Raw genomic sequence first — 144,179 nt, 5'->3', positions numbered from 1 at the left:
ACGCCGCAGTGGAGAACGGGGCCGTTAGGGCCTAAGACGTTATGCAATGCATGTGGGGTGCGGTTCAAGTCTGGTCGGTTGGTGCCGGAATACCGGCCGGTGGCGAGTCCAAGCTTCAATATGGAGGTGCATTCTAATAGTCATAAGAAGATAATGAAGATGAGGGAGATGAAAGACGGGTAAAGTAGGGTAGGGTAGGGGACTTTATTTGACTGTATCAGTAGGGTTAGAGGGGTAGTCTGTGAATTTTACTATTTATAGAACTTCTTTTTGTTTTTTGGTAGAACTATTTATAGAACTTCATAGGGTTAGAAATTTGTCTTTTATTTTTAAAATTCATTTCCGGGTTTTCATCATTTCGTTGTGAATTTTATTGTTTATAGAACTTTGTCTTTTATTTGTAAAATTCATTTTCGCTCCCTCTCTCTCTCTCTCGTGTCATTGTGTGTATTTCTACGGTGGGGCAGCCGAGCGGCCATTGTACGGCCTCACACAGGCAGAGGTGAAATGATCGCCTACCCACTGCTTCTCTCTCTTGTGCCTAATCCTTTATAGCGGGGCAGCTGAGTGGCCATTGTGCGGCCTCACACAGGCAGGGGCAAAATGGCCGCCTACCCACTACTCGAGCACCCTGTCCAGGTGAGGTCCACGGTCTGCTTGTGTGAGGCCGCACAATGGCCTCTCAGTTTCCGAGCCTTAGAGGATCCAAAGGATCCAAATTGCTTTGTCTGATGATGATCATAAAACACGATTTTTTAATAGACAGGCAAAGTTTGATTTGCGAAGTAACTTCCGGATTCTTGGATGTTTTATCGATATGAAATTGCATTGGTTTTTTGAATCGACATCCTCTACTTCCGCCTGCCCCTACTTCCGTGTACGCCCTACACACAACAAGGCGCGCAATGATTGCCTTACCCCCGCTCGGGCAAGACTCTCGGGCAGGGGTAAGGCGGTCTTTGCATACCCCATTGTGTGTAGGGCCCACATGGAAGTAGGGGCAGGCGGAAGTAGAGGATCTAGACTCTTGGATTTCTCTGATCATTTACAAAGTATTTTTTTCTACTTCCAATCCTATTGATATTCATGTTTATGGTTTATTTCTTTGCTTCGGCCCTCACCTCTTGATGAAATTAAAGACATGGTCTTCGCTTTGAGTCCTTTCAAAGCACCTGGATTTGATGGCTTATCTACATGTTTTTATCAACGTTTTTGGTCACATGTGCAAAATGATATTTTTGTTTTGGTTTCGGATTTCTTCAAAACAGGCCTTCTCTCTTTAGATTTAAATGACACTCTTATTGCATTAATTCCTAAACAGCTACATTGTAATTCAGTTGATCATTTTTGGCCAATTAGTTTATATAATGTCACATATAAGATCATTTTCAAACTATTGGTTTACCGATTGAAACCCCTTAATGGATCACTTCATTTCTCCTTTTCAAGATGTTTTTCTTCATGGACATAAAATCTCTGATAATATTATTATGTTCCACGAGATCTTTGATTTTTTCAATCATGAAAAAGGGAAATTGATTATTCTTATTGATATGTCTAAAGCTTATGATCGAGCTGAATGGGGTTTTATTAGAGCACTTATGGAATCTTTGGGTTTTAGCGATCCTTGGTGTGATTTACTTTCTATATGCATATCTTCTTGCAATTCTCTATTAAGTTGAATGGTTTGGTTTTTAATAATTTCTCACCATCTAGAGATCTTCACCAAGAAGACCCTTTGTCTCCTTTCCTGTTTCTTTTTCTAATGGAAGGTTTATTTCGAAACCTTTCTACTGCTGAGGATGAAGGATTATTTCAAGGGGTTAAGATTTGTCACTTTGCTCCCAAAAAATTTCACAGTTTCTTTGCGGATGATTGTTTTGTTTTCTGTTGTGCGACTGAAAACGACATTTTGGCCACAAATCGATTTATCAACTGTTTGAAGATGTGTCTGGTCAACAAATTAATTGACAAAAGTTCGATGCATTTTAGTAAGAACTGTTCACTGTCGATTTCTCAACATATCTTGCACCTTATGGGTTTTCGTAGGATGACGTCTCATTCACTTTAGGGAGAAAGTTCTTTGTTTGGGAGTGTAGCCTATGCTAGCACTCCCATGAGTCTATCTCTCTTCTCTCCATATGAAAAGACATCTCTACCCCTTTGTTTTGAGAAGAAGAGAGATAGACACATGGGAGTGCTGTCATAGTACAGAAAACTACTTCCCTTCACCTATGCCCTTTTATTTTGAAGAGGAGAGAGATAAACACATGGGAGTGCTGGCGTAGGACAGAAAACTACTTCCCTTCACTTTATTTGGGTTCTAAGATTTTGATGGGTCGCTCTAACTTTTTATGATCCCTCTAACGAATTTTTATCTGCTGTTGTAACTGGAGCGCTGTTGTGCACATTGTGTTGCTCAACAGCGATCGTGCACAACTGCTGTGCGCATCGTGCGATGTAGCAATGCTCTAATTATAGCAGCAGATAAAGGTGGGTCTATTATGTACACATGACTGCTGCTGCATCGCACGATGCGCCCAGCAATGCTCCAATTACAACAGCAGATAAAGATAGGTCTACTATACACACATGGCTACTGTTGCACCACATGATGCACACAGCAATGCTCCAATTACAGTAACGGATAAAGGTCCCTCCTTCTAACATGATTCGCCGTATGAAGTTCAAAGATAGTGAATTTCTTATCTTTATACAACCCTAGTCAAGTCAGTTTTAAATTCGACTCTGACATTTCAGATGTCGGTTTTCTTCCAAAACGCCTTTAGCGTGATTGGACTCTAATTCAATTTCATTTTTGGTTGGGTCATAATAAGAACCAACAGAGAATCATTCCCATTGTTTGGCGGGATATTTGTAAACCGCGATCTCTACAAAGGGGCTTGGGATTAGAACTACAATAATCCATAATAAAGCTTTGCTCTTAAAATTGTTGGAAAATTCTAAATAACCCTTTTTGTGTGAGTAAAGTTTTCAATGAACAAATTTCTTTTTGCCACTAAAAAATTCAGCCCGACCTTAAAAGCTTTTCGATAGTTTAATGGAGGGTTTTGCTACTTTGTGTACTCTTTATGCTAATATTATGTGTTTTCTTTCAATTAAAAAAATAAAAAACTCTTGCAAGTAGCCGTGCAATTTGTCGGCAAAACGAAATCTTAACTCTCACAAGAAAGAAAAAGTCAGGTCGGATTGATTATGGAAAGAAGGTAGACAATCCTGTTATTTATAGAGGAGAAATACTCTTTGAGACACACTTGTTCTATAACATATCTATATCTAAATAGATACAAGGCTAAGCATAAAAAAACACTCCCATCTGACGTCTGAGTATGCAACAGAAAACTCCCATCTGGCGTCTGAATTAGTCAAACCATTGCAGATGTCGGACAAAGGTCATTACACATCGAAAGATTTCTGTCAAAGAATCTGAGTAAGCCCGAGACCCAAACCTATCTGGTCAGTGTCTAACATACCAATGTATAAGCCCCACCAAAAAGAGAAAGCACACACTCGAACCATTACCAGAGCTTGACATGAGCCACCTCGTGCATGTGAAAATAAACCTTTGAACATTTCTTTTTCTACTTAAAATGTTGTATTTTTAACAATAGATACCTAGTGTAGTTGGTGAGCTATGTTGCACTTCATGCCCATGTTCACCAAGAGGTCTCGAGTTCAATTCTCCTGGCTGTTACCTTCCCCCTTCAAAGTTACACTAGACAATAATAATTTAGCGGCAGTTCTTCCCCCCCCCCCCTCCCCCTTTTTCATGCTCCCAACTCTGTCCTCCCCTCTACCAAAAAAAAAAAAAAAACTCTGTCCTCCCCCTCCAACTCCATGCCATCGGTAAACCAAATGACGATCTCTAGCCTTCCATTTTCTGAAACCATTCTTCAACCAATTCAGCTTGGGAATGGGTTCTATAGTGTTCCAAGAAGGAAGGAGGCAGAAGCACCCACATACATGTGGGATTCATGAATGTCAAATTTCTTACTTTAAAGCCCATTTAAGTATACAGGGAAGAATGGTAGCACTACGAAGGGTAGAATTCATACATGGCCCTTCTCATAAAGAAACCCTGAATGTGGTGGTGGTAGGGGGGGTTGCAGAGGTTGAAACATTTTGATACATGTGCAACTTGTGAGACTCATACCAGCCATGAGCCATGAATTTAGGGTTTCATGTCGCTGTGGAAAAATCTCATCTGACAGAGAGCACAAAAACTTTGCTGCTGAAGCTCTAAGGTTTTGGTTGCATAATACTTCTAAAGCACCAGTTGTTATGAGTGTGTTAACATAAAAACAACATCTGACTAACTTCTGGACAAACAGATTAATCATTCAATAACTACAGATGCACCCTATAAAAATCAGAGATTAGATATAGTTTTTATCAATGGAGGCAAAATCTTGGTTCTGATGTGATAACAATTTAAGGAATTAATTCATTGGTGATGGCTCTGATGATGTATGCAATTGAAGAGGCATTCTCCCACAGGAACTCCCTCACTATGGGAACCCAAAATTTCATAACTACAATTGGGTTGGAATTGGTGCCTCCCTAACTGACCATTGCTAAATTCATTGCTTTAAACCTATGAGAGAACCAAAGGATCTATTTCCATGAGTGGCCAGTTGCCCTTTATTTGAAGAATTGATAATTCCAGGTATGTATACATGAAGCCAAACCATGGGAATTTATATTTTGCAATGTGTCTAATCATTAAAAGCAGTTACAGTCAGCTCATTCCTACCATCCAGAAAGAAAAAAAAAAAAAAAACTACTTTGATACTTGAACTGAAGGCCATTAGAAATCCACTTAATTCTTCTTGCAATCAACTTCGTTGATGCGTAAGGCAAAGACAATCAAATTTTGGTGAATTTCATGCAATCAGCTTTAATTCAGTGCAGAACAAACATTGGTTCCTTGACATCGAGAGTTTTTTTTCAGGCAAAATTTACATCAGTATTTGAAGAACACGAACCTGAAAATGCAATGCTGTTACTTACCATGCAATAAACTTCCTTCCTTGCTTCTTCAAAGCGCATTAAAGTGATGTCCAAGCAACTAACCCTTAGGAACTTGTACTTTCAACAATCCTATAACCCATTCAAGTAGGTGTTTCCATACTTGGCCTCTCAAAAAGTCCAATGCCTCTAGTATTCTTTTGTCCCATCAAACCTTATGGATTGTAAGGATTCATTTTCATCCATCGTTTATGTACAGCTCCTCTCTTCTTAACCTGGGTTCTCCCTGATCAGGCCTATACAACATTCTTCTTTTGTGTCCTTAAATGTCAGGAATACAACACTAAAAGAGTATTCGATGGTCTTACATGGGTGGGATGCCTATAGAAGTCCAAAAGACTGCTTCAGAAGCTTTCCTTTCTTTCATACAACTTTCATGATTTCTCATCCTTGTTTTCAATGATGTAACGACTAGAATTTGAACTCAACCCAGACAAATGAAGCTGCTTTCGCCTCTTCACAAGGTTTAAGGCTGTCTTTCTGTCATCTTTTGCCTCCTCAGAATCAGGCTGCATGCAGCAGAATCATGTAAATCTTATAAACAGAAGTTACAAAAAGGTAAAGGTCCTCCACATTGAGCACTTGAATTCCTAGAAGCTGTACCTTAATTGCTAGAGCCCTGTCGAAGCTTTCGATAGCAGTGTCAGGTTCTCCAAAATTTAACTGTGCTCTACCCAGTGTTATCCAGGCCTGAAAATGGAAAAGAATGAGCAGAACATATGGTCAGAATAATAAAAAAAAGGGTCAAACGTGCAACAAAAGTCTAACGTGGCAGCTGCACACACTCATCAATTCAGATTCCCACTCAGATTCAAGTGTGTTGATCACTGAGAAGCTCCTTTTATTCAATTACATTGACATCATTTAATAATATTGAGCATCGCTCAATGATTGTAAGGAGATAACTAATCAGATGATAAAAAATGTTCCAGCTGCTATGATTGCATCCATCATCCATGCTCTCACTCTCAGATTAAAAAGAATAGATCATTGAGAACCACCTAACAATTGATCCATAGCAATGGTTTAAATGACCAGGGAATAGGACCAAGAAAGACCCCAGTTCTGTTAAACCCGGTTTGACTGTTGGTTCAGTCCAGGTAATAGTTGGCATGGTGACAAGGAGAGGCAATACACCATGGCAGATGTGCTTAGATAACACCTAGGTGAGGCCAAGGGGTCCAAGGGAAGAAACATATTGGAGGCTTATTTGCTACATTCCAGGTGACTGGTCAACTTGGGCATCAAGGACTGCCTTGCCACCTAGGCGACAAATTGACAACTACTGTCCAGGTCAACCCTCACAACATCAGGACATTGGTTAAGTACGCACATGCCCTGTCATTTATTTATGAAATATTAGTTCACAGTTGCATTATCCTTTCGGTAAGTCAATTAATAGGTGTTAATTCTAGTAATCACTAACCAATTTATATCACATTAAATGTAGATTTAATTTCCAAGAAAGGAGATGGGAGCTTTAAAATGTTTGAAACTACTAAAAACATAATCTATTTAGGAAATATTTTAACCCTTTTGGAATAAATAAGGACCTAATTAATACCCACCAATTATGGAACTAACTAATAGCTTGCTAGAGCAGAAAAAGATTTTATTTCCTCCATTTCTAGAAAGATTCTATAGCAAGTAATGAAACCTTACTTGAAACCTGGTTCCGAAAACCCAATTTAGGTCACTGCTGGCTCACTAAAGTGACTAATACTCAAAATAATGTGAGCAGTGGCAATGTCATAAATATTCAGAATAATTCAGGACCCCTTTTTGATGAGAAATCAGAATTTGGAACATAAAAATAATTAGATTAAATGAATAAGAAGACATAAATTATGGGGCATAAACTAATGAGTCATACTATGAAATTATGGGAGAGGGTTATTGAAAGCCACTTGAGACAACAAACCACCATTGCGGAGAACCAATTTGGTTTTATGCCGGGAAGATCCATGACAGAAGCTATTTATTTAGGAGACTCATGAAAAGATTTAGAGAATTACAAAAAAAATCTCCATATGGTCTTTATTGACCCAGAAAAAAGCTTATGACAAAGTCCCTAGAGAGTTAATCTGGTAAGTATTGGAGAAGAGAAGTGTTACAAGGAAATATGTGGACATAATTAAAGATATGTATGATGGTGCGGTGACAAGTGTAAGAACTCTGGTTTAAACCCTTTGAATTAAAGATATAGATGATGGGGGTCAAGGTAGCTAATTCCCAATTACAATTGGGTTACATCAAGGATCAGCTTTAAGCCCTTATTTGTTTGTGCTTACCATGGATGATTTAACTAGAAGCATTCAAGATGATGTTCCTTGGTGTATGCTTTTTATGTTTTGGTGGATGAACTAAAGCAGGGATTAACGCCAAGTTGGAGTTATGGAGATCAACCTTGGAATCAAAAGGCTTTAAGATAAGTAGAATGGAGACGGAGTATATGGTGTGTAACTTTGGTTACACTGGGACGGATAATGAGGTGGTGAAAATTGATGAGAGGGAGATTTTGCAAAATGATTATTTTAGGTATTTGGACTCATAAATAAAGAAAGTGATATAGAGAATGATGTTTCAAAGAGAATTAAAATAGGATGGATGAAGTGGAGAAGTGTGTCTGGGGTGTTGTGTGATCAGCTTATTCCTTTAAAACTTAGATGAAAATTTTATAGGACAGTCATACAACCGGCTATGGTGTATGGTGCGGGATGTTGGGCAGTTAAGAAGCATCATATAGATAAATTTAGTATAGCGGAGATGAGGATGTTGAGATGGATAAGTTGCATTAGGAAGGAAACAAGTAAGGAGTTATCATATTAAAACTGATTTGGGATTAGCTCCAATACATGATAAGCTACGAGAAAGACGTTTGAGGTGGCATGGCCATGTTCAACGGAGGCCTTTGGATGCCCCAATACGGAAGAGTGATTTGATTCAGATTGAAGGAACTAAAAGAGCCAGGGACAGACCAAAAATGACCTTAGGAGAAGTGGTGAGGAAAGACATGCATAGCTTAGGCATTGTATCAAGTATGACCTCAAATAGAGCTGATTGGAGGACAAGGATCCATGTAGCTGACCCCATTTAGTTGGGATAAGGCTGAGTTGTTATTGAATGAAACTGGAATTTTAAAGAATGGGAAAACAGAAACAAGTTATAGGAATATAGGATTTTCTGTAATTTTAGCTAGACGGAGAATAAAACAGAAGGGGCTATAACTTGTTGAAAGCAAGGCAAACAGAGCCAAAATTCTCTGAAAGAAGCATTTGCTCCGCCTTGGTGGACAAATTCATCCCAGAAGATACAACTCTAGTGGAGTCTGAGATGATGCGATGAATAGTTGCAGGCCAAACCAGAAAAACAGAGCAGGTTATATAAACAGCCTATAAACTGATGAAAAAGAATAATAGGTAAGGACAGAAACTAAGACAGAATGATGCCAGCAGTATAAATACCAAATTTCAGGGCTAAATAGTGATATATAGAGAAGATAGGAATCAAGACAGCAATCTGAAATAGGTTCAGAAAACAGGGCCACCGCCTGGACTAGAAAGAAGAAACGAGGGGAAGAAAAGGGAAAGAATGGAGGGAAATAGAAGAGTTAAGAAAGGAATTTCCACACCTGCGTTTGGAGCGTGAAACAGTACCGAGACAAGGAAGGACATGAGATCAGTCACCCAATCTATGGTCTCCAAAGCAAGGAACCAGCAGCCATAAAAAGAAGTTCTTTCATTCAACTCTATTATGTAAATCGATAATATACATCCATATATAAGAAAAATAAGGACTCCAAACTGGATTCTAAAACAGAAACAAACTCTACCTCCTACAACTCCATCATTAGAATTCATATAATATAAAATCCCAATTACAAAATTAACCCCAAGTATGCTAAATATCCCTATGAGACCAAAACCCAGGTTTAGACCTGGTTCTTCTCGGTCTCTAGATTGGGTAAAACCGGTCCAGCCATGGAAGTGCAACTGCATTAGCTCACCCGTTCTTAAAAGAATGCAACTCTGTCAAGTTAGGTCACAAACCCAGGATGCCCTTGCAGTGACCTTGATGCTGAGGTGGCACATAACTCGAGGAAGATGGTCAAACTGCTACTCCAACCATAGGAAGAATAGACTAATCCATAACTGGAGCTGAGAACGGTCGTCGAGGCATATCCATCAATACATGAGGCAGCATCAGAAACGTTCACTCTTCTTGTTTCACCTTAGTAGTGTTCCGTCCATCATCGTATAGTATACCAGCCTTACGCTACCATGTTCTCCCTAAAAAAATGTCATAATGTGCAAGGGGGCTGACTAGGCAAGACACCTGGTAGTCAAGTGGCCTAAACTATATATTAACTCTAACTGCATCAGTCTATTCTCTAGCATTAGGCCCAAAACCCCGCACATAAATTTCCTTGAAAAGATATTTCCAGGGAAGTTTCCGCTCTTGTGTCAACAATTGTGTATGCACTGACGTAGAATTTTTCATCATGCAATAAAGTACCCTTCTGTTGGAGAAGGGGAGCTGTCTCTACTAGTTCATTGGAGAAGGGAGTACGGCTAAATAATTATGACTACTTTTGTCAAATTCCATGTCTATGATCCTAAACTACGTGGCACAATATTAAGAGTAAGAAAAGGATATCCCTTAGGAAAACCCATGAAAAAGATTATTTTATTCAATGTAGCTTCTACTGTTCTACAGATTCAGTTTAGCCAAAGGGTAGGAAATAAAGGTGGGAGAGTAAAAGTCTTTAGGATTTTCAAATATGTTGCTAATACCAAAGTTCCATTTAAATCATTCCTTTCTGTACTGCTCCATCAAACCTATGTTGGTCAGTTTCTATGAGGAGATCAGATGTTAAAGAGACTTCTAGTTGCATAATTCCTTCATACGTCAATTCATTGCTCAGAAAATTAGCAGAGATAATTTCCCTGCAGGTAGATGAAGGAAAGAATTCATTTAGCAACAACATTTGCAGCTAAGATTGCTAAGATCTTATCGGACATCTAACGGTCAAAAAACATGAGAGAGAAAAGAGTGGTCAATGGAAATAGGGAAACCAATCATTCTGGTCTTTAAGAACTTCAGACAAGAAATTAAAGAGGGTATGTGGGAGAGAAATAATATAATATTGATTCTAAGATTTTTTTTTTTTTTTGGGTATTTTGATTCTAAGATGTTGGTTGATGCAACGACAGGAAGAGATAAAATCTTGTTCTGCTGTCCGAATAATGAAGAGATAAATAAGAGAGGAAGAAGAGAAGATAGCAGCTGCAAGAGAGAGAGAGAGAGAGATTTTTATCTACACAAGGCAATTACAAAAAACTAATCCATTAAATTCAATCTCATCACAGGGTGGTGGTTACATATTTAAAAAAAAAATTCCAAAGTAAATCCAATTACTTATCTAACAAGGACTCTAGACAAACTAGCTAGACTACCTTAACTAACATAAAGACTCTTGACTCCTAATAACAAATAACTTAGACAACTCTGAACCACAATTAGCTCAGGAATAAAGTTTAAAAAAGGGCCCAGTAGCTCCCGCCATTGCGGGGTTTGGGGAGGGTCATAATGTAGCAAACTCAACCCCCCCTCCCCCGGCAGCTTTGGGGAGAGACTGTTTCCTGACTCGAACCTGCGACCACTAGGTCGCAATGGAGCAACCTTACATTTGATGTGCCTTTATAAGATATGGACACATTTATAAGAGTTTTCTCGTAAATTAGAAGTGCCGGTGCATCCAACCATCCAAGCAAATCCATATGCATACAATATACATCACTAAAAATTGTCTAACATCATTGAATCCTGGTTAAGGTTTGCCACCAAATGCCTTTGGACAGACTACTCTACCCTTGTAATGGTATGGCTAAGTATGCATGCAGCACTACATTAGCAAAATGTCTTCTTGGACTACGTATTGGCATATTGCCCACTTTCCATGAAATTATCTTTGACAGTAGTTAAGAAATATTCGCTCATCATATGAAGGTACTTCTGGGCCATTATTATCCACAGGGAATGATAAATAGCACCATCAGTAAATTCTTCTACTTGAGCATACAGCCTATGATCCACCATCAAACAGAAAGGCATTGAATGATAAATAGAACCGTCAGTAAATTGTTCTACTTGAACATACAGCCTATGATCCACCATCAAACAGAAAGTCTCTGCCTATGATCCCTCTCCATGTCAAGATAGCTATGGCCCCTATATCAACAGAGTAAGAAATGCATGATATGAGGGGCATCTTACAAGAGAAAAGGAGGAACTTGAGCATAACCCATAGATGGAAAGAAAATTATCCATGTTGAAATGGAAGTATGAAAATTCATCCCACTACTGACCCAAGTTAGGAGTAACCCCCCAACTGAATGGGGTTTTGGATTTTGGGAGCCCGTTATGGTGAGTTTCCACAAAATTAACTTCAGAAGAAGTGCCAACTATTTCATAGTAATAACTGATGCCCATGCTTTGCCCATGCCTTCAGGAGTGAAGAAGCATCTCTGAGAGTAGCTAATAGGAACAAACTCCCCCTTCAATAAGAATCCTATCCCAGCAGATGCTTTTCACGCCTTTCAAAAGCATGAGCTAAGCACATGCAGGAATTGGAATGAGCAAGAGAATCTTCCCCCTTATTATGACAATGAAATCAAAGTCTAACCACCCTTCATTTATCTCTATAAATCTCACTTCCTACAGTCTCTGCTCCCATCCAATAACAATAGTAAAAATTTATTTCTTAATATGTAAATAAGTTTTGCGGTAGGAAAAACTTAAAATTTAAAATATCTAACTAATTTCTTATTTAACTAGTTCTATACAGGAATAATTGCCCTGTGCACAACCATTTCAAATGCCTATTACTTCTGGCATCAAAGTCAAACTTCCAAAGCCATCAATTTGTCCTATGATCCATTGATCTTTTTTAATCAAATCGGTCTTCACCGACGTATTTTTTCGACTAGAAGACCGAGAGCTAACTATCGAGAATTTGGGTTATTCATTATGTTGGTAAGAGCATTGAGTTTCTCTTTCCAAGGAAATAAGAATCTATTTCTAGATAGGAATGATATAGGATAAAAAGCTCCCTAGATGCAAAATCATTCAAGAACCTATGGAGTTCAAAAGAAGTGTACAACTTTAAATAGAACAAAGCTTTGACTTTATCTGGTTATTTGACATCCAGATGACCTTTCAGTGTTGAATTAGAGTATCAAATAATGTGGCAGTTCACAGTTCATTTATATCATTTTTTGGTTGAAATCATGTACTAATTCATGCAAAAAATCTCAGCAAGTTTCAAGCCCAAATGCTCCCATGCATCCATAAAAGAACAAAACACACTGCATAAGTTCAGAAAAGAAAACAACAGGAAGATATGAAATAAGTAAGCCGATGACATATGATGATGGGAATATCTAGCTTGGCAGGCATGGGTGGGTCCATAAAAAGAGGACCTTACATCCATCTCACTGGTCAATTTCCAGACCAAAACAAGAAAGGTAAGTGGTTAAAAAGCGAAAGTATTGGAGCTTGGACTCAATTTTTAGAAAATTCAGTTTCTTATTTGGGGGCTGAAATTTACTAATGAAATGGGTGTGGTGTACCCTATCACATGGGCCTCACAATATTTTCCACTAGGAAATTTTTAGGCAGAGATAAATGAAACCAACCATGGTGTCATCTAAAGAAACCCAATGATGAGTTAAAACATGTGAAATATGAGTTATAGTGCAATATTAACAAACCTCGGCCCATGAGGGTTCCAATTCAGTGGCCCCTGCAAAATAGGATTGGTGAATAAAATCATCATGACTGAAATATAATACTGGAGATAATAGAATGTACACAAACAGATATTACGTGAGATTCCAACTTAGAGAATCTAAAACATTGTTATTGTTTTTAGCTCAGGAATTGTAGGCTGTGCAATGGTTATCAAAATGAACTGAATAACAAATGAAATTTATAATGACATTATATTTTCATTCTCTACGGTTAAAACAGAAGTAATGAAGGATGGCTTGGTATTAAAGAACACGGTGCATGAATTCCCCTATAAACAATCTAACAGGAAATAATAAAACAGAAAAATAAAACTATCTTGCCATTTGTGAACTCTTAACAGGCCATAAAGGAAATAGTTTCTTTCTTTAAGAACAAAAGGGAACAATGGGAATGAAGACTGGACCGCACGTGTTGCTGCCTTTAAAGAACTCCAAGCATCTCCAATCTCAAGCAAAACTTGGGCTTTTTGTTCATGTAAAACTGCTCTTTTAGGCATCAGAGTAAGGGCAGCCTCCCACTTCCCAAGTGCTTCCTGGAATCTTCCCTCCTTCAAATATAAAATGTAACATAAGAATGAGAAATTATACCTAGCAGAAAATAAAATGGATCAATGAATTGCAGAATCTTCTACCATGTAATGCCCCTATGCTAAATGTAGCAGACATGATTGTTACTCATTCAAGAACTAATTTTGAATTTCTTGAGCATAACAAGATAGGGCTAATAGTTATCTGGGCATAGAAGTGCATAGGAAAAAAGATTAGCTTTTATCATGGGCGGTTATAATGGGGTCAAAGCATAACCTTAAGATTCAGGAAATATCCAGCTTACATAAGCAATTCATATCATCAGAACAGCAGGGCATTGATCAAATTAAGAAAGCAATTATTGAAGAAACAGAGAAAAATTGAAGAGCCCTTTTTGGCGATTATTGCAACAATTAAGAATTTTATGTATACCCAGTACAAGATTGATTCAAAAGACACGTCTTCAACAACATAAAGTAACACAGTTATGGAACTAAAGAAGGCATAAACAAGAGAAAAGAGAAGGGAAGAAAGATTGGGTACCTCTGCCAGTTTATTTCCTTCGGACTGGAAGGACTCTGCGAGTTTTAATTCTGAGTTGAGGGACTCAGAAGGTTGGTTTTCTTGGTCAGGGTGATGATTCTGAGGACCATTATCGGCTTCTTTCCGTTCGTTCGTGCGATCTTCGTCTTGATCGAAAGGGAGATTTGGATAGAGAGATATGGTTGGGTGAGGACGCTTGTTGCCGCTTTTCTTATTCCATGTTATTTTCATCTTAATTTGCTTCTCCGTTACTCTCTCTTCCGCTTCTTCTCTGCCACTAACAAATAAGTATGTCTGGCTTTCTATCTGGTTGCCGCTGCGAGAATCGGCGTCTCTGTTATGAAGCCTGACGGATTCGGACCTTCCGGTAGAACTTGCCTTCTGGTAGGTAAGCTCAGATTACGAACTGGAATGCTCTAAAACCAGATTGGTCCAACCGGTAAATCTATAGCTTTCCGAGTTTGGGCTAGGGGTGCAACTTATTGGGTCCAATTTTGAGCTACTACTACCCGAGCTATGTGTTGAGAAGTCATCGACTAGCCAACCTTGAGCAGGGATTTAAGAATCGGGAATCGACCGTGATTGATCCCAAATTTCACCGATTCGATACGACCAATTCACACCCCAAAACCTAAGAAATTCTCTATTTTTGGATCTGGGATTGATTCTAGGGTTCTTAAGCATCAATTCCGATCTGATTTGGATCGGAATCCCCAATGACCAATTCTATATCCGATTTTGTGTTTTAAAATTCTGACCTTGAGGGCCCAACACAACTCTAGTTTGAACAAATGAGTTTGTACCTAGGTCAATATTAAGAGAGTCTAAACAAGCTCAACTATTTTTTTTGGGTGCAAGTATCGGCATGGTTGATCAAACCATTGGGAGTATGGGAGGGGGTAACACTGTCAAATAATTGAAAACCAAAATCAAAATTAGATCTGTATTGAATAACTAAAATTGAGTCGAATAGAATTTGGTTGCAATACAAAAATTGGTGGATAGAATCGATGTAGGACTTGGTTACTTTCCGGTACCAGCATAGGAACCAACAATTAGAACCGAACCGAATTTATGTACCGTCATTATATTAGGGTGTATTACTATTATATAATACTATATATTATAATATATATTTAGTACGAGTATCAATTTTCAGGACTTGGTCCTTTTATAATTTCTCTTCGATATTCTCTATTAAATATTATTTTATGGTGATGCAAGGAATCAATACCTCATAACTCACTGCAGTCCAAATCCTTTCAGAATCCTTGCTCATATCTTGGCTAATCATGCTAGAATATCTAAAAATAGGTCTAATGTAGATAATTTTCTTCTTAGCTTCTAATATAGTTATTTCTTTTCCTATAAAAAAATCTTTAATTTTTAATTGACAAACCCCATACCCCCTCAACAGATTTGGACCTCTTTTTCTTTCTTTTTATTTTGTGAGCTGGATTAGTTTGCACCGGGCTGGCCTGGACTGGGCCCATTTTGTCTTGACTGGCCCCTTTTAATAATAGTGTACTACTGGGCCTGGGCACATTTAAACAAACAATCCAATTGATTTTTTCAAAAAACCAAGCCCAAATCCATTTAAAACCAACTTTAGGTTGATAGACCCGTATAAGCATCTTTCACCTTCAACCTCCCAACTAGTTTTCATTCTCCATATCAAGTACACTGAATCATATTCTACTTCACAACATCATTTTTCTCTTACTCATCATGTAGAAATGTCGGGCTTGTACATCACTTCATCATTTTCACGTCGATGTCCATGGACTCAGTTGATCACTACTTGCTTTTTATTTATTTTATGGGAAGGGTACGAGTATGAGGGTAATCTGCTTTGGATCGGATAGGAATCGGTTTAAATCAGTGCTCAATAACCCTAGAATCAGATCTCAATTCCCAAAACAGGAAATTTTAAGTTTTTGGATATGAGTAAGTCGTGTCAGATCGATGGAAATTGAGATCAATCACAACCGATTCACCGATCCATTTCCCGATTCTTAAAACCCCAGATGAGTGTTGTTTGTTAATGAGGGGTTGAACTCATCCACTTTAAGGTCTATCCAATCATGAAATATTCAGTTTACTTACCATATGAAACCTTGACCTTCAAACCCATTCGTGGGTTATCTGTAATTATATTATAGGAGAAAAGTTGTCTCTGGGAGACAAATGACCCGAACTCATGACTGGTGGAAATCCTGTCCCCGAGATATCAATGCGCACTCTCATTGGCTGTCGCATGTGTGGCCCCTCCACTCTCCCCCAGTTATATACTGTACTGTCTTCTACAGTTCGCATCCTTTACTGTTCTATCATGCAAATCGCAACCAAAAGAGTAATTTTGAAGAAAGTTTTCTATACTTTTTCAATTCTTATCCAACAGACATGAACAAAAGAACTTAAAGTCGTACTGTGCTGCTCACGTTCGGTGCTGGCTGCTCTCACTCTTCATTTTCCACACGCATTTGCAAAAGAGAGTAGAGATATTTCTACGCGCTTTCGAACGCCGCCGCAGGCCCACCACCATTCATGCTAGGTTGGTGGGCTTCGGGGGAGTCAAGCAAAGAAAAGAAAAGTCTTTCAAGCCCATTTGCCGCTCATTCCATTCCTTTGGACCAACACTTGGAAGAAAAAGAAAAGTACATAACTTAAAATGACGAAACAACCCTCCATTCAACTCCATTTAAAGAATTAAAGGTCACTCCACTCCACTCCACCTGGTAAAGAGTGAAATTAATTGGTGTAGAAGAGACAGTACTAGTAGTACTAGTAGTAACCTGGAGAAGCCGAGGATGGATCGATGGAGCATGAGAGAAGACGAAAGGAGAGGCATGAAAGGTGAAACGGCGCCCAAGATTGGGGAAGGATTATTTGGAAGTGATGATCATCAGTCGACCCAAGAAGAGGGAGAGTCGAAGATGAAGGAGAGGAAGACAGCTGCGGTGGTGTTTACTACCATGGCACCTCCTAGGAGAGGGAATGCGGTGAAGAAACTGATCTTTGCCAAATGCTTTCCCAGAATCTCTTCTTCCACTACGGCAAAGCCTCCCAACCCTTCCACCTCTTCTTCTTAATGGGCTGCTGCTGCTGCTGCTTCTCTTTTTCCCTTTCTCCCTTTCTCCCTGTCTCTCTAGCTAGGTACTGGGGCTGTCCATTTGTTCTGCTATATATAAACAATAAATAAGCTACCTTCCTCGGATCTTTGTTGTGGTGTACATATGTAGGCTGTAATTGTTGACAAAATTTGGCTGCTGCCCGGGTTGCAGTCATGTTCCTGCTGCTCCAATCATATGTGCTAATTTGGAATCCTTTAGAATATTTTTGAAAAATACTAAAACCTAAGGGGGTATTTGTGAATGGTCCAAAAGGGAAGGGAATTATTGATTGGGGGCAGCAAGAACACCCAAGTTGCAACCAAATTATTTCTGATGTAATTAGTACTCAGTAGATGGTTTTGGTTTGGTTAGTAAAGATGTTTTTTTTTTTGCTTTGATTAGGCCAGATATGGTATAATTTCTATTTCAATATCGGTTTGATTACATGAAATAGTCAACAGATAAATTTTTGGTCAAAAATTGAAATTATTTGGATTGCATCAATCTAAAATATTTCAAGAATAAGAAATTCATTTGATAGTTCAATTTCAGAGATTAGATTCTTTATATTTCTTTGGGAGAGGGTGGTGAGACCATCAAAAGAAGAAGGATGGTGCTTTATTTTTAACACGACCCTTGTTCTCTTTTCAATAGCAGTCAAGATTTTTATTATTATTGATGTGATTACTAATTATTAAAAGAGGGATGGTATCCTCCAATGCCTGTGTGTAGTTTCAGGCATTGGAGGGGTTATTAACAAAAATCTGTAAATAGGGGGTATTTAGGACATTTCATGAAAAGGATTGCTACAATAATCTTGTTGGGGGAGAGGGGTGCTCGTGTGCAGTTTCTGATTTAAGTTAAGGTAGAGGCCATGTAACCTCATGCAAGTGTTTTTGGAGAGTACAAAAACATTTTCAAAATACTTCTCCATTTGGAATATGAAAGTGAATCAACAAATCTAAACACATTTCTAGTGTTTTTCTGCACTATAAACAAGGAAAAAGGAAAAAAGAACATTGCCCAGAAGTAACCTCCACATTTTCTCACATGGAACAGTTAAATGACCATTCTGTCCTTCCCTTTTGATACTGGTGCACATGATCCCATTGGGCCCATACTAGGGAAGGGGCACGCGGCAAAGTACCCCCAATGCAGCCTAAGTTTTTTAATAATAATCCAACAAAAAGAATGCCACTAGGTCCCGCAGAGGACACCACCCATGCACCCTAACACAAGTACGCATGAAATGACCATTGGACCTCCTTAGAACCCCAAAAATGATAAAAAATGCATAGATCATTTTATGCACCCTTCAATCAGGGCATCGGAGCGATGTGTCTGACACGACCAGATGACGTTCTTTCTCATAGTAACCCCACTCAAAACTCCATAATGACTGATCATAGGAAAGAGATAAGCTCAGTTCAATCAATTTGGATCCTCTACTGCCAAGCTGCCCGGTAGGACCATGCTGCCCTGACACGGGGCTACATGCAATGTCTGCCTTACCCCTGCCCAAACGCCTTGCCCGAGTGGAGGTTAGGCGATAATTATGCACAGCCCCGTGTCTGGGCAGTACAATCCTACAGGGCAAAAACATAAACAACAAAAAACGGAATCAGACGGTATGGATATTAAATGGTAAAAAATTACAGCTGGCGGACGGTCAAACAAAAGGATCAAAAAAAATAGAGCATAATAAAAAATAAAAAATAGACGCTACAGGGGAAACTGCCTCCATAACATATAACCTAAGAAAGCTATCTACGAAGTACATACAAAGTCCTGTTCCATATTGACCGCCCTTAGCCAATCTCATCTTACTAACTTATGTGGTAATATATTTGACTGTTGAGGAATAAAGGTCGTACCAAGTGTACAAGGTTCCCATGTTTAGCAAGGTCTGGGGAAGGTCAAATGTACGCAGCCTTACCCCTGTTTCTAGAGAGACTGTTCCCAGGGCTTGAACCCGTAACGAAACGTTCAGCAAGTGAGCACTTGACCAATGCACCAAACACGACCTTTCTTAGTTTGGTAGACGTAATTATTTGACTGTAGAGAAATGAAAAAATAATACTCTATTTCTTAGTTTTCCAATAGATGGGAGACGAGACAAGCATGGTAGAATATCAAGTGGCAGCATGACTAGTAATCTGAACCACAATTTGTATATTAAGACTTTTTCACCAGAGTCCCTATCACTCAAAGCTCCGCATTGTCCTTTTGTAGGAAATTTAGGAAACTAGACTTTGAATAAAAAGAAACCTATCTAGACTCATGAAACGATGTAACAGAGGGAGATTGTTGCCATGTTGCATGACCCTGCACCAATGCGGAACCTAATGAAAGTATGCACAAAGCATCTCATAAGGATACAATTTTTCATTTCACAAGGAACTGAGGTTAGGCAATCATTTTGTTCTTTCTTGTGTCTAGCCGTAAGTGCAACACAACTTGACAACCTTCTTTTTTTCAAAAATAAAATTACAAGATAAATATGGTGCAACTTTTGTACAGACGAGGAGAGTCCTTGACTTGTAGTGTGGTAATTTACAAAAAAAAAAATGTGAAAACTTGCTTTTATCACCAATAAAGACTTCCATGGGCCAAGCATGTCATGTGTTATGTTATTACTTTGTTTTGTTTTGGAACTTTGAAAGAATGAAGATTTATGGAGTCAGCAAGACATTGACAAGAGGGCGCGAGAGAGACGTATACAGCTCGTTTTTAGAATGTGTTAAATGCACATTTCCCTAGTTTCAGCTTCATTCCTTATGCTTTTTAATAACTCAATTTTGACCGCAAAACCCAAAAGAAAGGACAAAAAAAACCCGAAAAAACTCAAATTTGACGTGACGTTTGTCATTCTATTAATCTCGAGTAACCAACTAATTATATAATCCAAAAGAAAAAGAAAACGATACAAAAGTTGGTGCCGTGACATGTATACGAGTGACTGAGGTCGGATAGCTACAAAACAACTTGGAGGTCAGATTTACTATCCACATGGGGATGGGTGGGGACAGATTTGAACTTTTCATGAGGGTGTGAGACTCACCTCTACGGTATGAGATCCATGTCCCATGAACGGGTAAGATCTATCCCTATTCATCTCCATGTGGGTAGCTGATCTGTACTCAACAATTTGAGACCCTAAACATGGGGAAGGTTGCGTCATTTTCTAGTCGTTCCTCCTTTTTTCAATCTTTTTATTTGTTAACATCAATGGCTTCAATTGTATTTTACTGCAGGGAATGGAGAATAATAACATGTGGAGAAAGATTTCCTCTATTCATGGAATAGGATTTATCGATCCATGTAACAACAAAAACAATAACATCACAGCCTTATCCCAATTATATGGGATTCCAATAAATTATATTTCAGGTCATACTTGTTACAAGTCTAAACTATTCATGTCTTTTCTTATCAATTTTTCTAGGGTTATTTTAGGCATGCCTTTAGTTGTTTTAGTTTCTTCAATTTGAATCAAAGCACTCCTTCGCAATGGAGCATCCCAAGGTCTTGCATCCCAATTCTTAAGGCCTCCATTGCACATGGTCTTGCCACCTCAGATGATATCCTTATAATTAATCATGTATCGGAGCTACTCCTAAATCAACTTTAATATTATCATTCTTTACTTTATTCTTCCTAATTTTACTACACATCAATCTAGGGTCATTATAACCTAATTCCATATAGTACAAAGTCGATAATGTCCTCCAAATTGTTTCCCATACTCAGCTCAATACACAGAAATCTATATACAAAGGATTCCCCCCACTGACCATGGATGTGGGAAAACCATAGTTAACTAAAACGGGAACAACAAAAAATGGAATCGTACAATATGGATTTTAAACTGTAAAAAATTACAAATGGACAATCAAACAAAATGATCAAAAAACAGACGCTACAAGGGAAACTTCCTCCATAACATATAAACTAAAGAAAGCTATCTACGAAGTTCACACAAAGTCTTGTTCCATATTGACCGCCCTTAGCCAATCTCATCTTCCTAACCTATGTGGTAGTTATATTTGACTGTAAGAGGAATGAAAAACTAATACTCGATCTATTTCTTAGTTCTCCAAGAGATGGGAGACGAGCCAAGCATGGTAGAATATGGATCAATAAAGTGAGAGAATGCATGACACTAGTAATCTGAATCACAATTTGTATGTAAAGACAAATCACCACCAGGAGACAAAAATGTGAATCTTCCAATCTAGGGGTAGTAGACGTAATTTTTCCTTTGGATTAAAAGACTTAGAAATGTAGTTAGTTGTCCATGAAATTTTAACCACCTCAAACAAACACATGTGAACTAGCTAGAGTGGTAACTAAGAAAAACTCTCATAAGTCTCATAGATTAATATGGAAGTCCAAAAAAGCCCCCACTCCCAACAAAATAAAAGGAAATTAAGTCGCAAATTTTAGTGTTGTACTTTTGGAAGTAGATGTGAACACAGATTTTATCACAATTATGTAATACTTCAATTCCACTGTTTGGTGCTTTTGACTATCACGGCTCTCACTCCATCATTTCTTGATTTATTACTTCCTTGAAACTTAAAAGAGTAACCACTAACCAGACATGGACAAGAGCAAGAGCGACGTATGTTTGCTCGTTTTTATTATGTTCAATGTATCTTTCCCCTGAAAGGAATAGCCCCGAGAGAGAGAGAAGAAAAGGAAAGCATGATTAATTGGTACCACAAGGCTTGATTTAAGACTTTCATCATGGGAAAGGCCAAGGGGCAAGACTTTTTCTGGTCTTCACTTATTAAAATCAATGGATATAATTAGCAGTGCTCTATCCGCTGCAGAGACTCCATCTCAATTAACCAGAGGTTGAAGTCTACGCTTAATTAGGTCAACATGCCGCGATTGTCTAATTCAGAAACCACCGAAATCTTGTGGGTTTCTTTCTACGAAATTGGAGCACCTTTTTCCGGCAGTACGGGGAGATGGGTTGGTTTTGTTTCTTAGAGAAAAGTTATGTGGAGGGAACTAATCGTCTAAGCCAAGACCGCGGGGAGGGGAGGGTGAAATGACTGCTCCGCCTATCATGAATGGCCGCTGGAAATTCTACCCCTTATAATGTCAATGCCGTGTGTTTTCATTGGTTCTCACATGCATGCAAGGCCATGTCCCCCTTTAGGGATCCGATTCCTCTACTTCCAAAGCCTGTACTTCCATCTTACTTTCATGATCTCTCACTGTGCCACGTGGTCTGATAGCCATCCAATGGCTGAGATTAGAAAAAATCAAATTTTTTTAAAAACCTTATGACATCCTGTTTGAATCACCTTAATTAGACCCAAAAACAAACCCATCCACCGGTCCAAATCCACCCAAACCAAACCATCAACACTCAAACCAAGAACGTTGCTCCGCTCACTTTTGTTCTTCTTCCACACAGGAAATCGGCCATTTTCCGAAACCAGTTTTTGGTGATGTCTCGTTGCTGAGTCTCCTCTCCTTCTATTTCTCCTTCTCTGTTTGTTTCTGCAGTTCATCGTCCTCCGCCGTTCACGGATTCTTTCACAATCCATGACTATAATGACCTCGCCACCACAAGACGTGTAATATCTCTCTGCTTCTCCTTTCTCTTTCTACCTGTATTTCAAAGAGAAAAAAACCTAATTATCGATATTTTAATTTCGTATTTGCTTTTGTGTTCAACTAGTCTCTCGTTAATTCTCTCCCGGTAGTATAGTTTAGTTTCATCGATTTTGTGTCCTAGGGTTTTGTTTCTGATTCGGAGGTTCTGAATCGACTTCAGTCCTCAATTTCACCAATTCCATTGCAGCTCCATTCAATTGACAGGGTTTGTATTTTACTGCAAGAAGACGACGAAATGCAAGTCCCTCATTCGTTCGCTGACGGTCCCAGCCAATGGAAGATGATACTTGAGTTTTTAATGAACATTTACTGTGAATCTTGTGGCATAGTCTCTCAGATTTGGTTAGCTTGATCCATCGAACCATGGCTCAGATTATTTTTTAATAATTTGGTAGTAACACTGGGGCTCTGTAGTCTGTTTATGGTGATTGTTCTTAGGGTTTTAGTTTTTTCTCTTTTTCTGATTAGTTTGTTAGACTTGAGAATTATTTTTAATAATCTGGGAGTTACATTGGTTTGAGTGTTGATGGTTTGGTTTGGGTGGGTTTGGACCGGTGGATGGGTTTGTTTTGGGGTCTAAAGTGGTTCAAACAGGTTTTTAAAAAAAATTGAATTTTTTTAATCTCAACCGTTGGATAGCTGTCAGGCCACGTGGTACAGTGAGAAGTCATGGAAGTAAGATGGAAATACAGGCTTTGGAATTAGTGGAGTCGGATCCATGCTCTCCCCTGCCCGCCCGCCCGCCCGCCCAAAAAAAACCAGAGAATGCCGGCCCTTGTTTTTGTTTTTACTCTTGTGTGGCATATTCTTCATTTACCTAATACATATAGATTAGGCTCGGAAACCCTATTGACTCCCTTTTGATAAATGCATCAGCACCACGTTTAAGCAATGGGTTAAACAAAGGTTAACCTGCCCTTGGGAGGGGAACAGCAGCTGGAAATGGCTGTAGTACATCGTAGGCTGAGGAGCAAAAGGGAGAATTCGCCCAAAGAGGAGGGGCTCACGTCTGATTAACTAGTTGGTTTACCAAGGCGATGATCAATAGGTGCTCCGAGAGGATGATCAACCACATTGGGACTGTCACACTCTCAGACTCCTATGGGAGACAACAGTGGAGAATTTGTAATGTTTTTTTTTTTATCATGTAAGAGTTTGAAATTTCTGACCTCTATTGGGCTTGGGCAGTTTTGGTAAATCTGCTCAAGTGCCCAGTCCAACCATATACTCTTTTTGTATGCAAAGGGGGAAAAAGCATGCTTCCAATAAAAATCCACATTTTAAAGGAATGCTAAATAATTCTCTAATCTCCCTCAATATAATTTATAGGAAAAAGAACCATGAAAGTAGCGTGGATCTATGCCCAGGTATAGATGGGCATAAAATAACTACCCCACCTCCCTCTAGCTTTGGGGCTCGCTGACTTTCAATGAACCCTATCCGATTATTTATTTTTTAAGTTTAATGTTTCAAATGTAACTTGGATTCCCATGGGAAAGGGATAAATAGACTGCCCGAATACAGTAAACTAGGAGGTGGCACCAATGAGGGCATGTGACAAAGCATCACACAAGAGGGGGGCAAGGGGTCATTTCAAAGAGGGGAAGAGAGAGATGGACATGGAGGACACTAGCTTACAATACAATGGTGGTGTGCCAGCCTTTCCCCCCTTTTCTTTTGGTTCAGTTTTTCAATTTGTCAGCTTAGATCCAAAACCAACTCTAACATGTCATCGGTGCATGTAGATTAATATACACTTTAAGTTTATTTATTATGTAACAAACATCTTGGTGTCTGAACCCCCCCTGCCCACCCATATGGCATATATATATTTTTAGATATACATCTAGTACTTTTTTCTCTGGCCATGTCATATGATCCGAGTCAAAAAATTATCCTCTTCAATTTCTTTAAGTGTGGCAGTGCAGCGTTAAGTGGAGATGTCGACACCTGACAACTGCTGCATCCAACCATCCATGTCGATGAGCTCAGACCGATGGATGTGGCAACTGTCAGATGTCAACATTTCCACCTAACACTGCCGCATTACCACACTTTAGGAATTGGAGACTTAATTATGCACAAACCGTGAGGTACTACCACTCATGCACGCATTGGATTAACGTATAAATCACTTCGCATAGAAGGCAGTGAGGCACTTCCAATTTGATATCTTTTTCTACTTTTAATCGGTCCTAAATTCTACAAGATCCTCTTTCTAGGAAATACCCTTTTTTCATATTAAAAAAAATGAAAGGCCGGTGCTCTGTGGGCCCGTAATTTTATATGCTTCTGACTATTCTTAGATTCCAAATCGACTGTCCAAAGATTGATAATCATGAAAAGGAAGTTTATTACGGAAGTTGAATCGTTCTTCTCTTTGTGCCTTATATATACTAGTATCCTTCTCCCCAACTTCCTTCATAATCATTTGCTCAGTAGCTTCATAAGTAATTAAAAAGAGAAAGATAGAGAGAGAGAGAATGGAGGGGAACAGCAAGGAGATAGTTAAAAGGGTTAAAGCCGGCAGTGAAGACATGGTGGCGGCTGAGGCTGAGAAATTGGATAGCGACGGCAAGGAGATGCCTGATAGCGTTAAGGGCATCAGCACGGCTGAGGTGGTGGTGGTGGTGACGGGTGTTGCAGTAAAGGTAGTAGTAGTGGATGAGGTGCCGAGGAGGAGGGTTTCACCAACCTTGCCTCCCAAGAGAGGGAGTGTCAAGAAGAAAATATTTTATGGCATCGCCAAACTTGTTTTTCCTTCTGCAATTCGCTCTCACGCTTAGCGATTGGATGGATTGTGAGCTGCTCTAGGGAAAGATATATAATTGGTTGAAGGAATTAACTGCTACTACTATTACTAAAATTTCTGCTCCAAACAGTCACTTCCAATCCATTAGACTCCGTAGCTAATAAGAGAAGGAAGAGAAATTATTAATTAAAAAAAGTTGAAATTTTTGTAATCATGATTATGTAATTACTTAAACTCTTACTAAATATAGTAATTTTACTTCTCAAATTATGTTAAGTAATGATTTGATTCCACTTCCCATCCCTTTATTTAGCTTTGTCACTGCTTTCAACACTAATAATATGAATATTAATTTGTTGCTTAATTTAGCAGTATTTATAATATCATCTTTCTATTCAATTAGTATTAAGAATGGAATTTTGGTCATGAGTTTTGTGATTGCTCGCGGCTTGACAATCTGATGAGTGAATTCGCTTAATTAATCTTTAGTCCCACTAATTTAGAGCCTCATTTACTTAAGTATAAAAGCGTAAGATAGAAGAATAAGGGGGAGGGGAAGATTATTAGATGAGGACCCACATAATCAATTTATTTGGTACTTTTAATATGTGAGTAGTTCCTGTTCTCCACGCGAAGGATCCAAATAATGATTCATTACTAATTTTATTTTTATTTTAAATTCAATAAGGCCAAACTATATTTAAGGGAGGCTGGATAGTGTCTAAGTACAAGTACCGTCCAATGTCCACCAGAGCCACATGGACTGGACAATGGGATCCTGGATCCACAACAGGAGTGGGTTCCATATGATTGGCCCTACAGGACATTGGACGGTACTTGTATAATAACACGATCCACGTTTTATTTAAGGTGTAATTGAAAAAATTAATTTATAATTAAAATGTTTTAAAGCATATCCTTTTTTTTTTTTCTGATGAAATCCTATTTTGTTTGCATGTACTAACACTCTTAATAGACCTTAATTTTTTATTTTATTTTTTTGGTAGAGACGATACCTTAATGGTATTAACCTATATGTAAAGCGTATCACATGTAATTTTTAAAATATGACGCCTTAAAACGTGTAATTCCTTATCATTTACAACTGTTTAATAAAAAACAAGTTTCTGTGCTTTCAATGTGTCAGTGTCAGTGTCGTTGGGTCATGACTTAGACGCGTGGACTCTGTCTCTCGCAAGACAACAAATTTTTTTCTTTCCAGAAAGAATCTATTAACAGAATCTGTCAATTTTTCCATCTGGGGATGGAAATATGGTAAAGTTGAGCTCCTCTCCATGGAGCCTAGCACGCCCAGGGGAGCATCTAGATATTGGATTGTGCTGCACATACTTTTAGGTATGCGCCAAAATGTGTGCAGTACAGCCCTAGCCTTGAATGCCCTTGGGCACTTCCTCGGCATTGGGCTCTTTGGAGAACAGTCAGATCCATCACAATCATGGTTCATGATCTCGGTATCAACTGGATTGGATTGGAACAATCGATACAAATTGGGATTGCCCAAACTTGGGCAAATATGACACTTGTGTCCCTATTTTCTTATGAATTTTTTATTTTTTTTTTCATTTTTACCCCTATCCGTACAACTGGACCGATCACAGAATTCCAGTACTTAATAAATGGAAAACAGAAAAAGTTGATGCAGTTGGTGTAAGTTGATGCTCCCTACACCAACGGCATTTGGAACTCATTTGACTTGAATAGCATTTGCCTAATCTAGTTTTGTGGATAAGTGTAAGGACTCAACTACTCAAGTCGCTAACCCTCTCCATTTACTGATTTAGCCCCATTAGAAAGAGAATGGTTCGTAATCCAGGGAACGTTCACCGACTCGATATCGATTTGGATTGGTCAATATCGGCTTGGATCGGCCAACAATGACTAAAATTCAGGTTTTGCTGGATCGGTTTTGGTATCGTTCAAAAATATGTAAAAATTCAAAAAATTGGCTAAAACCCTTTAAAAAGCGATTAAAAAACCCCCAAAAAATTTTTTTGTTCGTATCGGGAGATCGAACCGAGTACACCTATCCAAGGAGCAATCCACTAATACCTTGATAGATCGGTCTAGACTGATACCTTTCTGGTTGGGCAATTTTTGATCAATCCGATCCGATACCTCAAACCATGAGATAGGGACCGTAAATTTCACTCAAGAGAAGGTTTTGTCTGAGCAAGCAGCATAGGACCGTAGTCAATTAATGAAATGCGAAAAAATAGTGTCGTACATGGTGGACAACAAGATCATTTCATACAAATAGGAGCGAGATAAACATGCATAAACGCTTGTGCATATTACTTTAGCGGTGTAGCGAAACTTTTCATTTCACAAATAAAACATATGGGAAAAGGTTGGGCACACTGCTAAGGTATCCACCATGTGTCTTCCTCTCTCCTCCCTAATTGAAAAAGACCCTCTTATCTTCCTTGTGTCTAGACTTGTGATTTGTTTATACCGTTAGCAACACCAAAATCTGGCTGCATGCCCAACCCTCTCCCAAAAACAAGAACGATAAGGCTTGCTACTCAGTCAAAAAACATGATAGGAACAATGCAACCATGAAGATGCAGATTATATTTGTATTAGTTGGCAAAGGAAAACAAATCTATTCCTCTCTTTTTTTACGAAATAGAAAGGAACAATTACGTTGAGACTAGAATGCAATAGCAAAGAAGTGAAAAAACCAGTTAACATATTGCGCGCTTTGGCAATGAAAGGAAAGAAGGACCAAAAGAGAAAGAAACATTCCACTAATTCTCAATTAGAAGAAGACCATACACAAAGGAGAGTGCCAAAGAAGTTTGATAATCAAGTCCAAGTTTTAAAACCTTGGTTTAGTAATACATGCTTCAAATTAAAGTGCATAGACACATGGGCCTGCTACTCAGGGGGGCAGGGTGGTCATTGTGCCCACCCCCATGTGTTTGGGCGCAGCCTGCATCCCCGGCACAAATAATATTCTCCCTTATAACAATATTAAAAGAAGATTTTTCGATAATTAACACATGATTATGTGACGATGTGGACTAAAAATCCATGGTTTTGTTGGGGGGTAAGGGTAGGAAATCTAAATCCCAACAACCTTACAATCTAAACCCTCTCTCACATGAATTTCTTCTTTCTCTTAAAAAAAAAAAAATTTATTAATTCACATGAGAAGATGTAAGAAATCCGGGCCTCACATTTATTATATGTAGTGATGTTCACTGTCTGGGAACGTTCACGGGCGCTACACCCAGACATATTGGGGCAGGATGGTCATTTTTGCCTAACTCCCATGTGTCTTGGCGCATCCTACGTGGCTAAGCCCCCAGTGCAGAGAACATTTTCCCCCATATAACATGTGGACAGTGGGGTGGAGGGGATAGATATAGGTGACAACATTTAATTGGTTGCCGTAGGATTTTGTTGATATGTACGTAATTTCATGGCATGATATATAGTGGACTAAGGGTGTCAATCGGGTGGTTCGGTTTGGTTTGTACTATCAATGTCAATTCGGTTGTTTTGGTTTCAAATTCGGGTATGGACTGATTTTGACTTTTAAATAAGAATTAGCTAGGGTTTTTAGGGTTTGGGGGTCGGTTTCAATGTTTGGTTTGGATCGTTTAATCGATTTAACCTGAACCGATGTGAAACTGAATGATACTCTAACTCGCAAACAGAATCCGAACAGCTAGGTCGGATTGATCAATTTGGTTTAAGTTTTGACACCGCTAAGTGGACCCAACCACCCCGAATCTAGCAAGCAAATCTTATTGTCTTTTTTTATTTTTTTATTTTGATAAATTGATAGGTTGGTAAAACAGAAAGACAACTAGCAATTCTTCCTGATGCCCAAACATTGAAATAGACAGCTAGCCTAGGGAACCCCCGATTTAATCGTCAAAAATCCTCCGGTACGAAATTCTTATAAATAAATGGATTATTATTGAAACCCTCTCTTCATTCGCTGTATATGTAAAGTCTCTCTCCGTTTTAACTTATAATCCATCTATCTCTCTTTCGCTCTCTCTCTCCCTCCCTCAATCTCTCAATCTCTGAATCCATGGATTCCTTGTGGATCTCCACCAGCAAATGGCTGGCAATTCCTGATGGATGATGCTTCGCAGTTGCAAAACTTGTTGCTGTTGCTGTTGCTTATTGGAATTAATTGGTAATTACCACTTATTAATTTGTTTGTTATGGCAGCAGTCAGTCAATAAGCATCATCAACAACAGCACAAGTCAAGCAACTGTAGCAGACAAGACTTCTCATTGATTCAATCAATGCTTACGGGCCTCCTCCTCCTATTTACTACTAATGCAGTACAGCCGCACAGGTATAATAGGTTAATAACGAAGAAAACTATTTATTCTTGATTATTTTTGTTTTTTCAATTTTTATTGTTATTTAAAGAAGCATGCATGTTTTTGTTTGATATCCATCATAAAATGAAGGGCATTGATTCTTTAATTGAAAACCCAATTCCACCCAACACGTAAAAAGAAATCAAGATTGATATTATAGGAGGTAGTCATTTCCATTATGATAAATTTGCTTTAATTTTTTGTCATGGAAATATTAATTGCTTCAGGAACACGACACCTTTTTTCCTTACAGGGGAGGGTAGAGTCAGTAGTTATTCCCCAAAAGAGGAGAGACATAGGTTGATCGATCAGTTCGTTGGTCTTTACAAATCCATGCCATTAAAGAAGGAAGAGTAGAGAGTAAATCAAAGAACACAATAATTAGGGAGTGGGAGTGAGCCCGCCCAATTTCTTGATTCTTGTCAATTGTCATGGAAATTGAAATTGAAATTGAAGGAATGGGTGTATTTGTCTACACAACTCCATGCATGCATTCCCACAGTCAACAACACAATAAGGGAGTACTGCTACTGAACCCGGCCAGTTTCTTGATTTCTTAATATTTAAGAGTAGAAAAGAAGTGAAGAGAGAGGGTTATTATATTTGGGGTGGGTACGTAGCATGAGCGATGGCAAGGGAAACGGTGAAACTCTTTTTCTGGTTTTTACTTATTAAAATCAATGGCGTCATAGACTAAGTTATGGAAGGGGGCGGCGGTCTTCTTTCTCTTTATTGGCTATGGATATAATTAACAGTGCTATGAAAAGCCTATGGAAATCCCACCCCTTATGATGCCAACGCGTGTGCTCTCATTTGCCCCCACATGCACGTAGGGCCATGCTTTCCCATAGAGAATGTCGGCCCTTATTTTTACTCTTGTGTGGCATGCATATTCTTCATTTACCTAATACATATAGATTAGGCTCGATAACCCTATTGACTCCCTTTTGAAAAATGCATCAGCACCACGTTTAAGCAATGGGTTAAACAAAGGCTAACCTGCCCTTGAGAGGGGAACACCAGCTGGAATGGCTGTGATACATCGTAGGCTGAGGAGCCAAAGGGCGAATTTGCCCAAAGAGAGGGGCTTACGCCTGATTAACTAGTTGGCTTACCAAGGCGATGATCAATAGGTGGTCCGAGAGGATGATCAACCACATTGGGACTGTCACACTCTCAGACTCCTATAGGAGGCAACAGTGGGGAATTTTTAATGTTTTTCATCATGTACGTAAGAGTTAGCATCCAGTTAGTATATGAGTATAGATTATTGGATGGGTTTTGACTGATGGGTTTGATTTGATAAAGCCCAATACAAGAGGTGGACTTCTTAGTGGGTAGCGGCTTCAATTAACCCGCTCTATTGTGTAAAACATTGTTTTTATTATGAGTGATGAGTCTATTAACAACTTAGCCCATTATGGAATGGACATCAGTTGGGTTATGGAGAACTCTTCGTCAAACGCTATGGATCCGGATATGGTTCCTATGTAAGGAAAGCGGTTATTATTATTGTGTTCATTAATCCATCATATTTAACCTACATAAAATTTTATCAGAATTTTCCCAATGGGCAAAAGCCTCACAGAGCAATTCTGCATGGAGGAAGATGAACCATGGGTTGTAATCTTCCTTTTCCTAGAGAAAGGCTGGAGTTGGAGGCCTTGAACATCCATCTGAGGTCCTTCAGTAATATGGGCTTTCAATCATGGTTGAGTTTTCATGTTGTTGAGGCTCTAAAGATATCCAGTTTGTCTTCCTTTGGGTTTCCATCACAAAACTATATTGATCTGAGGGATCAGAAGAAAATAAATAGCATTGTAATCTAGGAAGTTGCCATTAGGGTTTATAAACCCAGTTAGTGTATCTTCTGGGACATGCGAAAATGTACTAAGTCCGTGAGAAAGGCTTTGGCACCCATGTTGGGCCCATGTTGGGCCCAAGTTTTGTTTTTTGTGTAAAAAGTCTATGGGCCTGTCTCTATCGATTTTTCTAAGCCCATATTGTTTGAAATTTCTGACCTCTATTGGGCTTTGGCAGTTTTGGTAAATCTGCCCAAGTGCTCAGTCCAACCATATACTCTTTTTGAATGCAAAAAGGGGGCGGGGGGGGGGGGGGAGCATGCTTCGAATAAAAATCCACATTTTAAGGAATTATAAATAATTCTCTAATCTCCCTCAATATAATTTATGGGAAAAGAACCCTGAAAGGTATCGTAGACCTACTACACCTAGACATAGAGGGGCATGAAATGACAGCCCCACCCCCCCTCTACCACAAGGGCACGCTGACTTCCGAGGAATTCACTCCCTTTATTTATTTTTTAAGTTTAATGTTTCAAGTGTAACTTGGATTCCCAAGATAGGGGGATAGACACACCGTTCGAATGCAGTAAACTAGCAGGTGGTACCAATGAGGGCATGGGATAGAGCATAACACAAAAGGGGGCAGAGGGTCATTTTAAAGGGGGGAAGAGAGAGATAGACATAGAGGACATTAGCTTACAGTACACCGGCGGTATGCCAGACTTTTCCCCTTTTTCATTTGGTTCACTTTTTCAGTTCAGTTTGTGTGGAAGAATAAAATGAACGAATACATTAAATAGTTGAAGTGGAAATTATTTTAGAAAGCCTAAAATGGTCAAACACTTAGATGGATCTTTATCCCCTGCAATTCCCTACCCAGTCGAATTGCCCTAGTGCCCCTAATAAGGGGGCACAACGACCATTTCACCCCTGCCCTGGAGGAGTCCACCCCCCTCTTATTACAGGCACTAGGGAATTGGACTGGACAGAAAATTGCAGGAGATACTTTTCCTAGATAGATCCAAAATCAACTCTAACATGTCATCGATACATGCAGATTGATATACACTTTAAATTTATTTATTATGTAACAAACATCTTGGTGTTTGAACACCCCCCCCCCCAAAAAAAAATCGTAATGTAATATTTTTGGTAAAACATCTTAATGTAATTCACTTACTGCTTTTCTCCAACACCATATTCTCAATGTTTGTTTTTCATTTTTTAAATGAGAACATTGTATCCTCATTTTATTATCATTATCATACTTGAATCCAAAAATCAGATTCTATAAAGATTTTCTTCTTTTGCCAGTGTGAGCCAGCCCCTTCCTATATGTAAATTTCTTAGAGGTCCATTTAAACCATATGGCCGGCCTATATATATACATCTGGTACTCTTTTCTTTTTACCATATGTCATATGATCCGAGTCGGCAAATTATCTTCTCCAATTCCTGAAAGTGTGGCAGTGTGGCAGTGCGATAGTGCGTCAGTGTTAGATGGAGATGTCGATATTTGACAGTTGTCATATCCGATCGTCCATATAAATAAACTCGGGCCGTTGGATGCGACAGTTACTAGATATCAATATTTCCACCTAACACTGCCGCACTGCAACACTTTAGGAATTGGAGACTTGTGTACAAACCGTGAGGTACTACCACTCATGCACGCATTGGATTAACGTATAAGTCACTTTGCATATATACAAGAGGCAGTGAGGCACTTCCAATTTGATACCTTTTTCTACTTTTAATCGGTCCTAAAATCTACAAGATCTTTTTCTAGGAAACACCCTTTTTTCATATTAAAAAATGAAACGCCGGTGCTCTGTGGGCCCGTGATTTTATAAGCTTCTGACTATTCTTAGATTCCAAATCGACTGTCCACAGATTGATAATCATGAAAAGGAAGTTTATTACGGTAGTTGAATCGTTCTTCTCTTTGTGCCTTATATATACTAGTATCCTTCTCCCCAACTTCCTTCATAATCATTTGCTCAGTAGCTTCATAAGTAATTAAAAAGAGAAAGATAGAGAGAGAGAGAGAATGGAGGGGAACAGCAAGGAGATAGTTAAAAGGGTTAAAGCCGGCAGTGAAGACATGGTGGCGGCTGAGGCTGAGAAATTGGATAGGGACGGCAAGGAGATGCCTGATAGCGTTAAGGGCATCAGCACGGCTGAGGTGGTGGTGACGGGTGTTGCAGTAAAGGTAGTGATAGTGGATGAGGTGCCGAGGAGAAGGGGTTCGCCAACCTTGCCTCCCAAGAGAGGAAGTGTCAAGAAGAAAATATTTTATGGCATCGCCAAACTTGTTTTCCCTTCTGCAATTCGCTCTGACGCTTAGCGATTGGAAGGATTGTGGCCTGCCCTGCCCTGCCCTGCCCTGCCCTGCCCTTTTGAGGTTGTTGTGTATTTGCTCGGTGGGATAGACATACATAGTGACGAGGGGTGGGTGCAATTTATCTTGAAAAGCTTAATTATATAAACGGGGTTGTGGTTGTGAGTGTGTGGTGGTATTCTCTAGGATGGAATTTTTTTTTTTTATGCGATTCGCAATAGTGATTCTGGAAGCAAATCCAATTGCAAACCCCCGAAAATTTACAGCAAAACAGAAAAGGGAGAGATATATAATTGGTTGAAGGAATTAACTAGTATCATAGTTCAAGATCTTGTCTCGTCTTATCATTTTGGGCTGGTCGAGAATTTCAAAATTTATCGAAATATGGTATGTTTTATTTCGATAGTCCATCTTGATGGGTTTTTAGTCATATTAAAGCATGATACTTCATTTACACCCTTATTTAAACTATATAAACACATTTAAATCTTCATATTTATAAAAAAATGAACTCAAAGTGGTGTTTTGGGTTTGCACCCTTGATTGACAGTATACGATCGGACCCTGATGTATAAATAATTAAATACATATTGTTTAAGTAATATACCAAAATCTCATGAAATATCTCGAGATTTGAACTTTTTTTCATTTTGTATGATCATCTCGTCTCAACCGTGTTGAGATATCTGAAATATCAACGATATTGCAAAATTTTGAACCATTACTACTACCACTACTTTTAAAATTTCTGCTTCAACCAGTCACCTCCAATCCATTAGGCTTGGAAGCTAGTAAAGAAAGAGAAGTGAAGTGAAATTATTAATCAAAAAAGTTGAAATTTTTTTAATCACGATCGATTATATAATTACTTGACGGAATTTTGGTCTTGAGTTTTTGATTGCTCGAGGCTTGACAATCTGAGTTCGTTTTATTAATCTTTCGTCCCATTAAACTAATTAAAGCTCATTTAAGTGTAAAAGCGTAAGATAGAAAAAGAACGGGGAAGAAGATTATTTGAGCAGGACCCACATAATCAATTTATTTGGTATTTTAAATATGTGTGGAGTTCCGGTTCTCCACGCGTAGGATCAAAATTATGATTCAATCTTCTTCTGTTTTTTTTTTTTTTTTAAATTCAATAAGACCAAACTATATTTTAGCTTAGACGAGTCCCGAGTTGAGTTAAAAAAGAGGATAAAACCTAGTAAAGAGTCATGTTTGGGAACATAAATAGACGGTTGAAATTTTGTATTCGATTTGTTTTTGTACCATTTAGGGGAGTTCGTATTCGAAAAATTGGTTTTTGGATATTATTCGAATCAGTTCCAAGCTAATTGGATGCAAATATAGATATTTCAATTTCAGACCAGATATTATCGGATTCATTTAGGTCTGATTATAAAACTGTGATTAAATAATATTTTTATAAATAGTAATTTATTAATTCATAATACATTACAAGTAATTAAACAATACAATAAATGTGTATTCATGAGGATAGCAGAAAATTATCACCTCAGTTCTTTGCCCGACACTATTCCCCCAGTGCCTCTAATTGGGGGGGGGGGACCCCACTCGGGCAGGGGTAGGGTCATTGTTCCCCCCCCCCCCCCTTCCCTTATTAGAGACACTGAGGGAATTGGCCGAGCAGGGAGTTGAAGGGGATAAGGTTCTTGAGGACACCCTTTGTATAACTTCATACATGACACTTCAACATCTACCCTGGTGTGGTAATTAATGGATTCAGATGGTAAGAGTACAGTAGTACAATTGTAAATGGATAGTTTAAAAGTCATATTTGATTCATGTTTGTATCAGTTTAGTGGGATCCGTATTTGAAAATCAATTTCTAGAAACTCTGAAATTGTTTGAATGTTAATCAGACACTGATACGAATAGTTTTATATTTGATTCAAATTTGATCTGTTTATGGTACATACTGCTTACCATTCAAATATATTAATTTGGTATACTCCGAGATCAAACGGTTAGTGTCTATTAACAAATGATGATGATGATGATATGACCAAAATGCCCCAAATTTATTTCTCTTATAAGAATTTTATTTAAAATATATATTTTAACATCACAATTTTTTTATTTTTTTTATGTTTTAACCTTTTGATTTGTATTATGATGCTTTATATAGCATTTTAAATTATAGCAAACAACCTAATATAAGACTGAACCATCAAAAATATTAAAATATTACTATTGAAACATATAAGTTTAATTGAAATATTTTAAAACATATCCTATTTTAATAATTTCATCATTGATTTATTAACATATCCTAACACTCTTAACGCTTGAATATCCCAAACATAAAATGGTTTAAACGATATCTTAATGGTAAAAAAACAAGTTTTTGTGCTTTTAATGTGTCATTGTCATTGGGTGATGAATTAGGCGCGTGGACTCTCTCTCTCTCTCTCAGAAAAATTCTAGTAACAGAATTTGTCAATTTTTCCTTGTGGGATGGAAATTATGGTCGGGTTGAGTATGACAACAGAATTCCAGTCCTTAGTCCTTAGAAAGCAGAAAAAGTAGATGCAATGCACCTTGTCGAATGTATCGAATCGTATTGGGCCATTCAACCGAGTAGACCGATCCAAGTAGCGATTGGGTGATTTTTGACCAATCTCATCCAATGCCTCAAACCAGGAGACCGAAACAATAAATTTCACTCGAGAGAAGGTTATCTAAGCAAGCAGACACATATGGGAGAGTCAATTAATGAGATACGAAAATTAAAACAATGTCGTGCATGGAGGACATCAACAAGATCATTCCATACAAAGAGGAGCGAGATAAACACATAAACACTTGTGTATCCTACTGTAACGGTTCAAAGAATCTTTTCCATTTCACAAATACAACATATGAGAAAAGGCGGGCTGCACCACCAAGGTACCCACCATGTGTTTTTCTCTCTCCTCCCTAATTGAAAAAGACCCCCTTACCTTCCTGTGTCTAGACTTATGATTTGTTTATGCCGTTAGCAACACCGAAACCCTCTCCCATAACATATACTTATACATCAAAATATATATATTTTTTCCTAGGTAGGTCCCAAAAGAGTTGAACTCATGACATCTTAACTTTTGTTAGATTAATATATATTATTACATTAACATGTATTATTAACCCAAGATCCAGCGAAATATATCTACAACCCATTACCCATCCCATATATATAAGATACTCTAAAAGGCTCTTAAGCACATAAACCTACTCAACATGACAAATCCAAATCCAAATTAAGGTTAAAAACAAGAACGATAAGTCTTGCTACTCAGTCAAAAACATGATAGGAACAATGCAATTCAACCATGAAGAGGCAGATTATGTAATCCCAATGGTCTAGATGCCCAAGCCATGCATCTTGCTTAGTTAAGTACTTTTCCATATATTTCTACCAAAAGCATAAAAGTAATTTTCCATGTATTTTTGTGAATGCCAACAACATGATTTGGCATCCCAACTGTTTGATAGACAAGGAATTCCTAAGTGGATCGGACCACATGTTAATGCAATCTAGAGGTAGATATATATAGCAAAGCTTGGGTTTGATAAATGATGAGATTTTACGGTTTTTACCCAAATTGAATTCTCGCTTGAATTGCACCCTGATTTAAATAATCACAAAAAAAAAAAAAAAAAAAAAAAAAATTAAAGAAACAATCTTCAAATATTATAACAATATTAAAAAAAGATTTTTCGATAATTAGCACATGATTAGGTGACGATGTGGACTAAAAATCCATGGGTTTGTGGGAGTAAGGATAGGAAATCTAAATCCCAACAGCCTTACAATCTAAATCCTCATTCACATGAATTTTTTTCTTTCTCTTCAAAAAAAAAAAAAAATTTTAATTCACATGAGAAGATGTAGGAAATCCGGGCCTCACATTTATTTTTTGTAGTGATGTTCACTGTCTGGGAACGCACAGGCGCTACGCCCAGACACATTTGGGGCAGGACAGGCTTGTCATTTTGATCGTTTAGGGGGCAGGGTGGTCATTTTTGCCTAACCCCCATGTGTCTTGGCGCATCCTACGCGGCTAAGCCCCCAGTGCAAAGAACATTTTCCCGTAATTTATATAACATGTGGACGGTGGCATGGAGGGGATAGATACAAGTGACAGCATTTAATTGGTTGTCGTAGGTTTTTGCCGATGTGTACGTAATTTCATGGCATGATATATAGTGGGGATTGAGGGTGTCAATTGGGCGATTCGGTTCAGTTTGTATTATCGGTGTCAATTCGGTTCATTTTGGTTTGGAAATTGGATATGGATTGGTTTTGACTTTTAACTTTTTAAGTAAGAATTAGGTAGGGTTTTTAGGGTTCAAGGGTTGGTTTCAGTGTTTGGTTCAGGTTGATCAATCGGTGGCCTATCGTTTTAGCTTGAACCGAGGTGAAACCGAATGATGCTGTAACCCACAAACCGAATGCAAACCAATAAGGCCTCGGTTTGGTTTGGATCGGATTCAATCGGGCCAAGCTGGGCAGGATTGGCCAGTTTGATTTAGATTTTGACAGCCTTATAGTGGAACCAATCACCCCGAATCTAGCAAGCAAATGTTCTTGTCTTTTTAATTGGTTAATTTTTGGTAAATTGATAGGTTGGTAAAAGAGAAAGACAGCTAGGTAGTAAGTTAGCAATTGTTCTTGATGCCCAAATTAAGATTGAAATAGACAGCTAGACTATCCCCCCGATTTACTCATCCAAATTCCTCGTGTACGAAATTCTTATAAATAAATGGATTATTATTGAAACCCTCTCTGGTCTCTCTCTCTCTCTCTCTCTCTCAATCTCTGAATCGATGGATTCCTTGTGGATCTCCAGCAATAGGCTGGCAATTCCTGATGGATGATGCTTAGCAGTTGGAAAACTTGTTGCTGTTGATGATGCTTATTGGAATTAATTGGTAATTACTAGTTATTAATTTGTTTGTTATGGCAGCAGTCAATAAGCATCACCAACAGCACAAGTCCTGCAACTGTAGCAGACAAGGCTTTATTATAATTATGATTCAATCAATGCTTACCACCCCCTATTTAGTATTACGTACTGCAGTACAAGTACAGGTACATGTTAATTAGGAAGAAGAAAAGTATTTATTCTTGATTGTTTTTGTTTTTCAAGTTTTTATTGTTGTTTAAAGAAGCATATATATTTGATATCCATCATAAATTAAAACATCGATTCTTTAATTAAAAATCCAATTCCATTCAACACATACAAAGAAATCAAAGATAGGGGTAATCATTAATTTCCATGATAAATTAATGGAAATTACTATACATACTATACATAAGTTGAGTACGTTGGTCTTTACAATTACTTCATGCCCTTCAAATGAAGGAAGAGTACATCTCTATTTTAAGGGGAGATAGATGAAGGGTAATAATTAATATGTGGGGGGGTCAGAACAGAAATTAATCAGTTGCTGTCTATCCCTAAATTAAACACACCAATTTTTTTATTTTTTATTTTTTTAGTGGCATAATTAATATATAGTAGCTAGCAATGAAAGATCGATGGTAAATCAATCATGGGGTTGGTTTGTGGTTTTTTTTTATTATTTTTTTTGTGTGTTTTTCTGAGTCACATCTGTTTTGAGGATTCAGAATTCCATTAACCCAATAATAACTAAGTAAAAGAATGATTCAGAGTTAAAGTTCACAACGGACACTCCTGGAGGCTTGAGCATGCATGTTTCAGTCCCTCAGCGACTCTGATGAACTCATCCCTTAATTTGCTTTTGTCAATTGTCATGGAAATTGAAATTGAAATTGAAATTGAAGGAATGTTTCAACTCCCTCTCTCTCACTTCCCATCCCTTTATTTAGCTTTGTCACTGCTTTCAACACTAATTTTTTTATTATAATATAATTTAATACTAATTTTTTTTTTAAATTCAATAAAGCCAAACTATATTTAAGGGAGGCTGGATCGTGTCTAAGTACAAGTACCACCCAATGCCCTCCATGGCCAGTCACATAGAATCGATAGTGGGATCCTGGATCCACAAGAGGATTGGATTCCATATGATTGGCTCTAGAGGACATTGGATGGTACTTGTACAAGGAGGAGACGATCCATGCTTTATTTAATTAAGGTGTAGTTGGAAAAACTAAATTTTAATTAAAATATTTTAAAGCATATCCTATTTTGTTAACATGTACTAACACTCTTAATGGTTGAATATTCCAAACATAAAATTGTTTAAAGAATACCTTAATGGTATTAACCTATACGTAAAGCGTATCAAATGTAAATTTTAAAATATTATACCTTAAATTCTTAAAACGTGTAATACCTTATCATTTACAACTGTTTAATAAAAAACAAGTTTCTGTGCTTTCAATGTGTCAGTGTGGTTGGGTCATGAATTAGACGCGTGGACTCTGGAAAGAATCTATTAACAGAATCTGTCAATTTTTCCATATGGACGATGGAAATATGGTTTCGTTTTTTTTGATAAAATGATGGAAATATGGTCGGGTTGAGGTTGAGTATCACAACAGAAAACAGAAAAAAGTTGATGCCGGTGGTGTAAGTTGATGCTCCCTACACCAACGGCATTTAGAACTCATTCGACTTTGAATAACATTTGCCAAATCTAGTTTTGTGGATAAGCCGATTAGGGGTGCAAGTTTGACCCTGATGGTCCGAGTCTGCTGTGAGCTTGAATAGAGTCTGGATTGAGATACCTTGGCCCTGAGGGTGGGTCAGAGTTGAAAATTTCTGGTCTTGAGTCAGGGCTGGGTCGGGTAAGGCCTTGGGCTGAGTTCGATCCGTCCCAAACCGATCCTGTCTTCTTCTTCATGTTCTTTCTTCTTTAATTTTTCTTCTTCTTCTTCCTAGATTGGCCAGCCCATGCATCTCCCTTTCCCAAGTCCATTCATCTCTTTTTCCCAGATTGGATAGCAATTAGGGCCAATCAGGGTCAGTCCGGTCCGACCCTGAGGGCGGGTTAGAGTTGGATTTTTCTAACAATGAGTCAAGGCTGGGTTGGGGTTGGGCCCAGTTAAGGTGACTCAAGATTGGGTTGGAGTTTTAAAAGGCCCTGCCCAACCCGATCATGTTGCAGCCCTAGATGAGTGTAAGGACTCAACTATACGATACGAACAAAGGATAAATCGATCAAAAAAACATATTTTTAAAAGAGGATCATGGGCAAATTTGTTTGATACGACAGTTCCTTGCCAATACTATATCGGTTTTCGAGTTGACCGATACCATGCACTAAAATTATGTGTAGGAAATTGACTTGGATCCTATCAATCCAGGTAGCGTGCAGCACTTGTGTAGCGCCTGGGATTGATAGGGCGCTTTTACCACCTTATCCCTGCTCAAAGCACCTTGTCAATCCCAGGCACTCCACACTGCTGCACACTGCTCGGATTGACAGGATATTTTTCTGTAGGAAACCCGGGCCTCACGTTTTTTTATTTTGGTGATGTGTAATTTTCATGGCATGATATATAGTGAGTGGACCTAATCACCCCGAATCTAGCAAGCAAATCTTGTTGTCTTTTGTATTAGTTAATTTTGGTAAATTGATAGATTGGTAAAAAGGGAAGACAGCTAGCAATTCTTCTTGATGCCCAAACATTGAAATAGACAGCTAGCCTAGGGAACCCCCGATTTACTCGTCAAAAATCCTTCTTTACGAAATTCTTATAAATAAATGGATTATTATTGAAACCCTCTCTTCATTCGCTGTATATGTAACGTCTCTCTCCGTTTTAACTTTTAATCCATCTATCTCTCTTTCGCTCTCTCTCCCTCAATCTCTCAATCTCTGAATCGATGGATTCCTTGTGGATCTCCAGCAAATGGCAATTCCTGATGGATGATGCTTCGGAGTTGCAAAACTTGTTGCTGTGGCTGTTGCTTATTGGAATTAATTGGTAATTACCACTTATTAATTTGTTTGTTATGGCAGCAGTCAGTCAATAAGCATCATCAACCGTACAAGTCATGCTACTGTAGCAGAAAAGAGTTATTATTGATTCAATCAATGCTTATCTCCTCCTATTTACTACTAATGCATTACAGGTATAGGTACAGGTCTTAGTTAATAAATATGCATATTATATATGTAATCGAATTTTTTAACGTATAATATTTTTATCTCTGTATTTTTTCATATTTTTATAAAAAAATATATTTTTTAATCGATCGAGTATTATACCAAAATCTAAAAACCTTAGACTGATTCAAAGGCTGTAGGGAAGACAAGTGCTCGTTGTAACATCCGGAACTTCACAAGAAAAAGCAATTTAAATTTAAATTTTTTAAGAGACAATAAAATCTATCACCGAACCGAGAGAATATCTAAGACTTTACAAGCTAATTAAAAGCCTAAAATAGGATCTACCAAGGGGCAAAAAACAACAAGAATGTAAAATAGGGAATAATTTGAGAAACAATCCCTTCCCACTTCAATTTTTCTATGGGAGAAGGATCGCAACTACCCCTACTTAGGAACCACATCCATCATTTTTTTCTTCTTTATTGATTTTAAAAGTAAGGTAATATCCTGAATCCAAAATTCAGGGTTTTAGTAATCGGTATCGATCTCTGGTCTTTGTCAATATCGATTTAGATCGCTTCGCATCAGTCTGGATTTATCAAGTTTACTCATGTTTTTTTTCAAAAAAAAAAAAAGAAGATATTTTTTGTATTACTCTTGCACATGCCGATCCATCGACATGAAATCGACCAAGAATCGATACCGATTTGAAGGGGCTGATCCAATATCGATCCCTCAAACCATGATCCATAATCCCCAACTACATGAAATTTCATTAATTCCCAATGCAGTAACTCCTTTTGAAACCAACCCTTTTTAGGATTAGTGAATCTGGATCATGATTTCTAAAATCCAAAAAAAAAAAAACTGGTTCGTCATGGATAATGAACCCATTGAATTGTTAAAATAAGTGGTGGGTCACGTATATATGTGACACGTGGTAAATAATTGGCTTTCCAAAATTGGTACGGATCCGGTATATTGTGATTTCGGATACATTCCTAGATTTCAGCCACTTTTCTAGCAAACATTTTTTTTTTTGTAAATAAAAATCTAGGAATCATTATATTGTCCCGTCCATTTATGATTTATCACTCAAGTAAAAGGCACAAGGGTGGATGGTTCGCTTATCCCATTTATCCCTTAATATTAATATTTTATTAAAAGAACAATTGTCGGTGGCTTAGTTTTAGGGACAAACAAAAAAAGCAAATCCCAAATCCCAAATCCCAAATCGACGGTGTAAAAGAGGTGAACACAACAACATCATGATTGTCTCAGAACGTTGAACCAGTCTCCTCCTCGATCTGCACGCTATATATTCATTGTTCACCCTTCTCTTCTCTTACCTTCCTCGGAGTAAGAGAGGGCAAGAAGGACAAAAAAGGATATGGAAGTGGGAGACCGAGGAGAGACAACCCAAAGTGAGAGGGCCACGGAGGAGGCGGCGGTGGTGGAGACGAAGGTTGCAGCGACGGAAGTAGAGGAGTGGCTTGTGATCCGACTGGGGTCACACATGGAGCCACCGGGAGGTTATTCAAAATTGCCACCGAAGAGAGGGAATGTGAAAGAAGAAAATCTTTAATGACATAGCCAAAGTTGTCTTCCCTTCTGCAATTCGCACAGATGCTTAGAACTTTTATTGATTACATTACATCCTCCACGTCTCGGTGTGTCTTTAGAGTTCCAGGGATTGCGAATAAAAAGGGCTTTTGGTTCTTATTAATTATTGTAGTAGGCTTTCTACTTTGGAAAAATTGCTTTTCTGTTTTCCCTTCTGGAATTAGCACAGATGCTTAGAACTTAGATGGTGTGTTTAGAGTTCCAGGGCTTGCGAATAAAAAGGGCTTTTCGTCCTTATTAGTAGTAAGGTTTGTACTTTGGAAAGATTGCTTTTTTGTATGTCGTTGTGAAGCTATGCTTTTGAATAAGAAGGGATTCCCTACTATGATTATAGATTTTCTGTCTTCTCTCTCTCTCTCTCTCTCTCTCTCTCTCTCTCTCTCTGTGTGTGTTAAATTAAACGAGGAATTTGGAAAAAGAGAAACCGCAGGACTTTTGAAGAGAAGCAGAAGAGGAAGATTTGTCAAATTGAACAAGAACGGTCGAACGTTTGCTCGTCTTAGGGTATTTTAATTTGCAGATGGATTTCTTTGACTCTTTAAAGACTCATGATATTGATTGATTTTGCTATTGTTGCGTCAAGAAATCGTCGAGCGGTCCTACGAGTGCCGTCACCTGCAAGTGGACCAAAGGGGTCAACAGAGAGAACCGGTGTGGTTCCGGCCTAGGCCTCTCCGAGGCGATCGTTGATTGGCCCTGTGAATATTGGATGTATCAGCTATGGTAATCGAACTTCTTCTAACCACTTCAGTCTATAACACGAACCAGAAAAATTTTTGGACTTTCCACTCTTCCTCTTCAATTTCTTCTTCTTCTTCTTCCTTCTTGTCTTTCTAGTACTGCGCCACCAGGTCAAAATAGACTTAAAAAAAATTAAAAGAAGTCAACTCAGAGTCTCAGAAAAGTCGAGTTGCAGACGAAAAACAAACCCTCCAACAACCAATTGATTGATCGATAGAAGAGCCATTACTGACAAATAAAATGCTGGGAGGCCTACATTCGTTAATCTGTTTGCACTTCTCGTAATAAAGGGTTTTGCTTTTTAATTCTCACATGTCGCGGCTGTTCCTCTCGATCGTTTCTATCACACCCTCGTTACTGTGTTGAGTCCACACCCTGTGCGGCTGTGCCCAAATACAGGGTGTGAGAAATTAAGCGGGGGAGAGGGGGTTCCTTTTTCCTTAGCACAAATATGGAAACCAGGAGTATCCTTCCCAAGGTTCAAAATCCAGGTATCGGATTCGGGATCGGTCAAGGCGGAAATCTTTTTGGATCGGGATTGGATCGGTCCAAATCGGTCAGAAGCAGTCAAAAAACCCCCCAAAATCATTTTTTTATGGATCGGATCATGTATCGGGCAGAGTTGATCGATGTTGTGATCTCAAGATCAGATCTGTCAAAATCGATTGATATTGGTCAAGATAATATAAAAAACTAAAAAAATAATTTCAGTTGGATCGGTCAAGGATCGGATCGGATCGGCCGATCCATGTGAGTTGGGCGATCCAATCAAATCTTGTTGTATCGGTCAAATCTCAGGATCGGCCTCGACCGATACCAATCTGATCCTTCCCTTGACCTCTTGGAACCATAGTCCAAAAGGTGTTAAACGATCCGGTGTAAACCTGTTAAATAAACGATATCAATTTTGAAACCATAATCAACCATTAATTCTTAAACAGATTCACGGTTTCGATTTAAATGGTCAGTTCAATTTTGATAAATATTTTTTTGTTTGATTCTGACATGTTTATGTACATCTAAGAATGTTAAATGATCCGATTAAGTTTAAAACATTTAATAAAACTATCTCACTTTTGAAATCATAATCGAACCATCTATTAAATGGTTTCATGATTTCAATTTAAACAGTTTGATTCGATTTTTATACCCTTAGGTCATATACTCCAATTTGCAAACCATCAACCAACAAACCAAGCGGTTATCTCACACATCCATGGGGTGTGTGAGACGATGGTCAAACGTCATTGGAGAGGACCCGGGCTGTGAGATCGACCACTGCATCCCCACCGTGTGTCATCCGATGACCGTGTGTCATCCGATGCGTTGAGGGTAGCACTAGCCAAATTTTAAGAGAAATATCATCTACTTAACCACGTAAGCAAGAATCTTGATGCGGTGCGGTCCCTGGCATTGGGGAGTATGACGTCTTTAAATAATTGACTCTCACAATTACGATACATAACGCGCTTCCCGGAGGCTATATAAGACTGTAACACCCCCCCCCCCTTGTGCCCCATTTTATCATTTCATTTACAATTGCTTCCTACCTGAGAGATTTCCTGTAAGAAAGAGGAAACAAAAAATTTTTAGCACGTCGGCGGTAGAAATCGAAATGGAAGGAGAGGTGCCGGCGGCAATTACCGGAGGCTGTCTTATAATCCCAGTCGAATTACTAGAGCTGCCATGTGGTTCTGCGAGGTTGCCTCCGAAGAGAAGTAATAAGGTCAAGAAAAGAATCTTCGATAACATTATCGAAGCTATTCGCCTCTTCCTCCGGCAAGTCACAGTAAACCGTTGACGCTAACCAAGCAATTTTTTATTTTTTTTTTGTGTGTGTATTTCCATTTGGAATTTTTTGTGTCTTATTTTGGATTTTTCTCCCTTTCTTCCCTTCCATGCCTCTAGAGGGTTTGTTTGGTTTGGGAATTTAGGGATTGTAGCTTTGAAAGTTGTTTGTTGGCCTCTTTGTTGTAAAGTGTTCCTTTGCCTTGAATTTATTGTTGTAAAGATATTTTGAGACTTTTCAGGCCCTCTTTTCCCTCTACCTCTTTAACAGCCAAACAGGACCTATTACGTTGATGGTTCGATTGAAGAAAGGTCCAGTCTGAAAAAAGGGAGTGAGAATTTAAAGTATTCTAAATTCCGAGTTGTGTTTCATTTCTGATTCGTGAGTATCGATTCATGTAAGCTAGCAATTCTAGTCTCTATAGTTAACAATATCCACACACTACCACCCAAAAAAAAGAGTCCAGATGTTAAATATTCCAAACTGTCACTCCCAAGTCCCAACCAAATGCGTTAATTTATAATTTTAATGTGGTTAATTAATTATTCCTCTAATCTTTGTTATTGGATTTTTAATCATTTGGAGCTTTGTGCATTGGATGATTTGACCTAACTCAGTTAATTATTTAATTGTACCTTTAATATATATTTATTATTGACCAAATCCCACTGGCATCATTCTTTTTGTTTACATATGTAGTAAGGTGACTACGATAGACTCATTTAAGAAAACCAAAGAGGAAGAAGGGACCACACGCTCCTACTTCCGCCTCTTATTAGACTATCACTGTTCACGGTCACAGTTTTGATTTTCCAACCGTAGGATCAGAATAGTGATTCAATTATTTTTAATACTTTTTTTTTTTTTTTTTTTTTTTTTTTTTTTTTTTTTTTTTTTTTTTTTTTTTTTTTTTTTTTTTTTTTTTTTTTTTTTTTTTTTTTTTTTTTTTTTTTTTTTTTTTTTTATTATATTTTTTTTTTTTTTTAAGTTTTTTTTTTTTTTTTTTTTTCTTAATAAAAAAAAAAAAAAAAAAAAAATTTTAAAAAAAAAAAAAAAAAAAATAATATCTTTTAAATCTAACAAATACAACTCTAAAAACACAAATTCATAATCATTTGTTCTTTCACTAATGGGTGATCAACTAGTCATGTGTCAAACGCGTGACTATTACCGAGGTGGGCAACCTGTAATAAGGGTATCAATTTGGGACTAGAATCGGGAATAAGGGTATCTTGGAACTGTTACACTAAAACCTAATTTCAAACCATTTTAATTAATAAACGAGACGATATTAAGATCTAATTTTGGTAGAGAGACGGAGGGATTTCATGATGTGATTCCCAAAATAACAATACCATAATATCGGTTAAGTATAGGATGGAACCAGAACCGCTTGTATCCTTTCAAAAGGTATATTTATGTTTTATTATTGTTCAAGTCTAACGGACATAGTTCATCAATTATAAGAGTTTCAGGTGATAAATCTTTAGGCTATGTTTGGTAGGCAAGAAATGGATAGAAAAAAAAAAAAAATTATTTTTTTTATAAAATTTGAGGAGAGAGATAGACACATAATGACAAAAAAAACCATGATTGTACAATGATTGATTTATATGTCTATCTCTCTCCTCAAATTCAAAAAAAAAAAAAAAAAAAATTTTTGAATATTTTCTGTTCTTTTTTATCTATTTTTTGTCAACCTTATCAAAAAAATCTATTTCTTGTCAACCAAAAACCTTATTTTATAATGCACAAAAATCATATATGGGCTTGATCATCATTAATTCTTGGTTGTCATTTTAAAAAAATTTAGAAATGAACTTGGGAGAGTTTGAAGAAGTAAAACTATTAAATTCAACATAGTTCCATGAACTAAGTTTACCTCCACCTCTTGGTGAATCACATCCTAGGATTCATAAGGGTGTTGGATAATAAGGGTGTTTCCACCCTGAGTGGGCCCACTAAATATCATCGTGTGTCAGCCGACCCGTTGGAGTAGAACTTTCTCTTTATTCTATTTGAGGAGAAATATCATCTACTTAAGCATGTGGCAATAATCCTATGGAACACAAGCCAATTCCATATCAAACGGTTAAAAGAGAGGAGGGAGGATTTGGGAGTGGGTTTCATAAGCAAGAATCTAGATGCGGGGTCCACTGTGCGTCTTTTAGTCTGGTTATGCAGGACATGCTAGCGTTACACGTGTCGTTTAATTTAAATAATCGACTCTCAGTCTCTCACAAGTCACAACTACGATACATGACGCGCCTTCTGCGTGCTTCGCAAGCTTTTTCGGGCTATTTAACACTATAACCCCCCTAGCGCCCCATTTTATCATTCATCTACAAATTACAATTGCTTCCTACTTGAGAGATTTCCTGTTATACCCGCACCCCGGGAGTATAATTAATTATTAATTCTTCCCTGTGACGTGTAGTTATCACTGTCACGTATGCCGGTGAGTTGTTCTCACTGGTGGTCAAACCCAGCTATAAAATTATTGACCATAGTACGAGTTTGCCTGTGGAAACTAGTCGGGACCACGGAGGTTGCACCTTGACATGTCGAGGGTAAGTAGTTGACCAAATTTGTTGTGTGCTTACGCCTCTCAAAGCCCTCGAAGTGTGGTCCAAAGGCCCGACCTCTTATGGTGGGAACCACCTTCCTACTCGCATCGGAGGCAAGGTTCTTTGGTGTCTCCGACCACCGCATCAATGCTGGCGACAAGGACTCTTGTGGGTGAGACCTGTGGCTAAGGTGCTTATTGGTGTCCTGCCATGTTTGACCCTACCCTTACCCCTTTTTATTAACTTGACCTTATGTGGGCCTTGAGGCCCAAGTTAGGATTTTAAAGCTTGTGTAGGGATGGATGGTTGTTTGACCCTATCCAAAGCAGGACCCTAGCCTACACTTATGAGGCCTTATCCAAATAGGCCAATAAAGGTGATTTTTTATATGAGAGAGAGGGTAAGACTATTCCTTAGTCTTTCTTTTTCTTTTCTTTCCTAACCTAATCGTGAAAAGGAGGAGAGCTTTGAAGAGAGGAGGCGGCAAGGAGGAGAAGAAGGAGAAGGAAGGGAAGAAGAAGAAGGAAATGGCTGCTTTGGGTTTGGAGCTTTAAAGAGGGCACATCTTGTGTATCTCGGACCAGGTAAGCCAAGTGCCCCTTTTCCCCCTTTTTCTCTCTTTCCCCCTTGCTCGTTTGAGCTTGGGTGGTTCGTTGGTTGCAGCCCCAAGATGGGGATTTCTTTTTGAAACCCAAAGGTTAGCTCGAGTCATGTGTAGTTTCCCCTTGTAGGATGCTTTCCTATTTTCATTACAATCCTATAAAGACCTCTATTTTGACCTCTTGCTTGAATCTATTTGATTCTAAAGCTTCAACCACCAAAGAAAACCCCAAATCGGATTTTTGAGCTTTTGATCCTTTAAACCCCCTTAAATCTTTGAATGTTGGGTGTTTCTAAGACCCAAATAGACTCCAAGACACCCCTCCCTTGTCCCTTGAGGCTTAGAGAACCAAATGGGACAACCACAGGCTTTTAAAGACCTTGAAATCACACTTGGGTTGCATCGGAGGCAAGGCTGCGTGAGTCCGATGTTTGCCTCCGATGTGTCCCCGAGCTGCAGGAAGGTCGGAGGCAAGAGCTACGTGAGTCCGATGTTTGCCTCCGATGTGTCTGAGCTGCGAGGGAAGGTCGGAGGCAAGATGCGTGAGTCCGATGTTTGCCTCCGATGTGGCCTAAGCTGCGGGAAGGTGGAGGCAAGCTCTTGAGTCAGACGTTGCCTCCGTCAGTTTTTAAGGCTTATAACTTATGTAAACTTGTGGGGTTTCTCTATGAGGCCTCCCTACACTCTCTCACACTCTTATTCACTTCCATAGGTGCCAACATATGTGCAATGGGGTGATTTTGAGCGGGAATCGTTGCGCTTATACAAATTCCATTTGAAGTAATTGGTGAGTGGGTTTGGGTATTGTTTGAGCTTGTTTACTATTGCTTATTCATGCATTTATGAATTATATTGTGACATTATCATTCAAGCATGATTGCATATTTGCATTTATTCTTATTCGATGATGATGATTTGGATGATATGGATTTGTGTTGGGTTACGGTCTTGGAAATCGCACCGGAACCCCGTGTACGATGGAATTGTATATTGCATCTCATTCTTGCTGTATGCGCCGTGTTGTCTTTGGTACCGGGTGTTAGATGGAATGGGGCGTTGACACACCCGGATGTACCTCTCAACACGATAGGATTCATGTAGTATATCGTGGTTAGGCTCGGTTCCTATGCTACGACCCTTACCAACAGGGGTTTAGGTGTTGGGTAGCGAGCACTGCTTTGCTTGTGGAGAGTTAGAGAGGCCAGGCCAGGGGTAGTAATGGTTATCGAGTGCCCCCTGGGGTGGTGATGACTACGACCGGCGCGGGCTCCATAGTAATAATTGAGGTTGCATTGTGGTGAGAATGGAAGGATCCACAATGTCTTCCCAGAGTTATTGCGTGAGCATATACCCATTGACTTAGCATTGTGTGTTAGGTGGTAAATGAATTAATAATAGCATGCACCATGGACTATTTGTGATTGTGTGATTGTGCATCCCCTTTTCTCTCTCACTAGCTCGGTGGAGTTTATTCAATCATGGAGCATGCCTTGAACTTCAAAGAAAATTTTCAGATTTTGTGGTTGAAAGTTTGAATCTTGGGAAACAAGTAAATATGATTTGTGACAACTCAGAGAATGTAAGCTAAGCCCTATCTAGTAAGACTGAATCAAATATGGCAAAAGAGAAGAGGAAAGATTCTAAGTATTTTATCAACAATCATGTATACAAGGAAATATGTTTGAAGATAAGACAATGTGATAATTTTCTATGAGATTTTATGGCATGTAAAAGAATTAGATTTGAACTTGGAGAGTTTTCCCAAAATATTGTGAATTGATAACTTTACCACAATCAAAACCTGAACATAATCCTAGTAAAATTCAACTAGACTTGACAAACATAGCAACAGTCTCTAAAATGCTTGCAAAGACTTGAAAATTTATAAAAGATGCAATAATCAAACAAAGATCCAACAACTTAGTGTCATCGATCAAATAGGACTTGATTTACACCTAAAAACCCTAGTTTCGGCCAATCGGTTTGGTATGAATTTGGTGTACATGGCCATGGGATTACAAGCAAAATCAAGACATGATCACAACTTGAGATGATTCATCCCAAATCCAAGAAAGAGAAAGTAGGAATGGGAAGAAAGCCATATCTTGAACAACTGAGAGTTGAACCTTGAGGCTTAAGATTACAAGAAAACCACCTAAGGGGAGCTTAAGCGGAAGTCCTGTAGAGCTTTTTCTCCCACGGTTATGTCCTTTTCTTTGGAGCCAAAAAAAAAAAAAATGAGTTTTAAAACTCGTGGCTCTTTTTGTTAAAATTCTCGAGCAGAACGAGCGACAACGGATCCACTTGTCGTGAATCCGCTCGCACATAACTTGAAATTATCATTTTAAAGCGTGCGGATCAGCGAGCGATCCACACTCATGCATCCATTCGTAGATCCGTTTGACTTCAACTCTCTCGCCTTTGAGACTTCGAGACCGGACGAATGAGCAGTTTGCATTCCACATCCGCCGTTAATCCGCTCTACCTATTTTCACGGAGGAGTCACAACGCACCCTGGAATGCGGCGTCGCTTGTGAGTCCACCCGATTTCTTTTAAGATTTTGAGCCTATTTTGGAGACCTTTTGACCACACCTATATGTGATGATCATGTGCCTATACCTAGATCGACCACCCCGTTGTGTGACCCATTTGTGGGGACCACTTAAGTCTAGTTAATACCTTTAAATTGAAAGAGGTTACGACTTGTACCATTGGGCCCGCTAATAAGAACTAGCGGGCATTGGTAATGTTGTGACTCCTCTCTTACATGAAAGGAGAAAAGTTACCTTGAGGATGAAGATCCTTAGACCCTATGAATGTAAGGACTCAATCCTTATGGATAGGGAAACCTAAATCTATGCGGGTAGAGACCCTTAAGGGGGTGCGTAGAATCTAAACACAATGTGGGTAGGTACTAGGAAAAGGAAAGTAATAGGCTGGTTTGGGCTGTTTTATTTGAGTAAGCCATGAAGGTCACGTGTATTTGGAAGTCACTCATAACACCTCAAGCTAGTGACGATTCTATTTGAACTTTACTTGGTCCATCCAAACCTTGTTTAGACTCATAGAGAAAGTCCTACACCGTGATTTGACTTTCCAAAAAAAAAAAAAAAAAAAAAAAAAAAAAAAAGGGGACTTAGCGAACCGTACCTGAGAACTTCTTGTTCTTGTGAATTGACCTAGATAACAGATATGTCCATAGGGATTTGAATGTAATTATTGAATCTATGCCTACATATTGGTGTGATAAATATATATATAGATATCCCTTAGAACCTTGGATTTGTGTGACTAGAGTGATTCTCGGTACTACAAGTATGACTTACCTCGACCTTCTTTGTGAAACTAGTTGGAGCCCGACCTTGGTTGACCAAACCTTAGGGTAATGAATAATGAATTTAATGACCGAGTAGGTTAATTTATTGAGACCTGCTTGAAGAGTTGACTTGGACCAAAACTATTAAAGGGTTATTGGTTCTCAAAGAGGACTGATGTAGACTCTTCCTTGTGGGATAACGTGTAGTAGGTTTAAAGGTTGTGAAAATTTGAAACTAAAGGATGTAACAAGACCTTCTCCAACGACGGATATGAATGGGGTAATGGATCACCAAATGCGTTCCCTCCGTCTGGGAGTGAACAATAGGAGATTCCATCAATATTCCAAATCATTCTAAAGTTGGGTTAGGTAATGAGACAACCAGATGTGAAAGCCTTCGAATGTAGACCCTATGTTGGGTCATGGACGAGTTAAATCCACGTAACCCAAGAATGACCAGAGTAGTGAAGGCTAGAGTGGTATCACACGATCTGGAAGATCTAGGGAACCTTTGTTCCTTAAGACTTAACTTAGTAGTTGGAACCCTGTTTTCCTAGGGTTATTGTGAACCACACCCACGTGGTAATGTGACCCTGTAAGAAAAAAGAGAATTGTGGAACCGACTTGTGACATGTAGGCATTGCCTCATCTTGACCCGACCTTTGACTTAATTTAAGATGTGGGTGACTTGGGATGTTGTTATCCAACAGCCCTTATCACTTGAGACCCTAGTCGCCTTAAATTTCGGGGACAGAAATTTCTTGTAAGGTGGGAGAATGTTATACCCGCACTTTCCGGGAGTATAATTAATTATTAATTCTTCCCAGTGACGTGTAGTTATCAGCATCACGTATGCTTGAGTTGTTCTCACGGTGGTCAAACCACTATAAAATTATTGACCATAGTACGAGTTTGCTGTGGAAACTAGTCGGGACCACGGAGGTTGCACCTTGACATGTCGTGGGGTAAGTAGTTGACCAAATTTGTTGTGTGCTTACTTGCCCTCTCAAAGCCCTCGAAGTGTGGTCCAAAGGCCCCGACCTCTTATGGTGGGAACCACCTTCCTACTCGCATCGGAGGCAAGGTTCTTGGCTGTCTCCGACCCGCATCCAATGCTCGACAAGGACTCTTGTGGGTGAGACCACTGTGGCTAAGGTGCTATTGGTGTCCCGCCATGTTTGACCCTACCCTTACCCCTTTTTATTAACTTGACCTTATGTGGGCCTTGAGGCCCAAGTTAGGATTTTTAAAGCTTGTGTAGGGATGGATGGTTGTTTGACCCTATCCAAACAGACCCTAGCCTACACTTATGAGGCCTTATCCAAATAGGCCAATAAAGGTGATTTTTTATATGAGAGAGAGGGGTAAGACTATTCCTTAGTCTTTCTTTTTCTTTTCTTTCCTAACCTAATCGTGAAAAGGAGGAGAGCTTTGAAGAGAGGAGGCGGTAAGGAGGAGAAGAAGGAGAAGGAAGGGAAGAAGAAGAAGGAAATGGGCTGCTTGGGTTTGGAGCTTTAAAGAGGGCACATCTTGTGTATCTCGGACCAGGTAAGCCAAGTGCCCCTTTTCCCCCTTTTCTCTCTTTCCCCCTTGCTCGTTTGAGCTTGGGTGGTTCGTTGGTTGCGGCCCCAAGATGGGGATTTCTTTTGAAACCCAAAGGGTTAGCTCGAGTCATGTGTAGTTTCCCCTTGTAGGATGCTTTCCTATTTTCATTACAATCCTATAAAGACCTCTATTTTGACCTCTTGCTGAATCTATTTGATTCTAAAGCTTCAACCACCAAAGAAAACCCCAAATCTGGATTTTTGAGCTTTTGATCCTTTAAACCCCCTTAAATCTTTGAATGTTGGGTGTTTCTAAGACCCAAATAGACTCCAAGACACCCCTCCCTTGTCCCTTGAGGCTTAGAGAACCAAATGGGACAACCCGGCTTTAAAGACCTTGAAATCACACTTGGGTTGCATCGGAGGCAAGGCTGCGTGAGTCCGATGTTTGCCTCCGATGTGTCCTGAGCTGCAGGGAAGGTCGGAGGCAAGGCTGCGTGAGTCCGATGTTTGCCTCCGATGTGTCTGAGCTGCGGGAAGGTCGGAGGCAAGACTGCGTGAGTCCGATGTTTGCCTCCGATGTGGCCTAAGCTGCGGGAAGGTCGGAGGCAAGCTGCTTGAGTCCGACGTTGCCTCCGTCGATTTTAAGGCTTATAACTTATGTAAGCTGTGGGGTTTCTCTATGAGGCCTCCTACACTCTCTCACACTCTTATTCACTTCCATAGGTGCCAACATATGTGCAATGGGGTGATTTTGAGCGGGAATCGTTGCGCTTATACAAATTCCATTTGAAGTAATTGGTGAGTGGGTTTGGGTGCTGTTTGAGCTTGTTTACTATTGCTTATTCATGCATTTATGAATTATATTGTGACATTATCATTCAAGCATGATTGCATATTTGCATTTATTCTTATTCGATGATGATGATTTGGATGATATGGATTTGTGTTGGGTTACGGTCTTGGAAATCCGCACCGGAACCCCGTGTCGTGGAATTGTATATTGCATCTCATTCTTGCTGTATGCGCCGTGTTGTCTTGGTACCCGGTGTTAGATGGAATGGGACGTTGACACACCGGATGTACCTCTCAACACGATAGGATTCATGTAGTATATACGTGGTTAGGCTCGGTTCCTATGCTACGACCCTTACCAACAGGGGTTTAGGTGTTGGGTAGCGAGCACTCGCTGTGGAGAGTTAGAGAGGCCAGGCCAGGGTAGTAATGGTTATCGGTGCGCCTGCGGGTGGTGATGACTACGACCGGCGCGGGCTCCATAGTAATAATTGAGGTTGCATTGTGGTGAGAATGGAAGGATCCACAATGTCTTCCCGAGTTATTGCGAGCATATACCCATTGACTTAGCATTGTGTGTTAGGTGGTAAATGAATTAATAATAGCATGCACCATGGACTATTTGTGATTGTGTGATTGTGCATCCCCTTTTCTCTCTCTAGCTCGGTGGAGCTAACCCCGTGTACACATTCTTTTAGATTTTGATGCGGATGATTCTTGTGGAGCCGGATGTGCGAGGATCATGGCGATGGTTGCCCATGATGATTGTGCCTACGGTTGTATTGATACTTGGGACTTATTCCCTTCTTTTGTTTTTTTTGGGGTCACGTGCCTTATATAAATATTTATTGTTATATTTGTTTTGGGATAGTTATGCTATGGTCATTCGGGATGTCCATCCAAACTATTTACGTATCACTTAGCCGTATGAACATGAGGTAATTCATCAGAACGCTTCCGCTTATTTTATGATCGTTGGAAATGTAATATACCTTTGTCTTTCGCACTCTGATATTATTGTATTGTAATATTGGTTTATGACTGTGAGTTGGCCACTGCATCGAGATCCTGGCGGTGAGGTGGGATGACGCGTGTCACCCCAATCATACCCTGATATTGTATTTTATCCCTTGTCGGGATAGGGGTGTGACATTTCCAGTAAGAAAGAGGGAAAAAAAATAAAATTTTGAGCACTTCAACTGCAAAAACCCGAAATGGACGGAGAGGCTGCGGTGGCGGCGGCCCCGGCGACCGGAGGCTGTCTTATAATCCCGGTCGAATTACTAGAGCTGAAACGTGGTTCGGCGACTTTGCCTCCGAAGAGAGGTAACAAAGTGAAGAAGAGAATCTTCGATGACATTGTTGTAGCTGTTCGCCACTTCCTCCAGCAATTCACAGTGAAGCGTTGACACGTTGACAAAACAAAGTTTTTTTTTTTTTTCTGTATTTTCGTTTGGAGATTTTTGTATCAATTTTTTGGAATTTTTCTCCATTTCCTTCCTTCCATGTCCCAAAGGTTTTTTGGGTTGGGAATTGGAATTGTAGCTTTCGCAGTTTGTTTCTCGGCGTTATTGCGCTGATTGTTATGTTTGTAAAGCGTTGTTTGGCCTTGGATTTATATTGTTGTAATTCAAGATGTTTTGAGACTTTCAGGCCCTCTTTTACCTCCACCATTCTAACAACCAAACGGGTCCGATTACATTGATAGTTCCATTGATGAAAGTTTCTAAACTGAATTCTGCTTTTTGTTTCATTTCTGATTCTGATCGGTAGAGTTAATTATCGGGAGAAGTAATAGTTCGCGAGTATCGATTCTAGTCGCTATAGTTAATAATATATAAATTTTCCCAAAAAAAAGGCACAGAAAATTAAATATTCCAAACTGGCACTCCCAACTAAATACATTAATTTTTTATTTAATGTTGTTAATTAATTATTCTTCTAATCTTCTTTCTTGGGTTTGTAATCATTTGCAGCTTGAGCATTTATTTAATTATTGGCCAAATCCCACAGGGAGTCATTCTTTTTGTTTCCTATTAATAATAGTAGTACTTTGAAGCGACTACGGCAAAGACCCACCACGCGCTCACTCTTTGGCCTCTGCTAGAGTGGTAGACTATATGAGAGTTTTGGTTTTCCTACCGTACGATCAGAATAGTGATTCAAATATTTTTTAATCTAATTAGAAAAACATAATCATTCGTGCTCTCATTGCTGAGTCATCATCCCGTCATGTGCTAAACGCGTGACTTCTTCAAAGAGGACTTAGAAAGGATCACCGAAGGTGAGTAACTAGCAATAAGTGTATCAATTTGACATTAGAACTAGGAACCATCTTAGAATCAACTTGATAAAAACCTGATATTAGACCATTCCATTAATAAATAGGACGGTTTTGGGATCTAATTCTGCTATCACGGAACAATTCTATGATGTATTTAGCCTCTTTTGTTCAAGTCTTACAACTATAGTTCGATGTATTTGGGTGTTATTTTCTCGTATTGAGGTTTTAACCGATAAAAATTTTGTATTGTTTCTATAATTTTGTTTTATGATAATTTTTTATTCTTTTATTAATTTTTTAAACTAAAATCATATCGTGAATCCAAAATCCACAACTACATGAAATTTCACCAAATCCCAATATAATAATTTTTCTTGGAATCAATCCTGTTTAGAATGGGCAAAATACACGTAGTCCCTTATAATGCACCCAATATTCTCGTATCCCCTTAAACTTTGGATAAGTCCACGTACCACTCCTCAATATTCCACGTACCACCCCTGCTTTATCCCCCTAATGCCACTTAAGTCCATACCAATTGTTAAATACTAAAAAATGACCAAACTATCTTTTCTTTTATCTTTTCTAAAATTTAAAAAGACCTAATTACCTTGACCTATTTATTAAAATTTGAAAATACCAAAATACCCTCATCTTCCCCAAATCATTATTTTCTTTTACATACCCAATACCACCACCACCACCACCCCCACAATTAACACCATCACCACCGTGAACGAATTAGAAGGAGAGTGGGAGATAATAGGGGAGCAGGTCTCTGCCCGTCCATCTTCTGTACTTTACCCTTTTCCAACTCCACCTCCACAATGCCCTTCCGCCCCTTTCTTCCCCAACAGTTCTGTATCATTTACATTGGGGTGTGAGCAGATTCCTGGAGCACATTCATCCACCCTTGAAACAACTCTGCAGGACCAGCCAAAGGGTCCAGCTCAAACATTCCTGCAGAAATTCCAGCCAAAGAATCTCTCCACTCTGCAGGACCAACCAAAGAATCTCTTCACCTGCAAATCTGAAGGCAGCGACCATATGAGAAAGTATATGAATGTGCTCCAGGAATCTGGAAATAGGATTTACTCCCATTGTCTGGGCGTCTTAGGAAAATGTTCCTGATCTGTGTCAATTGGTTACCCAAAATCACTAATCACTTCTTTTATAATTTCAGAAAAAGAAATCCAAAAAAATGAAAGACTGTAAATGACGAGAAAGTTTTGTCCTCCCAGACCTTCGTTGCATCGCACTACTAGTCCTTACCATTCCCCATTTCTTCATTCTTCTTCATCATCTTTCGGCTTTCTTCAAAAAAGAAAAGGGGTTTAAACTTTCAAGAGAGGGAAAAAAAGGTTTTCTTGTTTTTGATTTCTGGGTTTTAGAGAAAACGAGGGAGAGAGGAGGAGAAACAGTTACAGAGAGGGAAAAGGGGGGGTTTTCTTGATTCGATTTCTACTGGTTTAGGATATTTTCTCAAATCTTTTGGGTTTCAAGAGCAAAGATTCTTTGAATAAAAGGTAAAAAACCACCCACCTCCTTTTGTCTTGCTTTATCCATAGTGTATTACAATTTATTGTATAGTCGCAGGGTATTTCAGTGACAAGGCTTTTGGCATTGGATTTCATCTTCGGAGCTTGATTTAGGAGATTGGAAGTTCAAGGAAGAGACCTGATTTTTTCACAGGCGGATCTAGACTCTGGGTTGTGAATTGCAAATTGCAATACCCCACACCTGTCGTTTGCAACTCTCTCCCCGACTTCACAACTACAACAAACCACCCACCTCTTCTCTCTCTCCCCTATTATCTCCCACTCTCCTTCCAACCCGTTCGCGGTGGTGATGGTGTTAATTGAGGGTGGTGGTGGTGGTAGTATTGGTTATATAAAAGAAAATAATGATTTGGAGAAGATGAAGGCATTTTGATATTTTCAAATTTAAAAAAAGATAGAAAAAAAGATAGTTTGGTCATTTTATAGTATTAACACTTGGTTTGGACTTAGGTGACATTAAAGGGGGGTAAAGCAGAGGTGGTACGTGGACTTATCAGAAGCTTAGGGGGTACGAGGAATATTGGATGCATTATAAAGGGTTCGTATACTTTACCCTTTTAGAATTAGTGAATCTGGATCATGATTGGTGGGTTATGAGTATATGTGACACGTGGTAAATAATTGGTATTCCAAATTTGTACGGATCCGATCATTGTGATTTCGAACAAATTCCCTGATACATTTTTTTTTTCAAAAATAAAATTCTAGGAATCATTTATATGATCCCTGTTAAGGCAGATATCATAGGAAAGAGAATAAGAGATCCTAGGATAAATGGATCGCGTATCCCATTTATTCCTTATATTTATTTTTTATATTAGCATTCTATTGTTTACCCAAAAAAAAAAATTCTATTAAAAAAAAAGTCGGTGGTTCACTGGGCCCGTGACGATTAGTTTTACGGGCACGAAAATCCTAAATCAACTGTTTAAAGAGGTGATACGCAACATCAAAATTGTCTCATAAATCAAGACCTTTAATTTGCTCCAAAAGGTGCAAAACAGATTAGCAAAAGTTGTTCGAGTAATACAATTAATCATTAATTGTATTTAAAATCATCAATCAATATTAAATCTTGGTTGAGCGTATCGGATTTGGATCCTCTGCGGCTTGGGGTTGAGTGGTCATCGTGCTGCCCTCAATTCCCAGGTCGTCAAATCGAATTTTATGCTGATCCAATGGTCGGTATCCAAGCTCAATTCAAAATGAATTCTGAACAACAATTTTGAATTTTGAATTGAGCTTAGATACCGACCATTGCATCAGCATAGAATCCGATGTGGCTATCTAGGAGTTGAGGACAGCACGATCACCTGTTGGGTAATTGTATTATAATTCTTTATAAACAATTGAAATAACACAAATTGTAATACAATAACATAAGCAGTAGAAACCAGGCTAAAGTTATCTTGACCTTTGGCTGAAATGAGAGGACCAAAACTTGAGTTTGATGTAGAGTCACACCCGCAACAATTTGAATAAACTTGAGGTTCAGTCACACTTGTGGTGCTGCCTTTAATATAATTAATGCCTCCTACTGCCAAGGATTGTTCTACACCACTATCCCAAGATAAAACAATCTCTAACTAGAAGATGAAGCAGTTCTTCTAGTCCCTTCAAGGAACCAAGAGCTTCCGTACAACAAACCTCTAACATACTTAGAAGAAAAGAGGAAAAGAGAAATAAGATTTTTTGTGACGGCAAAGTATGTGCATGAAAATGTATCAAGATATGTATTTTGCAATGCATTTTGTTGGGTTTATATAGGTCTAAAATCAATCCTTGCACACCTTTGGAATTCCTAAGAATAACCATCCACTTATGACCAATTTAATTAGAGAATGAAGTTTATGGACATGAATTAGAAATCAATTCCTAATTCATGGTCATTCTTCCACTATGGATCATGAAAGGCCTTAAAATCCATTCATTTTTCATTAAAGACCATAAAAGGCCTTAAAAAGACCATAAAAGGAAAGACATGCCTATGGCCATGAATTGAAAAATTAATCCAATTCAATATCCTTGACCCACCTTCTCACTTATGATAGTGACCATGAATAGATTTTAGGGTACCCATAGGATGGTACAATCTTTGGAATTCAACCATTATTCCTTGATCACATGAATCCTACACCATAACAAAGCAATCAAAACCTTTTGAAACTTAAAAAATAAAATAAAATATATATTAAATATATTTTAAATTTAACATCACTGCTCAACTTAAGAGGTAGAGGATCCAAATCCATACCTATGACCCCTCCAAACCCCCACCGTAATTACCAATGAAAGGAAACTCAATAATTAAGTAATTAAGGAAGGACGGATGATATGGAAGAGTGGCAGTCCTCGATCGCCATATTAAATCAAATTAAACGGGGATTTTGAAAAGAAAAAAACCGCAGGACCATTGAAGAGAATACGACGAGAGGAAGATTTGTCAAATTGAACAAGAACGAACGATTGCTCGTCTTATTAGGGCAATTTTAATTTTTTGCAAGATAGATTTCTTTTGACTCATTAAAGAAAAGACTGATGATGTTGAATGATTTTGTTATTATAGTGAACTGCTTCTATCGAACAAATAAAGGGTAAGGTCCCCACCAGGAGGGGGCCCACTGACTGCATCCCCACCGTGAGTCATCCGACGCGTTGGAGGAGTAGCACTCATCATCTACATAACCACGTGGCAATAATCCTATGGCAGAGAAACGAATTCCAGATCCAACGATTAAAAAGAGAGGGAAGAGTCAATGGGTTTCACAAGCAAGAATGAGTTTGGCGTCTTTATATGGTTATACAGGCAAATGCTAGCGTTACAACTTACACGTGGCGTTTATTTAAATAACCAGACTCTCTCAACTACGACACATAACACGACTTTAGGCGTGAGTCGCAAGCATTTCCATTTTCCGAGCTATATATAACCCCACTGGGGCCCCATTTTATTATTTGTATCATTTCATTTACAATTGCTTCTTCCTTGAGAAATTTCCGGCAAATTTTTTTTCCTTTTGTTGGAGCACTTCGGCTGCTTAAACCTGAAATGGACGAAGAGCCGGCAGCGGCAGCAACGGTAACGGCAACCGGAGGCTGTCTTATAATCCCGGTCGAATTACTAGAGCTGCGACGTGGTTCGGCGATGTTGGCTCCGAGGAGAGGTAATAAGGTCAAGAAGAGAATCTTTGATAACATTGTCGAATCTGTTCTCCTCTTCTTCCAGCAATTCATAGTGAACAGCTGACGCTAATCAAACAAAACTCTTTTTTTTTTTTTTTTTGTCTTTTGGATTTTTCTCAATTTTTTTCCATCCATGCCCCAATAATTTTTTGGTTTGGGAATTGGAATTGTAACTTTGAAAGTTTGTTTCTCAGCGTTTTGCGCTGATTGTTGTAAAGTGTTGTAAAGATATTTTGAGAATTTCAAGTCCTCTTTTTCCTCCACCTCTCTATCAGCCAAAACAGATCCGATTAACGTTGATGGTTTCATTGATGAGAGATCCAATTTGAGCAAGGGAGGCAATTAATAGGTTCTAAACTAAATTCTGCGTTTTTGTTTCACTTCTGAGTTTCGATTCTTTTCACTATAGTTTTACAATGTCCAAACTTTCCCAAATAGGGGAACAGAAGTTAAATATTCCAAACTGGGTCACCCCCAACTCCCAATTAAATCCATTAATTTAGAATTTAATGTGGTTAATTAATTATTCTTCTAGTCTTTGTTCTTTGCTTATTTAATTTTACCTTTTGTAAAATAATATTCATTATTGACAAAATCCCACTGTAGTAGAACTACTTTTGTATCTTTAAAAGCTCTAACTGTCCGGATACTAAGCCTATCAATGGTTGTCCTCGAATCAGTAACAGTTAAGTTAGTTATCGCAATTCGCATCTCCAATCCTTCTCTCCTTGCCACGTTCGTCAACACCATCACACTAACCAACGCATGTCCCAACGACATCTTTTGCCACTTCTACTTTCATTGACTTCTAAAGGTTTTTGCTTGCCCTTTTAGGGCAAGAATTCTTAGCAGTGGCCTTTCTTTAGAGCAGTGGAAAGAAATCACCGAGAGTCAGCAGAACCTTGAACAGTGGAAACCAGAGTAGTTGAAATCAAATTCTACATGCCTACCCTTCCTACTCTTAGCCCTTGCTTGACATCAATGAAAAAAGAAAATAAACATAACCCTAAATTACAAAAAAAATAAAATAATAATAATTCTGAAAATGAGAAAAATCATGCACTTGTAATATATGGATTTCTTCGTGAATGTCAATTTACATATGGATTGGAATAACATCACATTCATATAGATGGAACGATAATATTTGTCTAGAAGTGACCCACTTTACAATTTAGTTATAAAATAGCTCATATCAATCTTCTAAACACCCTCTTATCATGAGAAACACTAACAAGAGTACTGTGCAAAAAATATTAGGTGATAAAGAAGACACCCAAAATGAAGGAAACTCAAAAGAGATATGAACAAAAATTAGGAGATAAGGAGAAGACCTAAAAGGAAAGAAAACCCAAGGATAGCATCTCCCATATGAACAAAAAGGATGCTCATCCAAGATTTTCTTGTTGGACTGAAAAGGAAGGAAAAGTACTAACAAAGGATGCTAGCAAGTACCTTTCTCCGCTTGTACACATACTTGCAACTCTCAACCTTGTTCTCTTTCTCAATAATCTTATTCCTTGGCTTACGCTTATAATAGATGCCAAAATATCTATCTTTACAATTACCATCTTGATTTTCCTTTTCCTGTAGAATGAAGACAATTAATTGCCACCAAAAGATCAGGTCGAAATCTTCAGTAAATTTTCAAAGAGCAACCTAACCATTGCACCCAGGTCCACCCTTTAGTAATTTTCACAAGATTCAATAAAAATACCTTCAGAAATCCAGAAGCCATCCCTGAGTTTTTCAATAGTCGTGCAAGACCTACAGAAATGATGATGGAAAAAGATATTTACAAAAATGGATAAACCATATAGATACCAACAAGATTAATTGAATGAAATTATTAGTGTATGCAAAAAGGATTCTTTAAGACATGCCTCTTGATTTCCCTATTGTCAGAGAATCGGTGACGAATTTCTGATACATTGTTGTTCCTTCAAAGAGCAAAAGGGGAAAACCCAAAAGCTTTAATCTTTCTTCATGTGACATCTTTGTAAACCCGAAGGAATTCTCCCATGATTGACTTAGCTGAGGAATGGCAGGCAAAACTAATCTTTCCACCCCCAATTGATTGAGCATCTATAAATCAGAAAGAAAAAAAATCGGATTTTTACAAAGATTTCTCTATCAAGCTCTTAAGCTTTCAAAGAAACATTACCAACTGATGAGCTGTAGTTGACAGACATACCTTCTCTAGCTCATTCACAAGAAGACGGCACATACCCTGCCGCCGGTACTGAAAACAGGTCCCAATTAGAGGCATCTCTGCAACCGCTACACCATGGATCCTGAAAGCGAATACAAGGATAAAAAATGATAAACATGAATACAAAATCAATACTCTGAGCAAGGAAAGTGGAAAATCTGCAGCAAATTACCTCACAGTGGCCACACATACCACTTCATCTCCCTTGTGCAAAACCATGGTATAGAATCCATAGAAGTCCAACCGTTTGAATTTTGATCTACAGAAGATTGAAAGAAACTCCCTAAGACTCAGTATCCAAAATTTTTGAACTCGCTCCTAAATATTTGCTGAAAATTACTTACAAATTTCATTTTACTTCATTGTTCACATACTTGCTGTCCATTGACTAGTTACAACGTACATAGATCAATCAAACGAGTAAAAAGGGTGCCAGAAAAAACAAATTCTCCACAAACCTATCATATCTTCTAATTTTCTCTTTTCTCTTTAACCAGGCTGTCATATAAGGAAAATCAAGAAATTTGGATCCATGGCAGCTTGCACCATATGGCTTTTAACCAGTTAACACCACCCCCACAAAAAATATCCAAAAACAAGAAGATCAGCAAAAGGTTGTGGGCATCTTAATTTTGAATCTCAAACCCATCAATCCCTACGGTTTTTAACTATGGGACCAAACAAAAGGTTTTGGGAAATTGGAAGAAAATATGATGCTACCTTTTAAAATAAAAAACTACACAAATGCAAAAGGCTAAAACCAGTTGACCAGTGCAAATGAACATTATATTCACCTCAATGAGTGCAAGTACTTCACTTTCTCGCAAACATGGACTCCAAGGTTGCTTTTTTGAGAAAACCACCTTTCTAAAGTTCTAAATAAGAGGTACATCTCTAATGCAGAATTCAAAAACATAACCCCAATTTTGAGTTCAGTGAATTGATCTCTATTAGGTTTATGACAGAATTTGGACTTGAAACCAATAAATTGACTTGATTAGGTTAAGAACAGGTCAAGGGATTAAACAAACAGAAAGGTTATTAATCAGAAAACCCCGGAATATTCAAATCAGAAGCTTAGGTTTAGGAAGAATTTTCAATATTTCAAAATCAGATCACAGAATAGAACTTGAAAACAGATTTTCTACAACTAATAGGGTCTTATTGGACCAGTAATGGTTCTCAGAATTTTCCAGGGATCAGTTGCAGGTATTGACAGATCACAGAATAGAACTTAAAAACAGAAAAAAACAGGAATGATTTAACAGAAAACTGAGATTATGAAAACTCAAGAGTAGAAGAACAATCAAACTTAAAGTGCCAAATTGATGCAAGTAACAGAAAGTGAACATATCACTAGAATCGAATAGGGAAAGAAGACTAAATCTCTGACCTGTCTGAAACCTCATTAAATTTGTCACTGCAAGGTATTCCTGTTTAGAATATGCAAGAACAATGCCAGTCCTCACCTTTGTTGTTTTCAGCCACTAACATCCTCCTAAAATTGACTCATGTAGGTTCTTCATCATCCCAGTAGTCATCCTCCCCATCAGAAGCAACAGCATTATATACTCCCATTTCATTCTCATCATCTTCTTTGGGCACAACAGCAGCACTAGTTTTCTTGATTGAACACTTTTGTAGCATTAGTTTTCTTTGGACACTGATAGGATCTGTGACACTTGTAGCACTGTATATGCCACAATTATCGTCTATGGGAGCATTGCCTTATAGCCAGACCAGTAGATGTCATCCCTATTGTTTGTTACTCTAGTCCTATTGTTACTGTTATAGGTATTACACTTCTGGTACTCCCTGGCTAGAAAGTTGGATCTCCTAGATGGCTGGTCCAGCTTCTCTTCAGCTTTTAAGGCTTTTTGGAAACAGTCATCAACATCATATAAAGTATAAATATGGCTTTCCGAATATCTGGTTTGAGCCCACTTTGAAAAGAGTGCCTGTCCTTCCTCTCGGATACCACAATTAGAATATAATTCACCAAAATTTTCCATGTGTTTAGTAATAGTTAGTCTACCTTGTCAAAGAGAATTCAGCTGATCATAGAGTCTGTTCTTGAAGTCTTCCATGAGATACTTGGCTTTCAGTTCTTGTTTCATCTCCTCCCAAATTATGCACTCTTATCTTGTCGATATGCAAGCCTCTCCTAATTACTTCTCCACCAAGTTTTACCATGAGCTGTGGGCTTAGCTCTTGTATGTTGTACCCAGATGCCCACTGAGAGGGGTTGAAACAGTAGTGACTAAAAACCGATTCCAATTTGCTCGTTTCTCAACTAACTCGTTGGCGCCACTATCACTCAAGCATATTCACATACATGCCACCCACACACACATACGGCTATTACCAGCCAGGACAGCAGGACTATCACCAGTCACACATCATGCAGCCCATCCTTACCAACAAACCATCTTGCAACGTACTCACAAATATGCAGATATAAAGCCACACACCACGAGACAAAAATATACGTAGTTCGGCAAGGTGCCCTCATCCACGGTACAAAATAGTAGCTTGGGGTACGACCCAAATCCTACCTCTGTATAATGCACAATACAAAGTTCTGCAACTACAACTGCAGGGAGCTACAACTCCCAATTTCCACAACCACAACTGTGAAGGTGCCACAACACCTGGTTTACCCAGCATAAAACTAGGAGAGCGCTACAACACCCCACTTTAGGTAGCTACAACTACCAAGGAGCTTCAACCCCTGTGTCCAGCACCTACTGAACACCCCAATACAAAACGAGAGTATGCTTATATATTTTACTCCAATCACAAGCAAATTGCAATGTACAAATCCCTCCCGATGAACTACAAGTATTCACCTAGGCATTTAGTCAAACATCTAATCTACAGTGAAGTACATACAATGGGATTTGTCAAAAAAGGGGTTACCTATGCCAATGGGTAACCTATAGAGATGTCGTAGATTGAATGTCTTCAATTGATGTTGATATCCCCTTGAGCGGCTCACATACACCGGTGCCTCTTCGTCACCAAAGCTTCAACCAAGTTGTCACTTGGGTTACTTGAAGCAACTCACAAGAATCACAAACCTTAAGTTTGTATTCTTCCTTTCTTCTTCTTCTCTTCCTTCTCTACTCTTCTCAATAGCCCCCTTCAACTCATCGGCTGCATCTTAACATGTTGAGACCTTCAATGGATGTTCCTGAGCAACCTAAGCCTTCCTTGAGTCTTCTACACAAACCCTTGAATGTGCTCTACAATGCACAACATCAATCCTTCCCTAGTATACTTGAAATCACCAATAGAACATGGGAGGAATGGGATTCTAGAGTTTAATCTTCTTGGAGCTTCCTCTCACTCTTTTTCTTCTTCTCTAGGATTTTTCCTCTTTTCTCTTAGTAGTTCAACTATTAGCAATACTCAAAAATTGATTTTAAAGAGCCATAACCCGCAGCCAAAAACGGACAAGGGTGAACAGCCCATGATTCGACCATATTCTGCACACTGTAGGCAAAACAGCCATAATGCACTCGTCAGGTGTCGAAATGACTTGATACTGGCGGCATTGGAAAGAAGACTTGAAGATCCACAACTTTCAAAGAAATAAGCCTCCTCTAATTTTTCCTGGAAGATGCTCAAAAATCCATCAAAAACACATGAACCGAACCAGTGTCGCTGCTCAAATTCTGGTGCCAGCCAGCCTTAATCCGGCATTGGCCAGAATCCATTTGGAGCTGGACAGAACCATTTTTGAGCAGGTTCTTGTCAGAAGCCAAGAGCATGTATCCTTTCAACATCAATCGACATTTGTTCACTCAAACCTTCATATCTTCCTCATAAACTCTGATTGTCCCAATTATTTTTCCACATGAAAGCCAACTCAAAGGGTTACAACTTTTGTGTTTTCACCAACAACCCAAAATCAGTGCACGGATCCCGAAATGGAGATTGATTCCGACTGATGTGCAGACAATCTTGCTTCACCATACACGTCATGCCTAAAGATCAAGCCATACTTTCCACTCCGATATCGGATTAACCTTTTTCAAATTTTCTTGCAAAGCTAACTCAAATTTTCCACTCCGATTTCTCATGTTTTGAGCTACTCCAAATTCTAACAAAAGGACAGCTCAAAAAATCTGTGAAGTTACTGCTACAACAGAAAGTTGCAATCTTCCCCACACAATAGTAACATTCACCTTCTACAACACCTTCTCACCTTCAGCAACATAACCTCATGCACACTAGGACTTGAACCTGCATCCTCATCATGCCAAAACATTTCTCAACGGCCAACCCATGATGATAATGCCAACTGCATCATCCTATTGACAATTGTCAACCATGCCAACTAAGTCATCCATCTCATTGACACTAACAACGGTACATGAAGCCTTTGCTGACTGCACCAGCTCAACCATGATTAACAATCAAATCTTCAGTGTCGCTTTCTTCCTCGGTGTCACTTTTTGTGTTGAGACAATATAAGGTTGACACCTTGAATGTCCTTACCACTCTCATAACCATAATACATTGCCATTAGGTGGGTATGACTTGGTCACTTCCGCTACATCATCTTCCTCAATAGTACTAGAAACCACTGCATTCAATTTCTGTCACATAGGGCAGAATTTTGCAACATGCCCATACTCCCGTAAACTAAAGCACTTAGTGTTGAGAGTACTATCCATAGGTGCTTCCTTTATTGTCGGTAGCCACAGCAGCACCAAAGGATCATCCTGTAGGGGCAGTAGTGGTAGTAGTGCAATCTGTGGGCCTATCCGAGACAACAGTAACTATAGAATTTCTGCTGTCCTCCCTGGCTTGAAAGCCAAATTGTCTCATAAGAGGCTTTAGTATCTCCTCTGCTCGTAGAGTTTTTTGGAAAGAGTCCTGGAGGTCGTGGATATCTGTTACTCCAATTCCCTTTCGAATTTCCGGCCTCAATCCCAGTTTGAATCGGGACATCAGCTGGTCAACCTCCTCCTCAATACCCATACGTGACACAAGGGCATTGAACTGATCCATGTAGTCTACTAATGATAGTGCACCCTATCACAATGAAATTTAGCTGATCATCCTCCTCCTCGGTAGGCCTGGTTCTGTCCTCCCTCCCTCCTACACATGCACCGCTTGAGCTCTGAATCACGTCTGGTACATGATAATTCTGCCAAAAAAAAAGACTAAAGAAAAAAAAATACATTCTGTAAATTTACACAGCGAATTAGCTGTGTATTGTCTTTCCAATTGTAAACTCATACCCTTAAGTCATACATTTTTTGGCAAGATGATACATCTGTCACAGAGTTTATAATTACTTATGCCATTTCCTGGATAAGAATAGCTTATGTGAGTCCTAAGAATCAACTGACTCAATAGATGATAAGATCAGCTAAGCTCAACATATTGAAATCGCAACAAAAAAACAAAAAAATTATTCTTATAAAACAAGAGATACCACACATAAATCCATAAAGATATATTCTGTTTCTTGTTTTCTAAATTAAAACTCTTATGGAGTAAAATTTTACTTATTTCCAATAGATACAATAACAAGTACATGGAATAAGAATAAGCATTTACAACAAAGAACAAGCAAAAATATTCTTATAAAACAAGAGATACCACACATAAATCCATAAAGATACATTCAGTTTCTTGTTTTCTAAATTAAAACTCTTATGGAGTAAAATTTTACTTATTTCCAATAGATACAATAACAAGTACATGGAATAAGAATAAGCATTTACAACAACGAAAAGCCAATAAACATGAGCAAGTAGCAGAAACAATGAGGGCTTACTTTTTATTTGAAAGAATATCTGCAACAAGATTACTTTTTGATCGAGGATCAATGACAGGTTCAAAGCAGTCGTGCATGATGTCTCGGGCATGGGATAGCTTAACATGACTATCAATCTTTGGTGGTGCCTCAAGAAAGCAAATATCATTTCCCCCCGATCTCAACATAGTCCAGCAAAAGCCTTCAATGCTGGTTGGATTTGATTTGCCAAGAATTTGACGAAGATGCCAAAATATCTGAAAAGCAATAGGAAATTTTTAAGGAACACTTAAAACCAATCACAAAGGCCAAAAAATATTCACAGAAAGCTAAAATACAAATATATTTAAAATAAAGCAATAAAAGTCGGAATTTTTTCGTCTGCCATTCTTCCAATTAAAATTTGACACCCAAAACAGTAGTTAACACACTACCTACACACCCGTGCACACACATAAGTATTAGCCAACAAGTAATAAGAAACCAGTCAAAAGCTCTTAACGCAACCACAAGGACACAAAAAAACTGATCAAGTCAACAAAGATAGAATGGCCATTTTTCTAGGAACAATCCTAACAATTTAAAACAAGTTTAGAGCCTGGTATATTTCTACAATAAAAATTGACTTCAAAATAACATGAACTGAATTTCAGCACAATGTAAGAACCTAATGCCACAATTCTGACTGATTATTTTTCTTTCTTAAAGACGAAAGAAAATAGCTTTCTACACTCAACGCTAAACTAAGCCTTTTCCCAACTAAATGAGATTGGCTACAGGGATTCTGTTTCTCCATTCAACAATGTTCAAGACCATGTTAATTGTCAACCTGAGGCCATTCATATAGTTTCTGAACATCTATGCAACAAGAATTCAAATGAAATCCATACACGCTTTAATCGACAAGCAAAGAATTCGTCAAAAATCCCATTACTGATTACACAACCAATTATAATCATTTAAAAAGGCTTGTATCCTAGTCCCAATTTTTGGGTTCCTAATCTTATTTTTCCTTCCCAGCCTACCTAAATATCTAGTTATTCATCCAAAAAAGAAAAATCTATAGTCCTATATCTTGAAATCATTTTCAACTAACTCGTTCCATACCCTTTTGATCTCTCTTAATTTCTCAAGTATTCCATGATTCCATACATACCACACTTCTCACTAGTGTCGCACAATAGTCTTTCTGGTACATGTTAAAAACATCTGAAATTAATTTCTTTTTTTATAGATATCTAAACTTAATTTCAATTCTTAATCTTGTTTTGTAGTATCTTTTCTTTTAAATTTTTCTCGAGAAATTTCATAGTGAGGTCTTTGTTGGAGGGTTTCACTTCGAGAAATTTCCAAAGATTCTTAGAGAAGTATTTCAAGACCTTATTTGAAAGAGGTCATTTCGATTTGGACAGCAACCGTATCTTTTTCGATTAGGACAGCAACCATTCCAGCAAGGACTGGAATATTAAACTCAGTATCAAAGCTCCTTGCTGGTTTGAGAGTTAACAGGAAGTAATCTCCTTTCAAATTCTTTTTGGAACCTTACAGCTAAAGAGGATTCCAAAGGCAGTAAGAACGTGTAAGGATCCTCACTGAAATCCAGGAACTTCAACCCAAAGGACAATAGGTGGAGTTTGTAGCTGCGGGGTTCAAATCGATGGAAGATTGGGACAAACAGCACCACCGCCAGGTTTCGAAGCAGTTCTCATTCTCTCCGTGATCTAAGCCTTATTGGAGATGAAATCAAAACCATGTATGTCGCTTATTGTTCTTCTATTAAGTGCCTGAAACTTACTGCCAGAGGTAGAGTTTCTGCTGAGATCAACAAGAAGTCATATACCGCAAGTGCTGAGCAGAACAGTTCTTCTGCAAGGAGGTAGGACAGCTAGGGTTGCTCAAGTGTCCTTTATCAACTGTGTATGATCCTGCGTTGATGGGGTTGCAGCTTTTTCCTTAACTCAGAATCTCGAAAGGTTATTTCCATATTGTCTCGCTGAAAGGTCTATGACCTAGTGTAAGCTCTCTTCTTTAGCTTATACATGTTCTTTTGTTTGTGGAATATGATAGTAGAGTTGGTAAAGTATCTCAGTAGTGACCTCGTAGCTTGAGATGCATGCTTAGTTGGTTTTCCTCTTATCTGGGATGTTTCGGGGTAACTGAAATCAGTACTTTTGTAACTGGGAAGGAGTGACTGGGTTGAGTGTGTGCTCTCCATTTGGTTTGGGTATCCAACCAACTTTCCAGGCGTGAATTGTGAATATGTCAGAGGTGAATGGACCAACGGAGTCCTCTAATGCTCAAATTTCAATTGCAGACGATACAAATTATCTGGACTGAGCATACTCTGTGAGACTGTCCTTGAGAAGTAGAGAGAAGTTAGGATACATCAATGGAGTGATTAAACCTCCTAGTCCTAATGACTCTACTTATCCGAATTCTGAAGTAGGAGACGGAGAACTCCGCTGTTATGACAAGGTTCATTTTTTCCATGAGGACATTTGATGCGTAAGAAAACGGTAAAGGAGATTTGGGATTGTGTTGTTCTAACTTTTGACCATGAAGGAGACTCTGCAAAAGTCTATCATCACCTACAGAAGATCATCAATATGAAACAAGGCGAGATGTCCATTTCTAAATATGATAAGAATATGATAGGTTTCTAGGAGGAGTATGATCACTAAAGAGACCTCCAGTTGACTAACCCAGAAGATGAGGCCAAAGTTTACAAGAGACAGAACGTATCCTGATCCTGCTTGGTGGTCTAAATCAAGATATAAACATATCAGAGTTCAGATTCTGGATAGGATCCCCCTCCCATCCTTGGATGAGGATATGTAGATACCTACAGAGAGAAGAGAGACGAAGAGTTGCCATGGAGATAACCTTCCCAGCTGAGAGATCATAGTCATCCCTTGAAAAATCTGTTTTAGCCTCCTTTCATAAAAAATTGGCTCGACATAATAAGGAGACAAGTCAGGACCTCCATGTCGACCATCCCAACATCAGTTTCGTGGAACAAGAGGTGGCATGACAGGAGGGGGCCGAGCGCATAGAGTGGTTGCAGATAATGATTCCTTGACAACAGCTCCAAATATATTAAAGCCTTTCGCAGAGTTATGGTTCAGCTGGGTGGGTTCCTCTCCTACTACTTCCTCCTCATTTGCCTAATCTAGTACCTCATCCGTTGTCCTTCATGCCACTAGTGCAGCCTTTTCCTCCTCGTGGATCATTGACTTAGGTGCTACCAACCACATGACTAGTATGTCTCAGTGTTTTGATTCCAATCTATCAGTTCAGGTAGAGATGAGGTTAGAATTGCCGATGAGTCTCTTCCCTCCATCTTTGGTAAAGGTAATTTGCATGTTACATCTACCATACCTCTTGATTCTATCCTTCATGTTCCGAATTTTACTACTAACCTTTTCTCTATTTGTCACCTTACAAAGTCCTAGAACTGTAGTGTTACATTCTTTCCTTCACATTGCTTGTTTCTGGATCTGTTGACGAGGAGGGTTATTGGCTGTGGGCATGAAGAGAATGGTCTTTATCTGCTCAACCTACCTCAGTCCAGTATAGCCAAGCAATGTATGTACAAGAAAAGCCCCAGCAGAAGTAAATTTCAAAACCAAAAAAAAAAAGCTTCCTGTATACTGATACACACAATTTTTGTGGACCCTATCAAAACTCTAATCCACCAATGGCTTTATCCTTAGAACTCAAAATCATAGAACCTCAATAATCTTACCCAAAGTTCAACACTACTTTCCTCAATTCATTTTAGATCTCACCTTCAACAATTTACAAAATAAAAGATTAAAGAAAAAAACAAATCAACAAAAATAATACCTGAACTCCCAAAGCAGAACTATGTCAAAAACATTACCATCTCAACATAGATTGTCAATATAACCTCATCCATGTTCATATTTTATCAAACACAAGAACCTTGCCTATGCAAACCGAAAAGATTCAAATAACTGTCAAAATTTTCTTTAGTGATAAATAAACATCCACCAACATGTTAATGGATGAAACTAATGTTCAGACAGAGCAGCATCTTAACCAATCAAATTTTATTACAGAATGGTGCATCTAGGTGCATGGCATAAACACATTTTGTTCATAGAATTCAGAAGTAACAAAAACAAATACATCGCCCATAAAATAAGAGAACCAAAGTACTCTTGAAGAGTGAAACTGATAGATCTAGAAAAATGATAATGTTGACAGAACAAGGTTGCAAAGGCTGGATCTCATCAGTTGTCCTAATTCACACAAAAAAAAGGTAAATAAGATAGTAAAATAAAAATGATTTGCAAGTCCAAAACATTAATATGGAAGTTCTTAGCACAATGATGCAAATACATTGTCAAAAATGAAAAGGACAAAACTTGTAACTGCAAAGCGGAAATACCTTAAAACACTTTTGGCTGCAAAAGTTCCGCTGCTGCCACCTTCCAGGGATTGGCAATTCTCTTTCACTCAGACAATCCATATGGTCTACAAGGTAAAATAACAACAGAGTTAGTCCCTGAAAAAAACATTGACAGCACAAACATGGTTATGAGTGCAGTTCATACACACATTGATTTGTGCATTGATAACAACTGCAAGTGAAGGGGCGATCATTGCTGCTGGAATCTCTCAAGCCACAAATGCCACATCGACAAGATGGACAAAACCAGTTTCCCTTTGGAACATGCTAAAAAGCCAAAAGTTATAAAAATGTTAATCAGAAATGAAACTGTAAGCATTCTGCATCTTGTAAGATCTGTAAAAATCTATTAAGCAGCGAATGATATCTCCAACAGATTCAAGGTAGAGATTCATTTATATTATATATCCACATCAGCAACTAAGCATAATTTTCCACTTGAAGCAGCCAATTTTTGCCCTATGTTCTGTAATTGGTTCCAAATAGTACTACCCCAAACAACCTGATTTCCTTCAAAATCCTTCTGTTTCTTTTCCTCTTAGTTTGTGGTACAACCCAAAATTCCTGACCTAGAAATTTTGCCTTAAACCAATATTTTTCTCCCTTTTAGTAGGTGTTGATGCAATAAATCTTTCAAATCTTATAAACTTATATTGTTGTGTTTTGAAACTCATCATATTCCGTTCTGTTGACAGGGTATTGACAAATGACAGCCTAGGAATTCAAAATTTTAGGGCTGAACTACAAGGAAGAAGTGGTGGTTAAAGAGGAAAGACAAATTATTTAAACAAGTACAAGAAATTAAGGGGAAAAAAGGGAACCAGGAACTATTATAGGCTGCCGTACCCGTGAACAATATTTGAGAAAAATAGAACAAACCAGAATCTGGGATTTAGATACACAAAATCAGTTTAGATATCTGAAGATCTAAACTTAAATCAGAGCTCAAGGAATCTGCCACAAATTCAAATAGATAATCATTGAATACTGCAACCTACATAGATATGCTTAAAGAAAGCCTTGAAGCAGAGGCACATTTCAGGTTCAAACATATTAACTAATGGACCAAAAAGGGAGAAATTTGGTTTGGTTTTAGCAAATTGTGAGAAAATAAATAACAATTATCTGGCATTTACTCTTGAAGTTGCAGACAAAAGAAACAAACCCTAACAGCAAACACATTGATGGCACAATAATAGAAACAGTGCAATAAAAACAAAACAATTGAAAATATATAGAACATTAATGACAACTAGGGAGGATATTCCTAAGAGCAGCTAGAAACTTCCAACTGAAGCCATGGAGGATGACCTCAGCCAACCCTAGAACCCACAGGCTTATCCAAATATAAAAAACTAACTCTTTTTTACTCATTCCAAGCATCCAGTTCTTATAGTGCGAGTAAAATCTCAAATATAAATGATAATTAAAAAACAAAAAAGGACTCTCTGATTGGGACTTTCAATATCCTGCCTGACACAGCTTAGAAACAAATCTTAAAACTTCTAAAATCCTCAAGTGCATATGAACTTATGCCTACAGTTGAATCTTACAAATAGGCCCTTTACACATTTAAACACAATATGCAAGCCCAACTGATACATAGGCCCATAGACACTTGAAATTACTAAAGTCCACTGCAGATTAACCCATTACCAATGTTTTTAAAAATCGGACCAGTCGTTAGACTGTTCATGCACAAAGGTCAACTGTCCAACCATCCAGTCCAACAGGCCCAACTATTCTCCAGAAAAACATATATTTTATTAGGATATATACTATTTATGTAAGCTGTGATAATCAGAGGCATGTGGTGGCACAATTACTAGTCGTTGGTGCTTTAATAGAGAGGTCTCCAGTTCAAATCTCCCCAGGTGCAGCTACAAAAGTCATGATTTTTTTAAAATACGCTACTACTGAAGGCTATGATGGTTCAACGGTCCAACAATCCAGCCTGAACAATCTGAACGGTAGGATCCTTCAAACAGGACGGTCCATTGACCAGTCAACGGTTTTCAAAGGACAACCGATTAGGTTGTTGAAATGGACTGTCCAAATGGTCAGGCCGCAGTCCAACTAACCATCCAACAGTCTGTGGAAACACTGCCCATTCCAAATAAAAGCAAAAACAACAACATATTCTTATCCCAAATAAATGGGGTCAGCCACATGGATCCTTGCTCTCCAATCAGCTCCTATTCGAAGGCATATATGAAATGAGGCCTAAGCTAAGCATGTCTTTCCTCACCACTTCCTCTATGGTTAATTTAGCCTGTCCCTGACTCTTTTAGCTCCCTCAATCTGAATCAAATCACTCCTCCGTACTAGGGCATCCCAAGGCCTCTGTTGTACATGGCCATGCCACCTCAAACAACTCTCTCTAAGTTTATCATGAATCGGAGCTACTCCCACCTGGTCCTAATATGGTCATGCCTTATTCTATCCTTCCTAGTTTCCCCCACACATCTCAACATCCTCATCTCCGCTACACAGTTTATTTATATGACAATTCTTTACTATCCAACATTCCGCACCATACATCATAGCCGGTCGAATGACCATCCTATAAGATTTTTCTTTAAGCTTTAAATGAATACGCTGATCACACAGCACTCCGGACGCACCTCTCCACTTCATCCACCCTACTTTAATCCTTTGGGCAACATCATCCTCTATGTCACCTTCTTTAAAGAAGATAAAGTAAAGGTAGCCCCTGAAGAGCCACAATTTCTGAATGGAACGCATAAAGAACACAAACCAATCGTTCCTTTGATCATATGGAAAGAATCAGCTAACAATTTCCAATCCCAAAGATTAATTAAGATTTTCACACTCCTAAAATTGTAACCTGATCGCTGAACTTCACCTTGATCCTATTAACGAAAGCCCATCATCAAATGAAATGACCTGCCATCAAATAATGTATTGCATCTCCTCCCACCCATTGAACATCATTGACCCAAAGCAAACATTATTGCAGGCTTTGTTGCTTAATGCTTGCAAAAGTTTTGGTAGGACAATCTGGAGAATTTTGGTCTGAAGGGCCCTTACCAAGTTGCAGAAGTGGTGGTAGGCTTTTCCAGGAACATTGGTCTGTGGGGTTCAATTCTTGGGTTGAAGTTTATGCCACTAGATAGGGATAGGGTTGGTTAAGCAGTATGAAGGGTTAAAACAGTACCATTATGGATTAGGTAGGATAGAAGTTATGTTCAGTCAACGTTAGAAATGTTGAGTGAGTGATTTTGGTGACTAGTTTTATTTTGTGGCTCAACAAGCGAATACATGTGAGGCTGTATGGCAAACTTGAATTTAATGAAGAATATAGTGTCATTTTCCCCCCTCAAGCTGCTACTTCCTATTTGCCATTTTCTGTTGACTTACAGCAGATCACTTCACCTCATTATCAGTGCTCTTTCACTTTTTTTATTATCAGTTCACAGTTACAGCATCTCCATAACCTAGACAACCGAACCCTAAAACAATTCCATGAATACGGAGATGGTCTTGTCCACACTCTGTAATTTCTGTCCTGCCAAGAAAAGAACTCATTCCAGCCATAGTTGTCACGGCGTCTAGGTGACCCACGGCTTTGAAGGCATAGTTTTCAAGGCGGACGCCTTGGCTTCCAGGCACCTTGACGACTAGGGTCGCCTAGGTGGGCGCCTTGGTCACCTTGTTGGTGTCGGCTTGCGTCCAGACACCCTCCAACGCTTTGGGTCACCTAAACCAAAGTCAAAAGATTCAAGTGAATGACCTAGGCCTTTGCAAAACTTTGTACTCCACCCGAGTAGAAGTAGGGTCTCTATCCAGTTTTGAACTGGTTAAAGAAAACAACAAGATAACCCAAACACAAAAGCAAACATTTTTTGTTTCAGCCATTTCCAATACTTTGGAGTTTGGCCAAACGCAATACTCTCTCAAGTTATGATTTAATCCCACATCCGTTTAAACTTTGATTTGTAGAGGACAACCCACCTCACATGTTTCTGAACCTATATCAGAAAAAGTAAATGAATATAGGAATTAGGAATAAAAGACAAACCTCAAGCCGAACGCAACTCAAATGATATGAGTTAAGGCAGGAATCACAAAGAATGAGCTTTCCTCCATAATGACAGGCCAAACATATACTGTCACTTTGAGGGTGGCCATTGTATCTCCTTCGCTTTTGAGGACGAGATACCATATTTTTAAGCCTGACCTTTTTATCATAAGCAGAGAAGGGCAGACGTCCATGGCAGTATGTAATAACTTCATCAAGTTCCGGTAAAACATCAAATGCCTTTTGGACTTCATTGGGCTGGGCCTCCACATTACCATCAACCTGCTGGAATTTCTTCGAGGCACTTCTTCCTCTAACTATACTACCTTTTTCTTTGATCACACAACCCTTCCCCTTCCTTTTCTGTTGACTACAGACAGGATATCTTATACCTCCATTATTCTCAGATTGATATCGTTTCTTCCGATTGTGTCTTTCAAAAACTGATTGACCGACTTGCAACATTGAAGCGTCAACTTTAAAATCATCTTTCCCCCTTGAGTTATGGACTCCAAACTCATTATCCTTACCTCCGTGAATTAAAAGAGGTTCCAACTCGCTCATTGGTGCTTTTCTCTTAACAGACTGCCTCTTGTGCTTAGGTGGAACAAAAGATACCTTTCCTTCAAGCTGATGGAAGCACGCAACGGAGGATGAGTTTGTGTTATCTTCTTCAACATTTCTTGGCATTAGGAAACCAGCAGTCTCTTTCTCTCTTTCCCTGTTTAAACTTTCCACAAGAATCCCTTTATCCTTAGGTTTGCTAGTTAGTAAGGCCTTTGATTTCTCTTTCATCAAGTTTCCATTGTCTGACTTCTTCTGTTCAGATGAAACAGCATGAGATTTGCTTACTTCACTCAGAAAGACAGAATCAACAGGGAATCTGTTCCCATTGCATTTCCTTACAGAATTGCTTTGTGTGAAGGCAGCATCATCCACCATATCTTTCTCCTGAGTTGATTTATTAAGTATAAATTCAGTATACTTAATTCGGCGAGTTATCAGGTGTTGCAGCTTCATTAATTTGAGTCTCATCTTAAGTGACTGCCTTTGTTCAGGCAGAACACCACCATGACAAGAGCAATCAATAGGGAATCCATGACAGTTGCCTTCCCCAATTGCCAGGGCCTGCAAGCCGATATTATCTTTAGTTTTATGCGATATCTTTGAATTCCTTCCCTTGGTAACAAATTGGTTTCTTTCCTTCAGAGTGGTATCACCTGTCAATGCATCTCTCCCCCTTGAACAGTATAGATCTTCCCTACTCACAGCTTCATGGATGCCTTGAGATTCCAACTGCAGATCAACTGATCGCTCTTTCTCCTTGCATTGAACATGAGGTGTTTTTCCTCTGATCTGAGGCAACTCACCAAAGTGAAAGCCATTTGAGTTACCTCCCATAAAACGGGTACTGCTGTGTAACTGCAAAGCAACATCAGTTTGCTGTGAATTCACAATGTGTTTTCCTTTATTTCCAGAGACGCCAACCGGAAGATTACAATGTCCAATGGTTTGCCGACTACATTTAACAAAGATTTGCAGCAGGAGCTCCATTAGGTACTTACCCCACAAATTCCGAACGCCAGAAGTCCACTCCGAAATCTTATTCACAAACCCAGCATTCAACCTTAAATGGAACCAAACCTTCTTCAAAAAGGAAGATGAAGGCTCATCGCTGTCAATCTCGTCCACCAATTCCATCAAAACCCAAACACCCCTCTCTCTCCAAACACCCAAGAACTCGTCCCACGTATTGCTAACCTGCAAATCCCTCACATTGATCTTGAGCTCATTACCCTCATCAGGAAAAAACACAGAACGCTCCTCTGCACCTTCCTCCCTGTCGAACACCACCCCTTCCCACCATGCGTCTTTAAAAAATGCATCAACACAGAGTCCATAAGTGAAGTTGGGTCTGCAAATATCAGAAAGGGAAGGTAGGGGTCGGATACGCCCACGGTAGGTAGAAGGGACCCGGCAACGGCGATGGTAGAGGCCATCCACTGCCTTGCTGACAGATATCTTCTCAACAAGTTTTAAGTCACTTGTATCACAAAAGAGTTCATCGTATTGAACATGACGGCATAAGTCAGAATCAGCAACCACAACTCCAGGACGCCATGACCCTCTCAAACCCTCCTTAAGTTGCCTCACCTAAGCATCAATGAACAATCCATCACCATTATAAGTTCAAGTTAAACTCTATGTAGAAAGTTACAATAAAATCAAACAGAGAAAAAGTTCTGAGAAACGAAAAAAAAAATGCCAAAAATCTATGGAGCTCATTGTTTAAATGAAGGAATAAAATAAGAAAACCACATTACAAAGATACACTGGAAGCTTGAATAAAATAAAACCGCAAAGCCATCAGAGCTAGTAAGAAACGGACAAACGGAAGAAAGAGAAAGAGATTGATTAGAATACTTACCTCGACTTTCTCATGGAGAAGGAGCTTTCTTTGGTTCATGGAGATTGAAGAAAGCCAAAAGTTCACTTGTGAAAAGGACTACTTTGGCATTACCTGAGTTTCTTACCGAAGGAAGGAGAAGACACAAGAATGAAGTAAAAGAAGAAGACAAGAGAAGAGAAGTGGTAAATTCTACGAGAAGGTTCGATAAAGCTGGGGCAGGAAAGTGTAACGTCGTACAATCCAACGATTACTGTCACTGTGCATCATCCGACGGTGGATATGGCTTGTGATGGAAAGATTTCGTGTATACATACTCCTTTTATCCTAAAGTAGAAAGACCAATGAGGAAATGACAACATACCTCTGTAACGGAAAGTTGTAAAACTTTTTCCCGTTTTAAAAGTTTGAATTTTCCCGCCTTTGCCTTTTCACCATAAAATGTAACTTTTGCCTTAATGACGTTTGATTTTTGCCTTGAGGTCAATTTTGTCTTTTTCAAAATAAAAGATAGAAAGGAAAACCATTAACCGAAAATGAAGAAGAAAATGATATCACCCATAAACATGATTAATTTCAAATCAACCTTAGAAATGACATAGTTAGATAGAAACATTTTAAACAAATTAATGCATTAGATAATGGGCCTAAAGATGTACCGCACACAAACCTAAGGGTCTTGCAGCCCAAATTTGTTTAGTAAAATCATATGACAAAAATGAATGCATGTGTTTATATAATACTAGTATAAGATGGCAATGACATTTATAGTAACGAACATGGCATATTTCATCATGTAGAAAGAAGGGCTTAGGTTAGGACAAAACCTTAACTTGGGCGAATAAATGGGCAAAGTAATTATATAGTATTGATCTATGTGTATGACTTAATAAATATGTACAAAAAGAGATGAAAGAGAAAAATACCATTTTTAGAGCTCGAAAATGGCTTATCGAGTGATTTCTAGAGAATTCCAACACTTCCACGGCAGTCCAGGTGAAATTCAAAGTAGTTAGAATACAACAAAATTATTATTATTATTATTTGATTTCTTGGGGAATTTCCACCCTCACTAGGATTTTATGTGATTCCTTTTAGATTTCAAACCTTCTCCAAAAGCTCAGGGCATCGAGGGACTCAAGGAACTACCTACAATAGAGGAAAGGGAAGGAAGCTCGATAGGAGTTTGGGAATTGGTGAGAAATGAGGGAGGAATGCCTCCTTATTTTGTAGGAATCTAAGGAGGATCCAAGATGATAACTTCAGACAGCAATTTCAGGAGATCCAATTGTCGAATCTTGACGTGCCATATATAGTCGAAAAGGTGTTTTCGAGTATTATCTAATGTTGTAAAGATAAATCATAAATTTAACCAAAAAGACAGTTAAATCTATGTCCAAAGCGGAGTTACCATAGAATTAGGGTTTTGTAAAATAATGGTTAAACAACATCGTCTTCACACCAAAGTTTAGGATTAACATTTTTATAATAAAATAGGGGAAGGTATTCGTACACGAGAGATTATTCCATCAACTCCATCAAACAAGGGGTGCAGGGCTTTTATGTCATTTTAGATTGGGCTAGAGGAGCAGGAGAGGGGTGGTGGTCAGGGGTTATTGAAGAATTTTGAATTATAGAAGGAGAAGGAGAGTTGGAAGTTTGGATTGTTGGTGGAACCTGAAAATAAATTTGAAATAGGAGAGTTTCAGTAAATATAGATTAAGTTTAGGTAAATATTAGTAATTGCGGCTTGATTTCACAAAAGAACAAAAAGAGAGGCGAATCACCTCCGTTCAAAAGAACTAAAAAAAGAAAAGAAAGATGCCAATCTCCTTCCATTCTTTAACAATTATCTTAGCAAAAAAAAAAAAAAAAAGGGACATAAAACAGGCATCCGAAAATCGAGGGCCAGACGAGAGAGAGAGAAAGAGAGAGAATACGATGATGAGAAACCATGGGAGCGGGGGATTGGGAGGGGGAGGAATGCAGAAACTGAGGTTCCTAATGGCAAATCCGAAATCTGGTCGTTGTGTCAGATTTCCTACGCGATCTCTGCGATTTTCCGACGAATTTGCAGTTTTGGGTCTGACTCCTTTTGCCTCTAAAGCCGATGTTAAACAAGCCTACAAGCGATTGGCTCTCAAGGTAAATTAATCCTTTCAATCTCCCAATCGATCCATTCCTCCTTCGTCTTCGTTCTCCCCTCTCTCCTGATGTTTTTCTTTTTGCCTTTTTCTGTGTTTGAGGATTTCAGTATCACCCAGATGTGATGAAAGGGGAGAACCTACACGTGAAACAGGACATTTTCAGGGAAATTAAATCTTCATACGAGGTAAATGAAATCTGTTTTTCCGTCTGTGAATTTTTTTTTTTTTTTTTGGGATTAGGATTTGCGTTTATATGAATTAGTACTGCTCTGGTTTCCTCTTCTTCACTTTTTTGTGTTTAAGAAAATGAGAATTTTCTTTTTTTTTTTTTTTTTTTTTTAAATATTTGGAAAATCATTTTCTTCAAAAAAAAATTTTTTATTATTTGTTTTCCTGGACTGGATTTACTTAGAATTGGTGATTTTATGTGGATATGAATTTGATTTGGATCCTGAAGAAACAATCTGAACCAAAGCCATAGAGACCCATCAAAGTCCTTTACTTGGCATCGGAGTTTTGTCATGTTTACATCTTTTAACTCTCTCCCATCACACATTTACACCCAATGATTACATGTTTGTTTCGGATTTGGGTCCTCTGTAGCGCGATAGGGTTTGAATTTTATAGCGCACCATCTGACGGCCTATAGTGCTCGGGCATGCAGTCCAACACATAGGCCGGGTGTTAGACTGTGTACCCAAGCACTGTCGGATGTTGGATGTGCACTACACAAAGGAGCCCAACGCCTTTGTTTGGACCCTATATTTGGTGGATATATTTTCCAAACCACATTTTTTTTCTTCATGGTTTTCAGCTTTCATACCTTCTTAAAAAATAAAAAAAAATAAAATCATACCAACTTGACATACCATGTGACAAAAGAATAAGAACTGCCAGTGCAATCGAGACAAAAAGAGGATCAAAATGACCAAAATCTACCCCATATTTGACGAATTATCGATGAACAGAATCTCCCATGCATCTACCCCTTTCTGATGGTGTCTAGATGGGATTCTCTATAGAAATTTATCAAATTTGTTGGCTAATCATTGTTTATAAATATACGACCTTAGTATTGTTTTTAAATTGTTTCTTTGGGGTAGACTTCTTTTGATTTTTTAACATCTTTTAAGATCTACCATAAAATTTTAGTAGATGATGCTAGACAGCATATCTCCAAGTGTTAATTGGACTTTTTGAATTGTGTATATGTAAAATTTTGTACTCCATCTCAACCATAAAGGTGACCATTCTTTTTAAATTATTTTTTTTATATATATTTTCAACCATCAAAATAAAAATAATAATAGAGGTTTCTCATTTAATTTAAAAAAAAAGGGGACAGATGGGTGATATAGCAATTACAATCTTATTCAATAAGCTTAATACAGATCAGGGTTTAAAATCTAGAAATCGTGGTCTGGATCAGTCGAATGATCCAGATCAAAATCGGCAAAAAATCGGTCGATCCGATCTGGATAGGGCAGAATTGGGATCGATTGGCCTTGACCAATTCGATCCAATCCGGATTGGCCGATGCTATTTTTCAAATCCTGCTACAGATGCCAAGCTATATTAGAGTCATCATATAAGTGAATGCAGAACTAGCATGAAACCCTGTTCCAACTTTATAAGAATCAGTCCCAATTAATGTTTATTGATTTGCTGTTTCATATTTTTAGTTGTTTCCAATGAAATCAATAGTGATGGGATCCACTCTTGAATACAACTCTTCATGAAGGGTTTTGGGGGTTCTCAATGGGACAACTTCTTTTCTATTTTTTATTTGGGAAAAAGGAAGCTTCTTGGTCGCATGGCTCCTGCGCCTAGGGTCTTAGACACAGGAGTGTGTGAAATTACTGTCTCATTCTTTATTTAAGTAAAAATCTCAATAATGTTGATGCCCTTATGCATGCTCTCATTGGCCCTGTGCGGGTGTAGGGGCTACAAACAGCAATCTCTTGCTCAATTTTTTTTGAGGGCAAGAGGTCACTACTTGGTTCTGTAACCCATGGCATGTACTAGCGTGAGGGCCAATGAGAGTGTGCACAGGGGCATCAACATGGATGAGATTTTTTATTTCACAGAGGGCAGGATAATAATTTTGCATGCTTTTATGTATAGACACAGGATCCAAGTGACTAGAAAACCTTCTTTTCCCCCATATTATTATTATTATTATTTTTTTTTAATTTTCATATTTAGGTTTCAGGAAAAGTTTCCGTCAAACCCATAACTAAAGGCGTATTCGAAGTTTCCATGCTCGTAACTAAAGCTTTATCATTATATGATGTATTTTGCTATTATATTGACAAATTTAGTGGCTTATGTCTATCATATATATGATTTTCCTTTAGTTTCTCAGGTGTTCCTATTGGTTCCGCTTAGTTACAAGGGAAATTAAAGGGAAGGAAAGTAAAAATTTTAAACCTAAAAAAGAAACTTTGCTACTTTGCTAATTATTATCCAACATGATTGTTTAAACTACTAAATTTTTTATCATATTTAGTAATAATGCTTTTACATGTAAAATTTTATCTTATTTTTCAAATCCAAGAGATTTAGATGCAAAATAAAAATTATTTTTATGATCAAATATAAACAATAGAATAATTTAGAATTAATAATATAATCATGTGGAATAATGATTACAAAAGTTTCTTTTTTTTTTAGGTTTGGTAAGTTTTCACTCTCCTTCCCTCTAATTTCCCTTGAAATCAAACAGAGTCGTTTTTAATGATAAAAGAAAGGTTCATGCCCAGTGCATTTTCCTTGATTTTTTTAAACATTGATCATCTTTTTATATTGACAAATTTAGTAACCTATCTCTATCACATGTTCTAAAATATATATATGATTTCCGTTTGATCTCTTAATAGTTTCTTATTTGTAACAATAAGCGAAGAAAAGTTCTTACTAAGCACACTTTCCTTGAATTTTTTAAAAAAGAAAAATTTCCTCCACACAATCTTAGGGTTCACAAACCCTTATAGAGTTTTAGTATATTCCCCAAAATATACTCTCGATACCCTCACATGCATGGGACACCTTGTTTTGAAAGCGTGACACAACCCTTACACCTTTATGGGATTTGAAGCATGTAAAGCTTTTGTTCCTCCATAAATGTCATATCAGTTTGAAATTTTACTTAATATTTATTGACATGGGCAATATGTGAATTAAATTTGGACTTCTTTATTATTTTTTTTAACTTTGAATTTTGAATATGAAGCAGAGCTTGATGGATAAGTTTGAAGAAGAAGAGCAACAAGTTCAGATGGACTACTATGACGAATACGACGAATGGGATGAATGGATGGGATTTGAAGGAGGCATGCCCATGGTTTATAATTCATCCTAAGCCTCAAAGACATGTTTGCAGCATAGGATGCAAGCAATCCTCACAAAATATTGCATCTTAAATTCTTCTTCAGTGTAATTTGTGTAAATATTGAGAAAAAAAAGGACAAGGAATGTAATACTGAAGAGTGCTCTGTGTGTGTCTCTCTCTCTCTCACACACACACACACACACACACGCACGTGCAGACAAATGAACATGTGCAAAAACAACTAAAGACATAAACAATGAATGTAACTATAATATCGATAGAAAATCTATGAACCATATGGTTTAGAACTTTAGATAGGTCATGAAATTTGATATGTAAACAATCCAATGAATACTCTTCCTATAAGCAATGAAGAGTTGACTATATCAGTCTTCATTCAATCAATGTGTTGATAAAACATCCATTAAAAACCTGATTTTCCAACTAAGCAATAAATAATAGCAAGAGTCAAAATGATCAAATTAGCAAAGAAATAGCTCCACTGGTTGACACAATAAATAAAAGTTGGTGACATGCTCAGTATTGTGTGATTAAGACTGATGACTACCTAGATAAGAACTAATATAAAGTAGTTTATGGCAATAAAAGAGAGAGGGGCAGGGCAAGAAAGGACCCAATAACCAGAAAGGGAAAACATCAAACAATCAAGTATCCACCAAAGCTAAAAGCAAAAGAAGCAATTCTTTAAGCTATCTCCACAACCTTCCTCTCTCAAAAAATAAAACCAGAGTAGAAAAAGAAGCTTAGACAGAACCAGTATCTTCGATTTAATAAAAAAAGAGAGGAAGAACCAATATCCAGCAAAATATTGCACAGAGTCCAATCCCCCACCTTTGATATTTGGGAGTTGGGACCAAGGATTTGGTTATACCGGATCTACTTTTTTTTTAATCTTTAATCCCACCAATACAGGATCAGCCAAGAATCAGTATCGGCAACTAATTGGACGGTTCGATACCAATTCCTCAAACCATGGTTGGAACAACAGCACAAGAATTAAATCTCAAGTTCTTATGAAAATAAAACCAAATCAACGAAGAAGAAGAAGTTCTCTCATTTATTTCAACTTTCTTACAAAAACAGAATAGAGTCAGCAATCATGAGTCATAAAAAGTTGAAGGATTTTCATTATGTTAAGATATTTTGCTTAACATCTCTGTTTGGTTGCAAGGGAAATGCAAATATTTCCTTGAAAAGTGAAATGTATTTCACAAGAAAAGCCATTTTTAGTATTTGGATTGCAAAGGGAAATATAAATATTTTATTGAGAAGTGAAATATATTTATTTTACAGGAAATACAAATGTTTCACTTCACTTCACTTCCCTCCCAACCAAACAGAGCCAACGGTATATTCCTTAATGTCAGCATCAAGTGCACGATATTTTGATGCTTGAATATAAGGGTGTCATTTTACCACAAAAACGTATATATATAAGGATGTCAGCCTCAGTACCAGTGCGGGAGAGTTGCGGATGCCCACTTCTACACACCATTAGAATTGTGGATTGAGAAATTCATGTTGATAAAAAAGATGGAAAAGACTGTTAAGTGGATTCTCTTGGAATTTTTAAATCAAGTAGATTTTCTTGGAATTTCAATTTTCTTACAAATAAAGATTCAAAATGTGTAAGAGCCTTAGAGTAGGGGTGCAAGTTTGGCCCTGTCAGCCCTAACCCATTCTGGCCCGTCCTGAGCCTGAACAGTGCCTGAGCTGAGAGATACCAGTCCCTAAGGGCGGGGGTCAGGGCTGAAAATTTCTGGCCCTGAGTTGTTTTAGTTTCAGTTTAGGTCTCCATTGAATCACCAAATGAGTAATAGTTAGATCCAAAAACATGACTCTTAATGAATATCAACCAAATCATGGAACATTCAACTCACATGAGTGCACAAAAGCTTAATCATTTTTCTAAAATAGACCATCTCAGAGGCTCAGACTGCCACAATATATTCGTTTCATGTCATCTTCCAGCTAATATCTATTCATTGGCACCAGAAGAAATCAATACCAATAGCCCCAACAGTAGAGATTCTCCATTAATAAAAAAAAAATATATGTATCTTGACCATTAAAGAAAGAGATGCAAAGATCAAATGATGGTAGAAGATGTTCTGTTCATGTAATGGACATGGAATCAGAATCCATGGCATGCCAAGGTGTCTAACTTGGTCATATAATAATACCTGAACTCAAAAGATTAATGAAAAAAAAAAAAAAACCTCAAAGTACTAGTTGCATTTTGCATCAATATATATCAATAGAGGAGGGCATAAATATATAATTGTCATCCAAGCATTGCACAAGGCAAGACAGATTCAATATTGTATATGAGATATACATACATGTCAAAACCAGGACATGATAACAAGAAACCTGAAGTGTTTTCGAGAATCAGAGGGGTGATAGAACAGTGTGTAAGATATTGATCCACTACCCACTGAGAAGAGCCACCAAGCGACAATGTCTGCATAAATAAAAACAGGACATGATAGTAAATTTTGCATGGAAACCTACATATGATACGAGCTATTTCTTGAAATTTTCCATTAAAAATATTCAGTAAATTTTCTAACGTGTGCAAGTGAGAAAGGATTATGTTGGCTGGCCTGATTGAACCCTACTTTTCACAGCCTGTCAGCATAACAAGTCCAACTCATATAAGACCAGTTATACAGTAGAGGTAACAATATTGTTTGTGCTTTGTGATATGATGCATGCCCACTTGCTGATAACATCAAATGATCAAATCCCACAGATTAGATTAACCCCACTAGAAATTATACACAACTTGTGGTGCATCTGACTTGTTGGGATGGACTTTAGCTACAAGGTCAATTAATTACAGAAATTTGGCCAATTTACTTCCATCTCAATCAAATGAATGTCATACAGAGGATGAAATGACAATTTTGAGAACTGAAGCACGCGTACGGTGTTTTGCCAGGGAGGGGAAGATACAAGAACAGAAAGAATATCTAGAAAATATGCATAGAACTGTTAACTAACAAATAAGTCAATTAACAACCTCATAAAAATTAAATATAAAACAGAAGCTACTATAACGAAGCACTTAGTTACATACAGGAAAACTGTGAGACTATACTCCAGCAACTGACCTTGTAGAACTTATCTTTCCCTCATCTATAACACAACAGGTTTCATCTCAAACTCATGACAGGCCAAGGAGTCACCCCAGCTGCTGGCAGTGAAGGTCGTAGTGCTATTGGAGCACGACGAACAACTGAGAATGCTTCATTAAGACGTGCAGCACGGACCATGAACTGAGACACCTTCTGCAGATTTAAGAACCATCAGAAAAGGAAACAAAAGCATAAATGTTTCACCTTCCACTTTCAGAGATTCTTTAACCAAGAAAACAGAAGCACAAAGGTAAACTGAAAGGACATCAAGCATTATTTCATGTAAATGTAGAACTGCACAGAGCAAGAGGAGTCAGAAGCGACAAAAAAATAGTAAACCCAAGGAAGATACAGCGTAAGAGCAGAACATAGAAAGAGGCCACTTGAAACACAAGCCAAAATACATCTACACCATGTGCACCATCATATAATCCTTCCAATTAATTATAGGGAAAATTGACTAGATCTATGAGATAAGAAAATTAATTACAAAACAAGTAAGTTTGACTTTGTCTTGTAAACCGACTTGTTTTGTAATTTTTTCCCCTCTCTCTTAGATCTAGGACATTGCCCCTTAATTTTTATATTGTACAATAAACATTCAACAGAAAACCAATACCCTTTCATAAATCATAACAGAAGGATGCTCCGAGTTCCCAATTTGACATTTCCTGCTTTAAGATGATAATTATTTTTATATGATTACAACAAAAGAAAGACTCTAAAGGGGAAATTTGCCCAAGCTTTAGCCTATCTCTCCCACCTGCAACCACTCACCTGTCATTCCCTGCCCCCATCTAAATAAATAAATAATGAATACAAAAATTACATAAAAAATAGTGGCTCCCACGTGACACTTTTTGCAGCTTTAAAACAATTTACTCTTATATAATTACATGATTACCATGAAAGAATGACTGTTGGGCATGTATTGTAGCAACGACAAACTGCAACAACACGTTAAGGTCATGATATACAGTTTGTAAGAGGAAGATACACTTTGAAAAAGCATTCCATGCTTCCAAAATTTCAAGTCTTGGTCAAGATAGAAGCTAATAAACAGCAAATTTTATAGCCTCTTTCATATGTGTAAATGAATCCGTCACATTTTTCCTACTTCTACCAAATATGCTGAACAGAATGCCATATATTTTAAATACTTAAACAGAACATTAAACATTTTAAACAAATGGGAGTGATCTTTCAACTTCTCCATTAGGGTTTCGACGGCGAGTTGAAGTTCAGAGTCGGAAAATGAACAGCTCATTTGATGGATTTGAGAAGTCGAGAATTGACCTCAGTAGCCGTTGAGTTCATTGCCTTCTCGATTGACGACCTCACCTTCCCATCCCCAACTCCCAGACGAACCAACCTGAAATCCCTCAATCGAAAAATTTCCAGCCCTGGTGGGGATTGCAAAGGGTCCAATTCTGAAACAAAGAGAAGTGAGAGGGGGAGGGGGAGGGGGAGGGGGGGGGGGGAGGAGAAGGGCAAGAAAATTACAAAAATGGCCTCTAAAAGAGGTTGTAGGTGATGTGGCCAAGGGCAAAGAAAAGATTGATTTATTCACACTGTAAGTCCATCCCTGAAAGTGCATAATTTTTTAACATGGAAATTTTATTCATCTCAAAGCAAAAAACCCCAGAAAACTCATATGACTTTCCTTAGAAGAAAAAAAGGAAAACGGAACATGAAACACCTCAAAGGCTCAAACAAAGCCAGTATTGACATTGAACAGAAAGCAGAGTTCCAAATTCCAATTACAAATCATCCATATTATCAATAAATAAATAAATGAGAAAATTTCTTAGATCCACTAGATAAGAACGGAAATTACAAGATAAGTGGTTTTCAAATTTGTTTTACATCCACTACTTTCTATTTTAAAAAGATTTACTTAATCCCCAAAGTTAGTACTCATGCCACACAAAAATAAAATAAAAGCAAACTTCCCAATAAATAAATAACCAATAATCAACAATTTCCACAGATAAAGAAGAGGAAAGGAATAATCAAGCATGACAACTAAATCATAATTTACCAGATTGCCGTTCATGCAATCAACATAAAAGAAAGAAAAAGGGTAGATCTTTAAGAACAACTGACCTTATCCTCCACAGTGATCTTAAGCGGAAAGGCCCGGGTCCTTCTCTTCATCTTGTACAATCTCCTGCCTAGGATAACAACACCCATCATTGCAGCAGCTAAAGAGAGAGACACAACAGGACTAACCCTGAAAACACAGAATTTCAGAAGCTCAAAAGGAAGCTTCCACCAAACAATCTTCTTCTTCCCTTCCTCTCCTGCTTTCGCCTCTTCCCCCGAGATGGTTGCCACTCCAAAAAATTCACTTCCCTCTGGTGCAACCTCCATGATCGCACCTGAATTCGACCCATTTAGCCCCTCTGGTACAAATTCAGGCTCGTAATCACCAGAGACTGAGCCAGAGTCTCCCTCAGTGTTCTCAACCTTCGCAGGAGAGGATCCATCTCCACCAGAATCGGACCAAAACTCGCCCGAATCCATGCTTTTAGGTTCAGTTCGTTTGCTTTCTCCAGATTCTTCAAAACCCACTTCGTCTCTCACATCACCACAACCCAAATCGTTTTTCCTGGAAACCGATTGTTCACTGCTCGAATCCGACCAAAATTCCCCCGAATTCTTATGCGCAAGCACGATTCCTTCGAAACCCACTTCTCTTTTGGCATCATCTCCATGCCTAGGCTCCGAACCTGGATCAACCCAGCTCGGATTATCAGAATCAACAGAAACCTCCTCACAGAGATCACGTTCGGAGACTGTTCTTGCGTATCTCTTCTCGGAATGCAGAGAAAAGTAATCAGACATGATAACGCCTTCAGAGTCGCCTTCGATTTCAACGAAATCCCTCGGACTCTCAAGGGTAACGGGTGATTGGACAACACCCAGCAACTCCCAGTCCTGAAACTCGCCAAGTTCTTCCATGCCGGCTTATCGATGAAACAACATAGAGACCCTTAAGTCACCTTTAAACAAAAAAAGGTTCAAACAACAAAGAGAGAATCGCAGAGTGGATCGAAGACTTTCTATCCTTTTTCTTCCATCAAACGGAAACAGATATCCTCTCATTCAAAGGCACGGAGAGAAAGGGCAGAGAGGGAGACAAGTGTCAGTGTCAGTGTCACTGTTCACTTAATCACTACATTTTTAAAAAAAATTTGGTAAATACTTCACTACATGTAATATACTATACTGATAAGAAGTAGGGTCATATTAGTTAGCAAAAACCGAAAAGAAAAAAAACAGAAACGTAAACGACAAAAAAATTTGTACATGAAATGAACTATCAAATAAAACAATAAAAAAACTGAAAATTGTAATATTCGAAAAATTGATGTTACAAGTTTTAAACGCGGATTTAAAAAAAAAAAAGAGAGGCACTATTCACATGAAAATTGTGCATTTTTTTATTTTAAAAAAAAGCATTATTTTCATTAAAATTGAGGACTTTTTTTACTTAAATTTCTACTTCTAATTAACATCGAAAATTAATATATATATATATATATATATACATCACAATCTATTGTAAGTTCGTATACATGTCATGTAATATCATCTAATATCAATTCTCAATTCATACACAATAATGTCTAAAATCTTTTTAAGCAATGTGGTTAGGCTATGATGTTGTTCATTGTTGTTAACACAATCAACACACTCATGGAATAATGCATGTTCGGTTAGAATTGGGACTTGAGAGTCATTGCTTTAGAAACCCTTTTTAATACATGATCAGCTTGTAGTTTGATTTCGGGTTTCATGCATTGACTTGGAGTTGAAGGTGATATCATGAGAAATGAGCCACTGCCAGCAAATCTTCCTTCTTTATTTCTCACAAACTTATAGATAAGTTAGCTTTACCCTCTACAGCTCCGTACAATACAACCCTTGCATAATCGGTAGAGCTTTCGTTTTGATATGTCGTCATAGGTTAAAAATGTTTAATCCATTAAATTTCTCTATTTCATACTTAACAGCAGAGACATGTACATCCATTGTGACAACATACCTGTAACTAGTTGACTCTAATATCAGTTTTTAGAGAATGGCCTAAGATGTGGCGGAGGTGAAAAATAAAAATTCTCTCACACTAACCTAGAACACCTCCTACTTCTCATAGAGAAATATTACAAGATATCAAAGAAGGTTCTCTTCTTCTATGTTCTATATTGACTTGTTCTATCTCACCCCTTTATGGCTTTATATAGAAGAGTCTGGGATGAATAGTACCCAATGGTGCCATGAACAGTATTCTATATAGGCCCCACGTGTTACTTGACACTCTATGCATTCTTTGGCGCGAAGGTTAAGGGCACATTAAACAAAGTAGATATGGGCCTCAATTAACGAGGAAGAGAGGGACTTGCACTCATCACATCGAGGATGAAATTGATCAGAATTCAATTGGAGCCATTATGTGTAACAGTGATAGGAACTCTTTCCCATAGATGATATTAATAACCCTCTCATTTCATTCGGCCCACTAAAACAAGCAAGGCCTGGTAGCCCAACCAAAGTTCCTCATTATCAACGGTGTCTGATCCAACCTATTCATTGGTTGTAGAGGTGGCAAACCCAGCCATGTGTACACAGGCAACACAAAAAGAGAGTTTGGGGATTTTTTTTTCTTGTGGGGAGGGGGGGGGGTGTTGCAATTGGTGATTCTCATAGCTATGGATCTGTCACTCAAGATATCCAAATTGTCCACAACGGGCGCCTTGCCCGAGTGGGGATAAGGCGACCATTTATCGCCTTACTGTGTCTTGACAGTAAGATCGGGCCGGACAGTTCGACAGTAGAGGATCCAAATTGCAATACCAACTGATAATAATTTTTTAACCATATTTGCTTTTTAACTCAAGAAAATCTAAAATAAATACCATTTATATGCAGTTTTTATTTACATGCACAACCTATTAGAAAAACTACAGTTCCGCTACTCGATGTCCCCAGTTAAGTGTGAATTGTCCCAGATACAGGGACAAAAGAAAACAATTACTGAAAACAGATAGTATCACACAAGTAAACCCATGAATCGTTACTATTATCAACATACTATCCAAAATCATTTCCAGAGATGAAGATACAGGAAGGTCAAGGTACAACACCAAGATCCTTGAAGTATTCATGCTCGAGAGCACTCCGCGCTGTAATTCTTCTACTTGGATCCAAGCAAAGCATTTTCTGGAAAATTACAGGGGCATGTCTAAGTAATGGCAGCAACAAGTATTCAAGTACCTCAGTCCTTGAGCCTGAAAGATAACTATATCCTTTTTATCAGAAAAATATTACTGATAAGATTCTGGGTACCAATCAGAGGTGTCACCCAAAATAATTCAATAACCACCATGCCGTCCAGATCTTAGTCACGCGGACTTAGCTTTGGCACTCTCAGCAAGTTGTTAGTGGATCTTATACCATTCAAAAAGGGTAGACCATGTGCCCTTTTGCCAGAAAATCTCTCCTTGTGAATGGTTAATAAAAGGTTCTGGAGAAAACACTAAAGTGCATCCAATAATTTCCATCACACTATAAGCTTTGCCTTTCCTATTTATTCTACAGTTGTACACCTCAGTTGAACTAGTCAAAGAAGTTTTATACTTTCATGCAACTTTGCTTTCAATATATCAAAAAATTTTAAACTTACAGAAAGGAGATCAACTCCAGCAGGTTCAAGATTTGGGACCATAGTTGCCAGATCCTGCACCATGAAGACATGTTTTAAATCTCTTAATATTATATATTCTGAAATTATCTTGCTAAAAGAATGACAGCTGTTAAGGGTTTGAGTACAAATATCCAAGAAAATAGCAACCACACAATAAACCCAATCACCTAATGGGGCCACTTGGGGAAGGCAGACTTGAAGTCGGGCAACGAAGTCACTCCAGGCCATGTTTCTTCATTCGGAGTGCCCATATATCTTCAGACAGGAGACCACTTGTGAATATGAAACACTAGGAAGGATAATAAATTAAAAATACAGGCACTAAATATCAATAAGAAGAGATATATGCACCAAAATAGTGTAACTATAAGTAAGCAATAAAACCTGAAAATCTTGAAAAGTTCATCAATCTCAGAATCCCCAGGGAACAAAGGGCACTGATTCACCATCTCAGCAAATATACAACCCACTGACCAGACATCTACCGGAGTAGAGTAATGGCGGGACCCGAGGAGGATTTCTGGTGCTCTATACCAGAGGGTTACCACCTGGAAGGAGGATTATGAAAGTATAAGAGACATAGAACAAAAGAATCAAAATGGAACGTATTATGCATTTGGTAGGTACTGCAAATCTGAATTGTCTATGTAGGAATTGAGATACACCATATACCGGGTAAAGTTCGTGCACAAACATTTAGAAAAAGGTTCTGCCAACCTTAGACATACAATGCACCTGTATAATAGTTCAACTCTGTACTCTAGTTGCTCTTGAGAAATCAGAAGTCTAATAACATGCCTACTTTCAATATTTTCTGAAAAGCCCTCAAAAGAATTTCTTTTGCAAAACATAAAAAAATTTAACGAAATTTTATCACATTTTGCAATATTCCTCCAGTTGTTTGAGGCTGTGCTGCCCCATGGTTAAAGATTTTATGCAAAACAATCTGCAGACAAGATACGAAATAGGAGTACACCTGGGAAAACGTGGTACTTCACTTTAATATAAAATATGACGATTGAATTGCTTGCAGTTGGCCACTCATGACCAATTCTGAGGGAGACGCAGCAGCTAAATTCCAGTTTCAACGGCTACTGTTTTCTTCGATTGTTGGGTGTTATGTCAGAGTGGAAATGTGGTGGGGTTTTATCTGCTGGCTATGTCAAGGAGGCACAGGAGCGAATCATACATGCCCATGTACCTTCATACAAGATCTCATTTCTTCTATTAGCATAAATGCCTCATTACTTCTTGCTTCCCAAAACAAGTAAAATTTAAAATAAGTATGAGTATGACGATTGAGAAGAAGTTACCAAACTGAAACTACAAATAATACTCAAACCACAATGAACAATAATCAGGTTCCATTGCAAAAGAGAGCTAAGAAATAGTTATCACTCTTAATACATAGATGCTAGGTTAAGAAGAAAGCAACAAAAAGATAGAAAGACCAGAATATAGAATGCAATGTACTCTACCTCATGAGTAAATGTCCTGACTGGAATACCAAATGCCCTAGCTAATCCAAAGTCTGCAAGCTTCAATGCATTGGTGCGGAGATCTATTAGCAAATTTTGAGGTTTCAGATCTCGGTGGAGAACTCTATGAGAATGGCAATATGCAATTCCACGAAGAATCTGATAGAGAAACGTCTGAGAAGGAAAGTAAAATCACCTCATGAGGTTTAAAAACAAGTACCCTAATAGCATAATCATTTAAATACTAGTTAGTCCAGAAAAAGTGATAATTGTACACTAGCATGGTTCTAAATCTCGGTTTCACAAGAAACTGAGATGAAACTGATATGTGGTACCAGTTTGTACCTGGTTTCGACATGTTTCAGCCATATTTTGGTAGTTTCGACCTGAACCACCCATATAAATTCACTTATCCCCATTGAAACTTGACGAAACCTGGGAGTTTCGACCTAAACCTAGTTGAACCACCTTCTTTATGCCAAATATCATTTAAGTAAATGTTCCATTTACGTAAGATATTTTTCATAAATAAGCAAATACCATTTTAAAAACACTCAAAATGGTACTTGTTGGATTCAAATGGGGCGTATTTGCTTATTTATGAATTATATCTTCAGCAAATGAAATATATACAACCACAAGTATCATTTTGAGTGTTCTTAATGCAACACTAATGCATGGATTGGGTTCAAAATGTCAAAAATTGGTAGCACAACAAAAATCAGGGCAAAAAAACAACTTCTGGGCCTCGAAACCAAGGTTTCGAGTTGACCTGGATAAAGTACCAGGTTTTGACCGAGATGTGGTCGAAACATAGCATATTTCGGTTTTGGGGCTGGCCGAAACTAGCCTCGAAACCGAGATTTAGAACCTAACGTATTTGCTTATTTATGAATAATATCTTAAGTAAATGAAATATATACAACCACAAGTACCATTTTGAGTGTTCTTTATGCAAAACTAATGCATGGATTGGGTTCAAAATGTCAAAAATTGGTAGCACAGCAAAAATCAGGGCAAAAAAAAACAACTTCTGGGACTCGAAACCTTGACCTGGAGAAAGTACCAGGTTTCGACTGAGATATGGTCGAAACGTGGCATATTTCGGTTTCGGGGCTGGCCGAAACTAGCCTCGAAATCCAGATTTAGAACCTTGTACACTGGTTGGGAAGAAACTATGATTCATGAGTATCATACTAAGCATGCAATCCTGCAGCTAACCATAGAAGGTGAGCAATACAACCACCTAGACTTTTATTTACTTCTTTTCAGTAATGGCAAATTCCCATTACAAATGTACACCAAATCTCACAATGTAGCAGTTGAATATGTTTGAAAAAGTAAAGTTTTTTCTTCAAACCATAGTTGTGAAGGCAACCCAAGGTGGAGGGACACCTAGGCAACAAGGCGCTCTAGTGTTTTTCCAGCGTTACATATAATTTAACCTCCATTGAAAGACTGACCGATAGTTCATAACAAACTAGCAGTAAAAACCAGCAGCTACATATAAATAGAACAAAGAAAATATTATAGTAATTCAAATCAATAATATTTGATATGTCACATATGACCAGAATTGATTCTAGCAGAAAATTCTATAACAGTATAACCTAAGAGGCAGAAACAACACCATAGCAAGGTTTAAGATTCAATGATTCCATGTATGGCAAGCAAAATAATCTTGTACATTGCCAAATAAAAAGGTTAGGAAAGAATCTATATTATATACAAAACAACACAAGGCATCCACCCAGCACCTAGGCGGACCAAGGCGTCCTTGGTCGCCTTACCTACATCCAGTAAGGTAAGGCATCACCTTGACACCCTGAAGTCACCTGGATGCCTAGGCGACACCTTGACAACTATGCTTCTAACAGAATGCAGAAATTTCTACAGAGGGGAAAGATCTCACTCACTTTTATTAAATGCGGATTCTTAGCAAGCTCTGGACACGAATCCATGTGCTTCTTCAAATCCAGATCCAGATATTCAAAAACAAGATACAATCGTTTCTCACTGTGTTCTACATCCTGTAACCTATTATCCAGAATCATTTAATAACTTGCAATGAAAAAAGTCAATTAACACAAGAACCCATCAATACCAACCCAAGAAATAAGTCCACTAAAAAAAAAGCAAAATCACATTCCCAAAACATATATGGATGGCAGTCACTTCAGCTAAATAACATTAACTACATCAGCTAGCCAAAGAGAAACCTCAACTCTTAAATCACTTGAGTTAAAAGCTTCCTAAGGGATAATAACCATTTTAGAATGCCAAACCTTGTTGGATAAAGCGAGCACCAAAGCCTCCCAGACTTATAAAGCCGCTGCCATCTGAAGATTTAACTGTTCAACTTTTTTTCTCTTGCAGAAGAACAATTACTGTCCCTACTCCCCTGAATATTTTTCTTCTAACTCTTTAACTTTTTACTGCAGCAACTTCTTAACTCCCTGTTTCTATCCCAGTCACAATGGTGCCTAACCCTTTCCTGCATTATACCACACTTTCATGTCCCTCAATTCCACTTGCATAACGATTTTTCTCACAATCATCTCCTCCAAAAAAGCCAAAATTGAATTTGTTTACTTACCTCTAGCGCTTCATGTATGACCTATTCAAGGTCGAAGATATTGAAGCCGTTTCGACCCTCAGATATGACAATCTCTTATCTTCCCTTTCCTAACCTTCAGTTTCGTCATATTCACTTTCCCCTCAATATCTTCCCCTGCCCCTTTGTTTTGGATGAGTGATGTAGATCAAAACATGAAGAAAAGGCCAAAACACTGCAGTGTTACAGACCCTTATTTTGGCTTGGTTAGAATATTACTAGAAGAACCGAGGGCGGGGGGGCAGAATAGTATTTTATTTATTGGAGAATTCAAGTCTTTAAGTGAAGGCCATTTTGTCAATTTATTGACATGTTTTTGGACTTCAAGTGCTGGCAGATATTTACCCTCGGTGGGGACCACATGAAGATTTTGGCTATCATCTTGAAGGAGTGAAGATCTTATCTTGTTACTATTTTTATTTCAGTCCAAGTTAATTAGATTAGTTTCTATTTTATGTTGCAGTTTATTAAGTTTCTATTTTCTTCATCCTTTCTCAAGTTGTGTGTGACTTGAAGGGCCGAAGGAGCCTGGCTGTGAGAGCCTAATCCATCTATTCCCCAACCTTCTATTTTCTATCCTCTCCATCTTCACTGTCCCTCCTTCGACCTCTGAGTGCTGCTGTGATATTGTGACTGCTCCATCCATTGAGAAGATCACTCAAGTGCTACTGCTGCTGCTGTTCTTCAATAAGGAGGATCAAATTACCATATTGCTGGCCTGTTGCTGCCCCTGCTTCCAGTCCCAATCAAACCACTGTATCTTGAAGACCTGCACTCTGCTTCCAGCAGGATTTTGAGGACTGAATCACACCCACAAGGGGGGCTACTTGATCCCAGTTCGAGCCCATTCTGTGGGCTGGTTTGCTCTACAGCCTAAACCTTCTAATTCCATCACCAACTCAGATCTCTCCAACCCTTCACCAGATCTTTCTCAAAATTGCAGCAGGAGTTTCATATCCAAAGGACCTCCACTTGATCCAAACTTGAGCCCCAACTGGTGGCTGGTTTGGCCTGCAGAGCTTTACCTGCTATTTTGGTGTTGATGCTATATCTCCCAATTCCACCACTGAAATTGTATGAAACTTTCAGCATAGCCTTCCCTCTCTACAAGCTACACTCGATTCCTACTTTGGTGGTATTCTCTTGGTTGGTTTGGCTTAGAACCCTAACCTGCTAATTTTGAGCTTTGTTACTAATTTGAATTTTGTGGGTTTTTGGGACTAGTACCCTAGTCTTACATTAATGAGCTCCACTCAAATATTGGCAAGACCTTCAGACAACATTGATAAATCATAGGTCAGTTCCCCAGGACTGATGGATTGTTGTTTACCATAACCCTCTCAAGCAAACCAGCCGGATATGCCTCTCACACCCATTTCTTCTGCCAGCCGAAGATTCCCAAACCTCAAAATGTGAAAGCCTAAGTTTATTCAACTACAGGAGCCTACTAAGAAAGTTATAGGAACAATGGTATTTACATAGCAACTGTGGAACTTGGGAAGTGATATGCTTGTATATGGAACAGATACAGTGGAGATGTTCTTTCACATCAAATATGAGAGTAATCTTTCTGTTTCTACATGTCTTTGGCAACCAGATCATTAACTGAACAGTAGAGAGACTGGTTAGGATCAAATCATCAATTAGTTCATCCACTGGTATGTCTTGTCTGTTCATTAAGTCAGAATGGCAACACAAGTAAAAGTAATTAAAAAAATGTCTAAAACCAGAAGATAAGGATGCAATTGTTTAAACTTTGGGGTTGGAGAAGAAAGTTTTAGAACCCAAAAATTACCTTTTTTTCTTGACAGAGATAGTTCTTTTTGAACCATTAATATTTAAAACTATAGTCCAAAATTTGTAATGTTTAGGACCATAGTTAGTAAAGTTCGGGTACGGCAATAATACGGGAATGAATACGTACGGCAATTAATCGGCCTACATGACAATAGTTTGTTTAAAAAAAATCAGGCGCAATAAAACGTGTACGGCACTTAATTGGTACACGTTTAATACGTGTTTTAATACAGTTGCTCTAAAATAGTACGGAGCAAAAATACGGGTTTATCCTAGTAAAAATCAAGGAGAAAACTGATTTTTTTGCAACTAAATTCTAATCTTCTCATGCATTCATGAACACTTAAACCAATATGGCTTTCCAATTTGAAATCATTTCCCATTCTTTTGGATCTCTACATCTAATATTAATTAAGTTTAACCATGTCTATCAAAACAGATGTTGATAGGTAATCCATCAACCACAATCTACCAAAGCAAATAATAGCATGTACCAGTAAAAAAAATAATAATAAGTAGACAACCAATTAATATGGCATTTAATACGATGATTAATACAGAAATTAATGCGGCATTTAGGTTTAGGTTTTAGTTTTTTATTTTGTTTAATTAAATTAAAATACATAAATATGTATTAATACAGCAATTAATACTGCATTTAATACGACGATTAATATGGCTGCTTTTAAAAGTCGTGTACGGGATTAAGCTACCCTATAGAATAGCGTAAGAGTCGGGAATTTGAATTATACGGCCCGGTAAGGTAATTGATGCGCAAACTTACTAACTATGTTTAGGACTAGGAGGTTAATGGCAACATAATCTACAACTAAAATTCAAATAGCAAATTCTGATGATCCAATAATGCCTAAACAAAGTAATTAGGTAAGTCAGAAGCCACCAAAACCCATTCCTAACATGAAAAAGATAAAGTTTTTTGTTAGTTGTAACAAAAGAAAAGGTGTTAAAAAAAACAGAGGAAAAAAAATACAAGCAACAGAGAAAAACATTAGTGATGACAAAAGAGCTTTGAACACCCCAAGCAGGTAGGACAATCTAGGATGCGAAATTTGAGTCTGAAAGATTGCATGACATTCTCCTCAAACTACGATCCCTGCATTCATCCAGTTTCCCTTATAATACACCTGACCTTGTGACATGGTTCGCAAAATTCACCAATATATTCGGAAATTTCGAGAATTTTGAAGTCACTGAGTCGAACCACTAGGCAAAATAGAAAACAGACACTGTATCGACAGAAATAAATGAGATATCGCCGAAATTTTGGTACTGTTTGTACCCTCTCGCCAAAATGATAATGCTAGGTATATATTTACACCATTTTGTGAGTTCTGGTCGACCAGAACTCATTGTTACTGCCTGTTTCAACCTGAAGGAGAAAACTGCTGGAAACTTGAGATTTGGCCACATTCAACAATATCAAGTAAACAACTTTTTCCCAGAAATTATTTTTTGAAAAAATATGATAAATACCTGCTGCTTGGTGATGGGATTTTATATGCCAGACACTGGAGGCCGATCTAGACCTCACGGTGTTGAAAATTTTTTCTGTTTATATATATTTTTATTTTTCTGGTTAAAAAAATATTTTCCTACAATAAAAATGAGAAAAAAAAAATTAAGGTTTATATAAACTAGATGGGGCTCAATTATATATGTGTTAATCATCATTGGCCGATCTACAGTCTCACAGTGTCGAAAATTATTACCTGATGGTAAATAGTTATTTTTAATTTCCAAAAATATGAAAATATTTTTAAAAAAATTAGAAAGGGAAGAATAAGGAAACTATTCTGTTTTGTTAGGGCACTGTTGACCCTCCAATCTGAACCACAAAATCAGCAACTTTGGCCTGCTGCCAATCTGCTGACTTATGATTCAAGACAGGATATGGTCCTGGATAAAGCCGAATTATTGAGCAGAATCCTTGTTGACAACCTAGAATAGTTGGGAGAAATACACTTACTTCAGTTTTTTGCTCTTTTCTATGATTATTACGAAACTTTATTGCTCAAGAAACACAGAGCACAAGAGAAACAATTTAAAGGAGAACAAGCAAAACCATAGTCTAGACAGACAGTTTCAAGATCCATTCTAAATTACTAATGCTAATGAGCGAACAATCTCATTCTTATATGTCCTGGTAAAGAATAGAAGCCATTTCTTTGCCAACAAAGTTACTACTGATGCAACATCAAGATTTCACATATTAAGTCCAGGATCAAAACGATCATAATGGGGAAAGCAATGGTCATTTTGCCACATCTCGAAGGGAAAAAAAAATTTACATCATACATTTTTTTCCCTTCTTTTTATGTAAAACACACCCCACAATAGATAAAGGAATCACTTGGATTTTCAGAAGAACCTGACTATGTTGCCATGCTGCATCTCTTTCAAGAGGGAGATTTCCCTTATTGCCGTGCTAGGGACTCCTTCATCTTCCTGCTCCAAGCGAATCTTTTTGAGAGCGACAGTCTCATTTGTCACACGGTCACGAGCCTTGTAAACCACACCATAAGTTCCTTCTCCAATCTTCTCAACTTTCTCATACTGCCAAATTTTAAAAGTTACAACCCAAGCAAGGCAAAGAAAAAAGAAAATGGCTGCCTTCTCAAATTTTCTCAAACTGCCAGATTCACCATGTGAGGACCCACAACAAACCCAAAAAAAAGGATCTCCAGCAGGAAGGGGGACCCTTTACCTGGTCCATCAAATCCAAACCAAATTGCTTCACTGCACAAAGAAAAACATCAGAAAAATGAGAATGGAAAAAGCCAAAGTCATGCACATGCTCAACTGCAAGGTAAGATAACTGGATGGTAAACCAAATTCAAGAATAATATTAAACTAACAAGACAAGTAGGGAAGTGAATACAACTATCAGCAATCTTAAAAGAGCATACCTAGTGCACGAGGCTCACGCCACTGCGGGGTCTGGGGAGGGTCATAATAAGATAAACATAAATCCAAGATGAATATCAGCAATCATAAGATCAACATAAATCCAAGATGAATATCCAAAATAAACACAGAACTGACATGCATATCCACCAATAGAATTACCAGACATTAATAAACAATATAGAAAGATCATGGGCCTGTGATCCAGATACCAAATGAAATATCAAGCTGGAAAACCAGAAAGAAGAAAAGAATGACCTCCAGAAAGGAAGCAAATACTACCTCGAATCCACATGAGAACGTTAAAACTACATGAGACCACTGAGGTCAACATAAAAAGAAAGAAAGAATGAAGGGAGAAAAAACAATGGATAAAAGCAAGTATGATGTAAACTGGCTGTCTAAAACCAGCCGCAGGTGTAGGGATTCTTCCCTACACCAGCATAATTAGCCATCGGGTAGGTGTAGGGATTCTTCCCTACACCAACAGCAATCGTGGGGATTTAGATTAGTATTTGTTTTATTTGTTTTTATTATGTTTTATTCTTTATTGAGTTGTAATTCTAATGAGGATTCCTAGTTCAAATCTGAATCCTAATTAGAAGTCCTAATTTTGAGTCCTAGTCCTAGTTGGCATTCGTATTCCTATTTTGAGTCCTAGTCCTAGTTAGGGTTTATATTTCATGTCCAGCATTGACGGCTATAAAATGTAAGAGCTCCATTGAGCCCCCCACGATTTAATGAATAAGAAATTTGCTTTGTTGCATTCCACTGTCCTGAGATAGGCTGTGAAGGTGAGGCTGCGATAGCCTTCATGAGTTCACTGTCTCTCTCATTCGTGTGCATTCAGATTTGTTCAAGTTTGCTACTGCTGATTGTTTGAAGGTTCATGGCTCAGTTATCCAGATCTGTTACCAGTTCAAGGATCCATCCAATAACCAGTAAGTAAATCTCCATCCCCAAACCCTTCTGTTCCTAACCCTCTAAGCCAAACCCTAATATCCCTCCATCTCCAAACATCACTTCCATAACTTAAAACCTGCCCAACCTGATTCCACCATTAGAAGCAGCCCAAACTTGGACCAAATCTCCCCCTCACTGTTTGGGAAACTCGATCCAAGCCCCTAGCCATAATACTCATTATAAACCCTAGATCCCTACATTAATCTCCTTCTCAAACCCTAACCCTAACTTCACTATTTATCTAATTCCACCCTAGCCAATCCATTAAACCCTAGTAAATCCTGGTTCTGGTTCTAGTTGGCTTTATCCCCATCTAGGATTACATTAAGGTAGCTGGTAGAACCACTGGTTTAGAACTGATTCATCTCCATGAACAAAATCTTTACCTAAATCAGGATGAGAAGAAAAACACAGAGATTTCTAAGGGCAGAAACGAGTAACCCTATCAGTGTTCCATAAGTCTCGTCTATGATCAATCCGTTACTTTGAATTTAATATTCCCTTTAGATTTCATAAAAAAAAAAAAAAAAAAATTTTTAAAAAGCAAAAAAAACTAATGATTTACATATACTCTTCCAATCTACAAGGCTGTCCCTTTGTATCGCCATTATCACAAAGTTAACTCTTTTGACTTTTTCAATCTTCTTAAGAATTCATATGAGAGCCTTGAAATAATTTTAAGTTGGAAAGGGTTGATTTGAAGAGAGTTCTCCAACCTACTAAAATATTTTCCAAATGATGAATTACCTAACTTCTTAATAACTGGGTCCTAAAATCAAAGGAGATAGAGTTAGTCACCAGAGCTAAACCCATATGCATTTTATAACCTTGCAAACTAAAGTGTTATAAAAAAGCATTAGTACCTCCTCTTCAGATGTTTGAAAATTCAATTCATTTTGAACGATTTGGACCAAATTATTCTCCAAAGTGGCAGAAATAGTCACTGATGCCAGAGACCAATTGTCACAACAAGTATTGGAAACGCTTTCCTAATAATAAAATTGACACACAAGTGCTCACATTTAAACCCAATGATAGAGGTCAAAGTTTCAAATCCTTGTTGCAAGTCACACAAAAATTAAGTCCCTTGTACTCTTCTTACCTATGAAGTATGAGAACACCTAATCCAAACCTAGTGGGAAACTAATCAACTAAAGGATGATTCAGTAACCATGAATAACCGATCTACACCTCCATTATTTCTTTATTTTCCTCTAGGGCCTTTTACTCTTAGTCGCACAACCACACATTACGCAGCAATGCCACCAATTCTAAGGCTTGGTTGAACCAACTTTTGGCCATGTTCCACAATCAAGCTCTAATTAACTATCAGCGAAGGCCTCAATTTTTCTATTATTGCAACAATTGTACAATCCTACCAGTTTTATCTACTCAGAATAACACATGCTGGTCATAAGTCATAGAAACTACCAGCTCTTATTTGCCAAAACAATTAACCACTCATCGATAAAGCATCGCCGCTACTTTGCTGCGATTAGTGAACTGCGATCTTCTATTAATTAACTATTATCTTCACATATATCAACCATATGCCAGTCCGCTCATTGAGCTTTATTATTTTATTTCTATAAGTTTAACACATTAATGTATCGATTGATTCTCAGAATCTTTATCTTCAAGTTCCATTCATTTAACCTACAATGGGGACAGTCTTTACTGTTAAAACATAGTTAGAATACTATGTATTGGAAAAGATCATCCTTTCTTTGTCAATGCAATAAGTAAGTTCATATCTCTCATTACTTACTGATCGTACATTGGTTCTAACGCTTCCCTTGGCATCCAAGTTGTTGGTGCAAACTGCAAGGGTAATCTAGTGTGCTTTTGTTCTTTTTGACGGTAAACAGGCATGCATTACAGACATGTTTAACAGAATTCATTCCCTTCAATTCATTTTTCAGTACTTCGATAGAGCGAGCAATGAATTTCCAACAAATGAGAAAGATGCGAAGACATGCAAAGAGAAGAGAAATGATTCACCTAAGTCACCGGAATGCCGATCGCCGGAGGACGGTGGACGACGCCATCTAACCAAGCGATGATCAGATTTGCGCAGGATGGTTACTCCGCCCCAGAAAGACGCAGTGAGAGAGGGAGAAATGGGAGACAACTCAGATGGAAGCAAAGTTTAGTAGAAGTGGCTTCTTAGGCCTTATAGGCGCCGGATGGAATAGAACTCAGTGGTGAGCCGGGTGGCCTGTCCAGCGTCCAGAGTCCAGACTAGCTTTTCTGCCCAGTCACAGCCCTAGAATTGGCACGTGGCAGTCCAGCTGGAATCCAACGTTTCCAATATTTCCCATGTTGTCGTTCACTTAACACACCGTATCGAATTGGGATCCTCCACTTCCGCTGCCCGGTACTGCCGTGCGCCCACGCCCAACAGACACATCAAGGTGATGAAAAGACCGCCTTGCCCAGGCAGGGGTAAAGTGGTTTTTACCACTTTGCTGTGTCTAGGACGCACGGCAATACTAGGCAGGCGAAAGTAGAGGATCCCGACTCCACCGTATCACATCAACTGTTCTTGTCAACAGCTATGGAAAAAGTTCAATAGATAATGGACGATGTTGGAGGTTGGATCATGTATGATAATTTGATTACAACTAGAATATAGTGCACAATTTGTAATTATGGGAAAAAGAACTCTGTCAAGGGAGTGTGGCATGGCCTACGCCAGCACTCCCATGAGTCTATCTCTCTCCTACCCATATGAAAAGATACCTCTATCCCCTTGTTTAGAGGAGGTGAGCGATAGACACATGGGGGTGTTGCCGGACAGAAAACTACTTCCCTTTAATTTTTTATGGAGGGAGTGGGCACGAAAGGGTATCAAGAAGGTATTTTGTAACATACTAATACCCTAGAAGGGGTTTGTGAACCCTAGGATGGTGGGTGAACCATCTTTCTATGGGTGGAGGGATACTTAGTCCATTATTTATTAACAGGGGAAGGGCAGAGTATGTTAGTAGTATACAGTAAGCTAGCACCCTATGCGCCTCTATGTCTCTCTTCCTTCCTTTGAGGGGTAAGTAATGCAACCTCGTTGGAAGCTACGGATCGGGAGAGTCGAAATCACGTTTCCTACGTGACCAGGAGTTGATCAATCGAACAAAAAGAGAATATGACTTGCAAGAACTCCAATGGAGCCAAACTCAAAGAGCAATCTTTTACCAATCTTTCAATTCTCCTTTTTCCTTTCGTAGTCTTGCCTTACATATAGGCTATGATTGCATACAGAAACGGAAAAGAAAATCAATTCCCTCAATCACATGGATAATTGATTGAAGACAATGATTCTAATCCCCCCACTAATTACTCCAATCCATTGATTATTTAAGACTTCTTATTTAGAAATCGAATCATCCCTTATTAAGCTGCAATCACTTAATTAGAAATCCAATCATCCCTCATTAAGCTGCAATCAAATCTCCTTAGAATGCTGATAGGATAAGAGCTGATGTGGATAATTTTATCCTTGTGAAGGTTGGCCATCATTAGCACACCTCTCTTTGATCCTGGTTGACCTCTCTTTGATCTGGACCGACCTTCGCAGAGCCTTTGGGTGACAGAGTGCAACCTCCACCTTATCAACTTCGCGGCCGAGGGCTGCATCATTCCCTCCAAGTTGAAAAAGAGTTCGTCCTCGAACTCTTGCCCCGATCAATGATATTCATTGTCCACCGGGGTCAAATTGGAACTAAGCAAAATCATTATTGTAGTCTCCAATTGAATTAAACAAAATTTGCATATCAACTTCAGATTTGACAGTGATATCAAATGAGGTGCTCACGACTTGAATGAATGACGTGTTCAAATATGGATTTTTGGTAATGCTCATATTTTGAACAAATTGAGAATGTGAAATTAATAAATGCCAAATACGGATCATCATACGTACTGGCAATGTTGAACCACTGAAATGAGAGGGGATCATGGGTCGTGACCTCACTGTGATGCAGGCATAAATGTTGTGCTTTCGAAATGTAATCTGGTCCAAGACTTTCGAAACCACCGTGTTCATCGATGTACTCATCCTAGAACTCATAAAAAATTGGGGGTTTACTGAAATCAACCTAAACAAAGATTCATTCGTCTGCATCATCATCCGTTGTTGTATGAATTTCACTTGTGTTGATGTCCTCCACGGGAATTGTATGACCACCTCTATGCCTGGGCGTCATCACAACTACTCGTTCTCCACCATGTCGTCGGATGAAGGTGAATCAGGATCGGTCGTCTCCTCATTTGGATTCGGACGTCTCGATACTTTTCTCAAAGCTTCATTCTCACGTCGCAGGGCAGCAATTTCTTGCTGCAAGCGCGCAAGTTTTCTTTTCTTGCATTGATATCCTCGACGAGGACTGTACGGGTAGCTCGTCGAGGTGTCATTATAGTCTTCATCTCTCGTAATCCTAGGCTCTAATACCAAATAATGCAGCCTCATTGGAAACTATGGATCGGGAGAGTTGAAATCACATTCCCTACGTGACCAGGAGTTGATCAATCAAACAAAGAGATAATGTGGCTTGCAAGAACTCCAATGGAGCCAAGCTCAAAGAACTATCTTTTACCAATCTTTCAATTTCCCTTTTTCCTTTCATAGTCTTGCCTTACATATAGACTACGATTGCATACAGAAATGGAAAAGAAAATCAAATCCTTCAATCACATGGATAATTGATTGAAGACAAAGATTCTAATGCCCCCACTAATTACTTCAATCTATTAATTATTTAAGACTGCTTATTTAGAAATCCAATCATCCCTTATTAAGTTGCAATCAAATCTCTTTAGAATGCTGATAGGATAAGAGCAGACATGGATAATTTATCCTTGTGAAGGCTGGTCGTGATTAGCACACCTCTCTTTGATCCGAGCCGATCTTCGCAGAGCCTTTGGATGACCGAGTGCAACCTCCACCTTGTCAACTTCGTGGCCCAGGGCTGCATCAGTAAGAGAGTCATTTCAAAGGGGGAAGAGAGGGATAGACACATTAGGGTGCTTGCTTACAGTATACCGTTAGCATACCCATCCCTCTCCCTTATTAATATTAATTTTTTAAATTAATCTATCTTTTATTATGTGTCAATATAATGTTTAAAACTAAAAAAAGGAGATCACTACGTGGCCCTACATCAGTATGGGACCAACGAAAGCGTACAAGGAGAAATCCAATAGGGGTGGGATTTTCATTTCAAAAGGGAGATTGTCAGTCATTTTGCCCTTCTTGTGTCTAGGTCAGCATGACAACCTTCTTTTTCCCTTAAAAAACATTATAAAGTCGATTTTTTCTGGTGAATATGGCACCAAGAAACAATTGGAAAAACACCATACATGACAGAGGCACGCTCCAACTGGCTCACTTGCCCAACTACCATCAACAACCCACGTTAGCCATGTGTTTTATTATGTAAGGCTTGGTATATAATGCTCCTCAAGGAAAAATTACAAGATTACTCGCAATTGGTTTTGGTTTCACCAAACTACCTACTCAATGTTTGGTTTTATTGGAATACCCCAAAGAAAAATGTCTATTTCAAAATTACCCGAAACAGTGTATTTCAACACAACCACAAATTTAAAGATATCGAGTTTCAAGGGAGAAATGCCATTTGAACCTCTAGTAGTTCCATCCTCTCCAAGAAAAACCCTTATGTTCAACCCAAAAAAAAAAACAAAAGAATAACCCTTATGGAAGATATAATTTGCTGGGCAGCAGGTGGCAAGATAGATGTTACATAAAGATGAGCAGGGCAAGTGTATTTCAGATATTGGATGAGTTCCTGCAAACGACAAGATATGGCTTGAGTACAGAATGCACAACATAAGTACACAGTAAACATTATTCAACCAAATATTAACAATTTATAAACTGAAGCAATGTCAGTAACAATGCTCAAGTAGTACTGTAGGCATGACAAACTTTGAGGAACAAAAGAGGTAAAACCTTAGATCCAGCAATATAACCACCACATGACCCAAATGATTTTTGTAAAAGTTCCCATCATGATATCCACATCTGGAGTATCCACTCCTAAGAGCTCACAGACACCCCGTCCTGTTTTCCGAACTGCTCCAATGCTCTGTGCCTCATCCAAGTATGTGAAGGCCTATGACAGAATAAAAGAAAGGTTAGAACAGCAATTGAACAGATAGTAAATGAAAATATGGATGGAAGACAAACATGAGCATAAAAGCTTTCCATTATTAGCATACAGAATCACCAAGTCAGAAGGAGAATAATTCTGCACATAAATGTACATATTTCACAAAGAGGTACGAGTAAAATAGCATAACAGCTTGAGACTTCAAATAGGTGCTTTACTAATCTGATGTGCTAGCAACCTGCCACCTTTCTCGTGTCAGCTTACTAGAACAAACAAGACAAGGGACTAAAACTGACAATTGGTATACTTATACCCAAACAAAATGACAGTAGGTACAGCAAAGCCAGTAAACTGATTTGACTGGAGCAGTCTCACTGGCTCTGAGTTTTAGATTTGCAAGCTGAAAGCTGGAGGTTGAGACAATCTGATCAGAATCACCCCAAATCATGCTTGATCGGTGGAGTCTCACCAACTAATTGCGTCATGGAGCCAACTATGGTTGGTAGGTAAGGGGAACCTAATGTAGTTCTAGGTTCTCAAAAGGAAATCTTGAAGAATGAACTACAACTAGGATCACTATTTTCAAGCTGTATTCAGGAACTTGAGATAATATAGCAAGTATGGTTTATCAGATCTGAGGAATTGTTGAGATATGATGTAAACTGTATCCAATAACCCAATTTTGATTCTTAGAAAGAATATCCCACAAGAAATAACCACAATTATGGAATTGATTTGGTAAAAAGGAAAAAGAAGAGAAAGAATATGATAGGATCAAGAGAAGAAAAAGAGGACTAAGAAGAATAGTGGCGAAAATTTTACCTGGCTATAAAAGAACCAGAACTAGAAGAAGAATAGAAGAAGAAAGCAGTAAGCCAGAAGAAGATTCTTCATGCACGTTTGCAGAGCTCAACAGCTCAAAAACTCTTGAAAAAACTTCAATTTCTATTACAAAATCATCTCCAATTGAAGAGAGGTGTATACATATTTATAAACTTTTAAATTTCTTAAACTAACTCATAAAAGGACTCCTAATCACTCTCTTATACTGACTTTGAGTAAATAGACTCAAAACAAAACTCCTAAAAGCTATTAGGTATCATAATCCAACTTAAACACTTAACTACTAATCTCGTATACCAACTCCACCCTCTCTTTATGGGCTTATAAATTAGGCCGATTATAATGAAACCCAAGAAAATAAAAGGCCCAACCTATAACGTAACTACCCAAAGCTTGTTTTCAGCCCATTGGATTGCCACCAGCACCTTGTGGGTCTCCCAAGCTTGCGCCGAGGCCTCCATACGGATACGGGATCATAGTCCAATGCAACTGCATCAGAACCAGCTAACATCATCCAAGTAAAGATATGATGTTTGGACATGAACATTGATCTGGATGTAAAAGCTTAATCAGCATGAGGACCTCATGATCCAGAGACTTACAGTTATACTTACAACCAACAAGATAAGAAGAAAGCTATAGAGATCAAAACATGGGAGGTCCAGAATTTATAAAACAAAGGGAACATGGTAACCAGAGAAGCATTTTTTCCCCCCATCAAGTTTTAGGGAAAATGACAATGTTCATTCCCATCAAACTTTGCAATTGCAAGTGCGGAAATGATGCATCCAGAGAGAAAGTTTAAAGGAATACTATGAGAAGGCCTAAACAAGTGCATGAATTTTATGGAATAACCATACAACAACAAGACATTATAGCTATTCTTGGAATGGGTGAATTATCCGAAGAGGATCATTTAACCATAGCAAAAGCACGAAAAATGGAACATTTCTTCGTAGCAGAAGTATTTACCTGTTCTCCAAGGAAATATGTTGGCTTAGCAGAAACAATTAGGGGCTTTCAACTGAATTTCCGACAAATTAGATGGGTCTTCCTGAGCAGACCTATTATTTGGAAGGTAACATCGATGAAGCTACTGTTCCAACAGAAGGTCTAATATTCTCCATTACGTTAATTAACACATGTTTCTTACAATTTATATCACCAATATAGACATCTATGAAGAAAATCATTAGATTTCACAAAACAATCAATCATTTTGCACATGAAATAATATATTTTATAGAACCGTTAAAAAGTTTAGTTCGGGAAACTTTGTTAAATTCTTCTAGGGAAAAGTCACCTGATCACATGATTGCAAGCTGCAACTAATGTTTTTAGCCCATCATATTCGTGGTACTGTAAAAGGATTATTTTGGAAACAATCCGGTCCAGGAACCCAGCCATGTTCAATCCATGAAAAAGAAGATGTCATTAATGAACTGATAATAAAAATGTCAGCTAGAAGGAAAAATTGAAGAATAGGGAAGAACTTGAACTTCTAAACACTAAAACATATTGGAGCATCTCGTTAACTGAACTCATTAATAAAATTTGTCAGTCATGCAACTTGAAATGCATAACAGCTAAATCTTCAATCTTTTTTAAAAGAAGAAAGTACCTTAAATAGACCAAAACTTAGAAGAATAACAGTGAAGAAGACCTCTGGTCATAGTTGTCAAGGCGTCGCCTAGGCGTCCAGGCACCTTGAGAGCCTTGTTGGTGCCACCTTGATTTTGGAACCTCTCCAATGCCTTGAATCGCCTAGACGCCGTATTCCTCTGGTCCACAGCATGTAATCATCAGGACCCTTATTTTAATCACTTTTTTTGGTTATGGGGTTATTTCCTTTTAATTATGGTGACTAATTTGCAGAAAATCTTATGTACATGCTCAGATTAGTGATAATTTAGTTTTATCCCTTTGATAAATTGTAAAACAGCTTAGGAGAGAGACTTGCATTCTGGCAAATCGATGTAGATGAACTCTTCAACATTTGAAACCATGATCCTCCAAATCCACTCGGAATCTAGGATTAGTGCCATCCAACTGAAATTATTGATGTAGATACATCACTAAAAGAGGCTTATAAATAAGTCTAGGGTTGGGTTATATACATGTTGGGCCTTTGATCCCATGATTTTCCAATGTAATAGGTCACTTTTATAGACCTAAAGTATGGATAATAGGGTGGCATACGGGATTAGTTAGTTTAATTCTTTAAAGTTTATTTTTAAGTTGTTTTGGGTTAGTTCAATTTAACCAGTTCTATGTGGTTTAATTTAAGTTGCTAGTAAGTGTTTTAGTGGGGCTGGATTAGTATTCTATAAGTCCAGTCCTATTTTGAGTTTGTTTCCTTTGTAACTTCACTTTTCTAGTCAGTTTAGGTTACCTTATTAGTTAAGAAGGTTAAGCCTTTCCTTTTCAGTGTAGGAGTCTATTTTTGAGTCTTTTATATGAGGTGCATTGGAGACGAATTTTGATTAATGAAAAGCTTTTTGCTGTTCTTCTTCTCCATTGAAGATTTTTGTCTTGTGTTTGATCAAGGCTGGTGAGATTGGTGCTTGATCCAGTCGACACCTTGCGGTGTGAAGCCCAGGTAGTTCGTTCAAGTTCTCTTGGTTCTCCATTGGTGTTCTACATTCAAGTTCTGGTTTTTATTCAAGGACCTTCATTCAAGCAAGCTGCTGTCCAAGAAATTTTTCAATAACGATGAGTTTGAATCATCCCAAACCCCATCCATTTTTCTTCTAATCCTCTAAACATCCCAAACCCTAAATCTCCCTTTGTTTTATTGTTTTTCCCAAACCTTAAAATCATCACAGACCATTCCAGCCATCAAAACAGTCCCATATTTGGATTGAATGCTTCTCTGCCCCCTTAGAGAACTCGATCCAAGTTGCAGCCCTAACTAACCACTCTAGCCCTAGAAACCTCACTCAACCATCTTTCCCAAAACCCTAATCCTAACTACAAAACTTGCTGCTGATTCTGTTTATGAGTCCTAGACTTGTTAAAACTTAACAAGACCTTCACTAGAAGACTTCCCTACATCAACTTACCTTAGCCCTACCATCAAACCCTACCTATTTTGACCTGGCCGAACTACCGGTTCAGATCAGTTCCTGGTTATTGGTTCTTAGTTTGATTTTTCAAACCTAGGACTACATTAGTTATTCTTCGAGGTTTTCAGACCTAAAACCTAGTCAGCAACTCCTTGTCCAAAATCCCAGGTCTTAATGGTGCAGGAATTCTTCCTGATTAAAAAAGAAACAGTAACTGAATGGAATGATGAAATTACAGGATAAATATTGTCTCAATAAACATTAAGGACCAGGTCAGTCAAATAAAATGAAAGGGGTTTAATTTCTCATTATTAATAGATAGATAGTTGGCAGGGTAGAAAAAGGTTGAATTGGATAGGTTTCTTCCCTGAAAACTTAAGAGTAACATAGTGGAGAGACAGTATCGGGAAATGGAGAGATTGCATGAAAGGTTGAATGTGAAGGGCATTAGTAAATGGACAATACCTTGGAAGAGCAGGGTGAAAAACAGTGAAACTTGGTTCCATTCTAAGAGTAGGAGGTGCTATCTTCTCTCAATCAAACTTTTACTTGGCCGCTTTTTACTCTACCTTTCATTCAGAATGAATTTGTTACACCATTAGTTACTCCAAATATACCAGAGTCATAATATTAACATCCACGAAAGGCACCCAGTCCAAACATAAACTAGCAGACATGGTATCATAAATTAAAAAATATATATATAACAAAATTTTCATTTACACCATGAGAAAGGTAAGTTGAGTCTTACCCTTGAGCCTTGCATCATTCAACTCCCTACATGGGGGACAAGCCTACCCACCGTATCAGATTCCTGATCCACAGTTTAGTGGACATCTCAAACCAATACAAGTGTTGAACACAAGTAATAGGCGCAATTTAAGATGAAAAATCAATGACACCAAAAGTTGTGTCTAACCCTTAAGCTTTACATTAGTTCATCTCCCTACATGAAGGATAGGCCTATAAGTGTTAAACACAAGTAATAGGTGGAATTTAAGATGAAAAATCAATGAAAATGTTAACCACAAGTAACATGAGGAATTTTAGACGAAGAATCAATGACACTGAGCCGTAGAAAAAGGAAATAGTTAATAAAAAAGGCGTACCCAATGCACAAGGTTCCTGCCACTGCGGGGTCTAGGGAGGGTCATACTGTACACAGCCTTACCCCCGCTTCGCGGAGAGGCTGTTTCCTGACTTGAACCCGCAACCACTAAGTCACAATGGAGCAACCTTACCATTGCACCAATGCCAGCCCTTAGAAAAAGGAAATAGTTAATTACCGTGAAAATTCAGAACTGGAGCAAGCATTTTATTCAGTACAACCTTATGAAACAGAATACCTAAACCTACAAGGTTTATCAGACAAAACTTACACTAGCATAAGCAAAAGTTAGAGGTGCTTGAAAAATAAACTTATTCTTGAAAGATAACCCATCCCAAATTTTCCCTTCATGATAGTCTTGGGTGTTAACAAGCAAACATTAAACAATTTGTTCTAATATATATACATCCCAAACTTCTTGACATGATTAGCAACTATAAATAAAAATAAGGTGTTATTTTATTTTTTTTTTAAAAAGAATGTCTAAATTGATTACATTATGGTCAGCCAACGCCCTTGTGGTAGGCATAGCACACATGAAAGCACATCCATAGGGATATGATCCACCACTGGATAGGTCTCATATAGAGGTTATCATTTCCCAAAAATAGACCTAAGTTGATTATCATACAGTAATTTATTTCATTAGTGTGAGTTTTTTGGCTACTTCTGTGATACTGTACCTGAGACTTGAGACAAAATTGCACCCTCTGAATAGTTTCATTGAGGATGAAACCATATGTAACATATATCCTCAGATCTTAGGTCTACTTCTCCTCTAGTTCATACATATCATTCTTTCTTTCCTCTCCCAAAGAGAAGAAAAAATAACAGCAAATGGCAAACTACAAGGACCTTATGGGTGGATATTGTAATCATCCAACCAGGATGATCCTTGGGGTAGGAAATTTTGTAAGTATAACCAATCAAATGAAGGCTTCCAAAGGCCACATTCCGTGCAAGTGAATCACCTGCATTGTTGCATTGGTTGATTTTCCACGTGGCTTAACCTCCCTTAGATTCCTTTTCCTAACAGCTAAATATAGTCATCAATGAGCCACCAATTTGTTGAGTGACTCTGTATGATATTGTTGTAATCACAGTTAATGTCAACGGGTCTCTCCAACCTGCCACATACCGAAACCCAAGCATTGGGCACCTCAGTCCACAGGATTTTTTTCTGTCTTTAGAGCACAACCATCACCAATAATCACCACAGGAGCAAACACCATCTTCAAAATGATGAAAACGATTCATATCTCGAACAATGAATTCACGCTGAACTACCTTCGATATCAACTTGATTGCAGCATGGCAATCTGCACATATTCTGAGGTTCTTAATGATACGAACTGGACACCCAGGTGGTGTTCTAAAAAGCCCAAAAGCTAAAGCTAGTCTCTCACTGTGTAACCAAAGGAGACTTTCTTTTTCATCCTCCTCGACATCAAGCAAAACAACATTACGGTTGGGAACATACCCTTCCCTTCTAATCTTTATGTTCAGCCACTCCAGCATCCCATTAATTATCCGTACATCAGGGTGTGATCTATCACCTGCACTGAAATAATGAACATTGCTTTGGCTTTCAATCCAGCTAAGGCCTGGTTCTTTCTTGACTCCTTTCCGTTTCATGTATTTCCTGATGGAAATTACACTGTCCCATTTTTTCACAGTGGCATACATATTTGACAATAATACGTGCGCTGCCTCATCATGGGGTTCCATCTCAAGGACCCGCTGCGCAGAAATTCTTCCAAGCTCAATATCATTGTGTATTACACAGGCACCAAGCAAAGCTCTCCACACCATAACACTAGGCTCAAACGGAATTTCTTCAATGAACTTAAGAGCCTCATCAAGACGACCTGAACGTCCTAGAAGCCATACCATGCAAGTATAATGCTCTATGCATGGCATAATACCATAGTCCTGAACCATGGAGTGAAAATATGACTGGCCCCAATCCACCAAACCCCTGTTGCTACATGCTGATAGGACACCTATAAAGGTTATCTTGTTGGGCCTAATTTCTGTTTCCCTCATCTTCTCAAAAATCCCCAGAGCGTCTTCACTTAAACCATGTAGGGAATATCCTGAGATCATAGAATTCCAAGAAACTTCATCTCGTTCGCTCATACCATCAAATATGGAACGGGCATCTTTAATGCTCCCACACTTGGCATACATGTCAATCAAAGCATTACAGACTACTGTGTCCTTATCGAAGATGGTTTTTACTGTCAAACAGTGGATCTGAAGACCTGCCTCCAACGCTGTTAAGTTTGCGCAAGCACGAAGAATACTAGAGAATGTAGTTTGGGTTGGCTGGACTAGGTCATTAACCATCTCAGAGAAGAGTCTTAGAGCCTCCTCTCCATACCCTAGGTGCACATACCCCACAATCAGTGTATTCCAAGTCACATCATTTCTTTCTGGTGACTCCACAAATAATTTCACAGCGTCATCCATAATTTCACATTTAGCATAGACATCCATAAGGGCATTTCTTACAAAAATGACAAAATCAAGTCCAACCTTCAGAACATGGCCATGTGTTTGCTTCCCCAATACTAGAGCTTCCATGGTTGCACAGGCCTGTAAAACACTTGCAAATGTAAACTGATTAGGGACCACTAAGGCTTGTCTCATCCGAAAAAATAGCTTCAAGGCCTCCTCGCTTCGATCACTCTGCGCATAACGCGCAATCATGAAACTCCAATGAATCACATGTTTTTGAGGCATCTCCTCAAAAACAATCCGAGCATCATTAATATCTCCAAACTTAGTGTACAAGTCGAGCAAAGCGCAGCCTACATAAAGATCCAGCTCATACCGGGTTTTTAAGGCACATCCGTGGATGCCCTTGCCCAAGTCAAAGGAAGGCAGACCGACGGAGGCCTTAAGTGAGCTAGCGAAAGTAAAATTGTTTGGCTTGAGGTTGACCTTCCTCATTTGGGAGAAGAGTTCCAAAGCCTCATTGAAATAATCATTTTCAGCATAGCAAGCTATCATCCCAGTCCAAGAAATCATGTCCCTCTCAGCAATCTTATTAAATACTTTCTTAGCTCCATCAACAAGTCCACACACTGAATAGGCATCAATGAGAGCAGTTGCAACAAACGCATCTGAATCATGGCCAAGCTTAAAAATACAGGCATGGATTAGCCAACAAAGCTCAGCAGAACCCGCACTCACAAGCAACTTCAGAATTGTTGTAAAGACAAAGGGATTGAGCTCATGGTCCTCTCTACGAAGCCTGATGAACAACTCGATTGCCTCGTCAAATTGGAGAGACTGTGCATATCCCTGAATTAAGGTAACAAATGAAATAGTATTCCTGTCCCGCATTCCATCAAACAAAGTTCGTGCGTCAGCGAGGAGGCCTTCTTTCACATACAAGTTAAGAAGAACGTTCCTAGCGAACAAATCCAACCAGTTCCCCCTCTTAAGGACATCACAGTGGATTCCCAAACCCCACTTTCTGGCATTGTCATTGCCGGTGCAGTCCTGGAACATCCGAGCGTATGTATGAGAATTAAGCTCCAATGCGGTGGAGCAAGAGCAATTCTCTGAGTCGTCGGCTAATTGGACGCTCTGGGCTGAGAACCCACGTTGTACGATTTGATTAAACAGTTCGATTTGATGATGGGTTGAGAACAAACCCAGCCCCGGACGTGGTGTTCTAAGACACGAAAATCTAATCATTCGATCTCGCGAGGTCCCCACTCAAAAAGAATGGAGACGAAATTTTTCAGAAGGAAATTTGTGTTCATATTCCATAATTCAAGAATCAGTACTGAGCACTTCCGGACTTCTCCCAAGCCCATACGAAGAGGCAGGTGGCTCACCTTCTGACGACAACACAGATATTTGGGTTCGAACTACCTCTATTCCAGCACACATGCCCAGAGGAGATGAGTTTACGGAATTATCCCGGTTATTATCCTCTCCAATTCCTAAAGTGTGGCAGTGCCGCAGTGCTAGGTGGAGATGGCGAAACCTGGCAATTGCCGCATCCAACCGTCTGTATCATTGATGCGGGCCACATCTAGATACATTAAGAGCAAAATAACCATCCTGCGCTCGAGATTTTTTTTTGATAAGAAGATTTTATTACGGGGGGAACAATGTTCCAGTATAGTCAGCATACAACAGAAGAGAAATACACTGAGGGGGAGAAGAAATCCAACATAAAGAATGTTGGGAAGACGCAGCAAGTGAAGCCATGGAGTCTGCCACAGCATTAGCCTCCCTCAAAGAATGAGAGAACCTGACATCATCGAACAACGAGACCAAATTGAAGCAATCGTTAATGATCGTCCCAATTCTCCAAGGAGTAGCATCTGTTTGACCACTTAGAAGATGCATCACAAGAATATTATCCGTTTCAAAGATGACCTTTCTTAGATTGAGAGAAAGTGCTAGCTTTAATGCCTTCCTAACTGCCAATGCTTCGGCAACCAACGCAGAATTCCATCCAACTCCTTCCGAAAAGCAGCAAATGAAATTGGAGTTGGAGTCTCGGCAAACTCCCCCAATACTGGCATTGCCCGGATTACCCAAACTTGCGCCATCAATGTTGAATTTCACACATGGATGATGGGACTGATTCCAACGAACCAATCTTCTCTCTCTGACCGATGTAAAGTGGAAGTGACTAACAACTTCACTTGCCTCAGTGATTGCTCTAAGAACAATCACTCTTGGGTTGAAAGTCTGTTGACGGAAGGTCCAATCCCAATAACCGATCCAAATGTTCCACAAGATACTGCAACAATAAGAAATCAACAGGATACAATCCCTAACGGAATCATTCTGAACTTTAATTAGATTGCGAATTACCGTAGTCATTGACTGATTCGTCAAAAGATGAAGTAACCCCGCTTGTTGCCAAACTTGACTAGTGATCCTGCAGCCGCCAAACAAATGCTCCATAGATTGGTAGTGCTCAAGACAAAGAGAACAATAGGGGCTCAGATTTAGCCCTCTACTAATTAATAGGTCAGGTAGGGGTAGTTTGTGATGGAGAATTTTTCAAATAAGGTGTTGCACCTTATGAACGGCAGGGACATGCCATATCTTGAGCCAAAGTGGATCAATTTGATGAGAGAAGCCATTCAACATAATACTGTATGCAGAAGCCACAATAAACATACCATTAGATGTTGCTGCCCATATGAATTTATCCTCCCTAGGGAACAATGGAATAGGGATTGAAAGTATTTGGAATGCCACATCCGGAGGCCACCAATGATAAACCACATCTCTTTTCCAAGAGCCATTAGAACAATCTATTAACTCCGCAACCCGCTTCGATGCATTACTAGGCATTGGATATGGAGCAACAGAAGGAGGATGCGATGGAATCCAATAATCAATCCAAGGGTCAATAGACTGCCCATCCCCTACCTAAATAAAAAGGCTCTTCCTGATAAGATCTCTTGCAGAGCTTACCAATTTCCAACCCCAAGATGCATTAGAAGGGCATGATGCTGTGAGGAAATAAGAGTTTGGAAAGTATTTGTTTTTCATCAATCTCCCCCACAACGAATATTGAGATGTGAGTAGTTCCCATGCTTTCTTGGGGAGTAAGGCTTGGTTCATAGCAGCCGACTACTTTATATTAAGACCACCAAACCTCTTTGGTTCGCAAATAGTAGCCCAAACAATAGTGGGAACCATAGTCTTGTTGCCATTAGACCAGAAGAAGTTCTTGCTAGACGCATCCAAGGACTTGTGAATGGAAGACAGGAGCTTAAAACAAGACATTACATATAATGGCATAGCAGACAATGTTGACTGTACCAGCACTAATTTGCCAGTCGGGCTGAGGAATTGTGTCTTCCAATGCTGGAGTTTTTTTATTTACTATTGCCAACAGATCCGAGCAGTGATTCTTAGATAACTTACCTCCCACACAAGGAATCCCCAGATACTTATCTAATGAAGATGTTGGGCTGATTTGAAAAAATTCCCTCATCTGTCTTTTGATCAATGAATCAACGTTGTGACTGAAGTGGGCCCTTGTTTTATTGATGTTAATGGCTTAACCTGAATACCTGCAGTATCCCTCCAACACCGGATCATTATCACCTACAATTCTAACACCCTCCAATTCCCTACAATCCCTCACATGGGAGTGAAATGACCACTTACCCACTGCCTTGGGAAGTGTGTCAAGGCAGTGGGTAAATGGTCATTTCAGCTCTCATGTGAGGGACTGTAGGGGAATTGGAGGGTGTCGGAATTGTAAGTAATAAAAATTCTCCAACACCCCGTTAAATGCTCGAGCTTCCTCCATAGTAGCTTCCCCAAATAGGATGAGGTCATATGCAAATGCCATACCCTGCGCTCGAGATGCCAACGCGGTTTTATTGACTGCCACACGTGCGTGGCCCCTACGCTCACCCTTATGTATTATAAAAAACCGATATAAAAATCTTAAAAAACAGAAGAAAAAAGATATAGAAATATAGAGAGAAGTTTTCATCCAAAAGCGGACGAGTAAGCCCACTGCTTCTAACTGTAAAACCCTTGTCTAGGGTTTTCGGACCATCTTTATCTGGTGAGTCGGCCGTGTTTGTGTTCTCTGCAGGTAGACATGGCGAAACCTGGTCGTGGTCGTCCGGCCACGCCTTCGGGCTCGGACTCGGGTTCGTCTTCTCCGTCCCGCTCTCGCTCGACTTCTGGTTCAGATTCACGTTCTCGTTCACGGTCTCGCTCCATTTCTTCCTCTTCCTCTCGTTCTCGGAGTGTCAGCTCTGGCAGCAAATCCCCTCCGCCCCAGAGAAGAAGGTTTGTCCCTTTTGCTTCCCATCCTTTTCCATTGCAGGATTCTTTGTTTTCCATTAACCCCATTATTGTCTACTCGTGTTCCATTGTACTTCGATGGAAAAGGAAGAATGATTATGTTGGTCCATATTTCTTATTTTTGGTGGTTTGTCTTGTTTCTATTGCTATAGGACAGTTATTCCGAGAATAACGTTTATTTTATAAGTTTAATTTATCATATAACCTGGGAGATGCACCTTATTTGCATAGTGGCTATGCTCTCCTGTTCTGCAAGCGGGAGAGAGTTTTAAATTGATGTCCGTTTAACGGTTGGGCTTCAGTCTTAGAACCTCTGGAGAGCAGATTCCCTTCGTCAAAGAAAGGGTTTGTTAAGGGGGCAATATCACCGTAGCTAGCTTGCTCATATGTTTATGTCTCTCTTTCACCACTGGCTATGGCAGTGGAACTTAAGCTGCAATATTACATTCTCTGTGGTGGTCTAGATGTTCAGCTCAACTAAAGTTTTAATTACTCTCTGGAATTGGCTACATGAATCATGTCCAACCATCCCATGAAATTACAAACTTTCAAATTGGAACTGATGATTCGTAAACATTTTATTTGGTGGTCCAGAATCCTAGTTGTCTTCATAACAATGTAAGCCATGCGTATGGGAGAAAGTTATAGATTGATTTTAGTTTGGGTCTTAGTCTGGTTTAAGGTTTTGTAAGACTGATTTGAGAGGATTCACGAGCACATAGTTCCAATTGGAACAAAAATATGAAACCATTTCCCCTAAAAACAAAAAACTTAGCGCATATAAGATTCATTGTTGGAGACTCTTTCTTGATAGGAACTCCATTGTATGATAACAAAGATATTTTTTTCTCAAATGTAGCCACACCTCTGCAAACGTGCCAATTTTCAATGAGATCAAGGTCTTTTGAGAGAGGAGAGAGTCCCAAGGCTTCATGGAAAGAGTGATAATACTCTGTCCAGCAAAGGGATAGTACAAAAAGGTGTGATGCATTAAATCTTATCTTTCTTTAAAGAAATCTGAATGCCCTTGTTCATGAGATGGTCCACCCCAATGGATTTGCCAGTGGCAACTGGTCCAAAAGAAGGCCACATTGTTAAGAACTGGAGGCTTACAAATCAATTTTGAGAGGAAAATTCACTAGATGCGGCTTCGGTAAACAACTCAGTAAGATTTGAGTGAGAACTGAGAATTTTCATCCAACATCAGTTTTTGCGAGTTTGATATTACAGACCTCATCCAATTATGAGATGAGTTGATAAAAGTGGTGATCTCCCCGTCATTCTAGGTTTTTCTAGAAGTTTGGTATGTATGGCAAAGTCCTAGTTACTTTCATTATCCAACCTCTATTCTAGAGGCTATCTTTCCCAAGGACTTTTTTAATAACTTGAAGGTGGCATGAACATTTGCTTTAATTCCCCTTAGAAAGATGATGTGGTTCAGAGTCCTAGTAAGGATTCTAGAAGTTCATAAGAACAGGAACTACTCTTAGACCAGGATCTGTATAGGAATCGTTTGAAACAGACTTAACTAAATTCAGGACAGAATTAACAGAAAATAAGAAAAATTATGTAACTCACTAACCTGTGATTAGACCAGGCTGAAAACCAGATTGGTTGTAAAGGTTTGTCAGCTCTATCAATTGGTGTAAAAATCTTGAAAATCAGAGATCAAGAAAGAGATGAAACCCAGGCGGTTTGTATTTCAAGCTATGAACAAGAACTGAGATATTAAAACTGATATTGATCTGGAACTGATTAAAAATGATTCTAGCAGATTTCAGATTAGAAGATTAGAAGCAATAAACAAGCAGAACTATGAATCTGATAGGCAGAGTAGAAGAGAGATTATTACGTATATATGTAAGCTCGGGAAATTCCCTACTAGACTCATAGAAGGACTCTTGATCACTTTTGCAATATGAATAAGAAAAATAAAATCAAATCAGGACACTACTCTAGCTAACAAGTATCCTATTCCAACTCTTCTAACAACTACTAATTCCGTATACAAACTTAAACTCCTAAATATAGGCTTATAAATTAGGTCTGTTACAAGGTTTACCCCAGAAACAAGTAGCCTGAGGCCTATAGAACTTATCCTTGCCCCAATATAAGGTCGTCCAAAGCCCAGTTGGGCAGTCTTGAGTCTCTTGACTGCATCAAAAGACAAATGGGATTTTATCACAACACCTTACCATGACCAAGGCCCAAACTTAAATCAATCTATAACTTGTTCCCATGAGCACACTCAATAACAGTATCAACACACCTGTGTTTTGCCACGTGGAAGAGTGATATGGCAGTTCTGATTGCTGATATCTAGGGCATGATGTGGATTGGCCATGTATCAGATTTCGAATCGAAATTCAAAATATCCTTCCACATGCAGGCATACCCTCCCATTTATGTCCATGCACCCCCACTGTAGTCCCGTGCACCCTATTGGTAGTCTGAGATTTGTATAAATTCTTGTTTTGCCACTTGGCAAACTCGGATTGGTCTCGAATTTGACTCATGACAGGTGACCTTGGGTGCACCTGTTCACAAATTTCCAGCCCCAGCTGAAATGCCATATGGCAGTTGTAAAAGGTGTGGACCTGTTATTTGATCGATGCATGGTGAGGTGCCACTCTCTTTAAGTTATTCTTTTCTATTTGCAGAAAAATACGTCACTGAGGCATATCTAAGTATCTGACAGAATAGTAATGGTATTGTTTCCTTATACAGTCCTGCAGGAACAGCCAGGCGTCGTCCGTCTCCTCCACCAACTAAACGGGTTTCACCTCCACCAAGGTAATATACTAATATTTCATGCGAACTTTTTAGTCTTGTTACAAATTGTATTTGGAAAATCAAAATTTGTACAAAGCACTTGGTAATTTAGCAGTTTAGCTTCAAATTCCGTGGATGGCATAATTTTTGTAAGAATTCATCTGTTTGGCTTATTCCTAGTTGTAATGAGTTATGCAACATGGGAATGTGTGTAGTAGGCATAAGTATTTGAGAGGGTGCTTTGACCATATTTTAACTTGTTGCAATTGTTTTCTATATCGTTGGCAAATATGCTTTACTGGCCACAAGATTTAAGCTGGCTGATTGATCGATCTCTCATGACCAGTACAGCCAAAGGCTCACTTATCCAGAAGGAAACAATGTTCTTTTTGAGCAATGGGAGAAGTCATTCAAAAAATATGTACCAGTTAGTCCACTACTCATCAGCTTTATCCCCAGCAGGAGTTGTGAATTAAGAAATCATGAATGCATTATATTATTAAAATGAATCTTGATATGCATCATATGTTTGGACTTTTTAAGCAAGGAATATCATCAAGACATGATCCACCCTTTTGGCAAGATCATTGAGTCATCAGCAAGGGCTGTTTCTGTTGTAAAATGATCTGTTTTAAAGTTAACCTTTTGAAAACCCTCAGGAATTGTTAGGTAGCAAATTTGTTCTATCCAAATTTTACCAGACAGCTGTTAGTATTACAGTAATGGATTCTGAATAAACTCATGGATGAAAGAGCATGTTTTGGGTGTGATACATTTATTATCTGAAAATTTTAATGTTTGAGATTGCTTTTGTCTTCATCTGTGGAAGCATTTATTTTTTGGACCTATTCCTTACCTGTCTCAAAATTAAACCCTTATGTATATAGTCAAACTCTTATCTATAATGCCTTTTATGCAAAAACCTCTAATTTAATCAGCTGGTGATGTATTTCATGTGCATTGCCTTTGGTTGAAGAAAAATAGCTGACATTAGAATGGAATGGATCCTTCCCTTGGCTACCCCTTTGCTCCCAATTTTGTACTTGAAGAGTCCTGGCTGCAATCTATACTTGTTCATTTCATGCATATGTTCTGATGGTTCTAGTTATTTCAGGAAAGCATCTCCAGTTCTCGAGTCTGTAGTTCTGCACATTGATAAGCTAACCAGGAATGTGAACGAAGGACATTTAAGAGAAATATTCAGTAAGTAGGGAAGAAGGCTTTTTTGCATGATCATATTCTAAGTCCTATTTTCCTTCCCATTTAAATTTTGCTTTCCTCCTTACTTGCAGGTAACTTTGGTGAAGTAGTTAATGTGGAACTGAGTATGGATCGTATTGTAAGTTAACAAGTTTAATTTTATTGTGGGTTACACACTTGTTCATTCTATCCTGGTTTGTAATGTGGAAGTGGTTATGTTTCCAGGTAAATCTTCCTCGTGGATATGGCTATGTGGAGTTCAAGACGAGGGCTGATGCAGAAAAAGCCCTACTTTACATGGATGGTGTAGGGTTTAATATATATACTGTAGAATTTTTTTTTTCTTTCTATTTTTGGTGTCTGCTTCCAGTAAATTGATGTTCTCATTGGTGTGATATAGGCTCAAATTGATGGGAATGTTGTTCAAGCAAGATTCACCTTACCTCCACGCCAGAAAGTGTCATCCCCTCCAAAGGCTATTCCTGCCACTCAGAAAAGAGAAGCTCCCCAAAAGGATAATGTTGGTGCTGATGTTGAAAAGGATGGGCAGCGCCAGAGAGAATGTAGGCCACATATTACAGCTGTAGATTTTTTTAATATAACCATGTAATTCTGTTCTGCTCGTAAACAATGACTTTTTTGACCTAATTTCAACAGCTTCTCCACGCCGCAAACCTCTTTCACCACCACGAAGGAGATCCCCTGTAGCACATCGAAGAGGTGAATCACCCCGAAGGCGGCCAGAATCTCCTCCACGACGGCGTGTAGAGTCCCCAGTTCGTCGCCGAGGAGAATCTCCTTATCGTCGTGGTGAAACACCTCCCAGAAGAAGGCCTGCATCTCCAGTTAGAAGACGTTCTCCATCACCTCTTCCAAGGCGGCACAGGTCTCCTGCACGGTTGGCTACCTTTCACTTGAATAGCTTTTCTTCCTATTGATTAATTCACTGGCCATTGACGGATCTTGTCATTAACAGAGCTTCTCCCCGAAGAATACGTGGTAGTCCAGTCCGCAAGCGCTCCCCTGTCCCGCTGAGGCGACGGTAAGTTGCAATTATCCATCCAAACTTAAAGTTGTCTGTTCTATTAATTGGGGCAAAGCTAGGATTGCATGGTGATTTCTGGTAGAGAAGAAGCAATGCTACTGCACCATTCTCTAGATAAGTGAAAGGTCAAGGAAGCCTTGAAATTGTAATCTTGAATGCTGTGGGCATGGTTCTCTTATAATTGCCAAATACTTTTAAGGTTTCTAATTGCCTTGGGTGCGTTTAGCTTTGTAAATTTTGAGTCATGGGTTACTGTTGTGGGCTAGTAGAATTCTCTATTGCAATGTTTTGAAAATTGGCTGAGCTTGAGGTATTTGTGGTGTGGGGCACTGCGGTTAGCCATGTGCCAAGAGGAAGCATAGATGAACCCTCTCCCCTTTTTACTAGATTTTCTTTTGGGGTATGGAACTAGGGATTGAAACTGCCTTTTTTCTAGATGATAATGCTCTATCCGCTAGTTGACGGATAAAAATCGTTTCTTTAATGTCATCCTCCATACTTTGTTATTGCAGACATGGTGAAGTATCGTATCGTCCGATACGTATTGGTTTGGTTGGGTATCGATACGATACCTGCTGATATGATACTTATTTTCCAACCGATACGGTCGCTCTTCAATATGAGTTGGAGGAAATCATCTAACATAAAAAATGACACCATTCTTCACCATTTCAACTAGTTTTGAGAATTTACAGTGCTTAAATCACGGATCGACACAGATTTGGGCGAAAAAGTTGTAAAGTTGCAGATTTGTGTGTGTGTGTGCTCATGACTCTTTTTATCTTATTTTATTTGGTGTTATGCATCACTAGATTAGGTAAAAACGAGTCAAATCCTTGCATCAAGCTGTATCGTGTGAGTTTATTCGATGTTAGCGCAATGTATTTAATGTAACAATTGTTAGAATCTCCTTAAGCACCCAATTTGGATTGAGTTTGACTTACTAAAGTTGTGCATGATTATTTTCCCTTAATATTTCCCTTTTTTTGGGGCTTCTGTACAAATGAATTTGCTTTTTGTCCAGATCTCCTCCTAGACGAGCTCGTAGTCCTCCTAGAAGGTCACCAATCCGTCGGCGTAGCCGCTCTCCTGTTCGTAGGCCTGCTCGGTCACGTTCAAGATCAGTCTCTCCTCGCAGGTAGCTATACCATCTTGTGATGCCAGTGCCTGTTCACATAACATTTTAGAACCATAGAGATAAAACTTTGATGAAATAGCACAATCATGCATGGTTTTTACTTGAGGCGAAAAGTTCATCCTCCCCTGTTCCCCCCCCTTTGTATGTAGTAGTTTTATGTAATTTGATTTTTTTTCCTTTTCTTTTTTCTCCTTAAATCTATTCTTATATTTTATATATTTTTTAATCCAGATATTAGTCAGTTTAATTAAACTTGTCCGTGGAAATTGAAATGGATGCACATTTGTGATTGTGTGATTTTCAGTCTTTTTCATTTGCATTTGACATGTTTCAAGTAGTTTTGCGTGTGTGTGTGTGTGTGTGTGTGTGTGAAGAGGATGAAGATTTTTGTGGATAAAAGACAAAGCATATCACAACAATGCATTGTTGTGGAATTAAATTATCATTCATGATTGAATGCAATTTTTTAATTGTTACTCGATAGGGTCCCTTCAAAAAAGGATCATACCCTTTAGGTCTACAACTTGGTTGATTGGGGATCCATGTCCTAAATTTTCAAAGATGCCAAAGTTATCCTGAATGGTGTTATCTCATGCCCTTCGTTGGAAAATTGACTTTTTTATAATGCTGCTTTGTACATGTTCTATTTTGCTTTATATCCTTGTCTGTACTTCCTATACATGTTACTACCTTGTTAATGAAATCTATTTGTGGGTGCTAATAACCTAAAAAGAAATATAGTTTGATTTTCTGCTGAGATCCTGATTTCTTGAGACAGCCAAACTGACACTCCACTCGTCCATCTCAACCCTTGTTTCACACATAAAAATGCGACAGTTCCTGGTTCTGTCAGCTCATTTCTTTCATTGTTAACATTTTATTCAGGATATGTCGTGGGTGATGCGAAACCCGGATCACAAAATACCGTATTGGGTTTACTATAAGCCCACTCCAAACAATAGAAAACCCAAATCAAAGTTATATGGGCAATGCTGTACTTCTCTTGTATTCAAAAGGAACCACATTAATAGAGGTGGAGTTATAACATAAAAGAAGCTACTACTTGGCGAGGGGTATTTCTGGAATTAAAATAAGGATGGGAATAATAGGATAAAGAAAGAAGTAGTGGTGGGAGGTATTTATGGTAAAACAACAGAAGGGAGAAGTATTGTGGAGGGGAAATGGTGACAGTTTGTCTTGCACCTCTGGAAAACAGAACAGCAGCAAGGAAGGAGATTTTTGAAGAGGAAAGCTCCCTTACAAAAGCCTCAACCAAGGTAGGAATTTGGATTTTGAGTTGAAACTAGGAGTTCAATCAGGTTCAGCTCGCATAACCCTAAATTCCTGTGGAAGGAGGATTACTCAATCGCGACATCACTCTTTCTAATGCTGTGATACGAGCTGCAAACTGCAAAGCTTCTAGATTAGTCGACCAACACTGAAACAAATAACTCAAAGAAGGTTTGATCTGCTGGACCTGAACATGGTGGCAAGAACAAGTTATAGATAATGTATGAGTTGGTTCTGTAAATGGAGGAGTTTCACTGGGTAAGGGGCTGGGTTAGTAGTGCTTCCTTTGATCCAAAGCTCAAGGTGATAAGGGATGAATCAATGGAGCTTGATTATTCTTTCCCGAACAGAATGCAATCGACAGGTTTGAAAAAAATAATATTAAAGATAAAGAAGATTTAGGGAGGAAAAAGAGAAGAATAAGAATGAAAGAAAAGGGAAGGAGGAGAGAGATGAGGGAAGTGGGGGAGAGAGATCGCACAATCACGTCACACATCCCTTAACCAAGCACTCACAAGTCCATTATCTTCAATCTAAACTCCAATGTAGGATTACATGCTTTTTAATAGGTAAATATAACTCCTAAAACAGTAACTCTTAAACTAGGAAACATAAATCAACTCGAACAAGTAAAACCCAATAGCCTCCTACGTAATCTACCCAGATAAAAAGAAAGATTACATGATTATCCCAAAATTGAAATGAATCCCAAATTTCCTACTAAACCCAAAAAACCCAATTGGACCCGGTTCATCTCCATATGGGCTCCCTAAGGGTGGCAACCTAATCGTTCAAACCGGCCGGTCTGACCCGATCGAGCCCAATCCAATCTGAACCGAACAGAGGCCTTATCGGTTCGGCTCTGGTTTGCGGGTTAGAGCACCATTCGGTTTCGGCTCGGTTCGAGCTAAACCGATGGGCTGCCGATTGGCCCGAACAGAACCGAACCGAACACTGAAACGACCCCGAGCCCTAAAAACACTACCTAATCCCTACCCAAAACCGCTGTATGCATGGTTTTCAAACTGAACCGAACCGAATTAAAACCGATAGCACAAAACCAACCGAACCCGAGTACAATCCGAAACCAAGCCAAAACCGAAAAGTCCTTATTGGTTCAGTTTCGGTTTCCCTGAAACGCACACCAAAACCACCCGATCGACACCCTTAGGGTTCCCCTATGGATTTGGGCCCGTCCATGGAAGTACACCCTGCATCAATGAGACTGATGCAGTAGCACTTCCATGGATCGGTCCAAACTCCTTTGGGAATCCAGACAGAGATGAACTGGGTCCAATTTTGGCCTTGGTCTAGTAGGCTATTTTAGGATTTTATTTATTTCTACTTTGGGATTAACATGTAATCTTTTATTTTATTTGGGTAGGTTAAGTAGGAGATAGCTACATAGGAATTAGTTTCCTACTGATGCAGTAGCACTTCTGTGGATAGGCCCGAACCCGTTTGGGAATACAGACGGAGATGGAAAAGTTCCAAATTTGGCCTTTAGTCTAGTAGGATATTTTAGGATTTTATTTATTTCTACTTTGGGATTAACATGTAATCTTTTATTTTTATTTGGGTAGTTAAGTAGGAGATAGCTACGTAGGAATTGGTTTCCTAATGGTTTTGAGTTTACAAACTAGAATAGGTTTCTTCTCTTTTATATGCATTTACTCTGTTGGAATTTAGATTTGAAGAATGGATTGAGTTTTGTTTTCATTGAAGCTTGCGTGGCCTAGGGCAGCTTGGCTGCTATTCCTTTTCTTCCCTCTTTTCCATGCGATATGGTTTCCTTCTCCTCTTCTTCCCTGTTACCTGCATTACTGTTGGGTTGATTATAAACTGCGAACTCCTTGGAATCTAATCCATTTATTCTGAGATTTTGGGAGTTTGTTTGCTGCCCCTAGGCGACCAGTCTTGCTAAATCCTAAACTTAAATCTTGCTATAGAAGGGAAATATTGACTGGAGATCAAACCTGTTTCACCTCTATGGCCAGAATTAGTTGCAGGTTCTGAATCGTCTCTCCTCATGAACTGTTTTGGTATGTGGACATTTGATTGAGAGAAAACTCCTAGTTGTGACTCAAATTTCAAACTCTCAGCTTGTTTGAGGTTTTTTTAAAGGAGATTTCTTCTCCAATAATCCCCCCGTGCCACTGTTTGATTCGTCTTCCCCATCCCACGATATGTTGTTTCTTATTTTATTCACCCACTTCCAAAAATACCCTCCTCTTTAACCTTTAATATTCCTTTAGTCTTATTTTGTGTTTATTCCAACTCTACCCCCTTTCTTTAAATTGTAATCTCTCTTATATGCTGTTCTTTCTTTATCCCTTAAGCACATTCAAGATTCTATTTATTTACCAAGTTGCCACCCTAAAAAAAACTAAAATATTTACTGTTTTGCCACTAAGCTCTTGATTTGAGTCTTCTAGTACCTGGGTGGGCCTATAGTGAACCCAAAGAGGGTTTTGTGACCTGGGTTCCGCATCAGACTCTACATTTGTAGCAGCCTCGCATGGATCTCTTGTAGTTACAATTATCCAAACAAAATAAATGAAAAAATTTCACTTCATGAATTATTTACTGTGAAGACTTAATTTTCATTGCTGTTATTTATACCTTCCTAGATAACTTTCTACAATTTTGACATGTATTTTGTGTGGAATTGCCATTTTTTGCAATAGGGGTCGAGCACTGGCTCAAAGACGTGGAAAATCTTCATCCTATTCTGGATCACCAAGTCCTCGCAAGGTATCTATAATCTTACTGTTATCTCTCACAGTTTAAATGTATTTGAAACCTAGAGTGTCTTTTCCAGTTCTAATGAACTTATTGCAACACAGGGAGCAAGGAAAATTTCAAGAAGTCGTAGCCCAAGAAGGTAGCATAATATTCTCTTACGTTCTAATGGTTTTCTTCCTATTAGGGAAAGTAAGGTGGTAAATCCAAAGCCATCTTTTATTTAATAATCTGATTATTTCATTGCATATCCAATTTCGATTAGATGTTAGACGGATCAACGCTTGGTTGATCCAAATTCAAATCCATTAAGGATTCAGATTTCAGGATGGATTTAGATATACAATAGTCCCACATTAAGTATATCTGTATGAACCCTAAAATTGTAGCAAGTTAATAGAAGGGATCTAGACCAACCGTTTGGGAGTTCATTCCCTCACTGTTGTCTGTTTCTGCCACATAGATTGATGATTTGGTCTTATAACTGTTGGATAGGCTGATTTCAAATTTACTGGCCTAAATCAGGCATTTGGCCCATTAGGTGTGGGCCTCTTCCCCTCTTTCCAGCTTTCCCTGTCCATCAAACAGAATTGACCTTTTCTGAACAAATTTCAAAGCATTTTTCTGATATGTGGCAATGTCTAGTGGGAATAAATTCGACACTTCACTAGATGATAATATGGATAACATGTCCACAAAGTTTGAGTGTGTTTTCCAATGGACTTCGAGAGCAACTAAGAGCACTGATGATCTTGCTAAGCAGGGCTTTGTTCGTCCTAGGCTGTGTTTTGGGAAGAGTTTCTTCTCCCCCACCTCCCCTCTTTTTTGATTTTATTTTATTTATTTTTTTTAATGAATAACAAATTTTATTGATAAGAAAATGATTGTACAAGGTGGTGACCTAAACAGAACGGAAGGGCACAAATCGTAAACTCTGGTAAACAAGAGAATACAACCCACAACCAAAACCACCACTCAAAGCTACGAAGGGAGTTCATGATTTGAACGCTATATTTGCCTTGCCATTTTTGTTTAGCAAGCATATCTACCGAGTAATTAGTAGACCTTGGCTTCCAATTGGATCAAGTAGTTCACTTGGGAAGCCAAAAAAATTATTATTATTTTTTAAAATTCTAATGATGTTGGTGAATCTCCATGATGTGTCCTCTGGAGAGTCAACTGATGCTATTGCCGTGGTCGAGTCCCCTTAAACCAATAAATCAATGAAACTCTTCTCTATTAGCAAACTCCAATGCAACTGAAGATAGAATTTTAGAATGAATGGACTCTCCCTCTCCAATTGGGCTCAAATAAATCTTTGTTTTTTTAAACAATAACTCCGGAGCTTGACGTAATAACACCTCCTAGTCCTGATGGATCAGGTTTCTCAATGAATATCATTCTTTCTTTGATGATTGTCACAAGATAGTACAATCTGGTGTCTGTTGTACTGAAGAGTTCTTCTGGGCTGTTTACCTTGTGACTAGATTGTTTTGTTGAAGTCATGGATGCACTAATAAGTTTTGGTTCTTCATATTACTTGCTGCGTATCATATATTTTTTTATAATAGGATCAAGTTTTCTTCTTTGCAATTTTTCAAACTTTGCCCCCATCCTGCTTAGCTCTTCAGTATTATTATTGTCGTCGTCTTGGATCCTTTGTTGGATGTACTTAGTGCTACAGGTCCCTTGACTTGTCTCCAGTTATAAAACAAAAATATTTCAAATTAGAACTGTGTAGTCTACTAAATCGTAATGGGCTTGGGCTTTGTGTATTGGCCCAGCTTGATGTGCAGCTGAAAGATGCCACCACTCTATCCTGCCCCCTCTTTTCAACTTCCATATATGGACATGAAAGAGCAAGCTAAATACACAGGTTACAATGTACTTCCAATGCCGATAAGATGTTCTGTGATTGTTAAGGGTGTCAACTGTCAACCGGAACTGAAAATCAAAACCAGATTCAACCGATAAGAATGGTGTTGATAATTATGGAAAGCTTGTCATGAACCAAGGTCATCTTCTCTGGCAACGGCCATGAAACTAGTAGCAACAGGAGCCAGCAAGCCAATAGCAAGGAGCCATGAAATAAAGCGAAACCCACAGAAAGAGCTTGTTAGAAGAGAGAAAAAGGGAATATTGAAGGTACTATGTAGTCCTCAGCAGCAACAACACTTCTATACTTAATATAATGCAAACAGATTGAACTGGGAGGGGCCAAGTCCGAATAAGCTCTGTAGAAGGGTAAGAAAGAACTTGGGAGATAGATTAGAGAATGCTATAACCGAACAACTCTAGCCATCAAACTTATAAAAAATATATGAATCTAAGAGAATGTGTGAGAAAATGGATGGCAACAGAGACGATGACTCCCTTTCTAAGTGTAGCAACTGTGAATCGAACCGACCGGAACATTATTAGTTGGTTTGGTTACGCTTTGGTCTAGTGTAGGCAATTTTTAAATCAATTCGGTTTGGTATTGAGCCAATATACTGTCGATTCCAGATTGACAAGACCCGATAAAACCGAACGAACCAATAATACGAAAACATATGGGCAAACTGATTAAAACCTGTTCATTATTTGGTCCAAAAAACTTGTTTTTGTACATTAAAACCGAATGTTTTTGGGTCTCTTATTGATTCGTTTCACTGTTGAGAATTGAGACTTAGGGAGAGAAACTGGGAGAGATTGAGAGTGAGTGAGAGACGAAAAGGGAAAGTGGGCCTTTTCTTGTTGACAAACGAGCCGGTGTCGCTGGTGCCGTCCATTTTCTCACACATTCTTTTTTATTGCATCAAATTTTTATGAGTTTGATGGCTAGAGCTGTTCGGATCCTACATTCGTTAAGCTGTTATGGAAGGTCTTTCTTCTCCTTCTACAGAGCTACTTGGACTTGGCCCCTTCCAGCTCGATCTGTTTGCTAGAGATGTCAATGATGCAGACAAGTCACTTAAAGGGCTTATATTTTTGGAAATCAGCCTTGGGTTGGGTGATGTAGGTGTTGGGCCGTTGATCCCTTGGGTTTTCTTTCTAATGGGCCTAAAATTTGTGTAGAAAGTAGGAAAACGGAGTTTACTTCATTAGTAGGCTCTCTTTGGTATAGGTTTTATTTTTGATTTTTGCCTCTTTAACAAAACTCATTTGTGAAAACCATTTTTGGTCAAAACATAAAAATCGTTTGGCAACCAATAGACATAATAGATTGTGTACTCAGAAATAGGTTTGGTATACTTTTGTGCAAAATGATTTTTGTGATCCTTGCAGATGTCATTTCCAACTCTTATGAACAATTCAGTTTTATGTCATCGCATAGAGAAGTGGTTTAAGTTCTTTGGATTTTTTTTTAGACAGAAGCAACACATGCTGATCTGATAGGGAATATAAATTGGCATACAATCATCTATAACCATGAGTTGCACTAACCCATGATCTTGACCAATACAGGATGAGTTGAGCTGGTAAAATTTTACATGGTGCCTGAGCCTGAGACTGGCTACTTGGTAGTGAGTCTTGAGTTGGAAACTTGGAATCCTTGGCAACCCTTGATGTAACCCTTCCGTAGCATTAGGGGTGTCAATGGGTCGGTTCGGTCCGGTTTCGGTTCGGGCTTTTCAGTTTCGGTGTGACTTTTATAGAAACCGAAACCAATCCAATAAGAAACGTTCGGTTTCGGCTCGGTTTCGGTTTCGGTGCGGTTCGGTTTCGTGTCGGTTTCAGTTTATGATAACGGGTTGATATCGGTTTGGATTCGGTTCGGTACCGATTTGATATAACTAGTAAGGTTCGGTTAGTGCTTATTTGGCACATACTTACAGAGGAATTGTGAAAGAGGATACCTATAGCACACCTCATGTAGTTGGGTTAAGGCTTAGTTTGCATTTGCTATGCAACCATACCTATAATTCCAGTTCAGTGGAAACGATGCAACCACTTCCGAAAGAATAACATGTCCGATGTACCCCCTTACCCCAGTCAAAACAAATTGAACCCAGCAAACAATTGGGAGAGGAAACTAACCAATCCATGTGTCAGAATTATGCATATAAACAAAACCCAGTAATTAAAACTTAATTTCACAGAAAATGGGGAGACTAGAGAGCAGAAAATTAAAACTAACCAACCCAGATGTCAAAATATGCTTGAAAATTTGTTTAGTATATTGAAAATTTGAAATGAGTTCTTTACCTTCAATGGTTGGCAACTGGGGCCGCAAAGTGCAGAAACGGTTTTCCTTCTCGATCTCTTTCTTTCTTTCTCTCTCAACTTTCAGGGCCAAATGGTGCAAGTTGTGCAACAAACAAATTCAGAAATCAAAAGGAAAATCGAAAACCTAAAAGAACTCAATGGGAACAACTGAACAATTTTAAGAGGATGACTTGAGTGTGCCTGTGCTGTGATTGTCGAGAGCCTGTGCCGTTGTTGCCGGTGCCGCTGAGAGTTGAGGATGAGGTCCGGTGTCTCTGCCGCTAAGGCGTTGAGAGAGAAAGGGAAAGAGTCGAAAGAGATGAGATGGTCTTGAGGCTTGAGTGCTGGCGGCGCTGAGAGTCTGAGACTATGAGAGTGAAAGACGAAAAACGGAAAAAGAGTGAAAGTCGAATAGGTCGATCTCTCATTTTAGGGTATTTTGGTTTTAGTATCGGTTCGGTTTGGGTTCAATTGGACGGGTTCACTGGCGCACCGTCGGGCTAGCCCGAACCAAACCGAACAGAAACCGAATGCTGCCTAAGTCCACAAACCGAACCCGATCCAATAAGAGACCGGTCCGGTGTGGTCCGGGCTCATTCTGGTCGGTTCGGGCCGGTTTTATCGGTTCGGGTTGGGTATTGACACCCCTACGTAGCATGAGAGAAAGCATCTCAGGTCTACTAGAGTTGAGACATTTGAGTATATATTAATTGGCGTGGTTTCAGTTTATCAACAGAAGCTAATGCCTTCTCTTGTTGGTGCGTTGTAGTATTGGATTTAGAGAAGCATTAAGAGAATCACGGTGACCTTTGCTTTCTTGTGCCTGGAGGTCTAGAAGTACAGCAGGAAGTAACCCAGTCCAGGCCTATTTACTTGCTAATTCCAGGTAAGAACTATGGTGAAAACATGATCCTACGAGATTTCTACTGACCACCAGTTTTGAATCTGGATCCAAATGCCCTCTCTCCACAACTCACTTGCCCATAACTACATTCTTCTTTGTTTAACAATGCCCATAGCTACCCAACGTTTTTAAAAATCAGATTAGAAGTGGCAGAATTGGTCGATTTGACTACCAGAATCAACCAGGCCTGATTACAATATACCCTGATTCTTTATTACTCAATCCAACAGAGTTTGGCTGTAGTCCAAGTAATTCTGGTGTTGAGTTTAGGGTTGGAGAGAGAGATGGTGCTGTAATGGAGGGAAATCGGAGGCTGCACAGAGTGTTGAGTTTAGGGTTGGAGGCGGAGAGATCTGAGTTTAGGGTTTGTTTGCGGCAGAGAAGAGAATAGGGGTGAGATGAGAGATGAGGGACGAGAGAGAGTGAGAGAGAAGGGTTTTGTTTTCTTATTTACAACTTTGTGGGTAATTTACAAATTTAACCCCACAAGATAGCCATTGCAAACACGTGCATTTTAAGTTTCTTAACTTCAGTGCACAAATAGCAAAAAACCGTTTTCTAGAAAAAATCATAAATGGCTTTTAACCTGTTTTTGGTTTTTGATTTTTTTCACTCTAATTTAAATAGAAACAGGCTCCATAAACGATACCAAACGCAACCAAAAACATTTTTTAAGGTAAAAATAAAAAATAAAAACTATACCAAAGATGGCCGTAGTTAAAATAATGTTTTGAGTCAGCTTCTTTCATTATTTTAGACTTCTAGTTTTCTAGTCAATTTATTTTACCTTATTAGTTAGGGATTGACTTAGGCCTTTCCATTTTAGCGTTTCGAGTTTTTTTTAATTCTTTTATATAAGTTCGTAAGGGGCTACAGCCTTGTATATTAATTTGATTGATGAGATTGAGAAGAAAACATAGCTTTGTGCTTTGCTCTGTGAGAGAGTATGGTGGGATGCCATTGGTGAGAGGCCATGGGTGAGAGACCAGAGTCTGAGAGAGACTACCCTATCTTCTTCTTTGCTTTCTTGTGGACTGGTTATCACTTGTGACTGGTCTCCATTAGTCAAAGGCTGAGGGATGGACTCCACAATGTTTTGACTATTTCCATTTCTCTTCTAAGTAGCTCTTTTTGTGGGTTTTGCTTTATTTCAGTGGTTCCTCGCAGCATTATGTGGCTTGCTGGCTCCTGTTGCCACTACTCGGCCATTGCTAGAGAGTATGCCCTTGGTTCATTACTTGCTTTCCATGGTTCTCAAAACAAGTTTTGCTTTCTTCAAATGGCGGTTTCAACTAAAAGTTGTTTTGGTTTTCATGTTTCAATGGTGGTTTACTGATTTTCCACTTTGAAAAATGGGTTTTGCTTTTTCTACAAATGTCAATATTTTTTCTTGTTAATGTTTTGGCTGGCAAGAGAAGGGTGATGATGTGGCTTGTTCTTTGGAATGATGCAATGGTTTTTGGAAAACCAATCTGGAGATCAGTTTTGGAAGAATTACGTTGGGTTTTGATACCACGGGCTGTATGTTGTTTTCGACAAAAACTTTCTTGATCCTGTAGAACCATTAGTGGATTTGATTTTGTTATTTAAAATTAAATCATATTTTTATCTAAAACTACTAATAGCTCTACATATTGAAATAATAGCATCTCTTGCCTTCTATTGAAATTGAGAATTGTCTTCCTACTAAGAAGAGCAAGGGACAAATCACTTTGGTCTCCTTGAAAAGAGCAAGGAATATTGCTCCCATCCATTGGTTTCGGTTTGACCAGGCTGATAAAAAAAAAACTGTGTAGCCTAAACCGATTATTAAATGGTTTTGGTTTGGGGACTTGGAACAGATTAATAATTGGTTTGGGTCCATTACAACCCAAATCCATAAATTGAAACCGAACCGATTGATTCCCATAGCGATTGTAGGATGCGGCAAGAAGTACTTGATATGGTTTGTAGAGGATCTGGACTGTACTGGCATATCCATTTTGACTTCTTTGGGGTGAGTTTCTGCGTCTAGATCAGTGTGCTACATCCATTATCCAGTATTGGCGCACTGGCTATATTGTTAATTTGTTGCATATCTAATCTCCTCCAAGTTGTGTCACTTTAAACCCAAAATTTCTGGGATAAAGGGACCGAGTATTGGAGTACAGTATTTGGGGGATAAATCTGGCTCAAATGTAAGAAGACTGGACAAGAGACAAGTTGTGCAAATACCTTTTAACCAGCTGGTTTCATTAAATAACAATTTTCTTGTGTAGCCTCATTTTTTGATCAAGAGTGGATTCTGTGCAGGCCTGGCCGAGGAAGAAGCAGTAGCAATAGCCGTAGCAGCAGTTCCCCGCCTCCTAAACCATAATAAGTTACTCAACTAAACAACAGGTAGATTTCTATCCCCGTCCCCATGCTCTTCCCCCTCTTTTCCCCAAAATCCCCTCTTCCCCAAACCCCTGCCCTCCCAAATCGAAAAAAAGAGTGAATATATGGACATTTTGATGTTAGTTTGGAAAGGGAAACCCAGAAACATAAGACAGCAGTAAGATCTCTTCATGGCTCGCAAAGTTGGTGGTTTTCTGCAGTTGGAATCATGGCCTGCCTTGCATGAGAAATGTGCTTTCTGACATTGGCTGTTCCAATTTGTCTTACATTTGTAGTCTATTGCTAGACTTATGTTGTATGCATTGATGCTTCTAGAATGAGGCCATTTGATAATGGGCTTGTTTTTTTGTCACTTTGAATTCTTCTCCCTTCTTATTATACTGGACTCTAAATTTTTTGTTTTCTCAAGTATGTTTTAGCACTCTCCTGATAGGTGAGAGGGCAGTGGTCAATATGCTCAGAATTTAGTACTCGGATTTAACTATCATTAGTGTTGGATTGTTGTGAGAATATTCATAATAACCTGCCAAGTGAGAGATTATGGTAATCTGCTCCACCACATTCCCATGTATTGATATATTCTCTTGTTTTCAGGTTGCCATGTTTTTATAAGAGAAGTATCATTTTTCCTTTTGATTTTCAAAACCTTATTTTGTCACTTGGTTTGGTTAAATTTTGTTTTGGTTGAAACTCAACATGAGCAGACGACCTTGGATCCACCTATCTACAAAATTTCAGCTTTATCTATCTTAGGAAAAAAAAAAAAAAAAAACCAAAAAAAAGAATTTTCATTAAAAAAAATAATAATGAAATAAGGGCATCAACTACAAAAGCCCGTTTTGATTTGGTTTATGTATGATGTAACATATAAGAGGAAAAATGATTCATGTGAAGGTCCAGCCCAACTGCACCGACGTTTTATCCATCTTGCGGGATTGTATTCTCGAGCAGTTAGGCAGGTGGCGGATAGACTACCCGGAGAGACTAGTTACATTGGCAGGGTGGACATGCCTTTATGAATGGTCCGCCATAGTTTTCTTGTTTTTATTGTCTGTTACCTCTTGTCTTACACCATGGTGGGACTGTCGTGCTATTTTGTTGGGGATGAGGGAGGCTTCTTTTGTGCGCGAGGTTATTGAATGTTAACCCTCTCACTCTAAGATAAAGGGGAGAAAGAGTTGCATGAACGTTGGTGCGGCTGTGTTGGATTTACAGGTTTATTTCGGAATACTTGCGGCTCTGTCTAGGAAGAAAGTGAAGTGAAATTATTAAAGTTTGAAATGATGGTTGTTGGGTAATATTGCGGGTAGATTGGTTAATATGATTAAGACTTAAGAGTTGTGAGTATCATAGAGTTAGTAGAATTGGTTAAAATAGATACATGGGAGGAGCAGTTGTAACCTAGTTGGATCAGAAGTGAAAAGAAGTTAAGTATTTGAATTCCTTAAAACTTCTCTATTGAGAAAGAGGCTCGGTAACCTCTGAATTTCGCCAAATTCCTCTCTAAATCATCTTTGCTATCTATCCACTTAATGATAGAGAAGTGAGGACAAGAAGTGCAAGTACCATAGTACCTATCCAAGCAATAATTATTCTTATTATATTTGATAGTTGTATTTTTCATTAAAATCAAATGGATTTTGTTATAAAGTAAAATTTAATAGATAGATTTATAATATTTTGAAGTTAGTCACATAATCTTGTTAGGCAATGATTATAAAAGTTTTGTTTTCGTGTTGTTTTAATTTGACTATAGATATATAATATTTTGAAGTTAGTCACATAATCTTGTTAGGTAATGATTATAAAAGTTTTCGCTTTCGTGTTGTTTTAATTTGACTTCCTTTCCTTTTATATCCGTTGCAAATTAAACATAGGCTAGTAGAACTTTGTGGATCCATATGTTAAGGGGATTAAAGATCAACACATCTATTTCTTTTGTGGTCTAATTAACAGAAACCTCCAAACCTTATAAAAGAGCAAATGGATAGGTGCCGTAAGGGGTTGGTTGATTCTTTTGGGTTAGTTGGCATTACGCTTCTGAGATTACCATAATAAAGGATCAACTCGATAGGTGCCTGGCCAACCCTCCATGCACCAAACCATTGTTCACCAAGATGAGAACCCATGAGGGAGAAGTTGAATCAAGAGATTTGGTATCAATTGATTGAATAGTTTCGTATGGATCAATTTGCCGAGTTGGTGATCTTAGATTTTTATGTGTGCCATTTTTCTCTTTCTGGCTCTCTTGGTTAAAAACCAAGGCCCCGACCTAATGCATCTGACCGTTTTAATGATTGTAGGAAATATTTTGATCTCTTTCTCCCACTTCTCTCTCCCTTTCTATCGGCAATCTCTTTCTTCTAATTTGACCACTTTGTCCCAAGAAGCAATTGAACCCACAACTAGTATAGCTTCTGATCGGTATTATGGTTGGTGAATAAGAAATCATTGTTGGTTATAATGGTGGTTTTGGAGCTGAATCGTACTCTTGGACGAGAAAGTCGAGATAGATTCGGGGAGACCAGGGAATCGCTAAGGTGGTGTGGGTGGGGGTGATGCAGTGATGTAGCACCCTTCGGCTGCAGCCTCTTTTTCTAAGGGGAATATTAAAGAGAGGGAGGAGGAGAAGGGGGTGGGGGAGTGCGATTGCTTTGAAGGTTCACGGAGAATGGAGAAGAGGGCGAGTGGCTACTCGTTGGTGTTGGTTGCAAGGGTGGGGGAGCTGGAGAGGGAGGGGGGAAACTAAAAACAAATACTCTTTATCTTAAAAAGTTAGTGAGTATAGGGGGATGGGTAAATAAGTCCGATTACAACAATATATTACAAGTTGTAACTAGTCTGGTTACAAATAGATTTATCCTTTTTTAAAATACGTACTAATATAATGTACTTAAAAAATACTTGTGTTTGAAGAAAATGGATTTTTTTTTTTATAATTTTAAAGCGGTTCAATTCTTGTAGAAAATTCTTTCGTATGCCCTATGATAGAGAAATAAAATTGTTTGGAACTTATAGTAAATATTAATAGGAAGTTGACGGCAATAGTAAAAACCCTACACACACTAACACAAGAATCAAAGACACCAATGTGTAAATAAGTGATGGGAGAGGGTTTCCCATGATGTCAGTGTGGGGAAGAATTTGTACATGCACACAAGAGAGAGAGAGAGAGAGAGAGAGAGAGAGAGGAATAAAAAATGCCAATGTGTAAATAAGTGATGGGAGAAGGTTTCTCATGATGCCAGCTTGGGGAAGAATCTGCATATGAGACCTATAGTTGTTCAAAAAAAGATACATCCATACGGAGCAAGTATAGGGAGGATATTATTACACTGTAATGTCGTCGTGGGGAAATTTTCCCCATAAGCAATAATCAAAGTTCCACGTTAAAATATAGGGAGAGGGGTTCTCTTAAAAATGAAACATTCTACATAGAGGAGGGCAACAATTACGTGCAAATGGAATGAGTTCTTATTTGAGAAGGCGGCGAAGTCATTTCACATCATGGAGAAAGAGGGATAGACTAATGCATCCTCCTAGGAAGTAGTTTTCTGTCCCGGATTGTAGCCT

The 144,179-nt window shown here is 38.5% G+C and overlaps 8 protein-coding genes across 9 annotated transcripts in view; 3 read left to right on the top strand and 5 right to left on the bottom strand.

Annotated features, from left to right (window-relative positions):
• The window catches only part of LOC122649030 (GATA transcription factor 7-like), a 711-nt gene extending 499 nt beyond the window's left edge, over nucleotides 1-212 (top strand). Inside the window, exon 1 of the mRNA XM_043842376.1 lies at nucleotides 1-212. This exon is cut by the window's left edge and continues 499 nt beyond it. Coding sequence (XP_043698311.1) covers nucleotides 1-183 — 183 coding nt within the window. The 3' untranslated portion in view covers nucleotides 184-212.
• A 4,918-nt stretch (nucleotides 213-5,130) lies between these two features.
• On the bottom strand, nucleotides 5,131-14,377 carry LOC122649031 (tetratricopeptide repeat protein 33). The gene is made up of 5 exons (XM_043842377.1): nucleotides 13,932-14,377; nucleotides 13,270-13,408; nucleotides 12,822-12,853; nucleotides 5,653-5,739; nucleotides 5,131-5,558 (listed from the first exon to the last, which is right to left on the bottom strand). The coding sequence occupies exons 1-5, from the start codon at nucleotides 14,160-14,162 to the stop codon at nucleotides 5,424-5,426; spliced, it is 624 nt and encodes a 207-aa protein (XP_043698312.1). The 5' UTR covers nucleotides 14,163-14,377; the 3' UTR covers nucleotides 5,131-5,423.
• Nucleotides 14,378-63,430: 49,053 nt separating this feature from the next.
• LOC122657063 lies at nucleotides 63,431-80,928 on the bottom strand. Its single transcript, XM_043851861.1, has 10 exons — nucleotides 80,890-80,928; nucleotides 78,462-80,615; nucleotides 74,569-74,686; nucleotides 74,360-74,484; nucleotides 70,006-70,241; nucleotides 64,384-64,470; nucleotides 64,194-64,293; nucleotides 63,883-64,084; nucleotides 63,717-63,766; nucleotides 63,431-63,586 (listed from the first exon to the last, which is right to left on the bottom strand). Exons 1-10 carry the CDS (start codon nucleotides 80,926-80,928, stop codon nucleotides 63,431-63,433), a joined length of 3,267 nt encoding a protein of 1,088 aa, XP_043707796.1.
• Nucleotides 80,929-82,774: 1,846 nt separating this feature from the next.
• Nucleotides 82,775-86,497, top strand: LOC122668659 (chaperone protein dnaJ 8, chloroplastic). Its single transcript, XM_043865198.1, has 3 exons — nucleotides 82,775-83,013; nucleotides 83,123-83,200; nucleotides 86,251-86,497. The coding sequence occupies exons 1-3, from the start codon at nucleotides 82,810-82,812 to the stop codon at nucleotides 86,374-86,376; spliced, it is 408 nt and encodes a 135-aa protein (XP_043721133.1). The 5' UTR covers nucleotides 82,775-82,809; the 3' UTR covers nucleotides 86,377-86,497.
• Nucleotides 86,498-89,502: 3,005 nt separating this feature from the next.
• Nucleotides 89,503-92,509, bottom strand: LOC122668650. Its single transcript, XM_043865190.1, has 2 exons — nucleotides 91,614-92,509; nucleotides 89,503-89,660 (listed from the first exon to the last, which is right to left on the bottom strand). The coding sequence occupies exons 1-2, from the start codon at nucleotides 92,469-92,471 to the stop codon at nucleotides 89,526-89,528; spliced, it is 993 nt and encodes a 330-aa protein (XP_043721125.1). The 5' UTR covers nucleotides 92,472-92,509; the 3' UTR covers nucleotides 89,503-89,525.
• A 2,690-nt stretch (nucleotides 92,510-95,199) lies between these two features.
• LOC122668655 (cell division control protein 2 homolog A-like) lies at nucleotides 95,200-104,018 on the bottom strand. Its single transcript, XM_043865195.1, has 7 exons — nucleotides 103,832-104,018; nucleotides 103,496-103,680; nucleotides 98,612-98,732; nucleotides 96,692-96,869; nucleotides 95,602-95,764; nucleotides 95,385-95,472; nucleotides 95,200-95,250 (listed from the first exon to the last, which is right to left on the bottom strand). Exons 1-6 carry the CDS (start codon nucleotides 103,838-103,840, stop codon nucleotides 95,385-95,387), a joined length of 744 nt encoding a protein of 247 aa, XP_043721130.1. The 5' UTR covers nucleotides 103,841-104,018; the 3' UTR covers nucleotides 95,200-95,250.
• A 12,772-nt stretch (nucleotides 104,019-116,790) lies between these two features.
• LOC122667046 (putative pentatricopeptide repeat-containing protein At5g13230, mitochondrial) lies at nucleotides 116,791-119,895 on the bottom strand. Its single transcript, XM_043863220.1, has one exon. The coding sequence runs from the start codon at nucleotides 119,844-119,846 to the stop codon at nucleotides 117,339-117,341; it is 2,508 nt and encodes an 835-aa protein (XP_043719155.1). The 5' UTR covers nucleotides 119,847-119,895; the 3' UTR covers nucleotides 116,791-117,338.
• Nucleotides 119,896-122,651: 2,756 nt separating this feature from the next.
• LOC122667053 (serine/arginine-rich splicing factor SR45-like) lies at nucleotides 122,652-140,845 on the top strand. Of its 2 annotated transcripts, XM_043863233.1 has the most exons (13): nucleotides 122,654-122,936; nucleotides 125,679-125,744; nucleotides 126,838-126,926; nucleotides 127,016-127,062; nucleotides 127,149-127,229; nucleotides 127,324-127,486; nucleotides 127,581-127,821; nucleotides 127,900-127,965; nucleotides 128,993-129,106; nucleotides 133,084-133,150; nucleotides 133,243-133,280; nucleotides 140,523-140,617; nucleotides 140,663-140,845. In XM_043863233.1, the coding sequence occupies exons 1-12, from the start codon at nucleotides 122,743-122,745 to the stop codon at nucleotides 140,584-140,586; spliced, it is 1,230 nt and encodes a 409-aa protein (XP_043719168.1). In that variant the 5' UTR covers nucleotides 122,654-122,742; the 3' UTR covers nucleotides 140,587-140,617; nucleotides 140,663-140,845. The 2 variants fall into 2 exon arrangements, with proteins under 2 accessions (XP_043719176.1, XP_043719168.1); XM_043863241.1 differs by lacking the exon at nucleotides 128,993-129,106 and having other exon boundaries at nucleotides 122,652-122,936; nucleotides 140,523-140,670.
• The last annotated feature ends 3,334 nt before the right edge of the window (nucleotides 140,846-144,179 follow it).

This window comes from Telopea speciosissima, chromosome 1, assembly GCF_018873765.1.
Source record: "Telopea speciosissima isolate NSW1024214 ecotype Mountain lineage chromosome 1, Tspe_v1, whole genome shotgun sequence".
NCBI lineage: Eukaryota > Viridiplantae > Streptophyta > Magnoliopsida > Proteales > Proteaceae > Telopea > Telopea speciosissima.
The sequence above is the reverse complement of the archived record's forward strand: the minus strand, read 5'-3'. Positions and strand labels throughout refer to the sequence as shown.

Excerpts from the sequence above, each read along its gene's own strand:
- LOC122649031 (XM_043842377.1), bottom strand. The coding sequence starts at position 14,162 with ATGAAAATAACATGGAATAAGAAAAGCGGCAACAAGCGTCCTCACCCA. Across the intron at positions 13,409-13,931 it reads AAGGAAATAAACTGGCAGAG|GAGGGAAGATTCCAGGAAGC; the intron begins GTACCCAATCTT and ends TTATATTTGAAG. Across the intron at positions 5,559-5,652 it reads ACAGGGCTCTAGCAATTAAG|CCTGATTCTGAGGAGGCAAA; the intron begins GTACAGCTTCTA and ends TGCTGCATGCAG.
- LOC122657063 (XM_043851861.1), bottom strand. The coding sequence starts at position 80,928 with ATGAACCAAAGAAAGCTCCTTCTCCATGAGAAAGTCGAG. Across the intron at positions 80,616-80,889 it reads TTCTCCATGAGAAAGTCGAG|GTGAGGCAACTTAAGGAGGG; the intron begins GTAAGTATTCTA and ends ATTGATGCTTAG. Across the intron at positions 74,687-78,461 it reads TGAGTTGCGTTCGGCTTGAG|CATGTTCCAAAGGGAAACTG; the intron begins GTTTGTCTTTTA and ends TTGGCTTTTTAG.
- LOC122668659 (XM_043865198.1), top strand. The coding sequence starts at position 82,810 with ATGATGAGAAACCATGGGAGCGGGGGATTGGGAGGGGGAGGAATGCAG. Across the intron at positions 83,014-83,122 it reads ACAAGCGATTGGCTCTCAAG|TATCACCCAGATGTGATGAA; the intron begins GTAAATTAATCC and ends TGAGGATTTCAG. Across the intron at positions 83,201-86,250 it reads AAATTAAATCTTCATACGAG|AGCTTGATGGATAAGTTTGA; the intron begins GTAAATGAAATC and ends AATATGAAGCAG.
- LOC122668650 (XM_043865190.1), bottom strand. The coding sequence starts at position 92,471 with ATGGAAGAACTTGGCGAGTTTCAGGACTGGGAGTTGCTGGGTGTTGTC. Across the intron at positions 89,661-91,613 it reads AGATCACTGTGGAGGATAAG|AAGGTGTCTCAGTTCATGGT; the intron begins GTCAGTTGTTCT and ends TTAAATCTGCAG.
- LOC122668655 (XM_043865195.1), bottom strand. Across the intron at positions 98,733-103,495 it reads CAGCATGGCAACATAGTCAG|GTTACAGGATGTAGAACACA; the intron begins GTTCTTCTGAAA and ends TCTGGATAATAG. Across the intron at positions 95,473-95,601 it reads GAACTTTTCAAGATTTTCAG|ATATATGGGCACTCCGAATG; the intron begins GTTTTATTGCTT and ends TCCTGTCTGAAG.
- LOC122667046 (XM_043863220.1), bottom strand. The coding sequence starts at position 119,846 with ATGATTAGATTTTCGTGTCTTAGAACACCACGTCCGGGGCTGGGTTTG.
- LOC122667053 (XM_043863233.1), top strand. The coding sequence starts at position 122,743 with ATGGCGAAACCTGGTCGTGGTCGTCCGGCCACGCCTTCGGGCTCGGAC. Across the intron at positions 122,937-125,678 it reads CCTCCGCCCCAGAGAAGAAG|TCCTGCAGGAACAGCCAGGC; the intron begins GTTTGTCCCTTT and ends TTCCTTATACAG. Across the intron at positions 127,230-127,323 it reads CCCTACTTTACATGGATGGT|GCTCAAATTGATGGGAATGT; the intron begins GTAGGGTTTAAT and ends GGTGTGATATAG.